General features: G+C 38.3%; 10 protein-coding genes, 1 long non-coding RNA gene and 2 pseudogenes across 31 annotated transcripts in view; 8 read left to right on the top strand and 5 right to left on the bottom strand.

Annotated features, from left to right (window-relative positions):
* Positions 1–5050: 5050 nt before the first annotated feature.
* On the top strand, positions 5051–6977 carry LOC149050073 (uncharacterized). Its single transcript, XM_089196814.1, has 2 exons — positions 5051–5173; positions 5883–6977. Exons 1-2 carry the CDS (start codon positions 5081–5083, stop codon positions 6975–6977), a joined length of 1188 nt encoding a protein of 395 aa, XP_089052940.1. The 5' UTR covers positions 5051–5080.
* A 9815-nt stretch (positions 6978–16792) lies between these two features.
* Positions 16793–17945, bottom strand: LOC149050072 (uncharacterized). Its single transcript, XM_089196813.1, has one exon. It carries the CDS (start codon positions 17804–17806, stop codon positions 16793–16795), a length of 1014 nt encoding a protein of 337 aa, XP_089052939.1. The 5' UTR covers positions 17807–17945.
* A 1494-nt stretch (positions 17946–19439) lies between these two features.
* LOC149050071 (uncharacterized) lies at positions 19440–23559 on the bottom strand. Of its 2 annotated transcripts, XR_016183770.1 has the most exons (3): positions 23020–23559; positions 21902–21961; positions 19440–21426 (listed from the first exon to the last, which is right to left on the bottom strand). It is a non-coding gene; the product is annotated as an uncharacterized LOC149050071 (long non-coding RNA). The 2 variants fall into 2 exon arrangements; XR_016183769.1 differs by lacking the exon at positions 21902–21961.
* Positions 23560–25160: 1601 nt separating this feature from the next.
* LOC149050070 (patched domain-containing protein 3-like) lies at positions 25161–33647 on the bottom strand. Of its 4 annotated transcripts, none has more exons than XM_089196810.1 (4): positions 32802–33647; positions 28545–29768; positions 27021–28165; positions 25161–26550 (listed from the first exon to the last, which is right to left on the bottom strand). In XM_089196810.1, the coding sequence occupies exons 1-4, from the start codon at positions 32852–32854 to the stop codon at positions 26066–26068; spliced, it is 2907 nt and encodes a 968-aa protein (XP_089052936.1). In that variant the 5' UTR covers positions 32855–33647; the 3' UTR covers positions 25161–26065. The 4 variants fall into 4 exon arrangements, with proteins under 4 accessions (XP_089052936.1, XP_089052938.1, XP_089052935.1 ...); XM_089196812.1 differs by lacking the exon at positions 32802–33647 and adding an exon at positions 31213–32240; XM_089196809.1 differs by lacking the exon at positions 32802–33647 and adding an exon at positions 30507–31152.
* Positions 33648–34882: 1235 nt separating this feature from the next.
* On the top strand, positions 34883–54936 carry LOC149050069 (uncharacterized). Its single transcript, XM_089196807.1, has 13 exons — positions 34883–35001; positions 39261–44979; positions 45064–45220; positions 45363–47797; positions 47965–48127; positions 48556–48834; positions 49301–49689; positions 50101–50391; positions 50849–51166; positions 51653–51883; positions 52065–52386; positions 52840–52968; positions 53641–54936. The coding sequence occupies exons 1-13, from the start codon at positions 34943–34945 to the stop codon at positions 53859–53861; spliced, it is 10713 nt and encodes a 3570-aa protein (XP_089052933.1). The 5' UTR covers positions 34883–34942; the 3' UTR covers positions 53862–54936.
* A 6214-nt stretch (positions 54937–61150) lies between these two features.
* LOC149050068 (uncharacterized) lies at positions 61151–62346 on the top strand (annotated as a pseudogene).
* A 3347-nt stretch (positions 62347–65693) lies between these two features.
* Positions 65694–67116, top strand: LOC149050067 (substance-K receptor-like; annotated as a pseudogene).
* Positions 67117–67739: 623 nt separating this feature from the next.
* LOC113676391 (ferric reductase 1) lies at positions 67740–78004 on the top strand. Its single transcript, XM_027193046.2, has 15 exons — positions 67740–68217; positions 69132–69191; positions 69666–69839; positions 70488–70580; positions 70769–70827; positions 71177–71262; positions 71573–71707; positions 72072–72187; positions 72649–72735; positions 73095–73192; positions 73694–73752; positions 74048–74212; positions 74716–74780; positions 76291–76400; positions 77258–78004. Exons 1-14 carry the CDS (start codon positions 68188–68190, stop codon positions 76381–76383), a joined length of 1320 nt encoding a protein of 439 aa, XP_027048847.2. The 5' UTR covers positions 67740–68187; the 3' UTR covers positions 76384–76400; positions 77258–78004.
* A 489-nt stretch (positions 78005–78493) lies between these two features.
* Positions 78494–81448, top strand: LOC113676410 (substance-P receptor-like). The gene is made up of 2 exons (XM_089196805.1): positions 78494–78651; positions 79414–81448. Exons 1-2 carry the CDS (start codon positions 78627–78629, stop codon positions 80520–80522), a joined length of 1134 nt encoding a protein of 377 aa, XP_089052931.1. The 5' UTR covers positions 78494–78626; the 3' UTR covers positions 80523–81448.
* Positions 81174–93921, bottom strand: LOC113676392 (substance-P receptor). Of its 2 annotated transcripts, XM_089196804.1 has the most exons (3): positions 93760–93921; positions 93111–93172; positions 81174–82616 (listed from the first exon to the last, which is right to left on the bottom strand). In XM_089196804.1, the coding sequence occupies exon 3, from the start codon at positions 82585–82587 to the stop codon at positions 81499–81501; it is 1089 nt and encodes a 362-aa protein (XP_089052930.1). In that variant the 5' UTR covers positions 82588–82616; positions 93111–93172; positions 93760–93921; the 3' UTR covers positions 81174–81498. The 2 variants fall into 2 exon arrangements, with proteins under 2 accessions (XP_089052930.1, XP_027048848.2); XM_027193047.2 differs by lacking the exons at positions 93111–93172; positions 93760–93921 and adding an exon at positions 83823–83933.
* On the top strand, positions 87761–103450 carry LOC113676427 (QRFP-like peptide receptor). 14 transcript variants are annotated; one of them, XM_089196792.1, is made up of 4 exons: positions 87846–88123; positions 88900–88951; positions 96329–96442; positions 101673–103450. In XM_089196792.1, exons 3-4 carry the CDS (start codon positions 96415–96417, stop codon positions 102911–102913), a joined length of 1269 nt encoding a protein of 422 aa, XP_089052918.1. In that variant the 5' UTR covers positions 87846–88123; positions 88900–88951; positions 96329–96414; the 3' UTR covers positions 102914–103450. The 14 variants fall into 14 exon arrangements, with proteins under 14 accessions (XP_089052922.1, XP_089052918.1, XP_089052919.1 ...); XM_089196801.1 differs by lacking the exons at positions 87846–88123; positions 88900–88951 and adding exons at positions 93818–94314; positions 100828–100868; XM_027193082.2 differs by lacking the exons at positions 87846–88123; positions 88900–88951 and adding exons at positions 93884–94565; positions 100828–100868.
* A 2298-nt stretch (positions 103451–105748) lies between these two features.
* LOC113676381 (tachykinin-like peptides receptor 86C) lies at positions 105749–115745 on the bottom strand. Of its 3 annotated transcripts, none has more exons than XM_027193036.2 (2): positions 115663–115745; positions 105749–108326 (listed from the first exon to the last, which is right to left on the bottom strand). In XM_027193036.2, the coding sequence occupies exon 2, from the start codon at positions 108318–108320 to the stop codon at positions 107232–107234; it is 1089 nt and encodes a 362-aa protein (XP_027048837.2). In that variant the 5' UTR covers positions 108321–108326; positions 115663–115745; the 3' UTR covers positions 105749–107231. The 3 variants fall into 3 exon arrangements, with proteins under 3 accessions (XP_027048837.2, XP_089052932.1, XP_027048836.2); XM_089196806.1 differs by having other exon boundaries at positions 115543–115681; XM_027193035.2 differs by lacking the exon at positions 115663–115745 and adding an exon at positions 108652–108794.
* A 4381-nt stretch (positions 115746–120126) lies between these two features.
* Positions 120127–120383, top strand: part of LOC113676382 (uncharacterized) — a 16800-nt gene continuing 16543 nt past the window's right edge. Inside the window, exon 1 of the mRNA XM_027193037.2 lies at positions 120127–120346. Within this exon, the coding sequence (XP_027048838.2) occupies positions 120287–120346 (60 nt within the window). The 5' untranslated portion in view covers positions 120127–120286. The remainder of the gene's footprint in view (positions 120347–120383) is intronic.

Raw genomic sequence — 120383 nt, 5'->3', positions numbered from 1 at the left:
GCCTTCTGGATAATCTTCGTTAAAATATCTGGTCACGAGCTACGCACGTGGAGAAGATCAAAATTAAAGAATAAAGTTTGGCACTCTAGTCATTAGACATATTGCGTTGCTTTAAAGGACACACAAACAGGTTGGAAGACGTTACAGTGTTATTCATCAAAACAACACGCATACACTCTGAAAGAATTCCTATAGTTTCTACCAAGATTTTGCACACGGAACGCGATGAACTAGCCCTCCTTTCTGCAAATTTATTTTCATGATTTTACGGTTGTAAGATTGCATGTAAACGCGTTTTATTTTTCGACCACGGCTAAGCGGGTTACCTCACCCACCTGGGGTCCCCCACCACCCTTAGGGACTGTTTACGTGGAGGTGGGGGACCCCAGGTAGGCCCTACCAGGTAGGTGAGGTAACCCAGGTAGGTGAGGTAACCCACCCTTGTTTACATGCAATCTTACAACCCCTGGGTGGTGGGGTGAGATTTCTTGAGGTTATAGTTACGCTTGCAATTAAGGAGTTTTAGCAGAGGCGTCTCAAGCTCACATCTCGAAAAAGACGAAGGATTAATTCTCGGACACATATGTATTTATTCATGAAAGTGTCACGCGTTGTGTTACGCGGTGTTTATTTTCGCGAGTAATTGTTGACTTAATACGTTATACGGCATAATTTGGGAAACCAAATATGGTCGATTTACAACGCTAAATATTCCGAAATGTGAATATTTTACACTCCTTGTTCGTCCGTTGCGGTTTCTGATGATTTCTGCCATGAGACGGCTAGGAAATGTACAAAGTTTAAAAACATACATGTTTCGTTTTTGAGCTGTTTGCCATGAACGCGACCCTGGCTAGGCGGGTTACCCCACCTTGATACGTTTACATGGCAAATTGTCACCCCGGCTGACAGGGTTACCCTACCTGGCAGACCGGGAAACCCGCCTAGGTGGGTCACCCCACCTATCATGTAAACGTGATCAAAATAAAATAAGAATTTATATGGACAGGCGGGTTACCCCACCTACGCGGGTTACCTCACCTACCTGGGGTCCCCCACCTCCATGTAAACAGGCCCTAAAAATAGGTCACAGACAAGGGAAAAATTGTACGATCACGTCACGCAATACATCATGCTGGGTTTGTCTAATTGATTTTGATGGTCGTAGGGAAATAATGAGTTTGTCGGACAAAACCGTTGTGGCCCATAACACCGTAAAACCATTAATGATAAAAACAAATTTGTGGAAAGGAGGGCTAGTTCCTCGCGTTCCGTGTGCAAAATCTCGGGAGAAACTGCAAGAATTCTCTCAGAGTGTATGCGTGTTGTTTGGGTAAATAACACCGTAACGTATTTCAACTTGTTTGTGTGCCCTTTTAAGTAACACGATATGTCTGTACTGACTAGAGTATTCAACTTTATTCTTTAATTTTGATCTTCTCCACACGGTGTGTAGTTCGTGACCAGATATTTCAACAAAAATTATCGAGAAGGCGCCTTCCGATTAATTTTGTTTACTTTGTAAGTCACGCAAGTGCGCAAGCGTTATGACCGATCACGTTTACGCAACGTTTTGACAAATCGGCATCTATTCTCCATTCAGTTGTTATGAAAACCTGAAATCCTTAACGTAGAGGATAAAAAAAAAGAAGTTTGAACGGTCAAAAGGAGATCTTGGTCGAGTTTCAGAATTATGCAAATAATTATTGAGCGCAATTGAGAAAACACATGGATTTGCGTTGTTTTTAAGATGTTGGTGGATGAAAGCTACAGATATACCTGCGGGTTTGAGGCAATTGATGACCTCATTGGTGTATAAACCATACACTGATATGGTTTTTTTAGCCCGATTAAAGCCTGAATTTTGAGATTTCTTTCGTACAAATAGGTTAATTTTGATATGCAAATAAAGGTCGAAGGGGAGGCTCTCCTCTGATCACGCTTGTATGAAAAATATTTCAGCTGAAGTTTCCATATTTTGTCTGTGAACTAATTGAAGGCACCTTGTAACTTGTAGCAAGATAGAATTCCGTGAGCTATATTATTGCAGTCGCTGCGCGCTGGACAAAATCTGTGAAATTTACACTTTCGATCGCTGTCCACACGGGTGTACGGGCCAAAAATAATTTTTGGCTTGTGGCGACGAAAAAAAAGACAATTGGAGAACAACTAAACTATTTTGGAAACGTGTCCTAAACCCTTTTCACGGGCAAAAAATGAAAGAAAACTTTTCTCCGTCGGGAAGTCGAGAGGACCGCTCTTAGCGAGAGCGGCACTCAGTTAAATGCAATGAAGAAACCGAGTGGTAACTACTTGTGAGTAGCAAGTCAACGATGAATATAACTTTATGTCGAAAACAGTTCAGTCAAATCAATTCGAATATAAAGTGAGCAAACACATCAGATAAACTTTGATACTCTTAGCTCGCCAATGGAACGAGCCGAGAAAGAAACAGTTTAAATCACGTATATTGTCTCAGTTACAGACCGCTAACTTCATTCGTATTACCGTTTTAACACCCAAGCTTAGTCTCCGTGAGGCTGCCACTAAGGACTGCCAACGAATTACAAGGCTGCTGATATCATAAAAGATCACTCTTGACGACAAGCTCTTTCATATAACAAGCTCTAAGATCTCAAGGTCGACATTACTACGTTCGTTGCCAGTTACGCTAAAAGTTAGGCTGGGGAATTATTAAGAGTGATTGTCAGTAAAAATCAAAGAAATCGTGGCCACGGTCAAAAAATCGATTTCGCTCATACTTTGTCAGTTTGAAGGCCTAGGTAAGTAACTGAAGGATATGAGGTTAGTTTTTTTAAATATTCCATATAACGGCAGAAAACCACGAAAAACGGTCACCCTACCGGAAGCTCGGATTTCACCTGGCGGAAACTCGAAATTTCACACTTTTCAGCTTCTCGCTACACAGACGTTTACATAGCTGTGAATCTTTCTTAAGTATAATTGAATACATTGATTCTTCCTTAGTCAAATCATGGGAATTATTTTTATCTCTGCTTATTTGTGAGCGAACTGAGACCCGATCAAGAAGACACACTTTTCTCATTTACGCGAAGGTGTAAAATAATCCAAACTCAGCGACGAAAAAAGCTGACCGGTAGTTCTTCAAATCTTCTGATATCATAACCAAAGACAGTTCAGTCATTGATTTTTAGGTCTACGGTTTTAAATCTTTAGGATCTAGTAGCACTTTTGCATGAACGCCGATCAAAATTCGATAAAATTCCAATTGAGCGCCTTTGAAATCTACAACTCTACATAACAATGCACTATTGAATAAATTAATTCCTCGGCCAAAGTTTGTACATAAAACATGAGGGTTTTACTTTCTTAGCGGTTTGAACCTTTTAAAAATATAGATTGATGTTAAATATTGTCTACACAAGTAAAACAAACTATGAAACACCAAAATTACCACGAGCTGAAATTAAATCTCACAGGCTCGCTCCCTAATCTGTGTCACGCACGAGCGACTTCGCTACAATTAGTACAGTAACAAACAGATATTTACATCTGTTAATTTACAATAAGTCTTATTTTAAAATATCTTGCTCAACGATGTGCCAGGTTCCCCAGTTAACTTGCTGAAGAAAAAATAAAAGAAAATATCATAATAGCAATTCAAACTGAAACGATAAGAATTGATAAGAATGAGAAGCTCTAGGCCGTCGATAGCCAATCAGAAGTACCTGTTCTCACGAAAATTGCATCGTTCTTTAAATAAATAAATAAATCGAATTATCTTTATCTGTGAAACATTGCATCTAAAACCAGAGTTTATTGTCGGGGAACTTCATAGAACAGCGATGTCTTGCTCGTTCTTGAATATTGTTGGTGGGATTTGCGGCGCAGACGAACGCACAAGTTCTTCAACTTCCGTCACGCCTCTCACGCGGTGTAACAGGGATATCAAAAATCACAAAAAGTCGTTGAAATTTTCCGGAATTGAAACGGAGGTAGAATTAATTTTGGCGAGGTGTGGATGTTTTCAAAAGCCGGCGAATTTATCGGATATGACTATCTGTCCGGTTCATCGTGCCAAGTTAGGTTTAGGTTGGCGAAGGACGGGTAATCTTTGCACCATCCCGGAAGTTGTTTCTGGTCACTGCAAGGAGCTGAGGAAGGCACCCGCACTGGAAAAGGAATAAATTTAATCCAATCCATGAAGATATTTGAGCTTTCAAAACAGCTCGTTCCTGTGGGCTCAGGTAAGCAACCAACTACTTGATGTTCTACCAAACAGAAACTGTCTCCAATGAATTATTTTTAGTCTATTCATTCTGATGACTTGAGATTATATGAAAGAATCATTTGTTTAAACGACGGAGAGAAATAAGTAAGGTTGATGAAGGACATTTCGTTACTTATCTCTTCATTCAGTTGTCCAATCCAATTTTTTTTATAACAACCTTTATTTCATGCCTCTCATTTTTTTATGGATTGCGCTTATATTAGTGTGTGCACTGTATAGTGCCCTACCCACTTTGTCGCCAGGTATGTGAGTGAGTGAGTGAGTGAGTGCCGGTGTCAGTAAACAAACAGGTCCGCAGCGCGTGCACAGCACTACCCGCATGTATACAATGAGTTCCTATTTTTTATCAGTATCTCTCAGTTCCTACGCGGGGTGTGATTGGTCAATTTTACGCGGCCCCCTAAACTTTAACTAGTTTCCATTCCCGCGCGCCCGATTGACCTCAGAGACATAATGAATATCTTACTAACCTCGTTTCACGGTCTGTAACTTACAGTACGCATCTGGAATTCGGTTAGTAGGGGTTAATTTACTTTGTTTAAAACATTTTAATTTCGTTTCGCAAAAAGCCACTTGAGAAAGATATAAACAATAAACAAATAAAAGGATAGTCTAATCACAATGCTACTCCCCCCCCCTTCTTCTCACCTCTTATCGCTCAGTCAACTTTCGATTGTTATTTTATTCTGTGGGTCGACAAAACTTCAGACTTTTGTGTTTAAAAATACGCGCCTTTCGGTAATTTCGGAGTTTTGACGGGAGTTTGACTATGTTTTTTCTAAAGGAATTTGCGTAAAATGCAGAAAGATGCTTAGTGTGTATAAGGAAAGAGCACCTGAGAAATGCCAGATGACCGCTGAAGTTTCAGAGATCGCCGAAACCTTGAACAAGTTAAACCTGGTGAGTATACGCACATGCTTTATTATATAATATGAAATACCGGTGGCAAGACACTTTCCCAGTTATATCGCTTATCAGAGACCTTATAGTCTTTCTGTCATGTCAGCCCATCTCTAAACGTTTCTTCAGGCCACCAATAAGTATTCATCCTTTCACTTCACAAAGTCATACAAACTCACAATCCAAAATCATTATGACGTCGTTTACGTCTTGATCTATTCCCCACACTTTAAAGTATATTTAAGGTCTTTTTTTTCATTTTTGTTTTATTTGCCGGGGGGGGGGGGCTGGGTGGGAGGCAGGCGAGGGGGCAGGAGAGAGGAGGATGTAGATTGGATGGGTGGCCAACCCTCTCCATTGTGTATCTGCAGAAGTAAGAAAATTAATTTGTACATCAAAACCTAAATACGTTATATTACACCATTTGAAATCTAAAAAGCTTGTGTCGAGGACTGTTAAATTACTTGTCCTATGATATGTGTCCATGGCAGCCGAAATTAGACAGCTCTTAATTAGAATTTCGTTAATATAAAGCTTAACTGGAAAACTTGGTAATCCAGAGTCGGAAGCAGGGTTCGTGAATGATATAAGGAAGTCATAGGTGTTTTTTAACACTAACTTCACTAGAAATGTCGAACTGGCCCACGAATCGTGGGCGAATCTTTTGTTCATTGTATATAGAAAATATTTTAACTTTTTCGCACTACAGGTCGATCATGAAGCTGACACTGATATTTCCCTTCCTGTACCGATCACTGATACTGAATGCAAAGAAGGTAGATCTAAACGAGAGAGCCTTTACGTGCCAGACGAAGATTCGCAAGAAAGCGAAGATGACATAAACTATGTGCAAAGTGAATCCCTGAAACAGCTCAATCGCTTTCTACAGCTTCGTGACACCAGCCCAGTCCGCCACGTACTATCAGTACCGTGGAATGTAGCTCAAAGCCGTACTAAACGCCGTTATTTGAGAAAAACTGAACAGTGTGCTTCAGCAGTAATGGAAGTCCTTGCTCCTGAAGATTCGAATTGCTTGTGGAGGGAATTATGTGAGCGCGAAGTGAATCGAAGAACAACTGGCGGGAAAAGTTGTAAGGAAGTGGAGCTTCTTCAAGCGTTTGCCGAGAGTTATTTGAACGCTCAACACTGGAGTACCCGTCGGCAAATACTCTCAATCCTGGCTGACAAGTTGTCTTTCAAAGAGGTACAAGAATTTATCCCAACCCTGACAAGTTACCGCTTTGACATAGCGCGACACCACACCCTGCTTCATGGAAGAGCAGAACCAATTCCTCGCCAAGAAAACAGGAGAATGAAAGTTGACCAAGGAAAATTGGAAGATTTCATTTCATTTATCACAAGTTCACATGTGATTCAAGATGTTCCATTTGGCGAAAGGCTTTTGAAGTTATCAACCGGTGAGGTTATTAAAACATCAAATATAATCAGAATGATGATTCCGGAGCGTATTGTTCAACAGTACCAACAATATTGCAGTGAAAGAGGTTTTGAGCCCATGAGCAGGCGAACACTGCATAGAGTGCTAGATGAGTGTTCTGCGTCTGTTAGGAAGTCTTTTCAAGGACTTGATAACTTTTCATCTCAAGGAGCAGAGGCATTTGATGACCTGGACAAAGTGGTCGATAAACTGGTTGATTGTGGAAAAACAGAAGTGTGGGCCAGGGAAATGAAGCAACAGTTACGCTCATCAAAGCAATACCTGAAAAGCCGGACTACAAGGTATTTGATTTATTTCATTACACGGTTTGTTATGAAGTACTTCAAAAGAAAGGCGCAAAACTGACAGAAAGTTGATGCAACAACACAGGCAAATTATTTTCCTAAAGTTCAAATCTTTGAAAATGCATAATATTGATACTTGAACTAGTTCCAGGTCCTCTCGTGTGTAACTAAGGAAGGAATTATTGTCGATAACCTGTAAGTTATATTTATACATTTTGCAAACAAAGGGGGACCGTCGGCCTTTTCACTGCATGAAAGGTAGCAGGATTTCCACTGTGCAGTTTCAATGTGAAGAACAAAACAGCCAATGCTTTTCGCCCCTTACAATTGGATGGGCACTTAAGACAATCGCAAAGAAGACACGTTTTACGCAAAAACAGAATGAATTTTTGAAACAACAATTTGAAATTGGCGAGCAGAGTGGAAGGAAAGCAGATCCGAATGAAGTCTCAAAAATGATGAGATCTTCAAGGGACGAGTTAGGAGCTCGTCGATTTCTACCAGAAGAAGTTCTAACAGGACAGCAAATCACTGGATTCTTCTCACGACTGGCAGCAAAGAAAAGGCTTCCTCCCAGTACAGTGAACCGGGAAGAGTCGGACGAAGAGACCACTAGAGAAGATGATAGAGCATCACAAGAACAGGTAATCCAATCTGAAATCTGCGTGCCAGTGATGAGAGAGGTTTCCCTTCAGCACCCCATTGTATCGTCTTCGGGTTACAACATCTGTGAACTCATGCGCATGGGCAAGAAAAAGCTGATGTCACTGAGTGTGGACATGCTGCGCAGTATTTGCGATGAACTTGGTGTGGACGTCTCTGATATAACACAAAGACGAAAGAATCCGTTTATTAGTCGTCTTTCAAAGCTTGTAGGCGAGTGCGGCTGTACCTCATAAGCAGATTAATAAACTGTTTTCTGTTAACTAATTATGCCTTGCGCATAATTGTATACAAGATAACATCATTTATTTTCTTTCGAAAAAATCGTTTCATTTGATCGTTATCTTCTTTTAAAAGTGTGTTCAGTGAAGAGGTAGATACACTTATGGTATGGCGACCACCTCAAGGCTGCCACCGAATTAAACCAGCCAACCAGTCCGTAATGTAAGCTAATTACAGTTGTATATCCATTCAAAGTTTTAGGGCTAAAAAGTTTGAAATTGTCTTCGCAAGAAGCCAAGAAAAATTCAAAGTAACAAAGCTTGACATACAAGATTGATCAAAGATCTACTTAAATATAGTTTTGTGGGGAAATGGCCATATTGGAGTGATGCAACGACCTTAATTGTGCTATTAAACGTAAACATATAAATGTTGATGTGACGTTTCCACTAGTATACTGTGCAAACTGTGCACTTTGTGGGTGGTTGGGGAGAGAGAGTAGTATGGTTGTTAAATCCTTTCCCCCACCCCTTTCCCTCCTTTTTAAATGTCGTAAAAATGACAGTGCACATTATTTATTCTTCGGTGCCCTCTTTGGAAAATTCTTAGTATTTTTCATCGAATATTGTCAAAATTAAACTTTATTTTCTCTATCAATGACAGACTGTAGTGTTGTTTGACAAGCGCAATCAATAAAACATGCAAGTCGTAAAACTCATAGTGTTTTTAATAGTCGCATTGGACAACAGAATGAAGAGGATACAAAACTCATTGGAGACAGTTCCTGCTTGGTAGTACATTTTTTAATTGTTATTTACTTGAGCCCATAGGGACGAGCTATTTTGAAAGGTCAAATATCTTCATGGATTGGAAAAAATATATTCCTATTCCAGTGCGGCTACTTTTCACAGCTCTTGCTGAGTGACCCGAAACAACTTCCTGTATGGTGCAAAAATTAATACTTTTGAACATGATGTATTACTCAGTAAGTGACACAGGCATAATGGGAAAAAAAATTCGAGTGCTTCATGGGAGAGTTTTTTAGGACTTCGTGCGATGTTTTATATCCTTGTTACACAGCGTGAGAAGTGTGACGAAAGCTGAGTAAGGGTAGAAATTAGCCATTGGAAGTTACTTAGCAAGTGCGTTCGTCTGCGCCGCAAATCCCACCGACAATATTCAAGAACGAGCAAGACGTCGTTGTTATGTATGTCTATTAACTTCGACAACAACATACTCTGATAATATGGTTAAGTAGATTTGTTTATTTAGAGAACGATGCAATATTTGCTTTTCGTGGAAACAGTTACTTTCAATTGGTTTTCGACGGCACAAAACTTCTCATACTAAATAAAATCAATTCTAATTGAGCTAGAATTACTATCAAGGTTTTCTTTTTTTTTCAGTAAGTTAACTGGGAAACCTGGCATATCTTTGAGTAAGATATTTTAAAAATACGACTTATTTAAAATCAACGGATGTAAATATCTGTTTGTTATTGTACTAATTGTCGCTAAGTCGCTCGCGCGTGACGCAGATTAGGGAGCGAGCCTGTGAGATTTAATTTCAGCTCGTGGTAATTTTGGTGTTTCATAGTTTGTTTTACCTGTGTAGACAATATTTAACATTAATATATATTTTTAAAACGCTTCAAACCGCTAAAAAAGCAAAACCCTTATGTTTTATGTACAAACTTTGGCCGAGGAGTTAATTTATTCAATAGTGCTTTGTTATGTAGAGTTGTAGATTTCAAAGGCGCTCAATTGGAATTTTATCGAATTTTGATCGGCGTTCATGCAAAAGTGCTACTAGATCCTAAAGATTTAAAACCATATACCTAGAAATCAATGACTGAACTGTCTTTGGTTATAATATCAGAGGATTTGAAGAACTACCGGTCAGCTTTTTTCGTCGCTGAGTTTGGATTATTTTACACCTTCGCGTAAATGAGAAAAGTGTGTCTTCTTAATCGGGTCTCAGTTCGCTCACAAATAAGCAGAGATAAAAATAATTCCCATAATTTGACTAAGGAAGAATCAATGTATTCAATTATACTTAAGAAAGATTCACAGCTATGTAAACGTCTGTGTAGCGAGAAGCTGAAAAGTGTAAAATTTCGAGTTTCCGTTAGGTGAAATCCGAGCTTCCGGTAGGGTGACCGTTTTTCGTGGTTTTCTGCCGTTATATGGAATATTTAAAAAAACTAACCTCATATCCTTCAGTTACTTACCTAGGCCTTCAAACTGACAAAGTATGAGCGAAATCGATTTTTTGACCGTGGCCACTTTTTTTAATTTTCCTTGATTTTTACTGACATTTACTCTTAATACCTCAAGGATTTGGATCCCCAGTTGAGGATTTACAAATCTGACAATCCGAACGACGTAAGTAATTGTTACAAGAAACCATCGAATATCGATTGTGCAACATGTTAGTGCTATATATCATTGGAGACTTTATAACAAAATAATGTTTATAACTGCATAAGCTGCAACAAATTACGTCAATAATACAACCATATGGATATTAACGACTAACACTGCTGAGCTACCGCTCACAACGAGCAAACGCTGATCACGTTTCTTCTGATACTCCCAGAACTTCTCGCTAATACAAGAGAGTCTGGATAGGGGAAAACAAATGTCAGTTGTCAGTCAAAATTTCGGCCATTTATCAGTTCTCAGCTAGATTTTAGGCCATTTGTCAGTTAAATGACTGTTAATGATTTCCTTGGCGAGTTAATTGTTACTTTCCGACCATATTTTTGGCTAAAAAGGCACATGCAGCGTAAACTCGAAAATTAAGTCATTGGTACAATAAGAACTCCTTTTTCTTAGTTCTAGAATGAAATTCTATAAATGTCTTCATTGTCGAAGCCTAAGTTTTCCTTTATTTTCAAGTTTGAAATAAGGCATTCTACTCCTAGCTTGTCTTTATTTAACTCAATCTTCCGCAGCGCAAACAAATTGTGGAGAGATTTCATATTTCATTGGCCAGAGTTGCCAGGATCATGGACAGGCTCGGTTTAAAGACACTGAAAAACGAAGCAGAGGCTACCGAATTGAATAGCAGAAAAATTTAAATTTCCAAGGAGAAGACAATCACGAAACGAAAATAATCGAAAGAGAATCGAAGACGTTAAAAAATAACTGGTTTAAACACGAGTTAAAGGTGACTTTTCAGAAGCATGACACGCTAGAGGAAAATTGTTGGGGCAAACACTTGAGACTGGCGACATTACCTGAAGGTGTAAGAGAAGCCCATACGATTCTAGCGTATTGTCTCACTGATTTGCTGTTCTCAGAGGGGCCGTAAGGGGTTTTCCGTTAAATTTGATCTGCTATTTTTAATTGCCGTAAATTGTCGTCGTAAAAAAAGTTGAAAGCAGTGACCTGTGAACGATACGCTGGTATGCTAGTCGTGGTACGTGAAAAAAAGAAATTGTTTTCTGTCCTCCGTTACGACTGACGAGAGAATTTTAGTTTTTTTTAAATGGCAAACTTTTACAAGCTCTCCTTATGACCGCATAGCCCTCACACGTCAAAATGATTCTCAATAGTGTAAAAGCTCTCAAAAATCTGCTACACGAGTTGAACCAAGCTCTGAAATTAACCTGCACTCTTGCCTCACCACTCAAGTAGGAAATTTACGTGTTGTGGGTCACTTAAAGGAACAGTTTCCTACTTTGCTCCAATACTCGCGATTTTTGGCCAATACGGTCTATGAGAGATTCAAGAAGGTTGCACAGTGGGCGGCAAACTAGTTCACACACGAGTAGTCTCACTATCGGATAAACCACCTTGGTCCAGCCAGAAAATTGAATGAAAGTGGGCGGGAAATTATGTTAGACTGGGTAACAAGCAACGCTTAAGGGAAAGAACTGTGTGCCAGGCCGAACCACCAGGTTCAAAGCAGGTACCCTTTCAATCAATATGCATGCCACCTTTCTGAAACCAACGGAGACTAGGTAAAGTATAAAGGCTCTGGATTATACTGCTAACAATATGGAATGTCTTACTGAGACGCTTTCTGACTGAGGAAAAACAATTAGGTGAAATAGAATTAGAGTGGCAAACATCGGAACAAGGTAACGACGCCGTGGAAACAGATAGCCAGACAGATAAGGGCGGCACCGACTCCGATAGTGAACCTCTACTTGCTAGGGACGATTTCTCCACGCCGCAACAACTTGCAACTGTTGAATTTACATCAAAACTCTGTTAGGTAGACCCACAACGAATACATCAAATCTATATTCAGTTCTTTGATCTTCTTCTCACGAAACGGCGATATCGCGTGCAGAAAAACATTCAAATGGACGGTTTGAATGAAATACGGAAGAAATTTCACGATCTAAAGATTTTCAAAAATGTAAGATCTTTTTTTTCCATTATCATGTTATTTACCGTGAAGCTTGAAATAAGAGTATTGATTAGTATTGATTACCGTGATTCTTTTTTTTTTTATAATCATTAGTCGCGAAAAGTGCAAAGGACCCCCTTCACGGCTCCTCTTCCCACGTGTACCTGAAGTTGTTTAGAGCCGCTTATTTCAATTTTTAGCTCATTTTTTCTTGAAAATTCCAAACTGAGGGACAACACATTGGCGAAAATGAAAACTCAAAAATAACAACCAAACTAAACTCCGAAAGAAGAAAAAAAACCAAGCAAGATACGCGCCAAATGTCCACGATAGTTTCCAAAGTCAAGGTTAAAGTTCTTTGACGTGATTTGTTTATTTCTTAAATTACGCGCGCCACGCGTGAATAAAAAAGTCATCCAAAGGGGGTAGAGGAAAAGGAAATTGAAATTTGAAATTAAAAAAAGAAAGATATGTGTTAAACCTTCCCCCCTCGATCAGTGTTCCTTCAAAACTAGTCCTCTTGTTCTTGAAGAACTAATCGACTTCTCGCCTTCTATCTTTTCCTGTGGTAGTGGCTCTTCACCTCCGCCTTTGAAAAGCGTTTGCCTCTGGTTTTGCTGGAACTTGTTCCGTATCCCCATCTTCTCGAAATTCTAACGGAGGCAAATTTTGTAAGGGTCTTCTCAGACATTTTCTCTTGCCACTGCTCAAAGCAACTTCAACAGTAGCTCCTCCAACGAAACCGTCGTTTCCAAGATGCCCCTACGCAATCCTTCTAAGTTTTTACGTGCCACGATTTGATTTGACTTGTGGTGCTCCCTCAGATCCACCACATACTCACTTTTCCAACGGTTCCAAAATTGACCGAGCAATGTAGAAAAAAAACGCTGTCTCCGGGTGGGGAGTTCGACATCAGTTTCGTCTTCTTCAGCGGTTGCAACTTCATCAGGGATGGACTCTCCTCCCTGTCAACCGATGAGATGGCGTAAGAGGTTTCTCTGTATCGTCTGAAGATACATATGTGAGTGGTCTCGAGTTCAATACACATTCCACTTCCACTACGGCAGTCGAAAGCTCGTCATAAGTCAACTTCGCGTTCTTCAAGATTTTCTTGAAACAACGTTAAACGCAACGAGTCATGCGTTCGAAGAAACAGTCCCACCACGGCGCTAACTCCAGATTGAATCGCCATTTAATCTTATGATTCAAGAGGAAACCCTGAACTTCTGGCAACTCAAAGAGGGATGATAAGAACTTAGCGACAATCTAGAAGGTTTGGGCATTGCTGAGACAACCAGCTTTGGTATAGCAGGTAATTTAGTGTTAACAACTGGGTTGAAAACGTAAATTAGCCACCGTAAAGGGTAAAAAAGCTGACGTTTCGAGCGTTAGCCCTTCGTCAGAGCGATTAGAGGAATTGTGGGTTGCGTGTGGATTTATATGTAGAAAGTGGAGCTACGCCATTGGTGGGAATGTGGTGACGAGAAAACAGGAATAAATTAGTTGAATGAAAAGCGCTCGTTGATTCCGTGGGGATTAAGGGTGCCGATTTGGAATATAAATTTTTTTTCTATTGTTTTACGGCTTTCCGAACTGCCTAGATGTGAGGAAAGGCCGCAAACTGCCATATGCTGTTTAGAATGATAAGGAAGATTAAAGTGTCTAGCGACTGGTTTGGATGCGTCCTTGCCATTTCTTTCCACATCGCGAAGGTGTTCTCGGAATCGGTCACCCAGTCGTCTTCCTGTTTCGCCGATGTATAACTTATTGCAATAAGTGCAAGTTATGCAGTAAATAACATTGGCGGAGGCACACGTAAAGTGATCAATGATCTTAATGGATCTTTTGGGTCCCGATATTTTCTCTACAATATAAATGAAAGGACAAGTTTTGCATCGTGAGCGAGTGCATTTAAAAGTTCCTGTCGATCGATTTGTTGGGCACGGTGGTAGCCCGCTTGAACTACCACCGTGCCCAACAAATCGATCGACAGGCAGCACTACAAACGGCCGAGAAGGAGAACACTGACTGCATTCCAGTTACTCTTACATTTCACCCTCACAACCACGCAGTTAAATCTATCATTCTTAAAAATTTTAAATTACTCCAAAACGATTCAGAGACTGGCACTATCTTTTCGCAACCCCCACTTATTTCATTCAAACGTGACAAAAACATAGGCAACTTTTTAGTCAGGAGTTCATTTCAAACCTATGACCAATCTGGAACTTTTAAATGCGCTCGCTCACGATGCAAAACTTCACATGTGTCTCCGCCAATGTTATTTACTGCATAACTTGCACTTATTGCAATAAGTTATACATCGGCGAAACAGGAAGACGACTGGGTGAACGATTCCGAGAACACCTTCGCAATGTGGAAAGAAATGGCAAGGACGCATCCAAACCAGTCTCTAGACACTTTAATCTTCCTTATCATTCTAAACAGCATATGGCAGTTTGCGGCCTTTCCTTACATCTAGGCAGTTCGGAAAGCCGTAAAACACTAGAACAAAAATTTATATTCCAAATCGGCACCCTTAATCCCCACGGAATCAACGAGCGCTTTTCAATCAACTAATTTATTCCTGTTTTCTCGTCACCACATTCCCACCAATGGCGTAGCTCCACTTCTACATATAAATCCACACGCAACCCACAATTCCTCTAATCGCTCTGACGAAGGGCTAACGCTCGAAACGTCAGCTTTTTTACCCTTTACGGTGGCTAATTTACGTTTTCAACCCAGTTGTTAACACTAAATTACCTGCTATACTCTCCCACCGACGCAGCACCACAGTTTCTTTAGAAACTTACCCCTTGAAACAGCTTTGGTATACCTCGTCTGTAGATGAAACGTTTCAAGCTTCTAATGAATGTTTCCGCTCTCAGGTCTGGTAAAAATTCAAGATGAACGCTTCTGGTCCCAGAATGGATTAGAAGAAATGGGATCTCCATAGAATTTCTTTAGCTTAATCTTCTGCAAGTTATCTCTTCCAATTCCCAGACTTTCGGTGAACGAATTAGAATTAGAGAGAGGAACTGACTTGTCTATATTTCCGGCCCTTTCCAATTTAACTGCATGCGTTTAGAGTTTCGTCAATTTCCACTATCATTTAATAAATAGATTCTCTGAAGTTTCCAGTTTCCTTGATCTCTTTTGTCTTTTAAGCTAGAATTTCATCGTCCAGGGCTCCAAGGACATTGAGTTTTTCCGTAAGAGCAATCTGAAAAGTTTTCGATTGATTCGTCTAAGGGGGTTCATATTCATCGAGCAGGGCTTTTACCTTTTTCAGAGTCGTCGTAACGATCTTTTGTGTCCTCCACGGATTTTTCACTTCTTTTCCAGTTCTTCATCACTCAGTTTTCAGAGAGAGTGAATCTTCAGTGCGTTAATATTCCCGGGTCTCGGCATCAGGTAAGAAATTCAATAACGAAAAAGGAGGTTAGAGTCCAAACACCGTATAAACTTAGATATGCAGAATAACCAGAACATTCGGCTTAAATGAAAACTCCAAAAGCTTCTTGAAAATTCCAAACTGAGGGATAACAGACTGGCGTGAACGGAATACGATTTTAGCTCCCTGGGATAAAGATGTGAATTCTTTAAACCCTCTCATTATTCTTACTGCAAACAGTTTAATGTAGGTAAACTTTTCTAAAATTTCAAGCTGTCGATTGATATGAAATCTTTCAGTGGATTGTTATCAGCCCTACAAAGAATGCTCAAAATAGACTGTTTACAAGCAATAAGTCACAAATCAACAATCTTGCCTTAATGCTTGACATACTTCACTCATACATGTTAGTTGTATATACTTACCATAATAGAGTTGTCTTTCGAAAAATGTTTGGTATAAAAGTTGTTGTTCGCTGTTGATCCTTATAGCCCAAAAAGCTACTAAAAGCAATAAACTTCAGGTTTTGTGCACACAAGGCGCCCTCCAAGGTGGAAGAATAGAATAACTTGTTCACTAGGTACTTACTGATATATTCAAGTAATACCATACTAATATAAAGCTGATTACAAGATGTCTTTCATAACTGTACACTATTTATTTGTCCTTCACATTTCTTGGCAACAATAGTTACGACTGTTATGAAAACAAACAAACCAATGAATAGAAGGCAATGAAATAAGTGAAACTATAAACTTTACCATTTGATAGAAAAAAGATCACAATACTAAAAAAGGGAAACCACAGCCTTTTACATTTATGCCTTTTTATATTTTTGATCCAATAAAATTTCATCAGTTGTAAGATTTGCCTGCAATGTATCAAATTACCAATGTGGACTTCATTCGTCTCAGATGAAGCTGGTAAAAGATAGATATTAAAAATAGATGGCCAAAAGAGAAAGTGCACATTGTCAAACAATCACAATAAAGTGGCTATTAATGGTTCAATTTGACGTAATTAGGTGTAGTGACTGGTTTTTGATATTTAGAATGATAGTGGCAGGTAAAACACATTGAGGATTTTCTTATTCAACTGCAAGTTAATTCATTTCTAATTTCGGATTTATTACTCGACGTTTCGGGGTCATCGTGACTCCATTATCAAGAGACTAGTTTAAAAACATGCAAATAAGGAAAGGTACAAGAATAGCATAAATTAGAATGGACGGCTTAAACAAACACCTTGGCGCGGATGGAATCCGTTTGCACGTTCAATGTTGGCTTACGCATGCGAATATACAACATTTCATTAACAAGGCAATCAAATTTGCCGTTACATTTCGCGATGACGTTAAATTGCTCGATCAAGCGTTCAGGCATTTCACTATTGTGTTGGAGGTGGTAGTGTTTGTAGATAGAAGATGATTTCCTTGTGTGCCCTTCTACGCGATCGTGTAAATGACCACGAGTATAGCCCACATACCCTGCATCACACAGGTTACATTTAAATTCATAAACGATACATTGTTGGTTAACAATAGGGGGCTTAATTTCGTGTTGCTTAAGCTGTTGATCGAGCTTAGGGCTAACGAACACTGGTTGGACAGTCACGCTTAACTTCGAGCTTAGACTGTTCAGTTGTTGTTTAACATGATTAGCTGACGATTGGTCCTTGAAGGGTAACAATAATCTCACAATCTCCGATGGTACGTCTGGTGATGGACAGGGCTCTGCAGATGAAATCCTTCTCTCAACGAACCGCTTGATTGTGGTTTCAACCAGTGGCTTTGGGTATTTCAAGTTATGAAAAACCCTTCTAAGGCGGTCACATTCCTCGGAGAAGAAAGACCAGTTAGAAGATAATCGATAAGCGCGATCCACCATGGTGTTGACTAGGCTGCGCTTGTACTTAATGTCAACATGACTCTGGAAATGCAGAAGGAGACCCGTGTTGGTTCTTTTGGTGTAGACCTTGGTCTCAATCTTTGGTGCACGGTTAAGCAGTTCAGTTCCTAGAAAGGGAAGGGATCCTTCCCGTTCGAATTCCATGGTAAACTGGAGGGAGGGATGGGTAGAGTTAAGGGTGTCTAGAAACTGGCCAGCGGTCACCCTATCAGGCATTACGGTCAGGGTGTCATCGACGTACCTCCGGTAATAGCGCGGAAGTTGACCGTGTTGTTCGAGGTTTTCCTCAATCGAGCACATGAAGACGTTAGCCAGCAACGGTCCAAGGGGAGAACCCATAGCGACTCCATCTGTCTGCTCATATAAAGCACCGTCAAACTGGAAAAGCTGGTTTTTCGTAGCTGCTCGGAGGAGGTCGATTAGGTCCGCTTTAGAGATGTTCAAGCTGTGCGTCTCGTTGAACCAATCCTGGGCAAAGGCTTTTTCAGCTAAGATCTGTATTGTTTCCTCCAAGGGTACATTTGTAAACAATGAGGTGACGTCATAGGAAACTAAAATTTCGTCGTTCTTGATCTCGAAGCCTCGTACTTCATCAGCAAAGCGTCAAAAAAAAGTCATTTACACGATCGCGTAGAAGGGCACACAAGGAAATCATCTTCTATCTACAAACACTACCACCTCCAACACAATAGTGAAATGCCTGAACGCTTGATCGAGCAATTTAACGTCATCGCGAAATGTAACGGCAAATTTGATTGCCTTGTTAATGAAATGTTGTATATTCGCATGCGTAAGCCAACATTGAACGTGCAAACGGATTCCATCCGCGCCAAGGTGTTTGTTTAAGCCGTTCATTCTAATTTATGCTATTCTTGTACCTTTCCTTAATTGCATGTTTTTAAACTAGTCTCTTGATAATGGAGTCACGATGACCCCGAAACGTCGAGTAATAAATCTTTCCTGGTTTTTTCTATGCCTTTGCTTTAGCAAATCCCTGCTGATCAATTTCGGATTATACGTTCAAAATGAGTGAGATTAAATTCATTCACATTTGACATTTCATCATGGTATGTTTACACGGAAAAGTAATTGTAACTTTAGCTTCACAGATTATTTCCATCATTACTAACATTTAATGACTTTTTATTTAAAATAGAATATTTCAAGAACTTTCTTTCTTTCGATCTATTCAACATCATTTACTATTTCTGGAGCACAATTAAGCCTTTACAACCCAACATTCACATGCTTTTTCTCCAATTTGATCTCTGTCACGATGTTTGTGTGTACACAAATGAATTGTGTATGTATTTATGTGTTTAGATATGAAGTGTCTGTAATGTTTGCTGGATCTTGGATTAAAAGGCAGTTTGAGTGTTATTGAGTTATCTTCTTCATTTGCTTTTGTTCATTTCTTGATTCTCCATCCGGATAACCATACAATCTCTATACGCTTTGTAAGGTGCTGGCAAGGATAAGTTATTTAACAGTCTTCAGCTTCTTTAGTTGGTGACCATTTCCTTTAATTTTGTTCACTTAATGTGTGATTCAGGGGTTGATTTTGTAAGGAGAAATAACATGCTAGTCACTCTTAGGGTCATTTAGTGTTAACAACTGGGTTGAAAACGTAAATTAGCCACCGTAAAGGGTAAAAAAGCTGACGTTTCGAGCGTTAGCCCTTCGTCAGAGCGATTAGAGGAATTGTGGGTTGCGTGTGGATTTATATGTAGAAAGTGGAGCTACGCCATTGGTGGGAATGTGGTGACGAGAAAACAGGAATAAATTAGTTGAATGAAAAGCGCTCGTTGATTCCGTGGGGATTAAGGGTGCCGATTTGGAATATAAATTTTTGTTCTAGTGTTTTGCGGCTTTCCGAACTGCCTAGATGTAAGGAAAGGCCGCAAACTGCCATATGCTGTTTAGAATGATAAGGAAGATTAAAGTGTCTAGCGACTGGTTTGGATGCGTCCTTGTCATTTGAAAGCACTTGGTTTTAATAGACCTTAGCTTGTTATTTTGATGATTACAGCTTACTGACGTAGTTGTAATGTCAGTCCCTATAAAGGTGGGAATGTACCTTCCATTGACCTGTGCAGTCATAAACTATGAGATGGCTGAAAAAATGTGTTTGTGGTTGGCAGAACTAATGTAAGTACAGTTCCACCTAGAGACAAAAATTAATAATTTCCTGTGAATATTAATGTATGGAAGAAGTTATGGCAGTAGTTAACTCATTTTTGTTAGGATGCAGAGGGTGATGAATTGTGATCTACATTTTTCAGCTTTCAAACTATCAACTTTATATAATTTGTAACTGTTTACCATATTTATTCCTTTGTACCTCAAGCCCTCAAGAGTTGTAGAAGGCAAGTCTGTTGAGAATTGTGTGATTATATAATTTTGCAGTAGTGACCACATTGTAGCATATAATTTTTTTTGGATGACATTAAATAATCAGGCTAAGCAAGCTTTCAGTAGAGCATGGTTGTTCTTACAATTTTGCTCATACCCGAACTAACCATTGATATAAGAAATTGGTCACATGATAATTTATAATATTATGTGAGTTTTAACAGCAAGGATCTTCCTTTGATTGTATCTAGGACTGAAATTAAAGGATGCCTTCCTATAATTGAAATTCATGTTCCCCTGTTACGTTTGAGGCACACAGATAAAGAGGAATTTTTTTTTTTTTTTGTATAATTGGCATCCACATAATGCACAAGGCAAGAATATCAGTGCCTTGGCATTATAGGTTAAACTTTAAAATATAAGAGGTATGCAAACAATATCCTTCTTTTTATCCTCCTCTTGATATCTACACAATGAACATAGTCACTGTACTTATTAAATGAAGAAAGGAAAGCCTACCCTCTTACAGTGGATTAAGTTTCTTTATGCATAAGCAAAATTTAATGGCAGACCTAAGGCTGTGGTTCTCTACCAATTCTCCAGCTAGGTTAACATTTATAAATAAGTTGTAAAATCGTCTTGATTGCATCATTTTCAAGAAGGGTTGACTCAACTTTACCTGACTAACCTACACTGACTCAATAGAGCCTTGAAGTCTATGTGTTCTCCTTTTGAGATGTGCATCAAAGTTTTGTAGTAATGACAGGCTTACATTACATATTTATAGGAAATCTGCATGCGTACCCATTGTCAAAACAGGAGCTGGGATCCCTGGACTGTCCCAGGTGGGATCCCCAGTGGAATTCCAGCAATCCCACCTGAGATCCCAATTGGGAATTTGGAATGTCCCAGGTGGGATCCTGCCTTAATTTTAAGGCTGGATCCTGTAAATCCCACCTTTATTTCTGGGTGGGATCCCACTTGTGCTGGTGGGATCCCGTCATTCACATCTGAGATTCCAGATGGGATTGAAGGGATCCCGCCATAAACTGGGCTGCCCTTTTATCTGGGCGTATGTGTTTTTAACTTTAAAACCTGGATTGTGACTTCTTGGAATGACTTTACTGAATGGTGCACACTTACAGGCAGGTGCTTTAAAAGGTTTTTCTTAGCTTTTACATTTGCACACATTTCTTTTTCTAAGAATCTTCTTTATCCAACCTTTATCTGGCCTTTGCTTTTTTTTTTCCTTGTATCAGTTATCAACAGGCCTTTCTAATTTTTTTCTTAATTACATGAAATCAAGATCATAGAATTATGGTACATTCATTTTTTTCCCTGACCCTATTGACAGTTAGGGATTGGTATTGGCTATAAAAGTATAGTCAAATAGAAGTCTTGTGCATAGCATATACATCAAATTTATGTCATGAAATAGTGTCCTTCCTAAATCTAGCTTATCGGAATAGGAATGAGTTACCAAGCACAAGTATGAGCTTTTCACAACAATAGTTTCCAGGCTTAAAATAAGAATCACTTTCCTCATAAACATTTCCCTAAATCTGCTGGCCTGCTAAAATCCTCAGCCCTTGTCCTGACAGATCAACCTGATAAAAAGGAGGAAAAGCAAATTAATGACACAAAGAACCAAGCTTATTCCCACATACACCCTCCTGCATCCTGATAGCTAATACTGAACTTGGCATTTCAGACATGAAGTATATGCCAAATATTTTCCATTTTCCTGCATAATTATTTCATAATGTTGTTTAGAAGTTAATGAAAATGGTTGGGTTGAAACATATTTCAAAGATTTTCCAGCTTGTCACAGCATTAGTGGAAAAATGGAAGACAAACCTGTGCATTCAATGTATAACCTGAGTTTTAACAATCACCCATTACCCAAGCCTTATCAAATGACTTCAATGTTTGAATTTTATCATGGTGAACCGGTGAAAGTCTTTGTAAATGAATCCTTTTTTTAAGATCCATGAAATCTGCTGTTGTCTTTCTTGTTAACATGTTGCCACAACTCCATCTTCCAGGAAATTTATTTTCTTCAAACATGAGAGAATACAATACCAAATAAAGTATCTTTCTTCAAGACCTTAGAATTATCCTCTTCATCATGGAAAAAGGTTTCTAAGTGAACATGGCAAAGGAATTTTTTTACATCTAATTAACTGAAAATTTACTGTGAAAACCTACGTTAAAGTAGTCTATCATGAGAAAGTAAGAAATTCAAGACTCTCTACACAAGGGGGCCGGCAGAAAGTAACAATATTATCAACATCCTTGGTAGAAGGCAAGAATGGAAAGGGGCTTCACACTTTCCCTTCCATACAAACCCTGTAGGACTACTCTGGAACCTTAAGTCGCATTAAATTGCCTTAAGTCATCGAGAGTTGCCTAAAGTGACTATTGGTTACACAATGTTATAAGGCTCCACCCTATTAAATTGATCCCATTCACTTCACTCCCATCATAAGGATCAGAGGAGGAGGCATGGTGGCCAAATGGTTGGTGCACTGGACTCTGGATTAAGCAGTCCTGTTTTGGTCCCTGGTGGGGATCATTGCATTGTGTTCTTGGGGACGATATTTACTCTCAAAGTGTCTCATCTCTTCCAGATGTAAATATGGGTAGTGGTTGGTGGGGAATAACCCTGCAATGGACTGCAAGTCAATATGAGGTTGGTAATGGCTTCCTTATTATACATGTCAACCTCCTGTTTGAAGAGTCATGCACCTGCCTAGCCCCTATGATAGCATGAGTAACTCCTACTTGTAGACAATACTGATATATGAACTAATTATGACAATGTACTCTCTTCCTTTTTCTTAATCAGACAGCCATTTGTTTAAACCAAATTTCTAATTTGTATTTCATTTTGAGAAAGTTGATCAAAAGATTGCCGCTGTGTATCATCATCAGGAAATAATAAATATTAAAAATATGATTGATCTCAGGAAAAAAAAACAACAAATGACTGTGGTTGCAATAATTTATTTATTCTTATTTTGAGATGTTACTGAATCAAATCAAACCTACAGTTCCGATCATCAACATAAAACAAAATAGCAAGGTATTCTGGAGAAAGGCACAATTCTTGCTACTCACTCTTACATTGAGCAGTAAAAATAACATAGTACGAAGTCAATTGAGCTGAACTGAAGCATAAGTTTAGACACTTTACTTACCCAGAGTAAAAGAGTGACAAAAGTGGGCCATTTTTCCAGCATAAACCTACAAATCTGCACTAGCTTCTTCCACCATCGTATTCGACAAAATGTAAAAGTTTGAAATTTGTATCTCGATGAACCCACGAAAAGCATAAATCTTAATCTATCTTAAGATTTTGATAGTCTTTTCGTACATTTTATCTTCGTCAGTTTGATGATGCACATACATGTATGAGCCCCTTCAATGATCTTTGCCGAGAGGACCTTTTTGTTACAAACATGGCTGCCAGGCCAATAATGGATTAGAATATTTCGTGTTGGCTAAATGATGTAGAAGGATATTTCGTGTGTACATAAACCACGAGGTTTGTCTATTCGAGTAATGCTTAATTGAATTCAGTTTCGTGTGTGATTGTACGATTATTTTCCTCAATTCGTTTGGCCTTCTTGTGTTTCTTCGAGTTATCAAAGACGATAAACATGGAAACAAGTTAGCACAAAAGTTACTGGGAGAATCAACATGGCGGAGACAAATGAACCTGTAATCAGTTTGTAGTTTTTCTCTGTGACTCATCAATTAGGTAACAACGAATGCTTTTAAACCTTGTATACTGCCATATCAGCTCAAAAGTAAAATTTATTTCATTTTTATTTGGTTAAACGCTGCGGAGTGGAAACAAGTGAATGCTTGGAAGGTCCTGGTGATCCGACAAACGGTAATATAGTAAAAAGATCTTCTAAAAAGATTTGATTCTCTATTATGGGACGTCAATATTTTTCTGCAGCCAGGAAAAGTAGTTGTTGAGACTGGAAAGGAAGGTTTCTTACGAAGGACCTTAGCATATGGTTTTCTATATGTTATTGAGGTGTTTTGTCTTACTGAGGCAGGAGAACATCAAATTGGTTGGGTCCCTAAAAAGGACCAGTTGAAAAGGCATGCGATTTGCTAAACTTCCATGCCAAAATTGACAGTATAAGTGCCAAAAAATGGGAGACAAGTTGAGTATTTTCATAATTAGTGAAGCTTTATGAAATAATTAATACGTGTAAATAATCTTAAGTGAGTTTAGTCGATAATTATGTGGAAAATTTATTGTCAGTAGGTGAGTTTTATGTAAATCATGGCTCTTTTCTTAAATTTAAAATTTATCTCGCCATGTGCCTCTTTTTTATAGGTTTGTTTAATATTGGTTTATGTTTTGATATTATTGCACTAGACATATAACCCATGTTTTTTCTTGGTTATTCACTAGCTTTGACTATTTATACATATATGTAATGAAACAGTAACTATTGTGGTAATTCTGTCTAAGCATTTTTAGTTAAAATGGTTTGAAATCTGGATATTTTAGACAATGGTGACTTGTGTGGATACTAAAGTTACCAAAATGATTATTCCATTTGTTACACCCATTTTGAAATCACTGGTGGTCCCTGTTATCTGATTGGCTCTAATTGATGGAATTTATTCATGAATCGCATTAATTTTTTGTTTAAATCACATCTTTTTCCCAGCCAATGAGGAGGTTAAAAACAAAAAACAACCAATCAGATTTCAAGGCTTGTTTAAAGTAACCAATCAAATTGCAGGAAAATGGAGGAGTACCATGCCAAATTTTGCGATTTTTGTTTCCAAAACTCTTACTTTCCCCCCCCCCCAAAAAAAAAAAATGGATGAATTTAATTTCAGACTGGCTCAGTACTGCATAAATAAATATTTGAACTGACCAAGTACTGTATTTGGGTGATTTCAAAATGAATGTAAGAAAGTAGTGTGTCAGCCCGAATTGCACCCCACTCAGTTTAATTACCATTATTTATTGCATGGGATTCTGTAGACATTTTTAAAGTTTATGGAGAGACTGTTGCTAACTTAGGTTTTAACACTTGAGTGGAATACAATCCCTGTCAATTTTTCTTAGGTCTCCCAAAGTAGCCCAAAAATTAATGATGTAATTTCCCAGAGTAGGCCTCCCTGTGTTTCAATTCCTAACCTAGAAAAACCCACTGCATTGATTTAGACGGTTGAGGACAATCTCAAGGTCAGCTTTGGCTAACCTTAAACTAAGGAATTTTATTTGTAAATGTGCTCTTTCCATGCTTTTCTAAGGATGAATTTGGCCAAGGGTTTAGATGGTAGTGTTACTTAAACCCAGCAAGAGACTAATCGTTGTTGTTTATTAATCAGCACACCTGTAATAAGTATCTAAAAGTTATTTCATAGCATTACATGTAAATATGTACATTTTTTGATACAAAATAATCTTAACTCTCTATCAAGGAAAGTATTAATTATAGGCAATATATGTTTAGGGTGAAAGGGGCATTTTTGATAAAGAATAACGTTATTTCAATTGGCTAATTAATGCCTGGCACTTTTCACTTTGCACTGCAACAATTCTTAATACAAACAGCTGTGTACTGAAGTCTTTTTAGCACATAGTTTCTTTCCTTTGTGAGTGAATCTATGTAGTTTTTTTTTTAATCTCTTGGAAACTAGAAATGAATTTACTAGGTCTAAATAGAAAGAGCCTCATATTGCTAACTTAATTAAAGCATCCAAGGATTACTGTGAAAAGCCCACTTGTTTTTGATTGACAAGAAATGTTTTGCTTTAACTTAAACTCAAAACTGATTAATGACACTCATCTAAAAGTTTATTATGTTATTTCAAGCGATTAATTAGGTCTTTATTCTGTTTACAAGACACACCTACAGTCATAACCGAAATATGCATATATGTAAAATATGGAGACCAAATCCACAAGTGCACTATTCTTTGGATAGAAAAAGTTCTGAGTGTGTAGCCTTCTCTCACTCTGTATCTTTCTTGTTCGGAAGCAAGATTAAACATCGAATTTTCAATATTTGGACGGTCGTAAGTTCTCAACAGGCTTGATTTTCTTGATGTCAGTTAGGCTGACCCAGAATGGTTTTTTCAATTTTAAAGACTTTCTAATGCAAGACAAAATGAAAAAATAAAATGAAAATGAAACTATTAATCTCTGAAAAGGTGCTATTATTTTCTTTTTGAGCTGATTAAATTTGCAATCTGGGTGTTTAGTTAAAGCGCTACTTCAAATTCCAGTCTAGCTGCATTTTTAACGTCGCCTTCTACCTCCACCGTCTCAGCGTCGTCGTCATCCTCATCAATCCCCATGTTTTGAATTCCGCTCTCAGCTTCATTTGTGTGTATCTGCTGGTTGGCTGGTTTTTCATTGAGTGAGATGTCGGCTTCTTTTTTTGAGTTTGAGTTTTCTGGCGGCTGAAATGATGTATCCCCGGAAGATTTCACCGCTTCCAAGACACCATTGGTGTTGGTAATATTATCTGTCGTGTCTGTGCTTCCAAGTTTTTCACTTGTGTCCATTACTGAGGGACGTCTTATAAGAGCGGGTCTCCAGCACAGCAAAGACAGATAAACAGGCATAATGCACAAGCCATGAAGAAGCCCGAGCATGACGATGCCAAAGAACATTCTGAAGAAAATTCGGAATATCTCGGATGCAGCAAATGCAAGTACAACCATACCAAGGAACGTACTGACTCCTAAAACATATCAAGAAGAAAAGATCAGCAGATGCTGCGACGTACATAACACTAAAACCTTAAGTGATGGAAGTTACTAAAAGCAGAAATTAATCTCACTTAAAGTGGTTCCTTAAATTTTTTTTGAATTTTTTAATCAACCGCGGTACATCCGAGAAATTTTGATTTTATCAACTGAGTTGATAGAGACCATTAGACACTCTAAAGAGGTTACAGAGCTGATGTTTTGAGCGTTAGCCTTTCGTTGAAAAAGATTGGCTCCAAACATCAGCTCCATAATTTATTTTTGGTGGCCAATTTTCATTATCAACTCAATAGATCCAAATTTTCTTCTGATACCTCCGACTGAAACAGGGCCACAGACTTTTAAACTTGTTATACACTCTAGAAACACAAGAATGTCAATATGTTTGTAAATGCTTACTTTTCTCGGCCATGTTTTACAACAATTAATTTAGCTTCTGACGTACCTCCCATGAAAACACTTGCACCCAACGTGCTCAGAGCATCCACAACTCGCTCATCGGCTGTGACTTTGCTTGACGTAATGTAAGCATGGGCAATGTGGGCACTGTAGTCAACTGCAAATCCGATGGCCATTACTAGGTTAATCATGGAAACGGAGTTCAGAGACACATCCCAGATTACCATCAAACCAAATAACTCGCAAACCAGCGCTGCGAAGTTAAGCACCACCACGAACGTCACAGTAAAATCCATCAAAAAGGGGCTTGTGACAATTACCACCGTTAAGCCTGCGATTATCAGGTTTCTCAGGGTCTCGCGTGACGTAATTGCGTATTGTTCAAAGAATATAAAGGATCGAGTGATTGGAAAGGCATTCAGTTGGGACTTCTTTGATATGTCTTCACGGAGTGTGAGCATAGCGTTTTTCTGGAAAGTGGAGCTACCCGAATCCTTCATATAGCCTATTACGCGAGAAGCTTCTATTTTGGTCTCATCCTCGGATAACTTCACGTCCTGTGTGAAATACGAGAACTCGGGAATACGAAGGAATGTTTTCAATTCTCGTAGAAAACCTGGGCCAGTAATGTTTCTCTTCGACTTCTTAGCATACTGGGCAAATGCATCCATCCAGGATAGTGATTGGTTCTTGTAATATTCATTTTCCTTGAATATCTTCGTTAATTCTTTAATGTCGCTCTGCGTGGACCTCAATTGGTAATCAACCTCACCAGTCTGCACGATACTCACTCCAATGGACAACTCAAAGTACTTTTCTTGAGCTGTCAGAAACTGCCTCAAGTAGGAATCATCTCTGGCCAATAGACGTCTATCAAATGACTCATCCACCTGAGTGACTCCGTATATCCCAGCACCAAGCAGTGACAGAGAGAAGAGTATAACCAGAACTTTTGTAACTGGAAGGGTCAATAATGTGCCCCAGTATTTCATAACTTTATTTGAAGTTTGGGGGAGAGGCTCATCCCATGCTGGTTTACCCTCTTTTGGCCGTGGTGCCAGGCAGAATGGGAGGAAATCTCGGCGGCCAGATTTAATTCGCCTTACGTCGTATGTCATTAGGGCCACAAAGAATGTGACAACCATCAGGAAGGAGAACGTCACTGTCAAGGCAGCATAAACACAGAAATACCTGAGAAAAGAAAGTAACTAAGTTTTAATATAGACGATTTCACTGAAATACTCTAAAACATTTGACGAAATTTTTGAACTTGGAAGCCAATTAAGTGATATTTCACGCCACCATTTATGCTTACAGCTCAGTCATACAAGGGAAAAAAGGATATCCCAAGAAACTGTAACCATTTTTATCAGATAATCAATTCACTGGCTCCTGTCACAGCTCAACATCTCACTTCAATAGTTTGCAGTTGAGGTTTTAAAAGAAATTAATAGAGGTCACTTGATAAATCCGGATCCTTTAAACAATTACACCATTGCTTAAAACCTGATGTTATTGTCTTCATCTTCCCAAGGTGGAGAAGCACTGGCTATCAATTGAAGTATCTTACCTGATGGCGGGAAATGAGGTAGACGTGCTGACCGCAAACGCAACCAAATCAGTCATAGTTGTCATAGTAACTGTTGCACCAGAATGCTTCATAACCGCTTTGATCTTTCCGGTCGTCGACAGGTCACGTGGCTGCCGATCAAGCTCGTCGACCATGATGAACATGTCATCGATGCCGATTCCAAGAACCAAGAAAGGTAGCACCCCCACCAAACTAACAAAAGGTACACGGAGCCACATACCAAGGCCGAGCCCAGACAAAATCCCAAGGGCAACTGCGAAGACCCCTCCATTAGCAAGTAAAGCATGACCAGTCAACGGATTAAGGTACTTGCCCAGCATGAAGCAAGCAAAAGAGATCATGCAGGTGAATGTGATTGACACCAGTTTAACATCAGACCCGGTACTTGCACTTATAGCATCATCCAGGCTCCTTTCACTTGAATAATGGACATCGAAGCACGAAAGTTTGTCCACTAGCGAGCCTAGTTTGTCAATGAAGGCCTTCTCCCACTTGAGAATCTTGTCACTCTCATCATCGTCCCTCGGATCACGAAGGAGATAAATCATTTGCAAAGCTTTGGCGTCGGTTATGCTTCCATGTTTTCGAGTGGCCTTGCCAAACATTCGGTTGAAATTCAACCAGAATGGGCGTCCATTACGCATGAGTAAACTTGTGTCGTTGTAGGATTTGCTCAGTTCCCGTTGGACATCATGTAAGTCCTTTCCGTTCAAGTTGCTTTCATTGAACTGCAAAAATTCTAGTGGATTAATCATCGCACATCCGTTTGTTGACCTGGATTTGTTTCCCGACAACGTGACACAGAGTTCTGAAAACGATTTCAGCTCCATGACTGCATCGTGAGCTCTGAGGGCCTGTTTCAAACACATCGGGGAAAGAGGATTAGGATTACTGGGAGAGGCCACCAGTAGGATGATTTCCTCTCGAAAGTCGACTCGGAAGTATTTCTCGGCAGTCTCCAAGTCATCTATTGCCTTGCTGTTTTGAGGGATGAACAATTTTACGGTTCTGTTTTCTGAATTGAACCAAACAAAGCCCACAGAACAGACGCTGATAAGTATGAGACACAACTGGATTGTTATCAGCGGATGTTTGGCAATCCCTGTGCCATACCAGCCAAAGAAGCGTTCCAAAAAACGCAAGTACCATTTGCAGAGTGAGGACCACAGATGACATGGAAGAAACCGGCGTGGATAGCAGGGTCTAGAAAAAAACACATCGAAAAGCGAATTTTGATATGGGTTTTTGAAGCATTTAGTGGAGGAGAGTTGTCTACTAGTCCCAAAATATTTGAAACATTTCCTCAAACGCTCTTCCCCTTCGACCTGAAGATTTCAGCAGGGCTGATTGTGCAGGGCGCATCAAACATGGCAAGACATGATCTAGCCAACGGCTCTTTCATCGTTTTTTTTGCTATTTTTAAAATTTATTTTTCTGGCATTAAACAATACCACTGTATTACAGATGACAAAGGATGACAAAGAAAAGGAATAAATCCAAGGAATACCTTGAACTTGCCACAGAAAGAAATGGAAACACAAATAGCATATAATGCACACAGCTCGCTACATAGTTTTTGCGACACATGTAAATCTTGTTTATGGCATAGCCATGAGCCAGCCACCCTTTGGGTCTGATCAGCGGTTGACAGCAATTTATCAATCGATGTACTATTTGATGCTTTAACTCAAAGTTTTAGTCGCAGAAGTGCCTCGAGTTCACCATACGACCCAAAATGAGAGGCAAAACCTTAGATGGGATAAGTATCTAAAGAAACTGTGGTGCTGTCTTGGTGTTGTTATAACTATCATACTTCATCATTACGTAAACCTTGACCGAAAAGACGAGAATTGTTTCCGAGCGAAATTAAGAATTACTATTCGATCAGTTCCCTATCGAACTCTGAATCCTCTGACTACCAGAATTTTACCGAACAAATACCTAAAATCATCGAAGTCTTCTTCAACGTTCGCCCTCTCATCGAATCCTTTGCTTACATTATTTTCTTCGCTTTGTGTCATCTTTTTTTCGGTTCTTCTGTAACTCCGAATATTTTGTTGCTGCACATCGCGTTCATCGAGATATTCCCACTTCCTTCTCGAATAAAAGCTTTCTCTGGAACATTTTTAATTAGTAAAAGCAAAACAGGTAGTTGTCCCGTCCTATTTCCTTTGTCAAAACAAACAAGCAGATAAAAGTGACAGATGAACCAGGATTTAACATCGAAGGTGTCAACTTCCTTATATTCACGAGCGAAGCTAACACGTTTCTGAATCGCGTAACGTAAACAAACTCACCGCTTGGTAGTTTTTGTTTTAATCAAATAATAGCAGAACTATTCGTTCTCGAAACTTTCATTCCATCCTGAATTTATTATCACTGACACCTAAAGGGAAGAAGGCCACGTCGCACAATCGTTCGAGTCACGTTTACCTCGAGTATTAGAATTTAAGGGGGGCGGGGTAAGTTTCTAAAGAAACTGTAGTGCTGCGTCGATGAGAGTAACGAGGTAATTTTGGTTTTATGGACTGAGTTGATGATGTAAATTGGCCACCGTAAAGAGTTTCAAAGCCGACGTTTCGAGCGTTAGCCCTTCGTGAGAGCGAATCATTCGCTCTGACGAAGGGCTAACGCTCGAAACAAATACCTAAATTCATCGAAGTCTTCTTCAACGTTCGCCCTCTCATCGAATCCTTTGCTTAAATTATTTTCTTTGCTTTGTGTCATCCTTTTTTCGGTTTTTCTGTAACTCCGAATATTTTGTTGCTGCACATCGCGTTCATCGAGATATTCCCTCTTCCTTCTCGAATAAAAGCTTTCTCTGGAACATTTTTTAATTAGTGACAGCAAAACAGAAAGTTGTGTAGTTTGAAACATCACGTACGCGCACGTCCTATTTCCTTTGTCAAAATAAACAAGCAGATAAAAGTGACAGATGAACCAGGATTTAACATCGAAGGTGTCCACTTCCTTATATTCACGAGTGAAGCTAACACGTTTCTGAATCGCAACGTAAACAAACTCACCGCTTGGTAGTTTTTGTTTTAATCAAATAACAGCAGAACTATTCGTTCTCGAAACTTTCATTCCATCCTGAATTTATTATCACTGACACCTGAAGAGAAGAACGTCACGTTGCGCCATCGTTCGAGTCACGTTTACCTCGAGTATTAGAATTTAAGGAGGGCAGGGGTAAGTTTCTAAAGAAACTGTAGTGCTGCGTCGATGAGAGTAACGAGGTAATTTTGGTTTTATGGACTGAGTTGATAATGTAAATTGGCCACCGTAAAGAGTTTCAAAGCCGACGTTTCGAGCGTTAGCCCTTCGTGAGAGCGAATCATTCGCTCTGACGAAGGGCTAACGCTCGAAACGTCGGCTTTGAAACTGTATTATATTTTTAAGTTTGCAAGCATAATTGTTTTAATCCGTTTTTGATTGTGGGAACTTGAAGCGATCCAAATCATGATCACGATCATGATTAAGGTATGTAAGATGCAGCTGATGGACGTAGGTTGCAGTTATCCGAATATTCTTAGACAAACGATTTGTACAAGAAATAAAGGCCTTTTTTTCTGATGCTTTGTTGTTATTTTCCTGTTCAATCGAAAACGGCGAACTTACACGTTTTCTAATATTTCACACGTACAAAAATGTATTTTCTCCCTCACGATGACATATCTTCGTTGATGCTAGTTGCTTGCAACTGTCACGCTATCGGCTAGTCTCTGATTGGATGATGGATAGGAACAATCCAATCAGAAGGAAGGACACGGAAAGTAGTAATCGCTTTTCCGACATATGTGTTCGGTTTCTTTACATGCAAGAACCAAACGAGCAAACCGAAATGAGTATGGTAGGCAATTGCCGAGCAATATTTCGAAGTTAAGGGAAATATGCTGTAGAGGACATTTCCACATTGGCAATAATTCGTGGGAGGAATTCCTTTTTATTTAACGATTATTCGCCGCAAGGAAAACGTATACTGCCGACTTGTTATTTGTTTTCTTTGAGTTTCTGCCTCAGAGACTTCAAACATCGCGTGGTGGCTATTTTTATGTCACCTTGTGCAGGGCAATAACGGCAAGAAATAAAGTAATCCTCGCACAAACATTCACTACCTTCGAAAATCCAATATTCCATGGAGAAAAACGGGTGCTCTGTAGGAAACTTTATCATTTACCAACAACATAATCATCGATAATATTAATCAAACTAAAGTTAAAAAACTCTACCCACCTTGATTGGTCTGATTTCTTAACTTGTTCGAGTTCTGATTTGAATTTGCCCATGATGGAGCGAAAGTGACTTCAACACTAGTGCTAATCTTGCTAAAAACTAACTGATGAGTCCGACTCCTCTGGTTTGTATGCTTTCGGTGCACGTGCCAAATGACAATGTTGCGCTTCAGCGCTCGACAAAGTAATTATTTTTAGCTCACACCGGAAGTTTTAAAGTCCATTATCCGCTCCCCATGACATGGACATGGTGATTCCGAGTGGAATCTCCACCTTAAAATATACGGAAGGTCATTATTTTTTTACTTTTGTCATGCGGCTTTTCAACTAACCTTTTCACAGCACTGTGGTGATTGGAAATTACGTAATTTTATGTAGTTAGCAGTCTAGTATAAATATATCTGTAAAGTTGTCCACGTTATCTAGGTTAGGTTAAGTTTAGCAAGTGAGTAGTTGTGTATCTAGTGATTTAAGTTTTTTCCACGTTCTTTTTAAGCGTTTATCTGCGCTCCATTCAAACACAAGAAGCACCAAACGTGATTTAAAGGAAAGAAACCTTTATCTGCTTTCGCACCACGTTTTTACAAAATAAAAATAAATTTAGAAAGTGATAGATGCATTTTGTTTACAAGGAAAGAACGGAAGTTCTGCATCGAAGTCGAGTAGTACGTGACATTTCCTTTAGAAATCATTGGAAATTATGTGTCATTGTTTGGTGTGAACGCTTCTTTCCATCTTTTCACTCTTTTTAGTAGACTTTAATGAGTTGCAAGTCTTTTCCTTTCGTAACGCGGGAGCCAAGTTAAGCGCAGCTGTGAAATGTTTCCCGGCGCTCGAATTGTTCAACCAAATAATTCGTGTGACTCAGACACCCAAAATTAACCTATTTCCTGAGACGTGTGAATGATTTTTTGCCCTTAATCCCGAATTTAAAGTATCATAACTTGCATATCATTCTCAGAGAAAATCACGTTCGCCGCGCTTTGGGCGGCGTGAACCAGAGTTAGAGATTTCGTGGACTTTACCGATTTTCTTTAAAGACAAGTTTGTTACTCTATGCATATTGTTAGCTTCTTTTGAAAGTCAGAAGAGTCTCAGTATTCATGGATCATTAAGAACGCAAATGAATAAATTGAATTCGCAGTGTTATCCCTGGCTTTTATGAGCCCGTTAACACATTACAGAAAGAGAAAGCGATGACCATGCTGCTTCTTTCTTAGGGATCAAGCTCGCCGATTGAATTGCTTGCGGGCAATATATCACGAGGATGAACCGTTTATTCGTGCAGCAAAAATCAAGCAAGAGGCACAAACCAAATTTTCACTTTATTAAGAGATCGATTCATCGGTTGATTAACTTGACCGTGGATAACAAACCTTTCTTGCATAGTCCACAGACTAGACAATGAATGGTGTTTAGGGAGTACATATCCAAGAAATAAAATATGGTCGTTACCATACGCTGTGAACAGTCAATTTTTCCCCTGAAGCAAACATGAAAAGCATACGACGTTTGTGATTACCCGCCTCCAGCACAAAAATGTGATTTGATTCGATTCCCTTCAACTTCCCTTTCAAATTAAGTTGTTTTGCAAGTTAACGAAGAGTATCATTCGGGATTAAAATATTTCGCACAGTAAATTTCCTTACAGCTATCGCATTGTGTTTGGAAATAATAACAAACAATAGAGCGGACTTGTCAAGAAATACTGAAGAGAGGCACGTACTTCTCACTTACCTTTCTTGAGCAAATGAGGGGGAAATGTGTGCTTACAGCAAATGAGTTGATCCATATTAGACCTAATAGGACGTTCCAGAACATAAACTACATACTGACATTTTACCAAAAGTGAAATTAAACCTACATTGGGAAATTCAGCAGCAAAATAGCCGCTTATTTTTCATGGAGCGGCCCGGATGGGATATCACAGCTCATCCGCCTTCCTCCCTTCAACAAAGCATGAAAACCTGACAAGGAAAAAAAGCTATGACCCCGTTACATCGATAAAAAATCTATGCCCTTCAAAGCTTCCGCGTTATGTTGAAGGTATAAATCAAAGGTGGTTTTCCCACCAGTACCATTTTTTTCATTTGGATTCATATCAAAGGAATACGTCGATTACTCACCACAAATCGTTTTCTAATGGCGGAAGTTGAGGCGGGTGTTGCACTTGCCGATATCTCAAGCAAGCCGGGAGAAAGGTAGGTGTGCTTTTTATCAGACACCTGGTCATATAGATGATTTTTTTAAAGAAAATGCACGCCAAGTTGATTCAGTAATGCCAATCAGTATCAAACTAGCACTGTTTACAACCAGCAAGAAGCTATTTTAAAAAATATAGTGTTTCGTTTCCGGGTTAATAATTGTAGTGGACAGCGCGACCTTTTTTTCAAACGAACGTATTAATTCAGCTGAAATTTCACCGGCCTGACAGATGTCCGTTTCATTTTCTACCGTATAACTTTCACCTTATTTCATAGCATTTCACTCCTCAAGTATTATTTTTACTTCAAGTTACACTGCTTTGTATTTTCCGTGAATCTTCTCCAATATGTAACGAGGTTGCTCCTGTAGTGAACATGTTTACCTCTATATTCTGCTGTCGTTTAAATGGCTGCTGTCGTTTAAATGGCTGCTGTCTGGTTTTTATCGAATGTTTTAATGACCAAACTTGGTTACGGCCCACTGGGTTTTCCGAAGTTGTTTACATTACCAATTACCGCGAAAAGAGATAACTAATTCACATTTTTCGACGAAATGTAGCTTTAATCTAACCTAAAATCACAAAATCGTTAAATGTTTCTATTCGTGATACATTCACTTCCCTTGTTTTTTGGTTTGATCTATTTTTTGTAATTTATTAAGATCGTGTTTTTGCAGCTCGGGGTTGTTTACATTCTCTTTTACCGAAACGTTATTTAACCCGCTAATTAAATAGCTCTCTGTGAAAGGAAACTTCTAATTTCATATACTTTGTTTAAAGATGGCGTTTGGTGACTCTTTTTAAAGGCAATATCACTGCTCAATTCTTTGAAGTTTACTTCAGTAACCTGGGATCATTTTTTTTTCTCGAGATACCGCTTTCTCCGTTTATTTGAAGTTCCGGCAAGGGTGACTCGAAGCAAGGTTTCGTTTGACGTGATTTTTTTTATGCTCACTATTTTGTGTTCTAAGCTATAAAGTTGTCGATCATCTGTCAGAGTAAACGTTTAGCACACCTGATAAACGTCCGCTTTACCTGTGTTATATCCGTGATAATAGTGTGGAAATAAATGCCACACATGAAACAAGAAGAAAAGCTTAACCTCTAGCTGAAATAAACTTCCTTACTAAGACAAATACTCATAAAATGAGAAACTCACGGTGATGGTGAGCCAAACATTTCGAGCAAACGATTCACTTAAAACAGTGATGATTATGGACACATAAACATGGAGGACAGACTGAAAAGAACCTTCAATAAACACTATTAATTTAACCTACACAACAATATAAAGTATTTCAAAAGTTCGTATTAGGTTTTGTCTCTATTATGACAACAGTAGAGCCGGGTAGGTTATTTCTCATTCCCTCATTGGTTCGAAATGTCTACTTTGAGGCTGTTAGCTGTTACAGTGAGGGGTGGCCTTCCCTTCCGCTAGAATAAAGATATAATCATCAAGGAGCTTTGTAAAGGGAACTGTTCACTTTGTTGGAGAAAAAGTCTTCAGCGAGCTTAAAATTCGCGCCAACAATGATTTGCTGGACTGGGTATGTGTCTGCCTTCAAAAATCTTTAGTTCTGGAACAAAGTTTGTGTGTTAGTATCAGGTTTTGGCTAAACCCTCTGCAACAAAGAGCTTATCAAAAACAGATTATTTGTGTATGATTATATCATACCTGCAAACAATTTTTTTAACTTCATGACTGTTCTCATTGTAAATGATTCCATGAGGAAAGCTGGAAAGTAGATCGGAATTCTACAAGTGTCATTAAAGCTACAAAATAAAATGAGTTTCCCATCTACTCCTTCCAATAATTCAAAGAGTAAACTTCGAGAAGTTTTCGTTATCTTCCAGGTATCTTTTGATTTTTAAGGATTACTTCTTTCTGTGCTTCTACAATTGAATTACACTGTCCATTTTCAATATAAGTGATAAATGCAGACAGGAGAATATATTCTCTTGATGTGGAACGTTGATTTCTATAATTACCTCTCTACATACATCCCTAGATAAGTTTATTCATCTGTTGAAGGAAATCTTTATAAACTGTGACTATCACCGCCTTGCTTCTAGATTTTAGGATGATTCAAGATTTTAGGATATGAATCTCTGAAGTTGTCTCAGACCTCTGCTCTTCGTGATAAATATAGGATTCTTTAAAAAAATGCAGAAAATTAGATTGAAATTGACTTTCATTCTGTCTATTGAGTTAAAATATAATGAAAAATGTTTGACAAAATGTTTGACAAAATGTTCGATATTTGACTAGAATGTATTCATAACTTTAATCTTATCAAGGTGTGAATCATTCTGTTTTGTTCGGTTACTTGACCTTTGAGCCAGAATATCTTCGGACCATTCCTAGACGCATTAAGTGCTAAGGCTTATTTTGCGACCTTAAGCTGCTGCAACTTTAGGCGAATGAAGGAACCATGAGGTGACTTATGAGAACTGAAAGCAACGTGACCCTCCTAAAGTTACTTAAGCAATCTAAACTTTCTTTACTAAGATGGCTTTCCTTTCACCATTTATTATTTCTTTTCCACTGTTATATCAGGGTCACGTTTTACTTTCTTTTGCAATATCATGATTCAACATGCTTAAATAAAAAATATTGCCGTTAATCAACCAAATACAATTTGGTATAACCAGAAAACGTGTTCAAATTGGTCAATCACAAAGTTTTCTAAAGCCCCAGGGCCTGCTGGGAAGTTCAGTGTCTAGTCTTCCTTAGCTTGCGAAAGCCTAAAATATAACGCCTAGGATATTTTTTGCAAGATGGCGGGCACGTGTAAGGTGAATAGAATTTTTCATCTTACTTTAATTGAGTTCGGGATCAATAGCTATGAAATTTGGTACAGAAACAGACTGACGTGGAACATTTTGATCCAATAAGAATAAGGTAAAAAGGGTTTATATTTATTTAGAAAACGGAAATTGAATTCGCATTTGCCGAGATTTTTAATTCAGTCAGATCAGAAGCCGTAAGATTATAAGCTTCTGGTTAGGTATAATATGGTGTCCTTCAAAGCAAAATTGCAAAATTCGCAAAACCGAACCGAAAGTTAAATGTTTTATGCTAGACAAAGCCTTAGGAAAGGTGTGATTTTAACCAGATACAAAGTGATCTGTGAACTCGATTTCTTTAAAGAGCTCCTCGCACACACTGAAATTTTTACGCATCTATAACGACTTAAATTGCAAAAGTTCACCTATGAAGTAAGAAAACCTTATTAGGGAACAGATCATCAGATCGCAAGTCCTATATCCAGAAACCTACTTTTCCTGACATAACAATTTTGAGCAAGATAGCTCACAATCCGGTAATTGTTTGAAGAGAGACAATATCGACCTACAAAAGTCGATGGTGAAATATGTCTTTAACTGGACCCACCTAATGAAGTAAGGGTCGGTCAATATTTTCTTGCTTTCTAACAGAAGCCTTAAATTTCTAGTTACGGATTCCTATTTTGTAAAGAAAGTTCTTATTTACGCTTAGATCTCATAGGATTTACAAGATAAGGAAGAAACGATGGCTGAATATCAGGCTGTCCTTTCTGCACAATTTTTTTTCCACCAATTGTTAAATAAGTCGAGGTAAAAACACGAGAGTGCAATTTTTGATATGCATTGAGTGTTGATGAAAGAAAACTTTGCTTGTTAATATGATAAATTTACGCTCCTTGAAAATTTACTTTGCCTTTTTTCTCAGTGCTTGTTTTGTACCACAATTATTTGTTCAGGTTAGTAAGCGTAACTGAGCAGCGTAATGACGGATAATGACTTCAACTGACTGACAAAACGAAGTCGATCAGATACCCAGCTTTTTTTGTGTCAAGGAAACCGCTTTTCTGTGCGTTGGTTTTGCATAAACGCATTTCGCTCATCGGTAATATTTTTTTTGTACAATTTCCCTTTTAAAAGCTAATACTCTTTTTCATCCCATAAGCGTTTGGCCCCACGTAGAATCTCGCAGTTAAAAGGATTAAAAACTTTTCAAGTACAAATATCTTCAATTTGGATCGAACTAAAAATGCGAACATGGTACAAAAATGTAGCTAGGTGGTCTACTATTAGGCTCGCCAACCCTAACACTGGGCACTAGCTGGACTTTGAGAGAATTGACATTCTACGACAAATCTAGGGGTTTGAAGAAAAAATACAGACCTTCTTTTGTCAATAATTAAAAAAGACTTGACGCCTAAGTTTTTAATATGATATCGCTTTCGCTTCACAACATCCCGTTCTTGCGCCTAGGTCCTATGCAGTTCACAAGAAACGTAAAAAACGCCTCCATGGGTGCGGGGCTATCACCACAGGACGAAGAATCAAAGCATTTCTTCTTCTTACTGCTTATCAAGGAGCCTTCGAAAGATTAGGGCATTTCCTTGAACGCAGACCATTGGCGGTTCTTCTGGTTTCGTTCATTGTTTTGATTGGAAGCTGCCTCGGATTCATTCGCCTGAATGTTGAGCAGCCCACCATTGAGCTTTTTACCTTCGCCAACAGCAAATCCAGACAAAACTCGTATGATTCCGCACAATTCTTTCCGATTCTTGAGGCACGACAAGAACAAGTAATTATGATACCCAGGAATGGGGACAGCATTCTAAGTGAAGAATGTTTAAAAGACGCCATTATGGTTCACAGAGCCATAGTAAATATCAGCGGTTACGTCAATATATGTTTCAGGCAGCAATCGCCAATTGCCCAACAAAGAAGCACAGAGAAAAGTTGCAAGATCAGCAATCCTCTTGAGTTAGCCGGAACGCATTTTCAAAAATTAAAAAATCTTTCCTCGATCCTGGCTCGCGAGTTGGTAAAGCCTACTAGTGTTCTTTCCTCTGGAAAAACATTTAATTCTTCCTATCAGCAAATGCTGGCCAATTTCCACATAGAACGGAACAAAGATCAATTGACTGCCCGTGCCGACGCTCTTCGAACTATTTATTTCGTAAGAAAGACAACCAGCACAGAAGACTACCAAGACATCGAAAGGTTTGAAGCCTCCTTTAGCAATCTCCTTGATTCAATGGGTCCTCGCATGAAATGTGCAAAACTCTCCTACCAGACTGAGAGAACAGCGACTGATGCCTTGCAAGATATACTGAAACCAGAGCTATGGCCTCTTTGTTTTTCAGTCGTAGCGATTGCTGTCCTTGTCTTCACTGTCATACGCTTTACTTCTACCAATGCCGGTTGTTTAAGGGCAGTCCTCCTGATGTTCTCTTCTCTTGCTTTTCCTTTAACCTGCTCTGCAGGTGTTGTCTCCATAACAAACTCTGCCTTTTCCTCAACGTGCCTCTTTATACCCTTCTTACTATTGGGGAAAGCAACTACAGACGTGGTACTTTACCTCATGGAATGGGAAAGGCAAAAAAAGGTGCCATCACTTGAACATCGCGTGGGAAATTGCCTGGCTAGAACAGGGGTTCTTGCCATGATGACTGCGCTTTGTGGGTCAGCTTTTTATGGAGTGGGAATCAAATCCTCTTTTAATGCCATTTCCAATTTTTCCTTTGCAACACTTGTCGCTTATGTAACATTTTCTGCTTCTATTGTGATCACAATCATTGCGTTGATGTATTTTGAAAGAAAGCTTAAGAAAGTGAACACGCCCTGTACGACTACATGTGAAAGAAGATTGTCCATCTCTGAATTTGGAAGCGTTGAGCTCAGACTCTCACAGTGCCATAAGACAAGACTGCAACGCATTCTGAAAGAATGGGCTCGAAAAATAACATCCACCGGCGGCAGAATTTTCTCCCTCGGAATCTTTGCCCTTCTCATCACTTTAGTTGTTTTCTCCGCTTTTCAAACTGGAGACAGAACGCGTACCACACAGTTGCGCTATCGGAGTGAAAACTTCAAGCAGTTTAATAAGGCACGACAAATGTTCCTAAGCAACGAAACTGATGTGAGCATCGTTTTCTCCAAGGAAGTCGACTATTCACTAAAAAGTGTACAAAATCAAGTAATGTCAGCGTGTAAAAAACTGGAAGAGGCCGCTTACAGTAAAGGAAAGTCCCTTTGTTGGATGGCAGGCTTTCTACAGTGGGTCAAACATCAAAATATGAGCTGTTCACATTCAGAGTTTCACCGGTGCTTGGAACTTTTCCTGAAAAATTCCCAGAGTTTGCTGTTTAGACAAGACCTGCTTTTAGAAGATTCTACATCTCTTGTTAAAATATCGGCGTCTCGAGTTCATCTGAGGATGACACTGAACAACCGATTGCGAGAAGATAGAGAAGCCCTTAGGACACTGAGAAGTGATTTACATGAACAGTCCTCCTTGAAAGGCGTCCCAATCTCCAAAGAATTTTTCAAGATAGATGACCTCGTCGAGTTAGAAAAAGAAACCATCTCCATAGTTCTCACAGCTGGCACAGTGGTGGTGTTTGCTGTTTCTTTGTTTGCAATGTGTCATGTCGGGGCTAGTACACTCCTGGCTATAACGTTCGACCTTTTAATACTGGAAGCAGCAGCTATTATGAAAACATTTGGAATCTACCTGGATCATGTGGTTTTCATTTCTCTTTTTGTGGCGATCATGCTGTCCTTGAATTTTAGTATTGAAGTGTGCCATTCGTTCGTACTCTCGGCCAAGCGAGACATACAAGGTCGCATGATTGATGCTCTTCGCTCCGTTGGAGTATCCGTGCTGGGAGGCACTTTGATATCCCTATCGGCTTCTGTTTGCTTGGGATTCATTTTTCCCAGTCTAGCAGATATTTTCCATCTACTACTTTCCTCGGTGTTCGCTTTGGGGTCCATCCATGCTCTTCTTGTTTTCCCGACGGTCCTTGCATTGTTTGAGGAGTTAGTGCACAATTTTAGCTCCAAGATTAGCCAAGAGGAAATAGAACACTTCATGGTAGCAAATGACTCAATATCAATGGAAGCACGGAATGGCGACATAAGAAAGCTCAAGGCTAAACGTTCCGGGATCTCCATCATAGGCATTAGTTGTAGATTCCCCGGTGCTCACAGTAAGAACCTCTTTTGGGCCTTGCTTGAACAAGGAAAGAGCTCCATTCGTGCGTTTCCCGAGAACAGAACACAGCAGCATAAAGCGTTTGTTGAGTTCTACAACCCCAAGCGTTTCGTAAATGGACGCCTTTGTGCCATCAATGGTTCCTACTTGGAAGAAATTAAGACTTTCGACAACAGGTTCTTCGGTATCTCCAATCAAGAGGCACGTGCAATGGACCCTCAGCAAAGAATACTCCTTCAAGTAGCCTACGAGGCAATAGAAGATGCAGGAATGCGGCTTGAAGACTTACAAAAGTGTAGAACAGGTGTTTTTGTTGGCGTGATGAATATCGAATACGGTTCTCTTTTGGCAGACCGCTCAAATTACTCCTACATCAATCAGTATACCTCAACAGGGATAACAGCATCTATTCTTGCCAACAGAGTGTCATTTTGCCTTAATCTGACCGGACCAAGTATTGCCGTGGACACAGCATGTTCCTCATCGCTGACTGCTCTTAAACTAGCTTATGATAGCCTGCATAACGATGATTGCGATATAGCTATCGTTTGCGCACCCAATGTCGTCCTTAACCATTCCATGCAGATAATATCCAGTATGGCTGGACTTCTTGCCCCGGATGGCCGTTGCAAGAGTTTTGATGCTTCTGGGGACGGTTATGGACGCGGAGAGGGCTTTGCAGCGGTTGTGCTCAAACTGTCAAAGGATGCTCTTTGTGACAAAGACGATGTATATTGCGAGATCCTTGCATGTGGAATGAACAGCGACGGTCAAAATGCTGTCCCGATCACCGCTCCAAGTGCCAAGATGCAAGCTCAGTTATCAAGAAGCGTGCTAGAGCAGTCAGGAGTGGCCGCAGAAGACGTGGATTACTTCGAAGCACATGGGACTGGTACCGCGATTGGTGATGTAGTGGAAGTCAACTCCATAGCAGATACCTACTCCAACCTGGCCGCAAATTCTTCACGAAAATTGAGAATTGGCTCTGTCAAATCTAATCTCAATCATACGGAATCTACTTCTGGTCTTGCTGGACTTATTAAGGCCGCCCTGATGATAAAAAACAAGACCTTTGTACCCACCATCAACGTCAAGGTGTTGAATCCCAAACTAAAGCTTGAAGAAAAAGGGATTATTCTACAACAAACTCGTGAGTCTTGGAAAACAGAAAAGGGAAAACCGCGAATAGCAGCCGTTAATTCGTTCGGTTTTGGTGGGTCAAATGTGCATGTTATTCTTCGCGAAGCTACAGCAACACCAAGCTTCCAAGTGGAAAACTTCAAACGCAAGAATAACGTTCTTACTATCACAGCACGTTCTCTAGAAGCTCTTAAAAAGCTGTCACGCCTTTACTCCAGGTGGATTAAAGACAACGCTGAAGAAATGAATGAACACTTTGTGGAAAACCTATGTTTCTCGTTGAACGAACGTCGAAGCCAGTATCCGCATCGCCTGGCAGTTGCCTTTGGGCCTCCTTTCGAAGTATCGAAGTCACTAGAAGCTTTTGCTGATGACACCGTTGGTTGGGAAAAGACCGCTTCCTATGCCGAGGTGACCTCAAGTGATAGGAAACTGGTTTTCATGTTTGGGGGTCAGGGATCACAATGGTATGCTATGGGAAGGCAGTTAATGGAATGCGAAACTGCTTTCAGAGAGGCAATTTTGACTGTTAGCAGCTTACTGAGAGATATGGGACAGACATGGTCACTTGAAGACGAATTGATGGCACCAGAAGACATCTCGCGAATATCAGAAAACTACATTGCCCAGCCAGCCACGTTCGCTGTACAGTACGCAACCGCACAGCTGCTTAAGTCCTGGAAAGTCCATCCGTCTGCTGTTATTGGTCACAGTTTAGGAGAGTTCGCAGCTGCCTGTGTTGCTGGAATCATCACTGTCAAGGAAGCACTTCAGCTGGTACTAACTCGCTCCACTCTTCAAGACAAATGCCCAAGCAATGGAAGTATGGCTGCCCTGGGCATGCCTGAGATAAAGGCCAGGGAACTGCTTTTCAATCTAAGGTTAAGCGCCACCCTTGACATAGCGGCAGTTAATGATGCAAAAAGCGTCACTGTAGCTGGTGAGTCGCAATCCATCGAGGCACTGGGACAACATCTTTCGATGAACGCAAGAGATGTTTTCTGGCGTGTTCTTGGAACAAATCGTGCATTTCATAGCTCACACATGGAACCCATCAAGAGACCATTTCAGGCAGCTATGAAAAGTGTACAGCTAAACCCTCAACTATCGAAGATTCCAATGTACTCTACCGTTGAAGGCGAAGTTGTCTCGGGTCAGCAGTTAAACAGCGATTATTGGTGGCGAAATATACGCTGTCCTGTTCGCTTCTACTCGGCAATGAAACATCTACTGAGAGATGGTTACAAGCAGATAATTGAGATCAGCACGCAGCCAATTCTTGCCCACTACGTAAAACAGATAGCTCTTCAGGAGAATTTGACGGAACAGGAAAGGCCCGTTGTTGTCGCAACTCTTCCACGTAAGAGAGTGCCCATCAAGGAGCAACACAAATGCTTTCTTCAGAACACAATATGCAGATTGTATACCATGGGATTTCCCGTAGACTGGACCTTGGTACAGGGGAGCCAATCAGCCAGGTTTATCCGGTCCCCAACATCTCCATGGCTGGAAAACAGTTTTTGGTTCAGGGAACAACCACCGCAATCAACAGTCCACCCAATTAGCTCTAAGGAAACCTTATGGAAGCCAACACATCCTTATCTGGCACAAGTCAAAATGACCGACCTATACTCAGGCCTGCACTGCTGGGAGACTGAGATTGACCTTTTCAATTTTCCATCCCTAAAGGACCACGCCCTTATTGAAGGAGGTGCCGTGATGCCCGGGGCTGCTTACCTGGAGATGGCCTTTGCAATGGTAAAGGACGAATTCGTACATACTTCTGGCCTGGAACTTGGTGATGTGAAACTTTCAAGTCTTCTCACTCTTCCTGAAACACAGGTAAGCGTAGTATACACATAAATTAGAGACAAGCCATATCAGCTAGGTTGAGTTTATCGCAACTTTTTATCCTTTGTTCTTTAGGTTAGATCCTTACGACTTCGCCTTTTAAAGACCGACAAAATAGACAAGGCTCAGTTTCACATTACAAGCGTGCAGGAAGACCAGTCTGAAATTATTTTGAGTAGTGGAAACATCTCGGTCGATTTCTTGGACACAAAAGCAAACAGCGAGGAAGAAGGTATTATAATATTCAAATGCGTTTGCGATTCTCCATTTATAGCCTATTTATTTATCCACCCATTTATGGTCATGATTGCAACAGACTATAACTATCACATAGAAATTAAAAGGAGACATTTCCCCGTTTTGGCCTTTTACAGCTTGCAATCAAGTTGGCCCAGCCGTCAACGAGCTAATCAGAAATATGAAAGAGGTGCCGATTGAAGGATTCAGAGAATTAACTCAAAAGTATGGCTTTCAGTATGGTGGTGCCTACTCCATCATCAAACAGACATGGCACCGCGAGCAAGAGGGACTTTGTCTGATCGATATCCAAGAATCAGGCATCGTTCAATCAGAAAGTAAAAATTATGTTGTCCACCCCTCCATTTTGGACGCGTGTCTGCAGTCTTGCTTTATCCCACTTGGAATCTCAGCTACTGATGAAAAATCTGTTTTACCGGTGGGATTTAAGGGCATCACGCTGTATCATGTTCCAAATACCAATCAACTCTATTGTTACGTCGTTGAGGATGCCAAAGAGTTCGGGAAATTCGACATCACGCTTATGAGTCCATCTGGAAAGGTTTTACTAACTATGAGAGAGTTCCGTATCGCAGAATTGAACAGCACACCACGCCGATTCACTTCTGATGGCCTTGTTTATGAAATGAAGTGGATGGAAGAGAATTTACAAGGACAAAGAGCAATGGCGCCAAACTTGACCTGTCTTCTTCTCAGGGACAGCTCCCCTTTCTCAGACATCCTAATCGGCAAGCTTCACGCTGCAAGAGTCAATGTAATCCCAGTTGATCCACCCAATGCTCTATTTTTTGATGCAGAAACAAAAGAAACAATCAGCAGAGAGCTTACCGCCCTACATTCGATCCCTTCATCCATGCTCAAAGTCGTCAACTTGTGGCCAGTAGAAACCACTCTCCTACCAAACAATTTCGATGTTATCGAAAAAGCACAAAACCTCGCCTTCAGCAGCTCAGTTTTCTTAATTCAACAGCTTACAAGAAACCATTTTCTCGATTCTCGGCTTCTGCTCGTGTCTGAAAGTACACAGCTCCTAAGTACCACAAAGAAATCTCACAACGACTCCATTCCTTGGGCTTCTACAATCTGGGGTCTTCGCAGAACAGCAAAGCTCGAAGAATCTGATCTTAGGATTACCACGATTGATCTTGGCGACAAAAATGATAATGATGAGATAGATTTGCTTCTTTCTGAAATCCTTGGCGATAGTATGGAAGAAGAAATTGCCTTTCGAGATAGAAAGCGGCTCATAAATCGCGTTGTGAGATCAAATATTTGCACCGAGCAGCCCACAATACACAGTAATGTTAGCGACTGGGGTTCTTTATACTTGTCATCCATTCCTGCTTCACGGAAGGTCTGCTTTCGCCAGAGGAGTTTTTCGAGGCCATCGCCCTCTGAGGTCACAGTAGAACTGCTTTATTGCTGGACACCCTCTGAGTCAATACTTGATGTAGCCAAACCAGATGCTTGTGTTTTCACCGTGGGAAAGGTGATTCATCTACCAAGGGAAGCTGCAAGTAATCAGATACAAATTGGAGACGTTGTGTGCGGCGTTATGGCGTCTGGACGAGTTTCTCGTTCCGTTCCCATGCAAGTCAGGAACATTTTTGTAAAGCCAGCTATTTTGACGCAAGAACAAGCAACATACATCCTTGCCTGCCTTGCCATAGCCTTTCACGCCCTACAACGGATAGGAACGATGGAAGAAAAGAAGAAGTTACTGATTCATCAGGCTCACCGTGGCCCTGGGCCTGTGGCAGTTGCCCTTGCAAAAGCATTGGGTCATGAAGTATTTTGCACTATCTCAGATACTTGCCAACCGGTGACAGAATCCACCCTTCTAGAGCTGGGAGCAAAGAGTGTAGCACATCAGAGTCTCACTAGTTTTGAAAATGATTCCATCGACGCTTTTGATGCAGTTTTGTTTTTCTACCCACCCTCTCCGAACGCTCTCCAAAAAAGCAGTCGACGTCTTAAACGTGGAGGAAAAGTCGTTATCTTGGGAGCCGAATTTGATGGTGCCGTCGTGTTCCCTGCAAAGAAAAACGTCCTGTATGTAAGAGAAAGCATTTCAGATATCATCCGATCACCGAAGACTTATCAAAAGCTCAGCTTAGAGAGTCTAGAGCTGCTGAAAGGTAGCGGAGTTCTGCAAAAGCTTCTGGAACTCAAGTTACTATCGACAGACATACCCACGGCAATTGAAGCTGCAAACAAAGCCACTCTGAAAGACTCACCTCCAAAAAGGGTCCTGAGAGAATTTCGAGGCATTTCTTTTCTGGTTCACACTTTTGCACCATCTGAAGGAGGCAATGATCTTCTAACGATCCCCGTGCTTCCACGAGGTCTGGATGTGTGTGGTCTCAAAGAAAACAGAACGTACTTGGTGGCTGGGGGGACCAGAGGATTCGGATTTGAGGTGGCGCGTTGGATGGCCGAGAATGGAGCAAAGTCTATAGGACTGATTGGTCGTTCCAAGCTCTCAGATACCGAGTATCAAAAAGTACGAGATTTAGAGACGAAGACAGGTGCAAAGTTCTATACGTTCCAGGTAATTTGGTGCGTTACCTTTATGGTAGTCAATAGTCAAACGGTTACTACTTCATTTTCGCAACTAGAAATGCTAAGTTGCATTTGTTCAATACTTGGAAAGTAACTTTACCTGAAGCACGACGCACGCCAAGAATTTTAAAGACTGTTTTCTATTTTGTTTTATAGATTGATATCTCCAGCCAAGAGCAAATGTTTTCCTTACAAAAGCAGCTCCAGTCTCTTCCAAGTGTAGCTGGAATAGTACATTCTGCTATGGTTCTCCGAGACGAATACATCAAAGATTGGAAATTTGAAAGTTTCACAGAAGTTATGGGTCCTAAGATCAAAGGTGACTATCGGCACTACTTCATATCGCATACTTTAATATTTCCTTTAACATCCTTTGTATATTTGATTGACCCAAAAAAGTTGAGTTATACCTTTCAACACTTATAAATATCAAATAATAATCATTCAACTTCTATTCTGTGTTTGTTTTCCATTTCATCTTGTATTAGAATATGATAAAAGTGCGATGAAAGTTCGAGTGCACCTAAACACACACGATCATACCTGTTTACCATAGGTGAAAGTAGCCCAAATTAACTACGAAAACTAAGTGTACCTGAAGATTCAAAGACACTTGAGCACTATCAATTACTTATTCTTATTTCTTTAAATTGGATTGTGTATATATTATTATCTGGATAACATATTACATAACATATCTTGATTTTATGAATGAAATGGAGATTGTAAGTGTGATATTTCTTCTAGGTTCCTTTTTACTACACCAAATGAGTTTGGAGATGGATCTAGATTTCTTTGTTATGTTTTCATCTATGGCATCTGTTGTTGGAATCGTGGCATCTTCGTCATACTCAGGCTGTAATGCTTTCCAAGATTCTCTTGCCCAGTATCGAAGACAGGTACTCGGTTTGCCCGGACTTTCGATAAACTGGGGACCAATCAGTGGAGCTGGTGTGATGGAACGGCAGAGTAATATTGCTAAATTGATGGAAGTTGGAGGACTGGGCTTCATAAACGCCAGAGATGGTAAATATGATTTTTGTAACACGCGAATGGTAGTTTTGTATATGAATTTGATTATTCTTATGGGTAATAATTAATGGATTTAAAAGACAAAAAAATTATATCATTGAGAATAGTGAAAGCAAATGAAAATGAACATGGCTTTTCATATAGTTTGTGAGAGAATAGTTGCGTCCACTGCTCTTGATGCTACAAGGTAAGCCGAGGAAGAGAAATGAGCGTTTTACAAGCGTAGATGAAGAAGCGGTTCACTCCGGGTAGTTTAAGATCGGCAGCTGACGGTTTTCAGCCAGTAGAAGACATTCTTTACTTATCAAAACGTAAGAAAAATAAAACGTACGTACTGGAATTTTTCTCAAAGTACCCAGTCTTACCTATTTCCCCTGTATGAAAGGTGACTGCTTTTTGTACGTTGAGAGAAAAATTGTTCATCAGTAGTTTCCATGGAAGATTTTCGATTACTTTTCAGGAGTCAATCTGATGGCCAAGGTTTTGACCGAGGAGCCGAGCCGTTTCCAAATCTCTTTATTTGGTGTGGACTGGCCTCGGTATATCAGCAGTAATACCGGACTACAAAATACGCCCCGACTCTCAATGTTCACCTCAGAAATCAGTGTTTCTGAGAGCCAAACTAACACAGCAGAGTCTTTACTGCAAAGAATTCGGTTAGAGAAGGACCCAGATAAGAAAGGCGAACTTATCGTTGAGTATGTTCGCATCTCGGTTGCGGAATTGACAGGCAGTTCATCGCTTTCAGAGACGGATCTAAACAAAAGCTTGTATAGCTATGGTATTGACTCCACTGCAGCTTTGACTCTGAAGATGCTACTTGAGTCAAACTTGCAGGTCTCTTTTGAGGTGTGTATGTCATTAGATAACTGAAAAACAATGAATTTGTAGTTTTCCCAGCTGGTGCATTTAAGAAAGTCCTGTTGGAATATCCTTATACGTATCTTGTAACCAAAATGTCTTTTAGTTTGCAAAGCAGCATTGTTCTAGGAAATACTCCAATTAAGAACAATTCATTTCGATTCAAATGAGAGACGATTCTCTTGAACCATCGATACTACTAAATACATCCCTATATACCCATATAAGGATCATGCTCGCATATGTGTGGATGGTTTAATCGAATGAAAAGTTTCTATAATCATTCTTCGTACCTGGAAATAGTGAATATTTAATCAAATTTAAACGTACGGTAGTGAATTATGTTCAATCGAAACGTCGATGCATGTGAAACTTGTAATTTTTGAAACTCTTGTCTAGGTTTACTACTTCATGCAGCCTGACACTACTACACTAAAAATGGCCAGGGACATCAGTGCCAGGCTTCGTGGAAAAGCAAGCAGCCCGCAGAATAGCGAGAGCCAAGAAAGTGCACCCGGACAAACTCAGTCATCGGAGGAAACAAATACTTCAGACATGCCGTCCAAGAAGGAGGTTCAAGTCTTACCTCTTTACACTCCTGAGGGATCAGCAATAAAATTCTTCTGTGTTCACCCTTCACATCGCTACGCGTTGAATTTGGTTCCCATTTCTACCGGATTTCAAGGACAGGTGCGTATCTGACCGTCATAGAATTTATTTAGCCCCTCAGCCAATGATATAAACATCATTTCAACATCTTTTTTTATCAGTCACTTTACATTTAGTTGTACAGCCAAAGAAATATTTTGCTGTCGTTGTTATAGTTTCAAGGTAATGTGAATCCTGTGGTGACCATAAGGCCGAGGTCGCTTCTCAACCCAGATCTTAGAAGATCTTGAAGTTTTAAGTATCTGACTCTTTAGTATTCCTCGCTTGACCCGGTAGCGAAAGGGGCTAGACAATTATTTGACGCAGTCTACAGGGGTTATATATTCTGGAGATGATAATGATTACTTCTCCTCCGGATCAACTCCATATTCTTCAAATTTCATTGATTTGGGCTTTCTCTTGCCCTTTATAAAAGTACACGTCAGAGGTTTCAAACACTTTCATCGTGTGGCTCGCATCTTTTATTCGTCTTTACTAGGACTTAGTATCCTTTTATGCTCTGGGCTTTACTGATCCTACGGTCATCAGTGAGGACTGGGGTGGAGTGCGTGAGCTTGCCGCTCATTACGTTCAGCTGATCACCAACGAACAGCGCCATGGACCGTACTTTCTCGGGGGATATTCATATGGAGGACTTGTAGCGTACGAAATGGCTTCCCTGTTAACAGAACAGAATCATAGGGTGGAGTTTCTTGTAATGATTGACACATTTCCTTGGTCACAGCGTTCACGGACCATAACCACTCGGTTATTTTCCGCGAAGGAAGACGGATGGTTGCCATCGCGACATGTTCAGGTTTGTTAAACATTTCAAAGTTGTGTAAATCTCATATATTGTTTTAAATTGTTTTCATTGAAACTAGAAATACCTCACTCATAGACATCTTCATAAAGGAAATGAATAAATTTTAGGATTTTTGTCCTTAATTGAGGATTTGTGGACATATTGTATTACCCATACCTCCTCAGGTGATTTTATGTTTAGTGTGACTCTTCCGATTTCTTTGTTCGTGAACTCTGCGTAAGGAATGCTTTTTCAATGAATCATGATTTATACGGGTGGATTTCAAATTCGTAGAGAACAATAAAACATTATTTGACGAACCCAAAAAGTAAGGTAAAACAGAGAAATTTTCTCCACGGTGTTTAGAGAATTATCCAGGCGCACTTGTTAACCACCCGTTCCAATCGGTGTACCACTTTTTGGAGGCCTTATCTGTTCCTATTCTAATATTTTAGTGCCCAAGGAAAATTAACAGATGCTGTCAATCTCTCTATTCAGCTCCAATTCGAAAGCTACTTGGAAAAGCTTGCAGTAGACTCCCTAAAGATGAATGTTGACGAATATAAACAAATTAGAGATACACACACTCAAGACTGGATCATTGATGAGTTGCAGAAAAGAAGCCTTACGAAAGGTCTTACCACCTACAATTTAAGGACCCTAAGAGAAGCTCTTCTGAGGAATCAAACCTTTGCCAATAGGACGCATCAAGAATGGCAGCCTGCTGAGGTAAGAGGCACCCTTAATGAATGCCGATATCCATATAATTGTGTTTTAAGGGGCAAGTTGTCCAAATGCCCTTTGGTCAACGAGAAGAATATCAAGCCATGAGACATTATCAATTTATTGGAAGCATACTAAGTATTAGTAAATAACTTAAGTAAACGTTTTCATGCTTTATGATTAATAGGTTCGCTATCGAGGTCCTCTCACATTCCTCAGATGTCAGAACAGCAGATTTTTCCCCCGGAATCCCACATCACGGGGCATCGGGGAAGAATGGAGTCAGTTGGTAGATGAAGGTACCACAGTACTCGTGTGCCCTGGTGACCATTACTCCTTAAGTGAGTTACCTCAAGCACAAGTAACTGGTGGTATCCTTGCAACAGCCCTGGGCTTCACCTACCGCATGTTGTTTCCAGAATTCCCCACACCTCCCAGAACGTTCAACCAAAGACGTGCCGTGGGGAAACTTTCTGGCGGTGTAGGCGTGTTCCTTCACTCAAAAAAAGGTAATTTGAAAAGGGCTTGTCCTCCGCTCGTTGTTTGATGGCCTAATATCCTCTTTAAAGGTGTATTCTAGATTTTGGCTGCTTATATGGCTCTTCTAAAAGTCATTGTTTAAATGAGAATGAGTTTGTCACTCGCTTCGTAACTCCCACTCCTGAGGCCATTTACATTGTTTTCGCAGTGTTATAATTGGCCCATGCGTTATTTTCTATTTTTTATTTTCATGGCTGGCCATTGTCATCTTTATGCTTTTGGTCCAACTTCTTGAAATCGCAAAGTGTTGTATTAAAAAAAAGGTTTGCAAGACAAGTGCATAAACTTGATATTTTGCTTATTGTTTCTTTCTTTACAATGCACGAAATAAACTGTCAGAGATCTGCCTCAAAACAAGATATTAGACATAGACAAACGTATCCTGTTTGAATCTCATGGGTAACAAATTTCTGTTATACTAGGCAACAAAATGCCGCATCACGGAATGCTATTTTTCCATGAAGATGCCCACAAACTTGAGCTGAGATCAAAACCTGGCGAAGAAGAAGGGATTCAAAACGAAAAAACTAAAAAGATCATTGATCTGAAAGGTAAATATACTTTTTAGTCTACACAGCTTTATCGATCCTTTTGTCCTTCGTGAATATTTTTTCTTGGGACGAATTCCCTAAGATAGGAAACATGCTTCTTTGTCAAAAGAAGATCAAGCGCTGAAACCGAATCCCTCATACAGGTCTTACCTCTCCGAAGTTATGTCTAAGATCTGGACATCGGGTCTCTTAAGAAGAGTGTCGCATTTATTTCGTATTTTCTTTCGATGAATTTATCAGTGGAGATCATGCTGGGTTAACTTATTTGGCAAGGAAACGATTGAAGAATTACTTGAGAGGGAATACCATAGCAATAACGCCCATGTGGAAGTTAAAGTCCCTCAACTTGATCCTCTTCTATTTGTTTACCCAATACTTTCAAGTAAAAGATGAGGTCTGATACCTGTCAGGTTGTTATATTTGCATTCAGCGAGATACTCGACCTTCACTGTCACACTTAGCCCTCATTCGGACGCCCTGCACCCCGTGACACAAAGAATACCATTGTCGTCTTAGGGAAATTTGAAAAACTGCAGGGGGTGGTCCACAGAAGAGATCGAGGTAATTCTAATTCCAGACTCCAGGCCCTATCCTTAAGGATTATTTATTCCTGCAGCACGCGGAAGCATTACAGAATCTTACTTATAACTCATGAAACTCAACGTTTTTCAGAACTTCGCATGGTGCAGCCAGGAAGGTTTGTCTCCAGTGCCCTGAAGTATACCTGGCGAAAACGAAGAGTTGGAGGTTATGAAAGTGGAAATTTGGGACACATTGCTTCTGTTGCAACCAGTCGCCGCGTTTACAATTTGGAATTTTGTGATTATTCCGACTTAAAAGCGTTTTACGACATGGTAGAAGCTGTGTTCGCTGTCAAGCTATTGACTATCTAGAAATGTAGTCGTGATATTCGGTAGTATTCAGGAATGAATTTGCTAGTTTGAAGTTTGAAGTATCAGTGTCAACGGACACTTAAAATTTAATTATAGTTTCTACCTTTTTTAATCCGGCCTACATTAAGGAACTGTGCTCAAAAAGCATCGATAAATAGATGAAGAAACCGTTTTTCAACTTAGATTTGACATGTTAATCGCATCCTCGTTCGACTACCACTCCTCATCCTTTGCGATATTATCGATAGATAGAATATAACGTTTTGAAATATTCTTTATTGGAAAAGTTGAGAAGCACTGGACCAATTTATGAAAACGGAATGATTTAATCGACAAGAAGCTTGCGTAGTAACCTTTTCCTCAGTTAAGCCAAACAAGAGAAGTGTTGGCTGGGCAAAAGTGATGTGCAGGCTTAGATGAAAACTTCCTATCGCCTTTTTATTTTCCTCCCCATTCGCTCTTGTTCCTCGTGCTTGGACAAAAAGAAACGGAAAAACGAAACTTCTGCAGAAGCATGAATACCTCGTTATTGGAATTTACTTTCATCGTGCACGAAACCTTCAAATTTACCTTTGGATGATTGAATTAAAAAAAAATGTCATACACTTTCCTTTTTGAGGCCCCAAATTTGGGTGATAATAATTCTGTAAACTTGATAAACTTCATTAGGATGTTACAACAAACAGACCTTTTTTTTGTTTCATAGCCTCACTTGAGGCTCTCGTTTCCTTTATAATAGGTAATAGCGTTTCATTGGCCCTGGTATGAATACATTTAATAAATCTGTAACTGTATCTGCAGATAAATAATAATAAATAATAAGTCTGTAATTTGTATCTGCAAATTTTTTCATAGTCAAATCAATAATATTCCATTACTGAAAAGTGTTTTTGATTAGGTAAGACATATAAATTTTGTAAAAATTAGGTACGCTGAGAACAAAAGCCTTGAAGCTACCGCTGCAAAATGATGAGGGTCTTAGACTGAATTGTTTTAATTATCAATAAAATTTTATAATTTTTTAATTAGAGATGTTGTCCATTATTATCAACTAAATAAACAAATCCACATGTTGAGGTCTGGACTGCAAGTCTTTGAAGCTGACCTGTGTACAGAGGTCACTTGTACATAGAAGAGGCGGTCACCCTTTAGATTCCCGAATCCAAAATGTCACCATCATTATTTACCTGTACATAACGGTCACCGAACTGGATGACCACTAGCGAATCATGACAAGCTTTATGTCACGGCTTCTTATTAAAATTGTAGCTATTGGGGTAGGGGTCTCACTGAATACAACTATAGATGCTACATGTCTTTGCTTGTGACCAACATATACTCGCGACATAATCGTTTTCAAACAAAAGTTCCCCTCTCATAACTAAAGTAGTAACCATGAGAACTTTATTTTATTGTAAGGAAACTCAATGGCGTCCTCCACGGGATCAAGTTTTGCGCTCTGAAATCTCATTAAACAATAACATATATTTTTCGTCATGAATAATCTTTAATGGAGGTATGAGTGTCATTGTACGCCTTTCCTATGACGAAACTCAGCAAAAACTTAAATAAAATCGACCTCCATAAAAGTCCAGCACAGACATTTCAGGGCCGGGCCCTTTCTCTTATTTCTTGTGTCGCTGTTAACTGTTATTGTTAAAAAAATGCGAAAGAGTAACATTTTGACATAGTTTTTCAATGTCTCTCAGTACACAGTATGGCACCTGTATATATGTGGCACCCTGTATATAAGGGTCACCTAGCCATTTCCCAGAAGTAACCGTTCTATACAGGTTGACCATATACACAGATACAGTTATTTTCCAAAGCTTCCTTGACGTGCTTGTGGAATGCGTCAATTTCGACTTTGCGTAATGTGGCAAACGGGTCGGCAACGTCGCGTAGCCAAAGTGGTGTCGTTTTTCAGCAAGTAAAAAGGGAGAGTTCCATGTCGTTCTACATCACAATTTCTGCGACAACAGCGCAAACTGGCGCCCTCATGGCTGTTCCTTGTAGCTGTTGTACTGAAGATGAACAGGGGCTACCCTTAACCTAACGATCGCTTTATTCCTTTAAAGGGATAAACATCCCTCCCCCCATAGAAGAGCGCATTAACATATTATTATAGACAAAGGGTTCTACTTGAAGAGTTGAAACATTTCCTGAAAATTCACAGCTGTACCACTAAGGACGGCTAAATGTGTAAGATGTTAAACAATGAAAATAGGTCCATATCTTATTCTGGGAATATGAATGGGAATAACATAGTAGCATAAACCATTCAGTAAAAAAGTATTGTAAGTAATTGATAATTTCCTATTTCGATGGCGATCTTACCTTATAAGTAGAATAACTGTTATCTGTTCTTTCTGGGAGAAAATGATCTACATAACTACACAAAAGTTTGTATTAAACCGTTGACATATTTTCCTATGACGAATTTGACATGAAAGTAGCTGTTCAGTTTAAAACTTACCGTGAAGTATTTCATTATCTGGCGGTAAGATATATTTCAATTGTGACTATCCACTCGATGAATAAGAGAGTAATTGGATCCGGTAATAGTTTATCTTGCACAGGAATTTCTTGGAAATTCCTCCTTATATTTTCGTTGTTTCCAGGCTCGTTCGAGTTAGTTTAATGTCGAGTTCCCGATCAGGAAAATATTTCCTAAATTTCAATTTAGCGTGCACAACACCTCCTTCTGCTTGAGGTGGCTGTAGGTGTAAACAGCTTACGCCTTACATCTTCCGCACTGAATTTTAAATTAGATAACGTGTTTTAGCTTTCCTGTGGACGGTTCTTGTGTACGCCCTTTCTTCTCCGAATTTTCTGTTAATTATGTTGTTATGTAACAGTCTTCTAAGGCTATTTTCTCTTAAGGTATCTTTCCAAGTGTGATTCTAATTCTTTAAATAAGTTTATTATAATTTTCATATTGCCAATCTTGTTTCCGTTTTACCAGAGGTTACCTGGAAACATAAGTAATTTAGGGAAGGAAGACATTTTGAAGAGAGCCAACATCTCGAAGGTACATACTTAATATGCAGGAACTGTTCATCGTAGATTACCCTGATTCGCTAACTAACAAAGAAAAGATGACAATGTATGAGGATTAACAGCTTAGCAAGTGTCACCTTTATGAGCTGGCGACCAGCATTCTCACTCAGATCTGAGTTAGTTCCCAAGGCAATAACTTGTACGTATGTGTAGTGTTAGATGAAAAATTTGTCTATGTGACAAGTTAGTTTTTTCTGTTGGCCTTTCCGTGGGTGGAGTTTTTGTCTCACTCAAACACGTCGAAGAACAACTCTTTTATGCTAACTAAATATGCATTAAGCAGTTGTGATTTTCCGCATAATGAGAGTACATTAACAATATTTTAAAGGCTCTAATTTGTCCATCAGCTGGCGGTGAACTGGAGTAACTTGGGTCTAACCGGGGGGATCGGGCTGAAATTTTCATCCCAACAGGATTGCGGGATGGAATGAAAAATAGCGGCGGGAGACGGGGTTGGAAAAGTCCATTTTTGCTTGTGAAGTTGATGTTCCTAGATGTTAAAGTCTTGTCTCGTGACACAAAAATGTAATGAAAAGAAAGTTGAGTACACTCGTTTATTTTATTAGAACCTTTTTTTTAAATAAAAACATTCAGGCTGAGATCAACCAAAATTTTAGAAACATGCTAAGAACGTACTCAGGCTGAGAGTCATTTAAGAGCTTCTTCAGTTTGCTTTTTTTTTTCTTTTTTTTGAAAATATAATTAAAGGTAAAAGAAATCAATCAATCAATCAATTTATTTAACGTGGTCAAAACGCTTAGCTAAAAGCTAGTTTACGGGTACGCCACGAAATAAAAAGAGAAAAGGAAATTATAAAGCCTTGTGAAGGTATATAAATTTAAATAAATTAAGATTAAGAACTAGCTAATATTAAAATATAAGAATTTAACAATGTAGTCACCAAGTAAAATATATAAAATGTTATCATTAAAAACAGTAAATATAATCAAGGATAGATCCTCACCGCACCAGAGTCCCGTGAGATCTAATGTTTTTAAGTAACTTTTAAAAGTAGTAAATGTTTGTATCTTTCGAGACTCGTCCGGTAAGGCGTTCCATAATTTCGATGCAGCATATCTCCATGATCTTAACCCAAAGGTTGTTGATTTTACTTTTGGGAGGTCCAGTATTGTGGTGCCCCTAAGGTTATAAGTGGAGCACCTTACTGTTATAAGATCACGTAAGCTTTTTGGACTTGCATTACTGGCTAATATCTTAAAGACAGTGGACAATATTTTCGCTAATCGCTGTTCACGAAGACTTGAGAGACCGATACGCTTACAAAGTTCCTCATAAGGCGAGGAATTATCTCTAAAAACAAAACGGAGCGCACGTTTGTTCACCAACTCTAACTTGTCAGCTGACTTTCAATTACAGAAGTGCCACGTTTCGGAGCAGTAATTAAAGTGTGGTAAAATGAAAGCTTTATAAAGATCCCTTCTAGTCTCAAAAGACAACATTTTCTGCATCCTTTTTAAGACGGTGACTTGTTGACTGACTTTTCTACATATTTTAGCAACGTGCTTTTCAAAATTTAATTTATCATCGATTGTCACGCCAAGAAGTTCCATTGTGTTGGATATGGGAAGTTGTGACTCCTCACACTTAAACGCTGGTTCATCAGTTCCTTTGAATTTTCCCAACACCATAGCCTGGTATTTTGAACTGTTCCTCTTCATACCATTACGCGCAAACCATATATCAGCATTAACAAGATCATTGTTGATTGTTTCTTCAATTTTGGAGAGTTGATTGTCGGCGTAAAAGATTTGAGTGTCATCAGCGTAAGTGGACAGAGTGCACTTCTTGATGACATATGAAAGATCGTTCATGAAGACGTTGAATAATAAAGGGCCGAGGATGGATCCCTGTGGTACACCATTGCATATAGGTTGCCAATTGGAAAGCGTATCCCCCAGTCTCACCCTTTGGAATCGATTTGATGAATAATCTTTTATCAGGGAGGTTGTTGCTTCATCTGCTCCATATTCTTTTAATTTCAAAACAATCAGTTCATGAGGTAAGGTGTCGAAAGCCTTGGACAAGTCCATGGAGACCAGACCGATCAATTTATTGTTATCAATTTCTTTTTTCCATTCTTCGGTTAGACTAAGAGGTGCTGAGTCGCAGCCGTGATATTTCCTATAAGCAAACACATATCTGTGATAAATTTCTTCAAAATACGGGCTTATTCGGCAATGAACAATTTTTTCGAAAACCTTCGATAAAGCTGGCAGAATCGTTATCGGCCGATAGTTAGTTTTTAATTTTTAATAGGCTGCAGTCTTTTTTGAGAATTGGAGTGACCTCGCCAATTTTTCACTGTTGTGGTATCTTAGTTGAAGTTAAAACATGATTAATCAGTGTACTAAGAGGGAAGCATAGGACATCCATCGATTCTTTAACTGCTAATGGAGGGATCCCATCACATCCAGAAGCCTTGTTTGGAGTAAGTTTCCTCATTACCTCGTAAACTTCTGTTGGATTAGTGTTGCTTAGCGACACATTCGGCCTGCTTATTAAGTTATTTGATATGTGCGATAAATCTACTGGATAGCCGTTTTGATTTTGTTCTTTGGTACTTTGAGTACAGCTTGTGAAGAAATTATTTAATGTCTCGGTCACCTCTTGAGGATTCCTGATGATTTTGTCACCCTCCTTTAATGTTATTCCGCTATTGTCTACATTCTTTCGGGAATTAACATAAGGCTTGATGGCACGCCAAAACTTATTTTGATCTGCATATTTTTCCGAACACAGCTTCTCAAAATGTCTACGTATGGATTTTCTTCTCGTGCTAACTACTTTGTTGCGCACTAGACGGTAGCTCTCCCAATCACACTGATAACGTGATCTATTAAATTTTTTCTTAAGCCGTTTTCGTTCCACCATTTCTCTCCGAATTTCAGGAGTGGTAAACTTCGATTCTACTGAAGATCGTCGTTTGAAAGATCGCATTGGTGCGTGGTCATCTAACACCTGATTATATAACGTCTCCCAGCACCAGTAAACATCGTCTATATCATCAAAAACGTATGCAGCATGAAAAGGAACTCGACTGAGATCTTTCTGAAAATCATCTCGGTTAAAGGTCTTGAATATCCGTTTCTTGATGACTTCGGCGTTAGCATGTAACATTGTAACATGAAATGTAAAGCTGTGGTCTAACAGGACGATTAACCCAAATAATTATGAATATTTTTTAACTTAGAGTCATTGAAATACCATACCACACAACCTTAAGAACATGCTAGGAACGTTTTCAGGCTCAAATTGCAAAAAAATGAATAAATAAAAAAATAAGAATGTTTAGCCTCAGCCCCCAAATTAGACGTTCTTATATAAACAATTAAAGGGAACTCAATACCTTACGGCCAGTGATATTCTTCAAAGTCATCATATAGCGATTCGTTTTTGATGCTATTTGCAAAATTGCCTTCAATCCGACGGAGATTAAAACATGTCAGTAAAAATCTTAAAATGTTCAATGAATTGCAGAGATTGCAGTCCGATTGGCAACACAACGTGCGATCTATGGCGTGACAGATTGTTAGTAAAACGAGAGGCCAAAATAGCACAGTTTTTAACAAAATATTATTAAAACATGAACCGGTCTTATTGCTATTTTTGAAAGACTAATTAATTTACACCAAAATCACAAGAGGTTACTACCCCAAACTAAGTAGGGTGGCAGCGTCCAACTTCCCGTGGAAGGCTGAAGCCCTTGTTTATCATACCCCTCGCTCATTTATGCTATTATTGTTATTATTACTGTCATTATTATTGTTATTATTGTTATTATTATTGTTATCATTATCATTATTTTTATTATTATGATCATTATTATGGTTAAACAGGTGTTGCTTGCAGACGACTCTGCTGGAGGAGGGAGAATTGCGCAGTTGTAAGACTTTTACAAGTAATTGAGTAAAGAGGGAGAAAAGTTTGGATATCTCGTGAACGGGTCAAAGAGCTGGCTGATTGTTAAGTCTGAGGCACTTGCAGATGAAGCGATGAGGGTGTTTGGAAATGAAGTCAATATAACAACTGAAGGTCAGCGCCATCTAGGAGCAGTCATTGCGTCGCAAGAATAAAAAGATCAGTATTTTGAGGAGAAAACTCGCATATGGAAAGAGGAAATCGAACGGCTCTCCGAAATTGCAAAGAGTCAGCCTCACACAGCGTACATTGCCTTCACAAAAGGGTGCAAGTCAAAGTTCAGCTACTTCATGCGCTATATAGATTCGTTTGAGGATTACGTCGATCCAATCCAGGAGGCGATTGACGACCTACTTCTTCCAACTTTGTTCGGTCAATCAGAGCCTCTCCCTAACGAGGTGCGTCTACTCCTCACCTTAACAACGGCTCCAGGGGTCTGGGCATGCCAGATTTGAGAGCTGAGGCGCCACAACAGTTTGCTACCTCGAAGCCAATAACTACTGCGCACGTAGATTCTATCACATCGCAGAGTACATTTATGGCGCCAGGCGAAAGCTCTACGGAGGAGCTTAAGAAACATCATCAGTCACTTAAGAGGGCGCGCGACGAAGAGAAAATGGAAAACATTGACACAACTCTTTCCCCAGACCTGCTGCAACTAGTTAATCAATCGAGAGACAAGAGCGCAAGTTATTGGTTAAATGCGATGCCTCTTGCAGATCAGGGCTTAGCCCTTAATAAGCAAGAGTTCAGAGACTCACTACGCATACGGTATAATTTGCCTCTAGTCGATCTACCAGGTCTATGTGTGTGTGGGGTTAAATTTACTGTAGGCCATACCCTCTCATGTAAAAAGGGAGGCTTTATAGCGCAGAGACATGATGGTGTCCGTGATTTCTTAACGGCATTCATCAATAAGGTCTGCAACAATGTGGAAATTGAACCACGCCTTCAACCCCTCGACAACGAACGGCTATATTTGAGAAGTGCCGTCACAAGCTCTGAGGCAAGATTAGATGTCAGGGCGGGAGGTTTCTGGTCAAGAGGAGTTACGGCATTTTTTGATGTAAGAGTTACGCACGTTAGCTTCAAGTGTTACCAGAACAAGACAACATCTGAAGTATTCAAGGAGCAAGAGGACGAGAAGAAACGCACGTACCAGCAGCGAGTGCTAGTTGTACAGATGGGTTCATTCACACCTTATGTATTTGGAACCAATGGCGGAATGGGAAATGAGTGTCAGCGTTTTCTGAAGCATCTTGCAGATAAGATAGCTCAGAAGGACACCGAGCCGTAGAACACCGTTATCACATGGCTCAGGACATAAATCTCTTTCAAACTTCTAAGATCGGTTCACGCACGCGTGAGAGGTTCAAGAACGCCTTTTCACAGCAAGATAGAACACTCCTTAGACTGCAAAATAAACATAACGTCGCCACTGCGGGAATCTAAAGTTTTTTTTTTTTTAGGGCATTTTTCAAGCTAAATGCTTTTGTATTATACATGATTTTGAATTTTTTGAAATTTCGTATATTAATTTTATCAATTGTATTTTGTAAATAATCTTGAATTATTATCATTATTACTATTATCATTATTATTACTATTATTATTATTGTTATTATTATCATTATTGATATTATCAGTCAGGTTCACATTCTTAGCTTTGATGACAGGTCTTCCATTCTATTGACTATCCATCAGATCTCGGTGACCTCAGTTCAATTTCACCTTCCGTGAGATATCTGCGGCTTCGAGTAGTGAAAATCTATGAAAGACCCCAATACTATACATGGTCTTCAACTGATAAAAGAAACGTGGAATTTGGGAGAAATTGACCCTTATGCTCCTACTACTTCCGAGACTACAGGATTTTTTCCTGTTCACCATCCTTTCAATTTCCATCCTATTGCCCTATAATGATAACAATAATGATAATTATCATCATCATCAGAATCCTTATTATCATTATAATTATTAGATAGTATACTTTGAACAGTGTTTCATACTAGCTTCAACTATTGCTGCGAAGTCACCACTCACCAATGGAAATACGATTGTATGATAAATTTAATTCCTTAGGTTACCACTTGAAAACGCCAACTTCAAGATCGGTATAGTGAAGCTGCAACTCATAGCCAGGAAAGGTTTTTGAACAGTTAAAAATTGCTATTTCTGTTATTTTAAAACTACGTCGCGTTATTTGCGCGGTTTCAGTTTAAGTGCTGAAGTTAAGAGTCGCATCAGCCCAACGGAGAAGATACCGTGATTTTCTAAAAAAGAAAACGCGGATCACTAAAAGTGCCAGGGCAACTTGAAGTTTGGTGTCCGAGTTACACTATAAACTCAAACTTACTTTAGCACTTCATAATTGCAGCGCTATTGAAGTGCATGCTTAAATACCTTTTCATGGATACAATTTTTGATACCTCTTAAACTAATGTCAAGTCGCTTGTGAAGTTTGGGGTTTCTTTGCGCAGCTCAACATAGCAGTTTAACATCGATAGCCTATACAAATGTTTCTCGTAACATTTTGCAGGTTTAAGCTATTTAACGAAAAACTAAAAAAGCTTATGAACATGAAGATCGCTACTATAATTTGTTCAATCGTTTAAGTGGCATTTCTAATTTTACTTTTTTTATCCCTTTGATACCATTGGATGATCGGATGACATAAAGTTTAATTTGTTTTGGTCAATATAGTGAGAGATAAGATCCATCTTAAAAAAAAAAAAAACCAAAAGTGACCGTGCCGGAGTGTAAACACATTAAAGGATATTACTAAGGTTAGTGGTTAACAAATCAACTTTCACAGCCTTGATAAAAATCCAAATTATACGAGTACCTAAGAGTTGCTTTCTATTTTTTTTAACATCCTCCTTTTAGTCGTTTTGTTTGTTAGGTACGCCAGGTGCGCTTTGTTCTCAAATTTGAATGAAGAGCACAATTAATTTTTTTCCAACGGAGATCTCAAAGTGTCTACCAGGAAAGAGCAAGTTAAATTTCAAGAGATAAAATTCTCAGATCTTGGATGAAAAGGTATATTTTTATCATGATGGCTTTTAACCTATGCACAGTTTTTAATGCTTACAAATTCGCCGTCCACAATTGAACCTTTCTGAAACAGCTGATTCGACAAAACTGGGGCAAAAAATGTACTTCTAGAGGACTGTTTACATGGAGGAAGGTAAAGGTTGTTTTTAACTGATTTCAATTTCTCTGTTTGTGTAACCTAGCTTAGCAATAAACTACCTTACATGAAACAAGCAGATCCGAGAAACAATGATGTGAGAACTTAAATTCAATGAAGAAACCACGTGGTAAGTTCATGTAAGTAGCAAGTCAACGATGAATATAAATTTATGTCGAAAACAGCTCAATCAAATCAACTCGAACATAATATGTGAGAAAACGTATCAGATAAGCTTTGGTACTCTCAACTCGCCAATAGAAAGAGCTGAGAAAGAGCCAGTTTAAATCATGTACATTGTCTACAATCAGTCTTCACGTAACTTAACAGTTCCTGCACAGATCATTGGAACCAAAACCTGACCTGATTTGGTCTAGAATAATGTCATCGCGATATTTTTCGAAGAATGATGCAAAAATAACACTTTATTGAATACTGTAAAAGTGTTTGGATATTTTAAGTGTATGCCACTTATAATTATTATAGGGTAATCAGAACCCTCAGGTACATGTAAATGCAGGCAATGCTACTTGATTACCTTAAGCAGGCAACGAGTTAACGTTAAGAAGCTCGCGATTGTTTATTCAACCGGTCATGTTTGATTTGGAGATAGAGGCGGCGGTAGGGGAAGGTGCGAGGAAAGCCAAAAAAACCTTGCCCGAGGAGGCTGTTATCAAGCAAAACACCCCCAATCAATTGCCCGTCACTGCATTTCCGGAAATGAGAATGTTATCAATTAAAATGAGTTAAATTAAAAACTGGGGGTCTGTCATCCGACTAAGACAAACATACGTAGAGCCGATGAGTGAAACGGTGACGCAGTTTTTTCGGTTTTTTCTTCCATTTGATCGTAAACGATATTTTGAAGCAAACAAACAAATACGCTCGCAGGTTTGCCCGCCAAAATGTGTTTGATGCAAACCGGCATCTTCTGTTGAAGCGATGTGGCTGATGTGCTTCGCCAAAACCTCTCCTGCTGACGCAAATAAATATCTGTTATTCGCCAGCCGGGAGGTCCGTATCGAGACCTCTGGCACACTTTTTCCCAATACGGACCGACCTAGGCTGGTGAATGAAATTTTTATTTTTACCCTTAAACTTAATGAAATCCTTTCCAAAAGAACTCGAATGATTTAGGGCCGTAACTACTTCAAGATCTTTCATAAACTGAACAATTCTTCGACGCCTAGGGACGTTTAGCCCCAAAGGCAATTTCCGCCACAGATTTTCTCGTCCCAAGTCAAATTCGCCTCAGGTCGTCTCGCCTTGCAAGTCATTCTTGGGCAATTTTGCCTCAAGTCGTCATGCCTCAGGTCAAATTCACCTCAGGTCGTCTCGCTTACCAAAAGAATATGCAAACAAAGGAATGAAAGCATACAACGTGAATCAAATATAGTTTTACTCTTCTACTGTTCTTTATGTCTACACCGTAGTAGAACAATGTTGAAATAGCGGAACTGTGAGTTGAAAACTCAGACTCTGAGTTCAGCGCCGAGAGTCATTAAATATCCGCCCACGGTAAGACTAAGTAATAAGCCGTGAAAGCTGCTTTAAGGCCAAAATTTAATAGAAATCAAAATCAAGAGAGTTTAATTTTGAAGCAAGCATCCCATAGACGCAGATTAAAGGAAGCATGTTGAAAAGGTGCACAGATCGTAGACAAAAGTCTGCTATGATCTACTGATCTGCCAAAATCTTAAAATAAGGTTGTAATCATTCACATGCACATTCCAAAATAAACTAACAAGGGGAAATCATTTCTCCTCTCTGTATACTCAGATTACAACCAGTTATGAACCAGTCGAATTTCAACGCAGAAGCTCATAATATCATTCCACACAGTTGCCTTTTACTCCATCCTGGGCTTATCACGAAGGCTATTTTGACAACTGCTTACGTCGTCTTATTAATCGCAGCCTGCACCGTAAATACCATAGTTATATACTTGATGAGGACGTGCAAAGACTTACGACAATATATATTCAATCATCTTATTATCAATATGGCTGTGGCAGACATTATGGATGTCTGTTTTTCAACGATCACGTCTCTTTCATTCATGTTGGTTGGTTTCAACTGGATTTCGGGCTACGGAGGTAAAATCTCTTGCAAACTTGTATGTTTCAGTGTGTCTGTTTCAATCGGTCTCTCAATCTCCGCGCTCGTGATTATGTCAGTGGATCGATATATGGCAATTGTACGCGTAATGACAAATCCAATATCCTCAGCAACAACGAAAAAATGCATAGCCTTGAGTTGGATAGTGTCAGTCCTAGTGGGTGTTCCCTGTCTCTACAAGATGGATACGAGAGAGAGTGAGGGCGGAAGCACAATATTTCGGTCAGTATGGAGCGACGATCCAGAGGAGCATCTACTTTATAGCACGTTGGAGGAATGCGGCAAGGTTTTGATATTATATCTACTCCCTTTGATTTTGTTGTTGTTTGTTTTGTTAATCGGTCTTTCGCTTCGAAAAAGGAGACCGCTTGGTAACAGTGAGACACAAGAGAGGATTAGCGCGCAAAATCAAAGGATATTTAAATTTTTAGTTTCCATCGTTGTTCTGTTTGCCTTCTGTTGGCTTTTCGCCCATGTAAACCATTTGATAAGCGTCCTTAGTCTCTCAAAGTATTGCGCTCTCCCAGCACCCGTTCCGCCGGCTCCTCTTCTTTTGGATCTCTCATACAAATGCTGCGATTAATTCCATTATATATTTTATATTCAATAGCAAATTTCGGCAAGGACTGAGAGAAGTCTTCAGAGTAAGAGAAACAATACCCCTTCAAACAAGACACATTGTTCCTCACAAAAATTTTGCATTCGAAGGAATGGAGTTTGCAGAAAATATCGCCATCACGGAAATCCGTAGATCGAAAAATCAAGAAAGCGTAGAACGAGACAAAGATTTGGAATTTGATACAAAACTCTAGCTCAATAATCTGTAGCTTGAAACTAACATTGTCTTTTATGGCAATGTCTGTAAAAGCGTGTGGTGTTAGTTTCATATTCTTCTATATGTACTTATAAATGTATGTGCTTTAGTTTTAGCTAGAGTCAACTGACGTCATCGTTCAATAATAATACTTAAAACATTCTTTAAAAAAATGGCGACGATTGCAACTCATTGGTTTAGCTAATTCCTCTTGACTCCTCTTTTAGCCATGACGTAAAAGAGTGAGACCCTTTTCAAAGACTCCGGGCCGACAATGAGACAGAGAACGCGTGGGAACGAGGCTTGGGCACGGGTTACACGATTTGTTAGAAATGTCACAAAAAGCTTCTTTGTATAAATCAGGTGCCAACTGGGCAAGAAACGATTGATTAGATTTGGTTCTTGGCATAAATAGAAGGTTAAATTTAGAACATTTAATGAACTAGCTGCGTTTAATACCTTGTTTTATTCTTGAAGTAAAATATGCTTCGATACTGAACTAAATTTTTACATGAGTTCTAAAACACAAACTGGCGCTAAGCATATGCAAGTCCATCGCCTTTATCATTAGCATAACTCACACTAGAGTGTAAAGAGTGACATTTACTAACTGATGAGTCATCATGTCACTAACCCAACTACCTACCGCAGGAAGTATTCTTTGCGTGACGTCATCATCTCGAGATTAGTCATCTTTTTGTTTATAAAATTGACTCGCACGCAATACACTCAAGGCTGAATAAATTACCCTAAAGAAATATAAACAAAAACAAAAAAATGCCTCGTCATGATTTTGCATCAGGACTTGGTTTGAAGGGCAGTAAGCATTATCGGTGCTGAACCGTTTAAGATTGCAATTTTCGTTTCAGTCCTATATGTGTAGCGCTAACCTCTGAACAAAAAATCTAACAAAAAGTGAAATAAGATATTGGACTTATAGACTGATAATAGCTTGAAGTAGTAAAAGGAAGCGTGTGATGACAATGCTTTTGTTCGTTTGTTTTCGCTTCCATGACAATAGAAAATAATATAGGCATAGCCTTAAGACGGACGTATTTACGTTCAAAATAAATTCCTTGTACTTCGTCGTGAATGTGTTCAGCTGTTCGCACACAGTATACCGGAGGCATTTTTTTTTGTGACTAGCTGGTGTCCTTAAAATCGCAGTACTAGAATAACAGAACTGTTCTGTTTCAAAGAAAGGCATGATCCCAAGAATGGTGGTCTCAACCAAGGTAAGTAGAACAACACTTACATATTTCCAAGTGTTTTAAAGAGAAGGAAAGTTTTGCCGATCTCGATAATATGTATTGTTTGTATGACCAAAAGTTCATTACCGACATTTGAATATGAGAAGTATTGAAGTCAATTCCAAACAGTAGTTTTCTTCGAATAGGGTCATCAGATCTTACATGTTTTCAATCGCGTGATTTTCTCTTCGAAATAATTCTGAGCTTTAGTCATTGGAGTTAGGAAAAAATGTCAAACTTCAGTCCTTTAACAGTTTCGTGTTCACGGGTCAATATAAATATTTCTCGAGGAAAAAAATGCAAATTTTTCGACGTTATGCTCAACGAGCTTTGTCGACTGAACTTAATTTCATCACGACACTTTCTTCAAAGTTTGATTAGGAAAACGAAGATGTTGGCACCTTTCAAAGATATCATATTTCAGTTTATGTAAATTGAAATTTGGATCGAAGATTTTAATTCACTCCCGGAAAACAGTTGGATCGCTAGGGATGAAGCGTCGATATTACTCCATTACAATAATTTTGACAGGATGAGCGCCGTAGTTTGTATATACCGTAAATTTTAACGATTTTTAACAGTTCAGTGAATACGTTCCAGTTCTTGTTTCTTGTACCGACGCGATTTGAACGGAAAGTGAATAGTAACTCGGGGTAAGAACCTTCGCCAAACGAGATTTACTTCAAATATGGAGAATAGAACATTTTCACTCGCAGAGAGAATAATACATCCCTTCCCCATTGCCTAAAATTAATAAAAGTAAATAAATAGATAAGTAACAAAGACTTTTTCTTTCAAAGTTACAGGGGCTTTCCTCTATTATTCCGTTTTCAAATGCGATCGAGCACTGCCATGAAAAACCATCAAAAGTTAATTAATTCGATCTCTTTAATCGCCAGCACCAGTTACTGATTTCGTCTCTACTCATTCTGCTGTCAAACAACCTGCATGCTCTGGAGGTAAGTACATATACATGCGTATATTCTAGTACACTTACTGATTAATGTGTACTCAAAGTAGCGTTAATTTGCTCGATATGGAAAATTTGTATTCGGAGGACATAACTTAGGGGAAACCCCTCTGATCCAGATAATGTGTATTCAGAATAGCGGCGTCCCTTCGCTGACTTTATAATATACTAAAGTTATAGTAGTATTGTTGCCCTCCGTCGGAACTGAAGGGGAGGTTACACTATTGTAAGGAAATGACTGTTGCGCGTGCTCTGGTACAGACGGTTCACTACAATTGCGGATAGGGAAAAATGTCTCCCGATTAATAACGGGTCCTTGTAATTGAAGAAAAGATAAAGAGGTCATGTTAAATACATAAACCTGTTCCAATTTAAGAGGAGTCCTAAGTTAGAGTTGCTAAGCTCTTCAACACTATTGAGTGCATAGTCTGAGGCTAAACATACATTGATGCTCTCTCACTAGATTACCACAGATGACTGTGGATCTGGAAAAGGATGCTTTAGGTTTCCAGAATCCTGCACTGACGACTGTAACTTCCTTGTGACGTACAACGCAACGGGTGGGGATAAAGTGGAGTTCGAGCTGAGCGGCAAAGGGACCTGGGTGGCAGTAGGATTTAGTGATGACCGTGAAATGGTAATGTTATCAGACAAGAGAGAATGGCTAGGATAAAAGTCCAGCGATAAACCAGCATAGGATACTTGACATAAGCGCCATGCAATCATGCGTGTTTCATTTATGCTGAAAATTTTGAAAAAAAAATGTTATGAAAGAAAATGAAAGGATGAGTTTTGCAAAGCTGCAATTAGAATGCATTGGAAGTCAGTCGTCAAATCTTGCAGCAAAATCATGACAACCACATATGTATCATACAGTTCATTGTGATTAATACGCCCAAAATTGTTATTGGTGTTATTGTCCGTCGTAAAGCCAAATCTTAACAAATAACTGAACCGAAAAGTTCAGTCAATCTCAAGAGCAGGACAACACCAGTGGCCAAGTCAACGTATAACTGCGCTTAGTTTTGCCTATGATTGGCTTAGAGGATGGTGTAAGTTTTCTAATACAATCAATGAGTCGGCGCCGAATAAGGAAACCCACAGAAACTCGAAATACTTTCGAAAATATTGAAAATCTTGCCAAAAGATTTCACAAGAATTACTGAGTAAACATCATTAAGAGTATCATTGAAATTAGCAAACGGAGAGTTCTGATGTGTGCATCCGCAATTCAGTGGTTCTTCTTCATTATTTTGACGCTTTTTACCTCTTCTGTTTTATATAGCCCGATACAGACATTCTTCTTTGCGCAAGTACTACTGCACTCAGTGGTCATTATTATGCTGAAGCGAAGAGAAGTCCTACAAAGACTAATCCAGTAAGTGCCAGCCTACACCTTATGCCTCTGTCGAATTTCAAAATGAATTCAAACACATAGAAATGGTTTTTGTTCCTCTAAATTGAATGTAGTTACTTTCTGCTGATGATACATTGAAATTTGCTCGTACTACAAATGACCATAAGATTCATCTCCAGATTATTCAGGAAAATTTTTGTTTCGTACAGGATCCTGCAGCAGTGACGTTTCTTGAACAAGCAAATGAAGGTGGAATGGTCAAGTGCAGGTAGCTCTTTCCTTTATTGATACTATAACGTTCAATTTTCTCGTTCGTATATTATTTAATTACGGTTTAATCTAGGTATCAAGAGACGTTTGAGAACAGAATAATTACCCGTCATAACGCATAAGAAAAAACTAGACAGTTTTGTTAAAAGTCTCTGCATGGTCGTAACAGTTTTTGTCTCCTAACACGTAAAGAAGACATCACGATAACGCCTGTTGCTTTAGTTTTGAATTACGCCTCTTGAAATTTTTTCGCAAACTATGTCTGCCTACAACCGGTTTAGACTAATCATAAAACAAACTTTATATGGATTGTAATATCTATGTCTGTAATCACTTTTGTTTTCTAGAATTTCCAGGGATATCAATCCAGGAATCGCAAACTTGAGAGATTTGAGTCAGCTCTGGTTTCTTTTGGGAGCAGTTGGGGACGGCGGTAAGATCAAGCCCGGACTCTTATTTCACATTTGTAAATATAAGTTGGAAGCGGGTAGCAAACACTTCATTGAGCATAGTATGATAGTTTTATCCACGAAATAAAGAAAACGTGCGTATGGCTACGACAAAGTCCCGTGGCAAACAGTGATACTTGGTATGTGAAGCTACTTCATTCATTCATTCACTGTTTTCATGTTTTCCCTCTACCCTGCCCCGCTAAATTATTCGAAGTTGCCAAAACTGAGAATTTGTAGCAGTTGGGTAGTCATTAGTTGGTTACATTATCCAATCTTCTCTCACTCATTCAGATGGAGTAATTAACTATCATGGTCCCTCTACTGATGGTCGCCAGTCTACAGGTTCCAGGGTCAACGTCACAAGCCCATCTGCATCGGATGCATCAGGGGGGGATAGTGGCATAAATGAAAACTTAATTGTCCATGGTAAAGTACACAGTGAATAAGTCACTGAAAGTTAAGCAAAGATTGTTCACACCATCCTGCCTTATTGCTTTGAAACTGATAAGCTTCTTGTGCCTGATTTGTTCGTTGAAAGTTGTGTCTTTAGTATAAAGTGTAATTTTTGTGTAACGTTTTAAATTATGATGGAATGAGTTCTAGATTAAAATGATAATTTACAACAGGTTAGCAATGGAATCCTGTATTTGAAAAGGATCTGCTCCTATCTCAATGATCAAATCTGACTAAGAACCCTAAAGATAGAGTATATTTCGGTATCATTGAAGACAGGATTTATTGACTAATTTTAGTTAGAAGTAGACTTTCATTACCATTTTCCTCATTGTAGGCGCCCTCATGACACTTGCTTGGATTCTGTTTGCTTTTGTGGGTTTGTTCATCGCGCGATACATGCGACAGGCCTGGGAACCAAGGGAATTGTTAGGAAAGAAGGCCTGGTTTACGGTTGGTATACCACTCCATGGTTTTATATATGAAAAGGCAAATTTGAAATTTTTTAGGAATGAAACACTGAGCAAACTTAGAAGATCACTCAGCCTTTCTTCTCAGACTTAAAGTGACTCACTTCTCTCCAGAATGGTAAAGTCACATAGGGAATGATGTTGATTAATTGACAGCTACAATTTTCTAATGTTGAGAGTTCCCATTTACCTTTATAATACTTATAACTGCATGCCGCTTGATGTTAACCTTGTTGAGGCCCTTTTATATTCTGTAATCCGTTATTCAAATGATGAATGATCGGCTCTAAGTGCCAGTAACTTTGTAATGCAGCAGTGATAAGCCTTACAGATTCATCGGCATCGGAACAACTCTTATCTTGACCGAAAGTATAAAATATATTTCTAAACTTGTTGTGTTTTCCAGGCCGAAAATGCTATCGATTTCTTTTTCTTCCTCAACAGGTTCATCGAACACTGATGACGACAACAGTCCTGTTTACAATTGCGGGAATAATTGTCATATTTGTTCACAAAAAAGGGTGGTCTTCGGTAAGCAGAGTTATCAACTGCAAATCAAATTGTAATATTGATGTTATTAATCCATATAGATAGACCAGCTTAGTGAAAGCAGGTGTGCAAAAAAACATTTCGTTATTTGTTTTGAGCTCCATTTTGAAAATAACTCATGTAATAGTGCTGAAAGGAAAAATAGAACTGCATTGTAATCATGAGAGGATAAGGTATGTAAACCATCTCTTCTTAGCACCTTAGCAAGCCCACAAAGCGAACACAATTTCAAATCAGGAGCGCCTCGATATGTCAGCTATTTCACTCATTTATTTATCAATTTTTTTAAAAATTTATTTTATGCTTGATTTTTTTCTTTTCATTTTTCTGTGTTTTAACAGAACGCTGGCGCACATCCATACCTTGGTATCATCGTCCTCGCTTTCGCAATTGCGCAGCCAATCATGGCAGCATTCAGACCACATCCTGGCGAGCCTAGGTACCTGTGTTCATCTTCAACTATTACATAAACAATCTGAATCCAAGGAAATTCATTCTGAAAAGCTGTAAATTATTTTTTGTTTTTAGCCTGAGACGCTACTATTTGACAAGCCAAAAGTAGTATACTCACGATACCTTTTCTTCAAAAATATTTGCGCGACTGTTAGCCAAGTCGACGGTCTCAATTGTTGTTTTTCAGGAAAAAGAGCCTACGTATGGTTATGCAGGCTCGGTAGTTTTATTGTTTTTTTAGTTAAGCGATCGAGAAACGTAAATATTATAACGAGTATCAGATAATCAAGCAATGTAATCGAAAATTTTGATATGTTAGACCTTCTCGAAAAGTCGGGTCACCCACCGAAATTGCTGTGATTTGCAAACTTAAATCGTGTTCAGCTAATATCCCGTAGATATCTCAACTGAAATTTTACACAAAATATAATTTATGCCGATAAAGATGAAACATGACGTTTAATTTCTTAATTTTTTTTTAACGCAGGCGCAACATATTTAACTGGGCACATAGATGTGTTGGTTTCACTGCACTGATTATTGGAGGTAATTTCCGGCTACACAGCTGTAAATCAGCTGTTGTAAATGATTTAACCAGTTCTTGAACATTAGAATTCTTTCCACGAATTCAGAAACTAGAGACGAAGAGTTTGAGCAATATGCAGATGAGTTTTTAAGACAAAAAAATAATCGATAAGTTAATTGTTAACGGTTTTTTTAAATGCAGTTGAAACTACCTAGTCAGAAATAAACAGCAACGTTTGCTCGATATATTGAACGTTACTGTCTCTGCAGGGTTTAAACGATCGGGACGTATCCAACTTTAATTTTCTGTTTGCAGTGGTTACCATTTATCTTGGATTAAAATTAGTCGACTTGGGTACGAAAGGACTCTATGCCGTGATTTCCTTCTACATTGGGGAGTTTCTTGTGTTCATGTTTGAGCTGTATCTCATACTGTCCAAAAGGAGTCGTGAAAAGAAGTCTGGCCCAATAAACAACGGAGGTGAGAATTGGCTCCCTTACCCTTCTTTTTCGGTCAGGGGGTAGTGATCTTAATGACAGGGTATCATTTGCACAAGGTTAATTAGAAGTGGTGGAGAAGGTGGAAGTAAAAAGTTGCTCTGAATTCATTTAATATGATTACAGGGAGGGGGGGGGGGGGAATTCGGGGTTCCGTTTAAGGATCGGACCTTATCATCTTCCGTAATGCAGTCGCACATATGTTCTATACCCGTGGGTCAGGAAGGGACTGTTGAAGGGCTGAAGGCCATGAACTACATTTAAAAGCAAAAAAGTGTTTAGCTGGCATATACCTCTAGATAATGAATCAGCAATGTCAGAAGTTGAGTGTCCATAAAAATTTTAGCCTTGGTCGTTTAAAATTTAATTCATATTTGTGACAGCTTCCTGCTTTACCTACAAGCAGGTAATGTAATGATTTTTTTTTATTTTCAAACTACCCGGGAAAGTAACTCGTCAAACATATTTTAAACTTATTACATACAGATTTTCCCATGGACCAACCTGGACAAGCCAATCGAGCCCCTCCCGAGCTTGAAATGCCAACCAAGGTGCGTGAGTTCTGTACATCCTCATGATGGAACAGTCATTATTTGTCACCTTGAACGGGGGGGTGGGGGGGGGCGGAGTTTTGGATGTTGGGGGCGGTCACAAATGACAGGCACTAAGTAAGGGGGGAAGGAGGCATGAAAAAAAAGAAAAGAAAAATATTTGAAGCGGTTGGATCATTTGATTACCGTTTTGATTATCTTGTACTTTCAGCTGAGTTTTCTTGTTCAAACAACAACAACAGAAGTAAGAAATATATCATATATCAACAAGAGTTTATTGTGACGGCTTCGTCCCCCAACACTGGCTACTATTACCTGCACATTACGGGCACTGTTTGTATTAAAAGGCCTTTGTCTAGCAGCCGTAGCAGAGGGTAGAGATGAAGAAGCCTGACCAATTTCCTGATTAACTCAGCATCTAATTGTGGTTGCGATGCTTGTAAAATTATTGTTATTTTTGATTGCAGCTAGCTCTCTTAGGGTGAGTTTTTCGATAAGCCAGCATGCCCTCTGTTGTAAACTCTTCTCCTTTAATTTTTCACCTTTTTTTTTTTCTCTTTTCTCCTGCACGATTGTAGATCTTTACAAATGCGTGATGGAGACTTCCTTTTCAGTTGTCAGCTTATTTGAGGCTTTTTGAAATTATTCGTGGAGCATCTTTTCTCGATCGTTCTTGAACTCCCTGAAAATATTTCACCTCGTCATTTCCAAAGGGTTTTGAACTATGGTCTTTTCTACAAAGGACTTTTCACTTGCTGTTGATGAATGATAACAAATCTGGAGTAATTTACAGTCATTTACAGTGGCCAAGCAGGACTCGCACTTGACAACGATATCACTACTTTTTCAACCATCCACGCCTACCATGAATTTTGTGGTGTTTTGGCAAACTCCCCACTTCTCGTTCCTCAGACGATTCTTTTCCCTATTTAACATATCTTTTATTTTTGTGTCTAACTGCCATCGTGTTTACTGTTTTGAGGGAGATATCGTTTGAATCCGCCTCGTTTACTACAAAGTGCAGATTCATGAATCTGCTTAACAACACTGTAGTAAATTTTCAATGTATCGGTATGTGGGGATAGGGGGATAGGAATGAGATCGTGACATTGGCTTTTTGTGGTGGATGGGAGACAAGAAGAAGAAGGGGGCGGGGTTCATGAATTCCTCCTCATTCCCCCTTCCCCCCCCCCCCCCCCCCCGCCAGGCGATAGGTAATAAGTGGTCCCTAGTCCCTAAAAATTCCATGCACGTGATTACAAAAAATTCATGTGCTTCCACTCACTGAAGACTATCAAACACGTGGCACGTGATGCTTTGTCCAAAGACTAAACCGTTTTTCCGTCGAGGTTTAGGGTATGGGAATCTACGGCCCAAGACCAGTGAGCCTACGAATTTTCCGACTGTCATTTTCCTCGAAAAATTGTTATTTGCTATGGATAGGCCTATTATCTATTTGCAGCTCTTGAAATTATAATAGAAATTAATGTTCATTTTTATCTATTTACAGGAAAAAATGATTCGTACCATGATGTTCGTTTTCGTTGTACTTCTTGGAATTAGCGTGGCATTAACCATAATCCTGCTCATAGTGCTTAAATAGTCTGCATCACAGCTACTGTAAGTTTGCTTTCAATTATAAATAGCCATAATTTCAAGGTGTAGTAAGAGGATGATTCCTAGGAAGATAATTAGAATGCTGGAAAATTTCATTAAACTTTTATACTTATCAAGTAGTATAAACTCGTCATTCAATGCAATTACATAACTAATTTCGCGATTGGCACGACTTGGAACTCCGTTACGGGTCAACGGAGTAAAAGAGTGCCAACAAAAGTGTTAATGGCAATTGTGAGTGATGTAGATTTTTTCGCAGTTTACAGATCTGAAGACATATCTTTTCATCCAACCACAATACACGTCATGTTCCCTAATGAACCATTATCTGTTCTATCTTTTAAAATTTAATTTTGTTATACATGCACATATTTTTTGAGAAAAACAAAACAGCGATTTTATAACAACGCTTTCCCTAAATCTAAAAGGAAGCACCAACACTAATAAAGAGTTAACAAAAATCGATTTAAAGAAATTCCTTAACGGTGTTCATTATGTTTACTTTTCTTAGCGAAAGAGGTTTTCTATCTTGATAGATGAACGCCTGAGCGACAAATAACGACGAAATTCTGTTGAAAATATGCATACAAATTATTACCACGGTTGGACTTTGTACCAGTTGTCGATCGAAAAGTAGTCAGTCTGTCTGAGTTCAGTTGCCTGTATAAATATCACAACAAATCTCTCCATGTCCTAATGAACCCGTGTCATCCACGATAAAAGATAAAAAAGCGCAGGGTAAACTTCACTTTGAATAAAACAAGATACAAAAAGATGTTGGCATATCATGTTTAAACAGGCGACTTCGAGTGAGTTAACCATGCTTTAATCACTAATCTTATCTTTTTCTTTTTTAACAGACTCTGAAAGCTTTATTTCGTGGACCTGGACGAAAACAAAAACCAGTCTCCTCATTTGAATGAATTTCAGACGCGAAAATTTACTTATTGTTGTAGAAATTAATTAAATTGGTTTGCCACCAAATTGTGAGATAATATTTTTTTCAGTCTTCATTTACCTCTGAATAATAACTGTGGGAAATCTAGTTTTTTATAATGATATACACGAAAAGTTTAAATACCTTTTTAAAGATTCACAGTTATATTTGCACTGCTGCCTTTCGCGCCTGACATCAACAGGTACCCAGACCACAACCAAATAATATTCCGTTAAAGTTTTTCCGCTCCGAAAGTTCTTCATTGGCTGTTGATTGACAACAGGTATGAAATGAGGTCTACTTTTGCTAACTGGTATCGAACTAATACGTTGCAAAGGTAGTTTGCTGTAAATTTGAGCAAAGCAAAACTCTCCCCTGACTTCGAACTCTGTCTAAAAGAAGTTTTAGTTTTACATTTAATAGTTTTAATATAGACAGAACATCACATGAAAACATCTTAACGCCCGTGCTCAGTTTTTCTAAAGAAACGAAATCGCTCTCAACACATGCTCAGAGATCGCTTTTGATAAGTGAGAGCAGGTGTAGGTAAACAATTGTTTTCACATTGTCACGTCGTGTTCTTTATTTATTTTTACTTTTTTCAATTGTTAAGACTTGCTTCTTCGTGTAAAAATTAAATAATAGTAATTAAAAAGGACTTTACAGTTTCGTTTTCTTTACGTGTTGAACATAGGTTAATATACATTTGGTACCAGTACTAACAACGGAATCGAGAGGTTTCTGACGAATTCACTCTATAGTTCAACTTTACCGCACCGTGCTATGATTCAAATATGTTCTGCTAACATATTCGATTCTCGAACAGTCAAGCAGAGTGACATAATATTCGAGTTGAGAGTTTGCCTCTACATTAGCGCTGGTTTTGAAGATTTCACCTGATAGGTGTCGTAACCTGCTAATCAATGGACCACCAAATTTCGCAGAACGACATGTCAGTAATAATTTTCTTATCTTTGGTCTTTTACCAATCCAATTTCACAAATTTTATTAATTAGTAGCATTGTGCATGGCTGATTTTAAATATGAGTAAACTGGAAGAGGACAGAACGTATTGTCAGATTGGTCTTGTTTAATAAAAAAAGCTTTTGATAAATGGCAAGTCCTTTTAGACGTCACACGATTTATTAATATTGTTTTGTTTTCCCGTGATAAATCGAATCTGCATTTATTTCCATTTAAAAGAAGATGCAAATATACACGCCCCAGTTTCACGATTTACTGGTGTACAATATAGTTATTAAGAGAACATTAGGCGACGAACTACTCGGGTCATGCTGAACGAAACTGTAAATAACGGTAAGTAAAACTTGGGATAAAAGAGAAATATTTAGGAAGGGAATTTCTATTTTTTTGTGATTCTTTGGCGAGAAATCCCAAATACAAAATATAATCGGATAGGGAATGACACCTTAGACTCAAAAGATATCATAGCGCGTTTTAATTTTTGAAACTTATTTTGTTTTGAATCGTGGTTAATTTTACTTTCTAAAAAGGATGACCGTGGATGATTAATAACGCAGAGCTTTTTCGTCTCCCATAGTCACTTTATAGATATGTTACTAAAAACGCATGGTAACTCAGTGAGCCAGAACAACAAAATTTTAATTTAGTAAAATTAAATGATGATGGCTCAAGTTAATTTTTTTTCCAAAAAACTTTGGTTGAGCACTCTTCGTTTCCGGCTTTCAAGTTAAATCTGAATGAAAGCTGTGAGAAATTGTTTTGATCGGATATTTATCTTAGTCGGATCCTTTGAGGATAGCGAAAAACACAGGTTACTACGTAAGGAATGGAAAGGCTGTCAAGACATAAACATGGCTTTGAGAGTAAACATTGGGATGAAATTATATTTCCTCCATATAAACTGCACATGTACAATAATTCCCGTTGAAAGAGTTGTTTTGCATTTTACTCATTTTATTTATCTTTTTAGCGGATATTGTTTTCAAGATACCCGATTACCTTTTCTCAGTCAAGGATGTGTTAATTTCTAAAACAGGTTTTTGTAACTGAATTTATTCAATTCAGTACATTTAATTCTTTCATTACACTCTTCAGGGAGTCAAAATGCTTCCTTGGAGGCCTCTTGGTATGGATATGACGTTGGTGAAGTTCTACAGATAAGTCTCACGGTCGTGTATTCTGTCACGTTAATAACCGCTCTGCTGGGAAACCTGATTCTACTCCGCATAATTAGGTTGCGACGTCCTCCGACTACCGTATCGATTCTTTTATCCAGTATGGCAGTTTCGGATCTTCTTACCGCCCTATTTGTGATGCCCTATACCATCTGTTACTTATACGTGCAACAAGAATGGTTCCCAGGTGTCACTGGCGTTATAACTTGCAAATTTATTAATTTTGTCGTTGGTACTACAATTGCTGTATCCATATTTGCATTGTTGACGATTTCCTTGGAAAGATACATGGCTGTTGTGAGGCCCATGTTGTATCCGTCGTTCATAAAGAGACCTATTTTGTTATCCGCTGCCATATGGCTTTTCTCCGCCTTGTTCATGAGTTTTTATCTTTATATTCAAGATACATTCACTATAGACGGGGTTACTCTATGTGTCATGGACTGGGAACCTTTATTCAGCAATGAGTATGGTCCGAAATTCTTCTTCTCCTCAGTGGCCGCTATTCTTTATGTTGTTCCATTGTTTATCATTGCTATATTATCGTGCTTGATTATTAAAAAGCTCAACAGAACAAAGACAGCTCTTAGCAGTGATCACCCGGCAGAACACCTGTCCGACACTTTCAGAAAGCGCCACCAGCGCGTCATGCGAATGTTAATCGTTATCATAGTGCTGTTTACTGTGTGTTGGCTTCCGGTTCACGTAATACACATCTTGGTATACTTTTATGGAGAAATATACATGTCTCTGCCTCCATCTCTCCCACTATTCTTGTTTTGGGTCTCACATCTTAATAGTGCTCTAAATCCATGTGTAGTCATTCTGTTGAACGACTCATTTAGGAAATCTTTCTGGGTCATTTTTCACAGTCTGTGCAGAGGGAATCATATACCCTCTTCCAATATTAACAAGACCTGCAGGAATGGATGCTTACCACGCAGAAGGGCAAGGATGTACTCGGTTGTTCAGTGGAGCAAGAGGGATAACACGACGCCACTTACCGTTTTTGAGGTCAAACACGAATAGAATATTGTCGGTCAGGAACTTTATCACCTGAATGTATGGTTACCACTGAAAAAAAAGCAACTCTCGAAATAGATAAAGTTATGAATCAAAATATATCAACGGAGATACAAATGGGTTAAATATAGGTTAAATTTAAAAAACTCTGTGAAAAAGCAAACAGTAAGTAGTACATTGGAGGGCAATGGAAATATTATTGATCACCCAGTTATCGTATTTTCCACTAAATTTGTCAAGGGAGACGTGTGAGTCGTAGCAACACAATTCGCTATTGATTTTCAACCATACCACTGAAAAAAATGACGGAAAAAAGACAACCAAACAACCCTACAAAACAATATCAGAGTTACACAATCTAGAAGAGTAGCTTTACCTCTCCTTTCGTTTTTCCAGTTTAACTTTCGCATGTTCTTAGATAAAAGACGGCGATCAGAAATAAACCTCAAAGATAACATAGTTTGATATTAACAAACATGAAAATTGTACCATATTTAAATATACATCTATTAACTCTAGCGTAGGAATTACTTTTAGATGCATTTTTACATAATCTGTAAAGTTCTTGTACCAGATAAAGGTATGAGTGTATTTATCTGTATAGTAACTGAGTAGTAAGGGACCTCATCAGCGATGAACAATCAATTCGCACTTGATAATCAGCTTGGTTTTATTTACAGTTTCAATCACCTATTCAATAACATGTTTCAATAGATAATACTCATGTTTTTTTGTGCCTGACTCCTTATGAAACAGTTTTTTTTTCAATTTACAATCAAGGTCCCTCGAGCATTTAACAATATATAATGAATCAGTATATGCTTCTTAAACGGAAAAGTGTACAAATGCACTTATAGGTTACTGCTGTTAATTAGAAGCAAATCTGCTCATTCAATGTTCGAAAGAAAAAGCGAATAAAAAATTGAAATATGCTTCCACTTTACCCTTATTCTAGTCAATTAGGGGCAATGCTGGTGCTGAGTCAAACTAGAGTATCACTCTCATGATACATGTCCTCCCTTGTGCTTCCTCGTTTACTTCCAAGAAGTGTAATGCGAGAAGCGGTAGCACTTCCGCTTATGGCCTCTGCTCTTATGGAAGACAAGCGATCACTTCCACTTGAAAAACGTCCACTGAGCCTGTGATAAATCTGATGCTTAAATCCTTCACGAAAAATCTCATTGAATATAAAATAAAGGCACGGGTTGATAGCAGTGTTGGCATGCGTCATAAAAAAAAAAGTAAGAATCAACGAGGTCGGTAAACAACTGAAGGCTTCAAAGTTGAACGTCACCAGAAAGTGATTGACGTGCGCAGGAAGCCAACATAGGGCAAAAATTGTTACAATGGTGACCAACATAGAAATCACTTTGCGTTTCTGTATTTCGATTCGTTTTTGGTTTTTATCGATGTGCTCGCCAGGTGCCTTTCTTCTCCACATATGCAGCACAATCTTTGAATAGAGTACGGCCATGGCGAGGAGTGGAATGAGGTAGAACAGGACAAACCGGACAATCATTTCGTACATTGTTATTTTATGAGAAGCGAGAAGATCTTCCACCCATCTTGGAGCACATATGACTTGACCTGACTCATTGTAAAGCTTGTACTTGTAAATTTCACTGGCAAACACCAAGCCCGAAACGAGCCAAGTCAAGGTAATCGCCACTAGAGTCAGTTTTAGAGACAATGGCCTCTTCATCACGTGCACAATCGCCAGATAGCGGTCAAAGGTCATAACTGTCAACGTAAGGACAGATGAACCAATAGAAATAAAGGCCAGGAATGGCAGACACTTGCAGAGGATAACACCAAATCTTCCTGGAAACCACTTTGCACTTTCATATAAGTACACTAGGGACAATGGGATAGCAGTAATGACGTCTAGAATGTCAGCGGCTGCCATGTTGACAATTAACATATTGAAGGTCGTTTTGCATTTTGGGTGACAGTGAATCACAAAAATTATCATTGAATTTCCTACCAACGCCACAAGGAACACGATGAAATAGGCGATGGTCAAACCAACCTGAGTTGAAAATGTGGCCGGTTTCGGAACACAGTGTAACATCGAGTCACCAGACCCGTTAAGTCTAGTTTCTAAAAAGATAGGAGATGGATCAGTTAGAGAATATTAATGGGCATCTTTTTTCAGTTACGTTTGTGGTGAACGACATGTACCGGGACAATGAAGAAATAGTTAAACCTATCTTAACTTCACTTGTTATACTAAAGAATAACGCGCGACTTTAGTCATAAGTCACCAAAGGTCGCAACGTTCTCTTGAAGATAACGAAAGCGGTTAATCTTTTCGCCGAGCCTAGCAAGTAAGTGAAGCATATTGTGAGTAAGGGAGAGTAATAAATTACAAAAAAATGAGTTTCATTGAGTTTGTCCAAGGCCGCTTTCGAGGTCAGCAAAAAGAAGCTGCATTTCAACAAAAATCAATTAGCAAAATATCACTTTCAACGTAACGTCAGAATTATGAGGCGGCTTTTCTTTTCAAAGGTTGGCACTTCAATGGTCTTTATCTGAGCCTGTAAGCTAGTGTCTCGGTTTCTTTCTTTACAAAAGAGACATCCTGAGATCGATTATCACAGACTGACAGGTTGAATGAGGTCTTATATTGTTCATTTGCTCTCAGCTGCGTAGCTTCGTCTTGATGAAAGTTTCTCTTTGTTAAGCTCTTAAGGGGCAATTCGAAATAGTAATCTACTCCGAACTGTTTTTAAAACAGTTCTTCCAAGTCTAACGACCGATCCAAAGAGGAGAGATTCCCACATGATATGCATTTATCAAAGGAGACGTCCACATTCTCAAAAACGAGCTATAAAGCTGTCTTATTGCATGATTCTGTTATATTTCCATCAAATACATACCAACAGAAATCTAATGAAAAACCCAAAATTTTACAAGAGATTGTAGTATAACCCCTTACATTTCGAACTCGATAAACATCTCATATGATTTTGCCTAGAAACAGAGATGCAATACATTTCACGCTCAATCCATTGCAACATCATTTTCTGTTAGTAAGTAATTCGGCGTTGTGATTCTCATTGCAGCAAAACTGAAAACAAAAAAATTTGCTTCGTGTTCACAAAATAATATCTTCGGCCTACCGCTAACCCACAAAAAATTAATTCGATCCTAATTCCGCGGGAATGAAATTCATATCTGAAAGAGTGATATATTTATCGCGTTTAGATAAAAGATAAGGGATATCCACTTAAGTTGGTCTCTAGATGTGAAGGAGACAAACGTTCTGGAATACAACAACGGGAAAATCAACACGTAAGTGCTTACCAGTATAGTTGGTCGACATTGAGCGCTCGCTTACTTTCTTTGAAAAAGGAAGCTTTGCTTTTTGAAATGAAACACAAGGCAAATTGATTGGATTTTATATGCGTCGTAAACGTGATAAATGCTATCTTGGTACGTGTCACATTAAGTACTTAACTGTCAACAGCATCAGGATGCATCAGTGTTAGAAGTGTTTGGAAACAAAGGAGTAAAATATCAAAAAAGTAATTATTTCAGCCGGATTGTATCGGTTATTACTGCCAACAAAAGATTAAATTTTACGCCCTTAATTAAATTTTATTCAAACTGAAATGATGAATATGTCTCTTAAAAAAGAAAGGATACTGGTTCAAATGCTTTAACAATCTATGTCGTCCCTCTATGACTTGAAGCAGATTGTGAAAATACAAATGGCATCTGTGTAATGTTGAAAGTTTACTCTTCCTGTTCAATGTAGGTCGGTGACTTTTGAAAACGTAATTCATTATATTAAATATTTGTAAACTGTAGCAAAATTCAAAGGGCGGGAGTGTTGCCTGCAAGGCAAAATCTTTTTATCAATACCATGATAACTAATACCGCATTTATAAGAGGTCTTAGGGCACGACTTATTTCACAACTACTTACGCTGGTTTTCTTTTTAAGTGCAATGCTATTTATTAGACAACACTTTGGATGCAAAAGGAAAATTTGTATAAAAGGCAGAGCCAGGTTCTCTTGAAAGATCTCCCATGTTCAAAAAGACGCAAAATTACTTTTTCTTCATTTAATTCTAGAAGCAAATCCACGCATCAGCCTTTGAGAAATAATTGCTGTGTCTTGTTTTTGAAAATAGCCCAAAACTTTGAAGGGCGTAATTTAGTTTAGTGATTTTCGTTAGATCATTCCAAGTTTTCGAGGATTTCTTAACGTAGAAAACCACTAAAAGTTTACCGAAGAACGGCACATAAAAAAGTAGATATTAAAATAGGTTAAAATGCATTATCTTTCTCTCGGAAATCTTACACAATTTGCATTAATTTGTTCAACTTATGTATCACTTTAAAACATTGATAGTGCGGATGTCCTATAATTATTTCTTTTCAGTATCTACTTTTCGATTAAGGACACAATTGACTTCACGCTTCATTAAACTGATCCTTGACTAGAGAACTCGAGTATAAGACTGCTCAGTTGACAGAGTTAAACTTCATATCTAAACGAAAATTATCGCAACTAAGTGTCACTCTAAGAATGTTAATGATTCTCTGAAAGTATTTTAATCATGGAGATAAAGCAATCACTGTGTTTTCTTAGGGTTTTTAACTTTATTACATTCTCGATATGTGAACATATTTACATTTGATTCAATGCTAGTTCTTTGAATACAAAATAAGATTATTGCATATATTTCAGAAGGTACAACGAAGTCAATTTTTTTTATCACAAATTGGTCTCACTTAAACATAATCACAATGAAAAACGAAAACAGGTTTATAAGAGAGATCTTAAATATAAATTTATGCACGTAAGGCTTTTGCAACAAAAAAACAAATGCCTCTCATTGAGATTTCCTTCTATTTTTACTTAGCTGTGAAGTGCAGCCCACAAAATGGAAAGCTTTTGGTAAATTGCGACAGGATATTTTTTTTGAGTCAGGGAACAAACATTTTTACAAATATCGTCGAAAGCTTTCGGAAATGTGGCAGACCGCACTTAAGAAAGAATTTCTTGTTTAGGAAAACCCTAGCCTTGTAGGGACCAAAGTAAAGATGCTGATTATCAAATCATAAAGCAATAACCTCGGCTGTACTTAGCTCAATAGCCTTACAATAAGCAAGGGTCACTCATTAAAATTTTTCTTAGGATCCATTTCATTTCTTGCAATTTTTCACTAAAATATATATGTATGTGTAAATATATCAATTTCAACTTCATATTCTTCTCTTTCCTATTCTTTATTTCTTGATTTCCAAGTCATCTTAAATATCAGAATATCAGTTTTTTTTTCACTGGTAAGGGCAATCTGGCCATGACATTTCCCGAAAAATTCGTCAGGGTTTTCATTTCTAGTTAGTTAAGAAGGCTTGAAAAAAAAAAAAAAAAAAAAAAAAAGAAACCAGGAGGGGAACGGGTAAAACACAAAACGTAAGGATTTCCTTCCACAAGCCAATACCTGAACATGCTGCATTAACCCTTGGATCAAAGCGGCGTAGAAATGCTTTCCTTCGTAAGAATGCCCTAGATTTCCTTCCTTTCTATAGCTACCAAGATAAAGTAATGAAACTTTTTCGTTGAATGTGCGATGAGCATTGTCAGGAGCCATAACCGAGCCATCAGTATCCTGTTTTTATGCAAAACTGATGAAGGATACTTCAAACAAAGATCCTTTAGACATGTGCCTAAAAAAGGTGCCACTGGCGGAGAAGCAGTGCTAGTGTTTGAAAGTAATATTGAAATGATGAACACTTGAGCAGTCTTCGGAAAAGCCAGAGTACGATAATTTTACAAGAAATGGCTTCAATAATTGGACTCATCCAGGTCAGCCACACTAGTAACAGGTTACAGTAAGAATGAAATTATCCGGCAAATTCAGATCAGCCAATCACCCTTGGTCTTGTAAGATCGAAAGAGACTGCTGAAGCTACTTTGAACTGCGCACACGCTACAATTTCTTACTCATTGGCTATTAATGGAGGATATTATCAATGAACAAAAGGCTCACCCTTGGTACATGAGTATAGAGTACTTTGATAGTAAAATGGCTTGATCACCACAGACTGGCCGCTTAGATAATCCAACTGCAAGTTATACTGCAACATTCAATCACACGAATTTTCGGCCGATGTTTGATGTTTTATTACATCCATCTTGAAATCACTAGCGATTCATTAAATCTGATTGGCTCTCATCGGTACGATTCATTCACGAATCGCATCATTTTTTTCTTTAAATGGCATCTTTGAAACCTTGATTAAACACAACATCCAATCATATTTCAAGACTTGTTTAAGGTAACCAATCAAATTAGAGGAAAATGAAAAACAACTTTCGCAACTTTTTATAAACAAGCTTAGTACTGGATCGATGAAACATTGACACAGACTAAAAAATACTATATTTGAGCTACAGGATTTTTGCGATTTCAAAATGGCTGTAAAAAAACTGGTAATTGAACTTCATGTTGTACAATTTTGGCCTGATTTCAAATCAAACTCGCGCTGCGGTTTCGTTCAATTTTGAAATCACTCTTATGATTTCAGACCAAGATACACTCCACTCAGTTCAATTACCATTATGCGTGTGGTGTCTTAGCACGACTCCCTCTAAGGGGATGAATTCAAAACGTACGCGAGTGGTTTAAGAGCGAAGAAGTTACTCTGATCAATGTCTGTTCCAACTTACTCGCTCACCGCACGTGCGTTCTCGGCCATAGCTTGCTGATACGCATGCTCACAGGCCCCACTGGAAGTAAGCCGTTGATTGAGGACGAAAACTTACATTTCTCTTGTTTAAAGCGTTTTTCCTGAGGGACTTAATATTAGGGAAAATTGAAAGGAAAACATTTAAATTTTCTCATTTAATGTAAAGTCAACAATTGACCTCCTGGCTAGCTTAATCGGTTTTTTTTTAAACAAACTAGCATAGAGAAAAGCAAACATTCTCTTATATTAAACGAGAAGAATAATTTTGCTTAGCGGACAAAAGGTGAAATGACACACCAAGATATCAAAAGTATGTAGAATAAATGACAGGTCAGCTTTTAAATATTCACAATCGTCTTTTTCTGAACATTGGGATAAAGGCGTTTTTTTGCATCATATTTATTGCTCTATTGAGCCCTCTCACTTTCTGAACTGCGTTATTAGATTCTCAAAGGCGCTAATCTGTTGTCTCTCGAGCCAGGGGTCGCCACAAACAGGCAGCCGTCTATAATGGGATCATCGAAACTATGACAGAGCAGACTGAGAGTCGCCCGAGGTTAAAGCATTTGTTGTGGTTGTCCGAGAAACACAACTCGCCATCAAAGAATACTTTTAAATCGATAAGCATCTTTGACAACCATAGTTTGTTTTCTATAGATAAAAGATGAAAAGAAAAAATCAATGATCACTGCATTATGTCGTAATGTTAAAAACCATTTAATCCTTTGTATACATTATTTTCATCTTATTACAGCAGTCAGAAAGGAGGCTATTATTTAAGGCAGCTTAGGCACATTAAGGAGGAAACCCGACTGACCCCAGCTTCACTTACTTTCACAGTTAACAATACTTTAACCTTGGTTCTGCCGCTTCAAAATCGTATCTCGTCGAAAACAACAGGTTAGTTTTTGAATAATCTGAACCATTTAATATCTGTGTTTGTTTGTTGCTTTAATTTTTTCCTTTTGTTTGTCGCTCTATTTCTTTGCCCTTCCCGCAAGAGAAGATATGTTCGCCATAAACTTACATCAATATCACCATCATCATCAGCTGTAGTCGTAGTAGATATCTCATGACCAACAGTGTATTCTGAATCAAAGATCGATCTGTTTCGCTTTGGCTGGATAATGCAAATGTGGCGTAAAAGATATTCAGAGCCCGGCTGTCGACTACATTTCTCATTTCGTTTCGATTTAGCTAGTTGTAAAGTAGCTTAACTTCAAAAGTACCGCGTACATTGCACCCTTCAGTGACGTGTTTGGTTAACTTTTTGAATTTGGATCCAAACAAACTCGACCCGGCCTATACCGGCCTCCTCACCCATCTTCATTTTCAAGTGAGCTTCTTTTTATTTTCTTTGAATTTCATTGACTCGGTACGAAGATGGAGAAAATTGTTTAATTCGCTGTTTACAATGTATTTCAGTTTAATAAAGTGGGGCATTTGAAAAATCGTGCCTATGGAATTTCTACCACTCAAACTCGGTTCAACGGATCACAGATATTGAACATTATCGTTTAAATTGTGCCTAGCTTCTGACATGATTTATGGAATTTGCGTCTTGAAAAGAAGTAAATATAAATATGTTGGAAGCAAGCATCGATGAACGACAGTGTTGTGATACCCTGTACCATTCAATCTTCACTGTACTAAGACCCAATATAACTAATTTACAGGTGTACAGCCAGTGCATTTATTTGGATTATCTTGAGACTAAGAAATTTAAAGGTAAATTAGTCAAGGTTAGGGTATGGACTCTGAGGTTTATAAAACGTCCCCGAAAGCAATAACTATGTGATATTATAAACATAAAAAACATTGGTAATAGGATCTTGTATAATTTAGAGAAATTTATGATTAATAAGTAAGCAAATGGCTCCTCAATATAGAACGCAATACTTAAGATTAGCTTCCAGTTTTTTCCGCTTCGATCCCTTTTTGCCGGACTTGGCGGGCATGATAACAAACTTTACTCCTGCTTCAGATACGTCTGAGAGCTTTTTGTTTATGTAACCCTGCTTTAGGTACACTGCAGCAAATCGCATTTACTAATCTGTTTATCGTAACCATATTTTATTTTCTCTCAGTGTTCACGGTGATTCAAATTGGATTTAAAACGGCTGAGGCATAGTTGGAGAATCAAAATTCAGCCTACATTTTTCAAGCTTACTATTTTCTTTCTTCTAAACTTTAATTTTTTTTAATCATCTGAGCTCCTTTTCGGTTTATTCATACCTAATTGACGTTTGTCGACCAAAGTGAAGGTTTTTATTTTAAGGTATTAACAAATACTGAAAAAAAATCTTGAATCGTGATTTGACTTTGACTTTGGCAAAGAGTCAAGTAGAGTTCAAAATGGAAGAGCCAGCTCCAGTCAAACCGAGTGAGATAGGGAAGCAACCACACCATTTCAGACTGTCTCATACAACCACTTCCACAACGTGGCATTTTGCCAGTGTCCATGATGATGTCAGCAAAAGCTTTAAACCGTTCGACCATGGTACTATCCAGACCTAAAGCTTGAATTAGAGCTGAAGCTTTTGTTTCATTATATTTCCGCGATTAAAATATGCCTACTTCCTTGACTCTCCGTGAATTTATTTTTGGACATGTGATTTATAAAGTGGCTAACGTTCAGAAATAGCAGGATCACTGTTTTTCTTATCATGCTAACTTCCCCCCAACTCTTAATCTAATCTCAGTGCTAAGGAAATCCTGTTTTAGACGTGTTATAAGTTCGGACAACGGAGCAAGCTCAGCCTACTTGTCATGATTATGAACTTTGTCTTTGAGCGTTATAAAAATCAAAGTTCACCAGACACAGTCGTTAAGATAAGAATGTTCTTGACGAAAGTAGGACAATTTTCGCATGAAAACAAAATGGGGAAAGGCATACCACCAATGAGGCTCCAAATCGGATAGGAGTTACGAATATGTACAACGGAAGGTATCGTGTGTGATAAGCCTGAAGTAATCAACTCAAGGTATGGGCTCCATCTTTTTTTGTCACGTACGACCGTAAAAGCTGCGATACTCCCAGTTGTGGATAACAATGCTGTGTGGCATTTCGAATTTACACCCACGCGAGAGTCAAATCTTTCAACCTTTCTACTTCCGATAACCCTTGCCAGATGCGAAAAAAACAGTTGTTTTCACAAAACTCCTATAAGCTTGGCAAGGGACTTAGGAAATATCTTAATGAAGAATCAAAACTGTCTCATGATTTTGGCCTGCACTTTAAGTAATCGTTTCGGAACCGGGAGCGTAATTTAGATGATGACTCATATTTCAGTATGATTGGTGGAAAGGCCTTTTAGCACTGCCTTAGATGAATCATCACTAGCTGTTGTCATCTATGGTTAAGCATGCGTTATTAAATTGTGTTGCTCAGTGTTATAGGTTGGAGGGAACAAGAAGTGTGAAAAACACGAGGTATCGGAGGTATAGCTTTTACTTAACGTACATTTGTATAGCATCTATAATTTAAAGACAGATGAAATCTACTCGGTGAAGTGATTATAGTTAGCTACAGAACTTGAAGTTCATTGTCATGACATCAGTGAAGGACTGAGCATGTTTATAAATTCAAGACTGAAAGCCCACCGTACAGGCCCTCGCACAGGTGCATACAAATAACTGGCACCAAATAATTTGAGCCTTATGTGACTCAAAACGATTTTTCAAAGTTTTCCTGCCGACGGAAAAATATCTTTACTTCAGTTCAAGTTATGAAGAAAATTAAGCTCTCAAAATCACAAAATGCTCATAGGTTTAAGCGTAATTAAGTGTTCCGGATGTGGCTGCGTATTCTGGATGATGTGGGGATTAATATCAACCCAGACCGTGGTTAAAGTATTTTCGAATTGACGCGTACTTTATGAAACAAGTACGTCGAAGCTCCTTCTAGTAAAGAAAAATCCCGGTTTATATATATACTTATCTTTTAATCAACACTGGTTCAAAATATGTCTGTATTCATTAAGTTGCCGATTACTTCTCATCGTCGGAATTGCTTGATAAGCTATTCAAAGATCCTAATCAAAATATAAATCCGCCACTTGTACCGGGTCACGCTATTTTGTTTAAATCAGGTCAGTTTTAGACGCAAAAATAAAGATTTACCTCAAAGATAAGGCGAGTGACAGGAACGAATACATTAGAAACCCTACTTTGGTAGGTCAGATAACAAATCAAAGCCAGTTTGTATGGCAGCTATGCTCATAAAAAGACGCAGAGTCACAAGTCGCACCTAGGTCATCTGGAGTATTTTATTGAATTTTTTTACTTTTCTTTGCATGCGGTAAATGTCGGAAATATCCACCGTCAGTTGTAAGAGCTTATTCTCCTAGCGTTACCCACGTGGAGTTTCCTAGAAATACGCGACAAATGAAAACTGGAGGTAGAACTGTAAACACGTTTGGGTCATTCCATCATGTCATTTTTGCGGTGCATTTTCTCTTTCACCTTCGCTTGGGAAGAAAGCATAAAAGTTTAAAAAAAAATCTGCAAGTCAGTAGTTGATCTATTCAGACAATCTCAAGACGCTGAATGTTCAAAGCGGTGAGGCCAAATTGGCGCCCAAATTTTACAGGAAAACCTCTTTTATCGATTAAGTGCCCAACCAATTGATATTACTTCCTTACTAAATCTGCATCTCCGGTCTAGTTTCGCATGGCGGTTTGATCCTAATACATCAAAATTTGCATTACAAGGACAATTTCATTCCTCTGGTAGGATGAGGAAGTACCGCCTTCAACAGAAATCTTGTTTTCACAGCTCAGCAATCAACTTAGGACGTCCAACCCACATACTTGAATTGTTTATTCAGGAACGCTAGAAACTGGAATTTTGCATTTCGTGAGGTACAAAATGAAAGAAGCTTGATATGCGTGAATGGTCATAGCATGGAACGATAGGAATTCACCTTGGAGACGCAAAACGATAACCCGAAGTAAATAGTTCCTAAAAGAGGGCTGTTAAGATCACGCATTCGTGTGTTATTCTTTAATACGATTATCACGTACATTGTACAAGATTATGGTTAGCTTCGCGCTTAGTACAAAGGCAAAACCATGATAGTTGATAATTCAGTGATTCGCGCGTCAATTTAAGTTCTTTTATATCTCCTAAACTCAATTTGAAAGGTTTTAAAAGAACAAAGCACCCTCTTTTTTTTAAAGCTTAGACGACCAAATGCGAGTGCCGCGAGAAAAAGAATTAACGTACGTCATTCAAATTTCGTTTGGTTTTGCTCAACTTCAAGAAAAGTTCGACTGCAAATGCATGAATCAGTTCATGGCTACCTACGTGATTACCTCTGTTTTTGATAGTTCTGGCACGTGCGACCAACTGTTTGGATAAAAATTGAGGAAGAGTGTAAGCTCATTTCCGTTGGTTTTACTACAAAAAAAGATCACGTAAAAAAACTGAGGCAGCTCGCCCTGAGCTTTTGGAGTCTTATGTCAGTAGGCACTATGACGTCAGAGTGACATGGCTAGCGCCCGCAGTCGCCGAGGGCTTTTGAAAGAAAGTCTGGATGAGGCAAACAGAATTTGTTTTAGAATTCCGGGTATTCCCATACCATTTGTTAAAGTAGCTGCTTAGGTTAGTTTCCTTGTTGACTCCAATGGGAGTTAATAAGCCCCCCCCCCCTCCCCACACACATACACACACACACACACCCCACTTGAAAACGCAGTGCCAGACCAACAACTAATGATACTTTCCCGTATTATCCTTTTCTGTTTTAGATTATTGAGACTAATTTCAGTGAACACGTAATTTTCTATGCAGAAATTCTTCTTACCATTTGTGATTTGAATTTATCTGAGTATTTTAGGACGTAATCTCTGAATTGCAGGTGCCTTTTCGTCAACACTTAACATACCTGCCTGTGCGCTCTGTTGTTTCTAATTAGGGATCCTGAGCCTCTTACCATTGCTGAGACCACTAAACAAAAATAATAAACATGGTTTATTCTTTGGCTGTGCATTTGTGTGTTATGCTTTCCAAGCGAGGAAGACGATCTGCTTATTCAATAGCTAAATATGCATTTCTTGTTAGAAAGATCACGAAGGTAATGAGTCACGATGTCCGATGATGTCGTCACGTAAACACTCAATGTCTCGCACGTGTGATAATATTCAACATTATTAGCCTACGATAAGCTATCCGTAGATAAATCCTTTGAGTACCAATTGCTTGTTGTACATTAATTGTTGTACATTAATTGTTGTAAATTAATTGTAATGTTCATCAAGTGTGTTCTTCCTCGACAAATTGCATATAACAATCACAAGCAGCGGTGAACTGAAAGGTTTTAACACCTTAAAACGTTTTCCACCTTTACGGTCGAGAGCCAAGGGGGCTTTTCAGGTACTTATTTTATATTGGCATTTTGATATCGAAGCATATTCTGTCGACAAAGGTCGTACTCAAGAACCTTAAACTTCTCTCTTAGTCAATACTGTTTGCTTAGTTAGAACGTTCTGATGGAAACAAAATCATTAAAACAAACATCAACTGAAATCGTTTACCTGAGAAACCCTACGCCTGAGGCTATAAATCATACCCTCGGATCAGAATTGACACTGCAGGTCACATTGGGTGACCCAATCTTACTTAAGAGCTACGTGCTTGTGGTGTTTCCGGACGTATACAGAAATTTTGCCTGGAATCCGAAATTGCTACCCTGTTTCATCTGAATGATTGAAACGATATGCCTTTTTAAAAAGCACGCAACCAAACGTATAGTCACTCATAAAGCAACTTTATCCGCTCATCTGAGCACGATTCAGTACTGCGGCGAAATCAAGCAAGCCTAGTCAGCCTCTTATATTATGAAAGAAGCACAGTCCTCGCGGGACACGATTTAATCCCTATCAGAGACAACATAAGGTAAACTGGTTGATAACTGAGTGGTGTGAATACAAGACAGTTTGTGGAGCAAATCCACTTATTTTCAAGAGGCTCTGCCCCTTGGTATTCGGTAACCTCATCCCAGGGAATGGTCTAACTGACGCCACAAGGAGACAACTGGGAGTATTCTTGCTATTGTTTTCGGTTGTTGGTCGCAGGGGCACACGTGGAAGGTTAGATGTTTCATGGTTACCTTGTTATGCGTATCGTTTAGTGCATTTAGGCCGAGGAAAATACTTTCCTGACACTGACTTTAAGGAATGAGAGGGCTCTGAATAAGCGCAGATCGTATAATTGGAAGTGACAAGTGGCTCGTTCGTCAAGAGATCGAACAGCAGGCATAGTAATAAGGCGTATCACACTTAAAAGACGAAAATTATTGAGCTGTTTAGCAACCTTATCAATCTTCCGCTCAAAAGCAAAAGTAAGTGATAACTTAATGGTCAATGCTCTAGAAATTTATATCGCTGAAGTTTACTTTGTGTTATACGTTTTCCTTGCATTTCATCACTGCCTCTATCAAATTTGCGAATGACTCGACTGTTTGGAATCTTATTTTGTGATCCGATTTTTGTTATTTCTTGATTGCTTAAAAAGCGGATGTGGCGGACTTGTTTGAGATACATATCATGACATTTTATTCATAATACATTACTTGTCAATCGGAACCGCTTATATGTTAAAATACCGTCGTAATTGCTATAGTCGCCGCATGATGAGCTAAATGGGTCACAAATGAAAAAACAAACTAATGCCCTCCATGTGAATATTTTCTGACCTCAGGTTAATTACATTTACTTGAACATTGGAGGGCTAAAGTTTCAAGGTGTATTATTGGTCGGCGAGTATAGGAATAACTGTTGAAACAAAAGCACCACAAGTGTTGTTTACATCGTGTTACTGTGATTACTGGAACTTAACGTAAAATGCGCAGATCATAGAAAACATTTGTTTTGGTTGTAGGTCAGTTCATTTTAAATATTCTTGAAACAAATACCTGTAAAAGCGCCTCAGTCATAGCCGAATGGAAATTCATAGTTTCTAAACGGGTTATAGCGTAACACGGATCAGTACTATATGTTTATTCCACAGTATGATTTTCATGTTTTTGAGGCGGGAGGGAAATGGCGGTTCAGGTGTTTCAATAATCTCTTGATATAGAAAATACAAGTGTGGATAAGAGGGCTATTGGTTCAATAGGAACAGTGTAAATCGTCCTAACTAATGATACGCAGTTGGGACTAGAAATGTATGCAGCATTGTTTAAAACCCCTCAATGACAAAGACTAGTAATATCCCATAACAAGATTAGTTGCAGATATCAATTAAATGGTTATTTAATATATCATTTAGTACAGTGAAGAATGAAATTTTGAAATAGAGCTATGAATCCTTACCATCACTTGCTTCAATTATTTACATCTACAAAGAGAGGTTCGTGATTAAAAAAGTCAGTGAATTAATTAGCGAAATGACATTTCCTCTTTTTGCTGCTGTTGTTGTTTCAAGCAATGGCACATAAGCTGAAAGTGCTATACGAAACAAAGCCCCGTCCTTGGACTATTTAGTAGGATAATTATCGACAAATATTTGGCACAAGTAATGCATTTAGAAACAAACTATATCTGACGTTGATCGATCGATCAATTTTTGACATGTGCTTTTTAATCATTAGCACGACTGCCTAAAGGAACTGGCATTGTAATCCTTTGATCCCCCTTTTGAAAACGGAGCATGCAGATTTCGTCTCTTGTGCCGGAAACCTTTCTGAAATCTATGTATACATCGTACAGATTATATTTATGAAGAGATTGTCGATGAATATTTCCATAATGAAAATCTCATGAGGTTATTCTCTTGAGGTAGTTTCCCTTTGTAGTCACTGGTAAACAAGTCTAATTGCTCGCTAAACCTTTTGAAAAATATCGTCACCATAACAGAAGACTCCTTTTCACTCGCTGTGAATTCTTTTGTCGTGGCCGAAATCCTAATGGCTTTGGTGGTTTTTGCAAACAAAAAAAATCATTTAACTCCAGAGTAATTGAAAGTCAAGAAACCATGGATATGCTCGTCCATCTTAGCCGCACCGATAGCTGCTAGATCATCGCAGAGTATGTACGCTATTTTTGGGTGGTTCATTATGAACTCGAAACATTTAATGATAAAAAATTGCTCTTTTTTTTGCAGAGTTAGGACCTACATACTAAAGTGAAGCTAGAAGAAAAGGGAGTTAAAGAAAGGAAGAACCTCGACAGCACCAATATTCCCAGAAAATGACAAATTCCTCGTTAGAAAATGAAGGTAAGGAAGCTTTTACCTGTTTAAGAAGCTACATTTGTTATTTTTAGATGAAATCCGATTAAATTGGCTTAACGTGACGAAACTTTAACTGAAAATCTTTTACTATGACCAACTGACATGTGCAAGCGGGCATTTCGTTTTACTTCACATAAAAACTCCCTTCTTTTGCCAGCGACATTAAAACACTAAAGTAGCTGATGTAAGTTTAACTTAGACTTGTTTCAGAAGATGCATGCATGAGAAACAGAATGACTGCTCAATCTCAGCAATCGAAAGTATGACCAGTGAATGATCGAAGTCTTAAAGTATGCTATATTTTATCTCATTAAAGGCTTACAATAGCTGCCAAAAGAACTTTACGGAACTGAAATTGCGTTCATTCTTTATATCTATTTAAGTCTTCGATGGGAGCTGCAAATCTTTGAAATGTCAAACTTTGTACTCGTGAAGATTCGGCTTGCTGAACTGGCCGATTTTAAGTTTGTCACAACGACAATGTCAAGATATTTTCAGAGTGATATAGACTGGTACGAATTGGTCGTAAAGACTGATTACTTTCAGCATGGGGCCATTGATTCCCCCATTTTGCATCAGTAGGGATAAGTCCCAACTTTATAAAGTAATAAAGCTTACTAGATTCTCTAATTATCTCAACAAATATGTATGATGAAGCGAGTATTGCTGTCAAAGCTTTCGTCGATAAGTTCGCGTGCATGACGTTTGCAATATTGAAACCTGGACTGACCAAATGGACATCACAGAATAGCCTCAGGCTGATAAATGTAATATCATTCACATTTATCCACGCCGATTACTTACCAGCTACAGAGATAAAATAGTGACAAATGAGCAAACGCAACGGCGTGTTGTGCTGCAGGGGGATCGAATTGTCTTTCGTAAGCATGAATACTAAGTGGGTCAGAGGTCGTTTCGGCCGCTAGAAAACTTCAAAGTGTAATGAAATCCCGCTTGCTAAGGACCTAAAAAGTCCCTTTGTGCGTTTTGTTTTATTTACTCATAATTTTGGTGCTAATGATAACTATTACTGCAGCCATTAATCTTCTCCTGTCTGTTTTCTATTTTCTTTTCAAGAACTTTAAAGTATAAGAAATTAAAAAGAGACTCGATGAGCACCGTGGGGTAGCTTGGCTTAGCCTGAAAGGTTTAATAACGAGGTTCAGAGAAAATTATTCACTTTCTTACACAAAAATGCTGAACTCTACATTACAATAGAGGTAGAAATTATGAACATGATATCGATAGCTGTAATGCTCATGATTTTCAATTAAGCGTGAAATGTGTGCATTCTGTGAATGATGAGAAGACAGTTCTATAGTTTATCATGCTGATAATCTTCACTTGATGAGCCGTTTCTCAGCTTCAGCTGATACTAGCAATCCACAATTAATCATCAGTCTTACTCATTCAATGCGACCGTTGCGTTGATAAGGAAGATCGTGATTGAAGCAAATAATTTGAAAATTCCAAACATTAAACCCTCGGGATAAGATCGCCGAAAGAGTTAATATTTCATGCAGTTATAACAGTTGACGATAAAATCCCAAAAAGAAAGTATAAGAGCAAAAATTACCTCTGGAATTTTCTTATTTAGTCAATACGAGTTTGTATTCAGGGATATGGATTGCCTAGCCTGAAGATATGGGTCATATTTTGCTTATTGAAGGTTCAGCATAGCAATATTAATTATCCAGTGGGTTATAATTAGCCCCAGAAGGTTTAGTTAACATGCATGCTTTTTTCAATTTACGTCTATGGCGTTTAAGGAAGAAAGAAAATAAGCTTTTGTCGTATGCCGAAAGTAAAGGACGACAGATTTTATTCTAATCATGCCTAAACACAGGTGGTTAAAACACTATCATTGGTGCTGTATTCTAACGACCGCCAAAATTGAGAGGAAAGATCGTCCTCAATCAAAACAACATAAAGTTAGAACCATCTGTTGTACATGTCATGTTTGACGATTCCTATTTTTCTTTTCTTTATCCTATTATGTGTGCGATATTAATTCACAAGCTGTGATTTATCAAATTGTGACGAATAGGCTGTGATGATGAGAGTGAAACAGTAGAGTGCTCAAGCAAATGAATTGATTGTCGTCGAACGCCAGTGACCACTCTTGCATTAGTAAAGTAATTATCTTTAGTGGGTAAGTGAACTGAGAGTGAAATTCTTACAACATTTGCTCGTTGCACATACACACGAGTTCACTTGATTCGGGGCAAGTTTTTTGTTGTTTCCTAAAATATTTCTCTTTAACATGACGAGAGAAACTGAAACGACCTCAGTGCCAACTTGTAACATTCTTTAGTTCAAGTACGAATTGAATGTCAAATGTAACTTTAGACATCTCTTAAACTGATAATATCGGACGAACTCTACGTGGAAACGTACTGAGAATTTTAGGGGGGAAAAATTTCTGCCGAGGGAAAATGCTATGCGGCGGTATTGAAGTGAGTATTTCCTCATCATTTCATTTAGGCCAAGGTGGTAATTAAAAATTAAGGACACCCAATCGTTAAATTTCTTCAAATGGTCGCGTGTGAATTATAATTAGCACTTTTCCTTAAGTCACGAATATAGCTCAATAGGGTATCACCTTTCGTCAGAACTACTCTGTTTCACTTCTTATCTTTCGTCGACATCCTTAAAGTGACATAGTATGACAGGTTAGAACCTTTACGAAAGAGTATAACGTTATCGCTATTTTTTATATCAAGGTTATAATGCATAATTATTACATACATCTTAACGAAGTGTGGGGAAATATGTCGTTTAGGTAGAAGTCATTCTTGTTTGAAAAGTGGTTATCAATGAAATATGGCATTATTCTCACACTCTCCACGGAATGATTTCGGATAGATATATTTCCTGAAGATGGTTTAGAAGTAGGCGTTTTTATACTTGAAGAAATGAAATACAAAAAGTTTTTAAATCTACTGTTATTGGACCCATAGAGAAGTCACCTTTTACATCTAAAAAATATCGTCTCAATTTTTGTCATACAATGTAGTTCGATAGTTTTGGTGTCGCAAAGTAATCCACAGGATCCAACTTGTTTTCCTCAAGCCTGTTTACTTTTAGGAACAAGCAAGGGAGAGAATGTTTGAAATTTGAACGTTAACTTCTGTTCATTCCAAACGTAAACAACATTTTAAATCCTCACGGTGTAAGGATGCAGGGGCATCATTGTCAATCGTAGGCATGTACCTTTTTTTGTGTCTCTGGAATATACTCTAATATACCAAGTTTTCAATTTATTCACTCTTCCGAGACATTTTCAGAAAAGAAAATCTCACCACTCTTAATTACATGTTCAGCTAAATTGAACATTATTTGTCACAAAGTAGACTTTTGCGCTTGTCTGAGTCAATCAGAAAAAAAAACTTTATAAAGTGTTGATCTTCAATTTCTGTTTTCAAAATACAATATCCATCATAAGTAAGATAACATGGCGATTGATTCGTAACAAATGTTAATATGGACGGCTACGTGCATACTCTCACGTTCATTTTATTTGCTTAAAAATACCCACAGCATCGATTCTCAGGTAACATATGACGCTTCGGTCGTGTCGAATTAGGTAATACCCTTGTTTGAGTTGCACAACATATCAAAATATATCCTGCCCCGCTAAAGGAAGTTTTCAACAAATCCTGACACGGAAATACGTGATGGTCTGCAGGAGGTAGGCCTAGAGCAAAGATCTTAATCATTTTTTCACCACTACGTGCAAGAAAATAGATGCAGCAATCGATTGGCTGTCTCCACCAGATAACTGACAAGTAAGCAAAATTAAAGGTCGATTTAAATTTCGATCCATCAACACCTTTGTATTTTGGGTTTTTTAAGACAACATGCGTGGACTTCAAAGGTTTTCCGAAAATTGCATTCCAGTCAAGGGCGCACGTCATGTAACTTTTTTACCCTAAAGCAGCATGGTAACAGTAACATCAAGGAAACTGAAGTGAATTGTGGTCTATGATGAAAAATAACTCTTGTGTTGTCGTCGTTCAAGGCGAGTGACCACAAACCCAATAGCACCGACTCGTTGCTAGTCGTAAATGATGATTCCAAACTGATTTAAAAAACATATGATCTTCTCAGAAAGTTGTTGGGCTTACTTGGGTGCTACATGAACTATACAAACTGACAAAAGCTATCTATAGGGAAAAAAACATAATAATTGAAATTATGGGCAGCTATCATAATTGATCCAAAGATGTGGTTTTTTTTTTCATATTTACTGGTGTCAGCAAAACCTTCTATTAGGCTCATCTTGAATAAAATACTTGAGACTTTGAATTATCATATGAAAAAAATCTTATCATTCACCTTTTCCAATCCAAAATTCACACTTTTCGCAGATAATTGAAAAGACCTGACAAAGACAAAGATGACAAATTATGTAAGTTTTACGGCGCTTTGCGTAATATCGCGCTCAGCCATCTATGGATATAACTTCATGACAGTGCGCTTAGCCCTGTCTAGTTCTCTATCTCAGTAATGGCGTGCCTACATGCTTAGTCTATATACAATGTATGTATGCACGATGTGACGGCGTCACATTAAAGTAAGCTCTATATGTATGACATGTCGTGACTTCTGGCGTGGCACTCTATTTGTATGGCGTTACCGTTTGCTCAGTCACACAAATATACATGTACTGGCCCTCTCGCATTCTTCATGAATGTGGAAAACTTCATAGAGGGAATTTTTTATGCAGAATGGGTACCGGGATCATGCAGTATATCAAAGAGTCCAGACTCATATATAAAATTAATACCCTAAACTGATGCGTCCGGCAGGCAGAACGAGAGCCGTCTGGTTCTGGTTAGAGACATTGGTAGCAACTAGCTGAACAAGAATCTTGAAATTCATCGAAAACAATACGATCAACAGTCATTCACGCCTTTCAAATTCATTACGATATGATGCTCGAATAAGCAGTCATTTTGCTGTTGAACTACAAGTTCATGAGTTACGGCAATATTCCCAACTGAACAAAAACGCGCGTAATCTCGCCGAATAAAACCCAACCGGTTCACACGTAGCCGCCAATACCATCCAATTAATTTTAGTACTGCAACTAAAGTGTCGTAAGAACAATGGAAAATTCTCAATTAGATTTTTGGTTAGCAAATCAACCTTGATTCTTTTCAAAAGCTTTAAAGTTGTTTTCTCATTCGTTTTTATGTTGGTTTTATCGCAGGCAACGACACCACTATGGCAATGTGCGGAGGCAGAGGGCGGGGGGATTCTACAGTGTCATTACAAGCAACCTTAACCCTACTGTATGCAATCATCTTTCCCATCGCTCTTTTGGGAAACTCGCTCGTTCTGTATGTCGTATTCAAAAGACAGAGCATGAGGAACGTGTTGAACCTTCTAATTGTCAATATGGCAGTTGCTGACCTTCTGGTAACGATCTTCGTTATACCTTGGTCTGTATCCTATCTCTTTGTGGGACTTCAATGGTTTGGAGGAATCTTCGGCAAGATTCTCTGCAAGACGATCCATTTCTCTTTAACGACGTCGATCGCAGCGTCAGTGATCACACTTATGGTTATCACAGTGGATAGATTTCTGACCATCGTGTTTGTTTGGAAAACTTGTCTTAACCTGAGAACTTCAAAAGCCTCTTTGGCTATTATCTGGATTATATCGATTGCCATCATGGGACATTATCTTAAAGTGTTCACGGTCGACCAACCACTAAAGAACATGGGAGACGAAAACTATTACTGTTACCCCAACTGGCAGACAATGCCTGATGACTTCGACAAATACTTTAATGTTGTTGCCTTTGCGGCGCTGTACGCGTTTCCCTTAATTCTGATGGCAATTCTGTACTCCTTGATTATTCATAAATTATGGAGCGAAAGAATTGCAAGCGGAGGCGACTCAGATATTAATAGCTCCAAGAAACGAGTGGTAAAGATGCTGATAACAGTAACACTTGCCTTTGCGGTGTGTTGGCTCCCTATGCACATCATACACTATTACATACACTTTGAACTCGAGACATATACGTGCATGTCAAAGTATCTGATTTTGCTGTCGTTCTGGCTTGGACATGCCAATAGCGCCATCAATCCAGTACTTTACGTGATTTTCAATAAGACCTTCCGCCGGGCGTTTCTACATGCCTTGCACATCCAGTCGTTCAACAGTATCAACTTGAAGACTTCCATTGTACGGGTAACATCAAACAGAAGGCCTTCATCGCCCTTTACACCAACTAGGAGCTCTTTCATAACCGGAAATAATAATGAGGAAAACCATCCCCATACTCCGCCTATCTCACATTCGCGATCTCTTAAAGAGATTTATGCCTATGGCAAACTGATACAACGGAACGACAACTCTAAATCATCTAATTCCTGCTCTGACGACGGCAAGACAAATCGTCGCTCCATAATGGTTGTAATGGACAGAATGACAAGTGTCTGAAGTAAATATCATCAAAATCAGGACATAGTAAAACGGTGAAATGTCTGAAGTGCTGTAATTATTAAGATGAATTCGAAACCTGATCATTCAATCCTGGGTTTGAAGAACAGTAGGATTAGAAGTATCTAGCTGTAGTTTCTTGAAGGATTGGACTTTGTGTTGCAAATTTTCAGTGCCTTAGGTGGACCAGGTGTAACATTTTGAGAATGTATACAAAAAGGCTGGGTCATATAAACCAACTTAAAGAATAATCATCGACAGCTAAAGGCAGAAATAAGATTGGCTAATCATAGGGGTACTCTGCATCTTATTCAAACATTAGTTCAATTAACTAGCATAAAGTACTGTTTACTTTTGACATTAGAAGAGTGCTTTAAATAACAGGTGATTTTTAGGGATACAAGTAAATACATCGAAAAAGTTAAGTGTCGCTAGGTTGACATTTTGCGACTACTAGTCTAAAGAAATAAAACACTTGAATATATAGAGCTAGATTGTACTTAAACAACTCCATTAAAATAATAGAGAGCTGTTTAATTTCGAACCATTTGTAAATTGACCATGCTCCGAAGCCCAGATATGCTTCTCCCTGTTTCAACAGTGGCATGAGTACTGATGGTGCGCATGCGGACTGAATAGCAAGTTAACAATAGCGGGCACATTGATATGAGAACCAAGGTGCTATTTAGTAAATCAACGGAACACTTCTTTCTTACCAGGTTGTTGGTCGGTTCGTGTTCGTCTTATTTTAGCATTTTTTTTTCGCGTTACATTTCAGGGCCGGGTCGTTCAAAGCTGGGTTAAGATCGATAACCCAAGATTAGTGTGAAATTTGATTTCAGATCTGAAAGCTTAAAAAAAGATCTAGCGTAATTTTTTATTGTCTACAATGTTATGACTGCATGCTCTAAAGAGAATCGAGAAAATTACTCCAAACTGGCTATTGCACAAAGGAATTAAAGAAAAGGAGAATAAACTTTAACCTTGGGTTAGCGCTAATCAGCTGTGGAACAACTGGGCCCAGAATATCCAGTATTTGAGGTCAACAATTTCACTTAGTCTGATCCCAAATCTAATAATCCCAAAGTGTAAGGCAACAAATTTGAACTCTGCGACTGGATTAGGGACCAGGTTGAAAGATAGGGACCAGGCTGAAATCACCGACTTCATTTATTGATGGTGTAAGATACATTGCTAGTTACCTTGCTCGTTGAAATTTTTCGATTTTCGAGTTGCATCTGAGGAGTTGCTTGTTGTTGAGATGTTAATCTAATGTTTAGCTGTGACAATTAATAGACCAGCTAAGGTTGTGTGGAACGTTTCGCCATTCATAACATCTTTGAGATTGAAGCGCTTTTAAGGTTAAAATATAATAATCAAAGTAAGAAGTATATTTGAGCAAGATTCAACCTGGTATAAAGTGGCGTTGTATATCATTTCATTCGAATACTCCTAATTTGTGGAACCCGCTTTAAGTGGTCACCCCACCTTTTCCCGTGGGTGACGGCTTAATACAGGTTCAACTGTATATACCAATGATTGTTTTACCCTTTACGAGTGCCTATACCAGCTTTACCTATACCAACTTTTGACGTCCTTGTTACCGTTGCCCATTCTCTCGTAGAGTTGTAAAAGCAGCATCACCCAGAATCTGTCACGTTTATCAGCCGTGGTCACGGCCGGCCCGTAACCTTGGGAGAGCAGCGTGGTCGACGATCTCGAAATTTACATCTAGGTTATCTTGGTGTTTCAACCAGAAACTTGATTGTCAGCTTTTACACCAATGGAAACTTTTTTTCGCAAGAATGTCTACCGCACACTAAAACCAACAGCTCGATCGATAACGTTTGCGTTTATTGTGTGACTCGCTGCAAACCCCCTAAGGCCAACTTATTAACCTGTGTGGCTGTCCCGTAGAATATTTTTCTTTTACGTTTACTGTCAATGTTATAGAATAAAAAGCATTTTTTTGAGGTTATCAGGTGCTTATCTAATTATGTGATTTTTAAGACCATTATTTACCATTACGGTTGGTTTACGGAGAGAATGTACCGACCAACAGCTTTGTTTACAATGCACCGATTAATAGCATTTCCTACGTAAATAAGATAATTGCAAAGACTTATTAGGATGAATGCCGACCACTGCCAAAAAAAATTCGATCAGTACTCTTTGTGAGATCAGTTTCAAACGGTGGAAAAGAAGCTGGGGGAATATCGTTTCCTCACTGATAAAAGCTTGTCCTTGAAAGTAGTTATTCAAGCAATGAAAAACGCTCTTGTGTCACGCGAATCTATCCAAAAACAAATCCATTACAAATGATTTTGTCGATGAAACGACGAGGAGGTCATCATTATGGGGTCATAATGTAGAGCCAAATTTTCCCTAAAAGTCGCAATTTAGAGGAGCGTGATTCCTGTAATGACCTGAGTGTACAACATTCCCTTCCCCAGAGAGCATGATCTTCCTTTTTCTTTCGTCTCTGTCATGTGCAAAGATGAAAAACTTCTAGTTAAGTGTTTTTAACAATAATCTTCAAACTTTGAGAGCTAAATACAAAACTAAGTAAACTTAAGTATAAGAAATTTGTAGAACAAAAAATGTCAGGGACAAAGAGTACCTAAAATTAACTCGTATTTTACGTAAGCCCTTATGATAACTAGCTTCGGATTTTTTACTTTGAGTTATAAATTATTTTAGAGCTGTCAGATATTACCTCAAACTGTAAAATCGTTGGGTAAGATAGATCGACCGTGGGAGATCAAGCATTACTTATTTTCTTAACCGCTTGAACAGATGAAGAATCGAGTGTGCGATAAACAGGACAAGCAGAAATACGTGTTTGATATGATTTATGGTGTCAAAGAAAGTGGTGATACAAAATTGGAAAGGGTTTTATTTACAATTAATAATCTCTTTCAAAGTGCATAGATATATCAAACGGAGAATTCAAACTTCACGCTAAAGCTAAACAAAGCGAAATACAATAATAATGCTGTTATTTACAAATTAATATCCCTCCCACATGCTATATTTCACTGTTGCACTAATCATCTCCAGGCTTTATGTGCAAGTGTCGAAAGGCAAGGTTCACTACCACTACATTACTTTAATACACGAGTGTTCCCTGATACATCTGCACTTTTTAAAAAATGAAAACAGGCTGACGTCGGTTATCAAGTAAAGCCAACATGTTATCATCAGTGTTATAGAACTCTGCGAGAAAAGTTGTCGCAAAGATCCAATATAAAATTTAGATTTCACCCTTCCTCATGTGAGGTCTCGGTTCCAGCGAAACATTTCAATTTAGTTATAAATTATTAATTAAGAGGTGTTTCTTTCCAATATATGAAAATAAAAACAGATGATTGTAAAATTGGAATTTCGCTCGGCATTAGTAAGCAAACAAAATTTAATTTGTTTCATTCTTTTCTGTTCAATATCGCTGTGGAAATTGGAATCAGACTATATCTAAATGCTTTCAGCGGGGGTAATTTCCATAAACCCAAGTTGTCAACAAAATCACGGTAACATTTTATCATCTATAGTAAGACCAAGAATTAAACATGCCATCAATTTAAATACCGGAAGGATATTCATTCCTTCCTGCATCCTATTAAGTTCTTTACCCAAAAAAAGAAAGAGATTACGACAAAATTAGAAATAGTCGCGATTCCATGAAAACCACGGGTACGCCTGGCATTATTGTCTTTACTTTCTTCTTGACATATTTTTGAGGTTCAAGTGAAGGCACACTCCTTAATAAGGTTATCTCATAAAATCATCATGAATTGTTCGACTATTGACTAAAAAAACGGACGGTGTTTCCTTTAAGGCGGCTGATGCTGGATCCGGCTGGCCTTTCATCAGTTATCTTTTTACTGATCAAATAAATACAATCAATTTAAACTCAAATTTTGACTTTTCTTCTTCTAAGACAAGAATTTGATATCACGACGTTTCGAGGTCAGATTAACTTTTCAATTGAAATCTAAGTTACTCTTCAGTGTCAGCACTGTGTTCATCACAACCACATTTTACGCACCAATGAGATTAATTAATTATTCATTTAATTTCGGTGGTGCTCATGAATACGTGTTATTCATGTGTAGCACTAAGAGAGAACAGCGCAGGAATAGTCTTCCAAAACTTCGAAACGTTTCATATGTCACATTAGCATCGATTAAAACGATTTGTCAATTCATTTGGGCTTCTCAGCGACCTACAATCAGCTGTAGCTGTTCGCTGAAGCAAAAGAAAGAACGAAGCAACAGAAAAACGTGCTATTACAATCAGATATATACGCACAGCACAAGTTTTACCATGTACCACCATTTTCGGCGGCCCCCAGATTTTCTAACTGCTTTATCGTCGTTCGTTTTGTCAGCGGTATTTGTTCACTTTTATCATTCCAGAAATTTGCAACACATTGAATAGTTGCCTTTCTTAGTAATTCTCGAAAATGCCGACTATACATAAACCATACCCACGGATTTATGGCGCAGTTGACATGAGCCAACCAAAAGAAAGACAACGGAAGGGAGGCAGGGAGACGACAATAACTGTCTGGGTCGAACGATCTTAGCAAATGGTTGACATGGACAGGTAACCAGCAGATTGCAAAAATTGCAACTATTGCAATGATCATGCGTACAACACGTTGGTTCTGCTGAACAATTTTTGAACGAGTATTTTTCCCCACAGGCAGTTCACTTCGTCGATAAATTCTGTATGTAATAATAGTATAACAAAATACCATAAGAACTAAGGGAAGGAGGTAAAAGACGACAAACTTTGCCATCTCTTCGATCCCCAAGATCATATGGTGCTTCTGTGGGTTTTTACTCCATTTCCTAATGCAATGACATTTGCCATCTGTGCCCTGTTCAATTCTAAAAATGTACAAATACGGGATACAAAATAGTCCCGCTAGAACCCAGATCAGCGCCATGGCGTATTTAATACCTTTCTTCGACAGTGGCCTTATAGTCGCGTGTGCTGCCATGAAGCGGTCTAATCCCATCACGACAACGGTCAAAATGGAGGCTGCTACGGAGAACCCCACAGCAAAGTATGTTATCTTGCAGGTTAGCTGTCCAACGATGCCCGAAATCCAGAGTCGTCCAACCGTCAAAAACGACATAAACACTAGAGAAGCCGATGAAGCATTCATGATATCTGCAATCGCCATGTTGATTATTAAAAAGTTGAAAGGAAATTTCCGCCTCGATTCTTTGTCACCGTATACAACTCGAATCAAGAGAGAATTGCCAAAAAGAGAAGAGAAGAGCACTAAGGCAAACCCCATGATCACCAGAGTTTTAGTGGTGTTGCTTGCGCTTTCAATTGCGCATTTGGTGTGTAATTTACCAGTGATATTCGTTGCAGAGTCATTCGTGGCGTTCATTTCGACCTGCGTAAGGTAAAATCAAAAGCGATAATTGAAGAATCAATGGCAGACTCTGACAACTGACATGACGAACAAGTCCAAATTCACACATTCTTAATAAGAACATCAATATAGAAGCAATTAGTTACAGCTCTTTGGACGACAAAGTTATCTCCTAGGAGAAGAATTTACATTTTCTTTTTTTATCGCGTGCGATAAGTGGTTTACAGATTTGCCGTTCTATTACCATCCTTGCCTGATTACCAATCAAGAGCCTCCGCTCTACAGAGATATCATTGTCGCTAATACGTCACAAAGTCGCAAAGTTAAAAATATCAGGCCGGTTTACCTCTGTGAAAACTGTGCACGTCGTTTAATCGAGAAACTTCGGAACCTTTCAAAATTGACTGGTCCGCCAGTAAGTCATCTTGAGTTTTCGTTGTTTGGTAAACACTAAGAATGATCCACCTGACCCTGTCTTTTCACGATAGCGAACATCATTAATTAATTCTGCCGCTAATTCACAACCTGACAGACGGGACACGCTACGCTGGTATTAGAATATAAGAGAGAGTGAAATTAGGGAGGAAAATGTAAATTACGGTTGATGCAGTTCGCTAGCGATAAGATCTTTACTGACAAAAAAAAGCTTTTGGACCTATGTTGATTATTCTTTCTGAAAGATTTGTTTCAAATGGCCTCCGGTTAAAACCACTAGTATAAAACTCATTTGAACTGGACTGTGAAATGTTTCTCTTAGGCAACGTTACTTGCGATAATGCTTTTAAGAATACACATTTCTCTGAAGTCGCGAGCATGATTTAATGAGTTCCGACTTTTTTGACCTAAACAAGCAGCCGGGCGTAAAGCAATAATATCAGAACAATTCCTCCCACAAAGTGACAAACATGTAGCTATTATGAAACTGTTGCTACCCTCTTTTGTTTTGCTATCATGAGTGTTTGTCCACTCTTTTATCAGGAAAGATCCTGCTGAAGAAGACATTAATAAGATTGATTCAGTTGTTGTTTCGCTCTCAGTGCCTGATTTTTGTAATTATGAAGTTCACATTTGTTTTGTTTCGATCGATAGACGTCATCAGACTCACAGATGACAATTAAGCTACATTTTCTTGCGTTTGAATATATTTAGATATGGTCCAGTATTTTAAGCTGTGCATGACTAACTTGTATGAAAATCTAGCGCTAACGAAGCTGAATTAACTGAAGAAGAAAAACTTCTCACCAGTTCAGACAAATCCGTTCTAAGATTAAGTTTAATTTTCTCCTTTCCGACCGAGAGGCTTCATAGAATTTACTATTAGTATTTCCATCAAGATCGGCGAAAATAAAACAAAACCCGTTTAATTTCTGAGACGTGGAACAAACATGCTTCTGGAAACAGAGCTTCATGGAGATTAAGTGTTTCCATCGTCAACAATTTGATGGGAGGATGTCGATTGTTATTGAATTTCATTGTTTGATAAAGTACTCTTTCAACTGCAGGATATAAATTGATTTTGATGCTTAAAGCACTGAAAGCCTCGATCAGCCATTTAGAACTTCTGTGTCAATGTGTGTAACAAGAATAAAAATTTGAGTGAAAAGAAAGGGATTAGAGAAGGAGATTTATTGAAAAGTGAGATAATAAAAAATACATTACTTACAGGGTTTGCGACTGCAATAATAACAAGGGAATATAAACCTCGCGATACAAACAAAGATGTCAGCTAAAAAATCGATTTATCGTCATGCTTACGTAAGAAAACTAAGACTTCAGTGATATTTTGGCGAAAAGCTGTTAAGATCCTTGAAATTACAATTATTGCACACCTGACACTATAAAGTTCAAGTTATAAACCAATTTTTAAATGTTCATCGTTTCCTGTCTCATAAAAACCTTGAAAAAATATGATCTGAATAAACAGGTTAATGTTAAGCAAGGATAGGCCCTTCCTGTGTAAAGACTACTTATCTTTCAAAGCATCTTGTCATAAAGATATTTCACCTAATTTTTTACAGTACCGAAAGCTAATTGATAAAATCGCGTTTTAAAAGCACCGCTTGACTTCCTTTAAAATTGAAATTTTACCTGACTAAGCATTTTGCTCCTTTTCCTAGCATTCATATGAAGACAAAGACTACGTCTAGCTTGTTCCAAAGACCAGTTAAGAGCGATGAAAGTAAATACAGAAGACAAAGAATAATCAACTAATTGTAAAAGCTCCGCTTAAAGGTATAGTGGAACGAGACATAATGAATAGTGTAGGCAAACTTTAATTATTTTTAGTTTATCTGTTTCTCTAAATAATAATAATAATGATAATAATAATTTACATTTCTAAAGCGCTAAAATTATAAAAATATTCTAAAGCGCTTTACAAAATATTCTATAAAAATATTAAAACGATTAAACGATAAAATATGAAAAAATATAGAAATGTTTAAAACTATAAAAAATGTTAAAGCAAATTGTAAGCCAGCTTGAGCAGATGTGTCCTAAGCTTGTGTCTTAAGCAAATCTGCTGTAGCTAAATATAGGTTTGCAAGTTCAGCTTACACATATAGACCATCGTTTGTAAGTTACGTAACAGGTTTGTGTCTTCAATTTTTCCAAATTAAATTCAGTTCGGCCCATGGCTGAAAAAGCCCTCGAGGGACATTAAGTTAAGTGCCTGTGTGTGTATCTCTTTTCTTGCTTCAATTATAACTCCTGCAGTAAAAAAATCCGGTTTGGAGGAAAGAAATCGATCCGGATGTCTTTTCACTCTCTGTCATTTCTGAAAATGAACTATTATCTTGTTTATTGTGCTAGGCTGTGCCAAACTTTTTGAGGTGTTGAATTGTACGAGCGACGATGAAACTTCTGGAAATGTTGCAATTAGACTGGATTGAATTAAAAAACGATAGACAAAAGTGTTGTTTTAAAGCGCATCCAATACGCTCCTGAAATAAACGTTACTGGCAGCATTTGCAACAATGTCGGTGAAATATCGAAAAAGTTTCAAATTGCTTTATTTATGAGTTAATTAAGGCGTCGGTGGAAAGGAGGTAAATATATTTCAGAAATTCGGTAACTTTTCTTGTAAATTCTATAATGCAAGGTATAAAAATGGAACTAGGAAGAAGATATGCGTCACTTGAGGAAGCTGTATCTGGTTCGTTCCCATCACTTAATTTTGACATAAGGCTCTATGATTAAGTTTCATGAGAGAAGATGTCAAACAATTTGCATAAATATTGAAGTGACGCAGAGAAAAAGAGTAAAACCAAAGAAAAAAATTAGGATGTTTAAGGCGTCATACTCGAATTTTTAGCGAGAATGCCACTTACCACGCTTTTAAGGAGAGGAGTTCGGTGCATCGAGACAGGATCGACAGTTGTGCAAGTGATCTGTGGTTGAAACATTTCGAGCCCTTTACAATTTTATAAACGAATATATAAAATAATAATTCATCGTAGAAATTAAATAGGATTTTCTGCTAAAAGATTTTCACACCCGCATCTTCTCTAAATTTGTTCAAAATTGACGGTGCACTCTCAGGAAGTTACAAGTATCATTTTGCTACCCTTTTGAACACGAAAATATCCACGTCATCTTGATGCATTAAGTGCACTTGCCTAAGAACACTTTTTAACGACGTTTCAAAAAAACGAACCGTGTTCGCATCTTTAACACTTTAACTCCCATGAGTTATCAAGACAGAATTCCTCCTTACAATATCAATACAATATCAAGCATAGAAGAGATGAGAATATATATATGTTATTTGCCGGCTTGGAGTTCCGTATGGTGAAAAACTGTGACCGAGGTCACAGTTTTTCACCATACGGACCGACCCTTAGCCGGTAAATAACATATTTTTTTTGAAACTTGACGAAGTTCTTTCCAAAAGAACCCGAATGATTTGGGACTGCAAGATACGGCAAGATCTTCCATAAACTGAACAGTTTTTGAGCGAGTAAATGGTAGTTGAAATAGAGGTGATGCAAAATTAAGAGAGATGCCTCAGCGAAACATTTCCGTAACGATAATTTAAAAGGCTTCCAAACAAACTTTGAAACATTATTTTTACAAGTATCTGTCACAATCTGACACCTGTCGATTAGAGAGCGCGTAAGTTAAAAAAAGCGTAAGAACATTTGAAAAACAACGGAACTAGTTTGGCAAAGACTGTCACGACAACGTTTTCTTCAAAAACATTCAATGATCTAACGGAAAGTATTCTTCACTCTCATCGATGATTCATTCATGTACGAAGATTTACCTCTATTCACTAAGTAAGCGGCGAGGAAAGTAATTGTGAGTAAATTCAAATTTTTTATTTTGAAGTTGCGAGAGTTTGCTCGTTTGTTTGCTGCAATGGCGTGTGTAAATCTGGTCTTTGCTTCACAAAAACTAAATTCGAATGGCACACTCCAACGAGACACAAGGCGATTTAATGCGGCCTTTTCTCAAAACATTCCTTCAGTTTCTGTTGTGCAATTTACGGTACAAATGTTCAAATTGAACGGACTTGGAAAGACTCACCGAGAGCGTATATTTGTTGTATAACTTAAATTAAAACTTCACTCGCTCTTTAACTGTGAACAAATTGTTTGAGAAAATTCAGGTATTAAATGAATGACAGTTCCATCGCTCAGATTAACTGTAACCAAATACCTCACGTTTTAACTTTTTAGGTACTTTTTGTAAACGATTAAAATTAATTGCAGACGGTCTTTAGGCCGCTTGTCAACCAACGTGATGACACTATTGTTTATACAAATTCATTCTGAAACCAATATTTTTCTGTCAACCAAAGTGATTTGAGTGAGAGAAAAGAGAGGATTCATAAGTTATTCATCGGCTTGAGGTAGTGACCGACGTGTTTGCTTAAAAATACTGCCCAGCCGGAAAAACGAGATATATTTATAAAGTAAAAAAATCAATTAGGGGATAATTGAAATAATATGATAATTGTTTCAGATAGAACGTTTTATAGCCAGAAAGAATAATAAACTTGAGATCCATTACAACAAATGGAAACCCCTCCTTCAACTGATAGAACAATAGCTGAACTAATTTATTATTTATATCAATACGCGATGCCTTTTTTTTTTTTTTTTTTTTTTTTTATTCTCGTAGTCCAGTGTAGTGGTATTTTCTTTGTGTAATAGAGTAGTGTACTGTAAATTTATGCATGTAGAAATTTGTGATGTATCTTGCGTACTTGTAAAAACTGTAAAAACCCAAAAACAAATAAAATACAAAAAAAAAAATTAGGGGATAATTGGCTGATCCAATACTAAATTCTCTGAACTAACATTATAGGAATTGTATGGCAGACAGTAAGAAGAATTGCTAATAAGATCTTGGGAGTTAAAGGGTTAAAGACCATCCTTTGTAATTTTACCCTTGACAATCTTAGTTACAGCGAAACAAATATTACTTATCAATCAACCAAATGGGTTGCTAGCGTTTATATCCATTTTGGTTGTAAGAATGTTTTAATGATAACCTCATTAAAGGTTACATCTATTCAAATATTCCTAGCTTTGTTTTAATTCAATTTAATATCATGTGCTTGAGAAAAACAAACAACACGACTTCTGGAAAAGACAAGATATTGGCATGTTTATCGTTTCTTAAATGCGTACCATTCCAAAAGCTGATATTAGGCAAAGGAAACAAACATACTTTTTGTGCTTCCGATTAAAATTGTCATTGTCATTACCGAAACGAAATCCTATGCCTCCACTAGGGCTATCGCTAAATTAGCATTCGATATCAAATGCTAATTGATATATGGGCTAAAATAACAAGAAGCCAAGAAACTTACTGAATGATACACTGAAAGAGCACTCATTTTAGAAGATTTCCTGCGATAACTATTTCAAAATTTCGTAAATCCTTGTCCTGTTTTTTTTTTATAAAGATTCGAAAGTTGCTTCAAACTTTCTACTGCAGTTCGAACAAAACAATTGTAGTTGATTAATTATTAACTACAGTTAAAGCCTCTGCATGGGCGAAAAAAAATAAACTGAAGAGGTTAGCGTCATGTAATATACCTTGACCTGTACTTTCCACACTATTCGGTGCATCCTACTAAGTGCCTTTCCTCTACGAGGTGGCTTATTGTTTAACTTATATCATGACCCTTTTATAAACCGACCTTCACGGAAAAGTTCCGGCTGACACAACTAAGAGCCATTGTATCAGTATTCAAAACGCCATTGGGCAATAAGACGAGACAACGGAGAGTGCAGGTTTCGAACTCTTCTTCGGTCGGGGCAATTATTTTTGAGATTCTGCAATAACATAGGCCTCCTCTCGACATTCAGTGCTGCTAAGTGACACATAAACCTTTATTCGTTTACTCAAAGAGTTGTTTGTTCACTTGGACCTGACAAGAAATTAAACAAATTGTTTTTATATGTAAAATTAACCTTCACCTGTGCCGTATCAAGAAAATGATTCAATGAAAGTTTCATATCCAGGGCTCGGTATCCTTTTGAAAATCGCTTAACATTGAAATGTTCGATAATATCTGGTCGACCGAATGATCAATAAAATCAGCATTACCGTCAAATTTTTAGATAGCATAAATCAGTAGCTCATTAAAAAATCCATGAGTCCATATAAAGGCAAAACTCTGACTGGCTTCAGTATACTAACATGAAGATACTACTCCTATGACATACATACAGCTGCATTCAAAAATTCAGTGATTGGTTTCTGCCAGCGATTGTTTCGAAGTATTAAAGCAGGAGTGTTGCATTTGCATAGTCAACGCTGTGATGATAACAAAGATAAAAATTAACCAAAAAGAAAAATCTTTAAAGCCACTATCACGTAAAAAAAAAAGTAATCGTTAAAAAAAAGCTAGTGATGTCAAGTGAATGCTATTTTCATTTTTCCATAATAATTTTGAATATAGTTTACCTCACGCTTCAGTTTCATTTAATGTTTCCCTTTTATCGAGGTGATGTTTTCTCTCCTGGATATTTTCACGTAGCAGCTGTCGGGGTCTGAACAATATTTTCCTTTCTTATAACGTCCACAACCCAAAATTTACAAAAATTATAAAATTGTAATTGAAATATTGACGTCGTTTAAGATCGAACCATAGTAAAGGCCTTGTATGAATAAAGAATACTAAAAACTTTTGTCACCTTCAGTGCTAATGAAGTTCTGCTGGTAAAATGGCCGAGAGCGTAATAATAAGCATCTGACTAAGATAGAACGTATTGCGTCGTACCTTCTGCAACGTTCCTCAGCCTGAATTTTAAACGGCGGGTGTTGCGACTGTAAACATAATTTCCACTCTAAGGGATTTTTTACGTTGAAAGATAATTGCGTTTGTTGTTAAGCAACTTACCTTCGATTTAAATCCTACCGCTGTTCCCTACAGCGACGCTCTTTTGTATCTCGAGCTTTGTTAATCACTGATTGCAGACAACCCATTCGTACCCTCTACGCATGTCCAAAACACTTAAACTTCTCTATTTTCTTATTTACATCACAAATCAGTCAAGCAAAGAAGCAACAGAATTTTCGCGATAACTGTCGAACTGTCTGAATCCCCTTTTTAAACCCGATATTGTCGCAAATTCCTTTGGAATTTCGGCCGGCTGTAGCAATAGACGATCACTCTGAACAAAGTAAAACGGAAATCATTTAAATGTAAATTAATAGATCATTATAACTACTCGCATTTTCAGGACAAGCTTACTTTTTTTCTAGAGCTCGTCATTATGTGAACTTTATTCTTCAGCTGTCATGAGAGTCTATGTTGCTATTGTCAAGGAGCGCGTGCTCACACTTGACTGGAATCGAGCCTATGAGTGGTCAAGAAAGTATATCGCTGTATTACATCGCTATGTCAAACCCGCTCTTAATCTTTAAATTAGTACTTTTTTTCTCCGTGCTCAAGTACATTGGTTTACATTTTTCAAATTTACTAGTTTCTTCGTGCAAAATTCACAAAGAAAATAAGTTTTGATCAGGTCAGAAGTAACTTTCTGCAAGTAATTGATGTTCTGTATTGATACCAACAACTGGTCATGCATGCAATGAAGACATATTGCATTTTTGTACAAACTAATTGCGATTTCGAGACGCTAATCCTGCACATTATTGGAAGCTGGTTGGGATAATATATATTTTCAACGTGGCAAGTATCATGCGGTTTAGGAATAAGTTTTGTATCTCGATCCGGCCATTATGGGATAAGTGAAGGTGTAAACAAATTAGTTTATACCTAATAAAAATTTCTCTCAGCGAAGGTATCCATGGCGGCAGTTTCTCGAGTACAATGTTTTAGAGCCATATATGGCATTTAACCTCGAAAATTAGCAAGAAAGAAATACAAATTCACTAAAAGTCGATTCACCGTAAGCTTAAGGCCCGAGAACCAATTGGATCGTGTAGTATCCAGCTTGGATGTACTTTGTCGGACACCGCTTTGAGAGTAATTTTAGGATATTGAGGTGTGAGATGAACAAATTCGATCGATTCGAACGAGGGATACCGAGTTTCATTTCGCTTGTTTGAATGAGATGCGCGTTCATTCCAATGGTCAGAATTCAGGCTTCCTCATCTGCTAAGGTGATCTGTTGAGTAAAATTTTGCCGAAATTACGAAAGTCATTCGCCTGCGAAAAAGTGCCAGCTGGAAAGTACAGTGTACAGCATTAAAAGATAAAAAAATGTAGAAGATAATCGTGTTCAATACTAGTGGAAGCAAAACACTCAGTAACACAATAAATGATAATTAGAAGTGTGAACATTATTTTCATCTTTGTTGGTACTATACTTTTTCTTGAATTCGGGAGTTTTTTAATTCGAAAGTCGCTCAAAACTTCTTTACGATTGACTTAGAAATATAAAACGAAAAGATCGACCTCGGTTTCCCTTGTCAATGATATTATCACATAGAAATTATGTTTATTTGATCAAAGGTTCTTGGCTTCGTTTCAGTATAGTGAATTTGAAGCGATACCGGTAGATGTTGGAGATTAAGAGAGGAACTAATTTTGGTGCCCCGTAAATTTCCAAATTTTTGCCACTCACATGCGACAAAAGTGAGACGACAATACCGTGAAATATTTTCGTCTGCTTCTTCTACAAAACTATAGATGTGTGGATCGAGATACTGGTGTTTAATGCTGGTATTGTGTTTTGAAACAAGAAAATAAATGAGGAAAACGTTCCGTCCCTTCAGCATTTTGGAAGGTTTACATGTTGACTAATGTTTCAAATGACTTTAAAAAGGAATGGCTTTTCAAGGCTCAAATTACCTTCCGGTTCATTGCATTGATCTTAAAGTGATATGAATCTTTATGACTTTTTTGCTCAAATTATAAAGATTTTATTTACAAGAGATATCGCTTCCTCTTGACTTGTCGACAAACGATACCGCTTTGGTTAAGCTACGTTGACTTTACATTCACCATCAGGCACCAAGGCGAAATTGATGCATTCCTCCACCACCTCAACGAAGAAAACGCTGATAAGAATTTATCAGAGAAGCCGAAGAGGACTGTAGACTTTTTAAACAAAAATTTCCTAACAAGTCGTGACGAGAACACACAACGATCAGTTTTCAGGTCAGCCCAACACCATACAAAGCCAGACTATAAGAAGTCTAGCGAGACAGACAGCTCATTCGACAAAAACAAATACCTTAACCACGTATTTTCTATGAACAACTACAACGACGACTTCATTAAACGAAAGAAGTATATGAAGGTTTCGCCCAACTGCACCTTCGACCCCTACCAGTTCGCCCCACCTCAACTAATGCAGCTCATCAAAAGCAACGATTTCGCTCCCACCGACTCGCCCACAAAATCTCCCAATTTTTTTCGTTACGACAGAACTTGTTTTCATTTTCGGAAAAAATTAAAAGTTTATTTTGATCAATATGCAAATTAGTTGACCGCGAATCCATAGTTAAAGGCTATCAAGTGCAAAATTCCCAGCTGTGTTTATTCAGATACGACCACACGACTTATTCAAAGCTCCTACTTTATACTGGTCTTCACGGCAGTGGCTTGACAATATTTTATGCTTATGTTCTATTTCACTCTTACGTTAACGGCAAATTTAGAGATTTTTTTACCGCGCCTTAGCCTGGAACTTTGCGCTGAACTAAAAACTTTAACATCTTCCTAAAATAATACTACTGGTAACACCTCTCGAACAACTTAGACGCTCACGAGCTACGCCACTTGATTGGAAAGAGTTACAAGCGTCATAATTATTTTAATTATATTACTCATATCCATTAGTATGAAAACGTGTTTTGGTTACACCACCAGAGCCTTCACAGAAAATAATATCAAAAACAATCTACTGACAACAACTCTTTATCGACTCTGCGGACCTCCGCTGAGGTTGTCGAAATGTCAGCCTCTGCCACCGTCAATAGTCTAACTCAGGACTTCTCTCAACTGAAACATCAACGGATTAACGACCTCACGTTACTCTTGGGCTCAGTTTATTCAATGAACCGAATTCAAATACATCGTCCTTCGCTCAACTCTTTCACCCATGATAGTGTTTGAAAAAATATAAATATAAATAAAAGAACTTATCTTTCACATTCATTTTTTATTGAACCTCAATCCATAACTGATTCAATTGATACACCCTCCCTGAGACCACCCATGCGATTCAACACAATACCGAACTCTGGACACACAAGAGTCTGGAAATAGGGCCAAAATGTTTATCCATTCGTGATCTTTGGTTATTTAAAAATCAGCGAAAAGACAAAAAACTGTAATGTGTTAGTTTTTTTTTTTTTTGGCCAAAACTATACATCCACCGATAAAATGCAATTTGAGCTGAATTATTATCACTTTGTAGGGAAAGACGAATGTAAATTAGACTTAAATAATAATTATGGTTTATCAGAGCATTTTTCAAATTAAATTCGTTACTCTTGGAAACATATTACTTGAAAGAAAAATTAACTGTTTGATCTTGTTATCCAATGATGATAAATTTGCAACCCCTCCATGATCTGATGATTAAAATGTAAAATGATGTAGAGGCATCAGAAGTATACTCGAGCGTTAGTTTAAAGCTAATGTCCTCTCGAAACTTGCTGAGAGTGTTTTTTTTTCTGAAATGTAAACAGCTGTAAAGCTGAGCATAAATTTCTTTTCACAAACAAAAAGATAGTAATGTAGTAAAAAGACTTGAAAATAAGCAAAAGAGTCTAAAGGTAAGAGGGGTTTGAAAATAGCCGAAGCCACAGATAAACACTTTATGAATACCATTATGTCAACCTGCCTCGCTGCAACTGTCGAAATTGACGGCTAAAACGTCAATTTTACGAGCAAATTAAAAATGAGGAAAGAACTCTGTTTGCTAACGTTAGTGATAAAACAAATAACTAAGCGAGAAATTTAATCAAAATGGCTGAGTTTCCAATCAACTGCGTTTATCTGTTTGTTTCGATAAAGAGTTACCTGTCTTTGAAACAAATAAGAAGGATATAAATAACTAGGATAGTATAGATTGAGAGTAATATGTCAACTGAAATCTCAGGCACGTAGTAGAGGAAAATTTTCAAATTAATTTCCTAGGTTTCAATATGATATTCCTCTCTACAGATATCATCTTTAAATTAGCTCTAAACTTTGAAGCCAAAAAAGAAAAGGAAAGAATAAAGAGTTTTATCTGCTATAATTTGTGCCTAATGACTAACACATAGAAAAGCAATTATATGAATTTAAGCAAGATTGAAAGCATCATTTCAAACGAAAGCAAGAAACTGTCAGCTGCCGCAATTCCGATTGGCCACTCTTCATGGTACATAAACAAACACTACTGTCCCTTTTATCCAACATAAATCCAATTCCATTGTTCTTTCAACAAGAATACGAAATTCGATGCACTATTCTCACTTAACACCTAAAGAGATAACTACTCGAACAGTTGCAATCGGCAACAGCTTTTATAATCCTACCAAAACGAACGTAAACGAGGAATATGGATGACCAAAACATTTTGAAGAAATCGTTCATTGTTGGTCTTTGCAATTTAATTCTGGTTAGTGTCTCTTTACACTAATCATGGTGCTATGTTT

Source organism: Pocillopora damicornis, chromosome 2, assembly GCF_964200805.1.
Source record: "Pocillopora damicornis chromosome 2, jaPocDami1.2, whole genome shotgun sequence".
In the NCBI taxonomy this organism is placed as follows: Eukaryota; Metazoa; Cnidaria; class Anthozoa; order Scleractinia; family Pocilloporidae; genus Pocillopora; species Pocillopora damicornis.
Note: the sequence above shows the minus strand (reverse complement) of the source record. Positions and strands in the feature narration are given on the sequence as shown.

Excerpts from the sequence above, each read along its gene's own strand:
- LOC149050073 (XM_089196814.1), top strand. The coding sequence starts at position 5,081 with ATGCTTAGTGTGTATAAGGAAAGAGCACCTGAGAAATGCCAGATGACC. Across the intron at positions 5,174-5,882 it reads CCTTGAACAAGTTAAACCTG|GTCGATCATGAAGCTGACAC; the intron begins GTGAGTATACGC and ends TTCGCACTACAG.
- LOC149050072 (XM_089196813.1), bottom strand. The coding sequence starts at position 17,806 with ATGGGTTCTCCCCTTGGACCGTTGCTGGCTAACGTCTTCATGTGCTCG.
- LOC149050070 (XM_089196812.1), bottom strand. The coding sequence starts at position 31,442 with ATGTTTCAAACTACACAACTTTCTGTTTTGCTGTCACTAATTAAAAAA. Across the intron at positions 28,166-28,544 it reads ACCTCATTTCCCGCCATCAG|GTATTTCTGTGTTTATGCTG; the intron begins GTAAGATACTTC and ends TTCTTTTCTCAG. Across the intron at positions 26,551-27,020 it reads TGCAAGTGTTTTCATGGGAG|GAGTCAGTACGTTCCTTGGT; the intron begins GTACGTCAGAAG and ends GATATGTTTTAG.
- LOC149050069 (XM_089196807.1), top strand. The coding sequence starts at position 34,943 with ATGGCGGAAGTTGAGGCGGGTGTTGCACTTGCCGATATCTCAAGCAAG. Across the intron at positions 48,128-48,555 it reads TATGGGTCCTAAGATCAAAG|GTTCCTTTTTACTACACCAA; the intron begins GTGACTATCGGC and ends TATTTCTTCTAG. Across the intron at positions 50,392-50,848 it reads CTACCGGATTTCAAGGACAG|GACTTAGTATCCTTTTATGC; the intron begins GTGCGTATCTGA and ends CGTCTTTACTAG.
- LOC113676391 (XM_027193046.2), top strand. The coding sequence starts at position 68,188 with ATGATCCCAAGAATGGTGGTCTCAACCAAG. Across the intron at positions 68,218-69,131 it reads GAATGGTGGTCTCAACCAAG|CACCAGTTACTGATTTCGTC; the intron begins GTAAGTAGAACA and ends TTTAATCGCCAG. Across the intron at positions 72,188-72,648 it reads GAAAGAAGGCCTGGTTTACG|GTTCATCGAACACTGATGAC; the intron begins GTTGGTATACCA and ends CTTCCTCAACAG.
- LOC113676410 (XM_089196805.1), top strand. The coding sequence starts at position 78,627 with ATGCTGAACGAAACTGTAAATAACG. Across the intron at positions 78,652-79,413 it reads GAACGAAACTGTAAATAACG|GGAGTCAAAATGCTTCCTTG; the intron begins GTAAGTAAAACT and ends TACACTCTTCAG.
- LOC113676427 (XM_089196796.1), top strand. The coding sequence starts at position 96,415 with ATGACAAATTCCTCGTTAGAAAATGAAG. Across the intron at positions 96,443-101,672 it reads TTCCTCGTTAGAAAATGAAG|GCAACGACACCACTATGGCA; the intron begins GTAAGGAAGCTT and ends GTTTTATCGCAG.
- LOC113676381 (XM_027193036.2), bottom strand. The coding sequence starts at position 108,320 with ATGAACGCCACGAATGACTCTGCAACGAATATCACTGGTAAATTACAC.